General features: G+C 40.3%; 1 protein-coding gene and 1 non-coding gene across 6 annotated transcripts; both read left to right on the top strand.

Moving 5' to 3' along the window:
* Positions 1-75,314: 75,314 nt before the first annotated feature.
* On the top strand, positions 75,315-140,187 carry ATP6V1A (ATPase H+ transporting V1 subunit A). Of its 5 annotated transcripts, none has more exons than XM_063128848.1 (16): positions 75,315-75,380; positions 81,260-81,330; positions 102,551-102,649; positions 104,352-104,480; positions 107,491-107,705; positions 108,517-108,654; positions 109,242-109,393; positions 120,971-121,133; positions 122,751-122,859; positions 125,208-125,330; positions 125,438-125,552; positions 126,156-126,219; positions 132,634-132,837; positions 133,603-133,697; positions 137,105-137,276; positions 138,114-140,187. In XM_063128848.1, the coding sequence occupies exons 3-16, from the start codon at positions 102,568-102,570 to the stop codon at positions 138,204-138,206; spliced, it is 1,854 nt and encodes a 617-aa protein (XP_062984918.1). In that variant the 5' UTR covers positions 75,315-75,380; positions 81,260-81,330; positions 102,551-102,567; the 3' UTR covers positions 138,207-140,187. The 5 variants fall into 5 exon arrangements, with proteins under 5 accessions (XP_062984918.1, XP_062984920.1, XP_062984919.1 ...); XM_063128849.1 differs by having other exon boundaries at positions 75,365-75,380; positions 81,263-81,330; XM_063128850.1 differs by lacking the exon at positions 81,260-81,330 and having other exon boundaries at positions 75,358-75,380.
* Positions 79,411-79,529, top strand: LOC134400967 (5S ribosomal RNA). Its single transcript, XR_010025607.1, has one exon. It is a non-coding gene; the product is annotated as a 5S ribosomal RNA (ribosomal RNA).
* Positions 140,188-144,179: the final 3,992 nt, after the last annotated feature.

Genomic DNA, 144,179 nt, shown 5'->3' with positions numbered 1-144,179 from the left:
AAAACGCTCAGACTACTGCAACATATAGTAAAGACTCCTGTGGAACGTTTTATTGAAGGGTTTAACTAGAATTGGCAACAAAACACAAAACTTACGTTATGTATATAAAGTAAAACGAAAATAGTCCTACTCAGAGTAGACCCATGGAAGCGCATTGGAAACCAGGCCTGGAGAACATGTATCAATGTATACGCGTATTGGCCTGTTTTGATGGGGATGGACAGATAATGCTTTTCTCTTAGAAAGGGCTTATTAATGAGATGTTACCAGTGACTTCAGAAACGCTCAATCTCCTGCAGTATAGTAGAGATTCCAATAGAGTGCCTTATTACAGAGTGTAAATAGAATTGGTAACAAAACAAAAAACTTACGTTATGTATATAAAGAAACAAGAAAATAGTCCTACTCAGAGTAGACCCATGGAAATGCATTGGAAACCAGGCCGTGAGAATGGGTTTCAATGTAAATCAGTAGATTGGCACGCGTTTCTCTTAAAAAGGACTTTTTGTGATATGTTACCAAAAACGCTCAGACTACTGCAATATATAGTAAAGACTCCTGTGGAACGTTTCATTGAAGGGTTTAACTAGAATTGGCAACAAAACACAAAACTTACGTTATGTATATAAAGTAAAACGAAAATAGTCCTACTCAGAGTAGACCCATGGAAGCGCATTGGAAACCAGGCCTGGAGAACATGTTTCAATGTATACGCGTATTGGCCTGTTTTGATGGGGATGGACAGATAATGCTTTTCTCTTAAAAAGGGCTTATTAATGAGATGTTACCAGTGACTTCAGAAACGGTCAATCTTCTGCAGTATAGTAGAGATTCCAATAGAGTGCCTTATTACAGAGTGTAAATAGAATTAGCAACAAAACACAAAACTTAACTCGTGTTTATCAAGAAACACGAAAATAGTCCTACTCAGAGTAGACCCATGGAAATGCATTGGAAACCAGGCCGTGAGAACGGGTTTCAATGTAAATCAGTAGATTGGCATGCGTTTCTCTTAAAAAGGACTTTTTGTGATATGTTACCAAAAACGCTCAGACTACTGCAATGTATAGTAAAGATTCCTGTGGAACGTATTATTGAAGGGTTTAACTAGAACTGCAACAAAATACAAAACTTACGTTATGTATATAAAGAAACACGAAAATAGTCCTACTCAGAGTAGACCCATGGAAACGCATTTGAAATCAGGCCTGGAGAACATGTTTCAATATATACGCGTATTGGCCTGTTATGATGGGGATGGACAGATAATGCTTTTCTCTTAAAAAAGGCTTATTAATGAGATGTTACCAGTGACTTCAGAAACGCTCAATCTCCTGCAGTATAGTAGAGATTCCAATAGAGTGCCTTATTACAGAGTGTAAATAGAATTGGCAACAAAACACAAAACTTACGTTATGTATATAAAGAAACACGAAAATAGTCCTACTCAGAGTAGACCCATGGAAATGCATTGGAAACCCGGCCGTGAGAACGGGTTTCAATGTAAATCAGTAGATTGGCATGCGTTTCTCTTAAAAAGGATGTATTGTGATATGTTACCAAAAACGCTCAGACTACTGCAATATATAGTAAAGACTCCTGTGGAACGTTTTATTGAAGGGTTTAACTAGAATTGGCAACAAAACACAAAACTTACGTTATGTATATAAAGTAAAACGAAAATAGTCCTACTCAGAGTAGACCCATGGAAGCGCATTGGAAACCAGGCCTGGAGAACATGTTTCAAAGTATACGCGTATTGGCCTGTTTTGATGGGGATGGACAGATAATGCTTTTCTCTTAGAAAGGGCTTATTAATGAGATGTTACCAGTGACTTCAGAAACGCTCAATCTCCTGCAGTATAGTAGAGATTCCAATAGAGTGCCTTATTACAGAGTGTAAATAGAATTGGTAACAAAACAAAAAACTTACGTTATGTATATAAAGAAACAAGAAAATAGTCCTACTCAGAGTAGACCCATGGAAATGCATTGGAAACCAGGCCGTGAGAATGGGTTTCAATGTAAATCAGTAGATTGGCACGCGTTTCTCTTAAAAAGGACTCTTTGTGATATGTTACCAAAAACGCTCAGACTACTGCAATATATAGTAAAGACTCCTGTGGAACGTTTCATTGAAGGGTTTAACTAGAATTGGCAACAAAACACAAAACTTACGTTATGTATATAAAGTAAAACGAAAATAGTCCTACTCAGAGTAGACCCATGGAAGCGCATTGGAAACCAGGCCTGGAGAAAATGTTTCAATGTATACGCGTATTGGCCTGTTTTGATGGGGAGGGGCATATAATGCTTTTCTCTTAGAAAGGGCTTATTAATGAGATGTTACCAGTAATTTCAGAAACGCTCAATCTCCTGCAGTATAGTAGAGATTCCAATAGAGTGCCTTATTACAGAGTGTAAATAGAATTGGCAACAAAATACAAAACTTACGTTATGTATATAAAGAAACAAGAAAATAGTCCTACTCAGAGTAGACCCATGGAAATGCATTGGAAACCAGGCCGTGAGAACGGGTTTCAATGTAAATCAGTAGATTGGCATGCGTTTCTCTTAAAAAGGACTTTTTGTGATATGTTACCAAAAACGCTCAGACTACTGCAATATATAGTAAAGACTCCTGTGGAACGTTTTATTGAACGGTTTAACTAGAATTGGCAACAAAACACAAAACTTACGTTATGTATATGAAGAAACAAGAAAATAGTCCTACTCAGAGTAGACCCATGGAAATGCATTGGAAACCAGGTCGTGAGAACGGATTTCAATGTAAATCAGTAGATTGGCATGCGTTTCTCTTAAAAAGGACTTTTTGTGATATGTTACCAAAAACGTTCAAACTACTGCTATATATAGTAAAGACTCCTGTGGAACGTTTTATTGAAGGGTTTAACTAGAATTGGCAACAAAATACAAAACTTACGTTATGTATATAAAGAAACTCGAAAATAGTCCTACTCAGAGTAGACCCATGGAAACGCATTTGAAACCAGGCCTGGAGAACATGTTTCAATATATACGCGTATTGGCCTGTTTTGATGGGGATGGACAGATAATGCTTTTCTCTTAGAAAGGGCTTATTAATGAGATGTTACCAGTGACTTCAGAAACGCTCAATCTCCTGCAGTATAGTAGAGATTCCAATAGAGTGCCTTATTACAGAGTGTAAATAGAATTGGTAACAAAACAAAAAACTTACGTTATGTATATAAAGAAACAAGAAAATAGTCCTACTCAGAGTAGACCCATGGAAATGCATTGGAAACCAGGCCGTGAGAATGGGTTTCAATGTAAATCAGTAGATTGGCACGCGTTTCTCTTAAAAAGGACTTTTTGTGATATGTTACCAAAAACGCTCAGACTACTGCAATATATAGTAAAGACTCCTGTGGAACGTTTCATTGAAGGGTTTAACTAGAATTGGCAACAAAACACAAAACTTACGTTATGTATATAAAGTAAAACGAAAATAGTCCTACTCAGAGTAGACCCATGGAAGCGCATTGGAAACCAGGCCTGGAGAACATGTTTCAATGTATACGCGTATTGGCCTGTTTTGATGGGGATGGACAGATAATGCTTTTCTCTTAAAAAGGGCTTATTAATGAGATGTTACCAGTGACTTCAGAAACGGTCAATCTTCTGCAGTATAGTAGAGATTCCAATAGAGTGCCTTATTACAGAGTGTAAATAGAATTAGCAACAAAACACAAAACTTAACTCGTGTTTATCAAGAAACACGAAAATAGTCCTACTCAGAGTAGACCCATGGAAATGCATTGGAAACCAGGCCGTGAGAACGGGTTTCAATGTAAATCAGTAGATTGGCATGCGTTTCTCTTAAAAAGGACTTTTTGTGATATGTTACCAAAAACGCTCAGACTACTGCAATGTATAGTAAAGATTCCTGTGGAACGTATTATTGAAGGGTTTAACTAGAACTGCAACAAAATACAAAACTTACGTTATGTATATAAAGAAACACGAAAATAGTCCTACTCAGAGTAGACCCATGGAAACGCATTTGAAATCAGGCCTGGAGAACATGTTTCAATATATACGCGTATTGGCCTGTTATGATGGGGATGGACAGATAATGCTTTTCTCTTAAAAAAGGCTTATTAATGAGATGTTACCAGTGACTTCAGAAACGCTCAATCTCCTGCAGTATAGTAGAGATTCCAATAGAGTGCCTTATTACAGAGTGTAAATAGAATTGGCAACAAAACACAAAACTTACGTTATGTATATAAAGAAACACGAAAATAGTCCTACTCAGAGTAGACCCATGGAAATGCATTGGAAACCCGGCCGTGAGAACGGGTTTCAATGTAAATCAGTAGATTGGCATGCGTTTCTCTTAAAAAGGATGTATTGTGATATGTTACCAAAAACGCTCAGACTACTGCAATATATAGTAAAGACTCCTGTGGAACGTTTTATTGAAGGGTTTAACTAGAATTGGCAACAAAACACAAAACTTACGTTATGTATATAAAGTAAAACGAAAATAGTCCTACTCAGAGTAGACCCATGGAAGCGCATTGGAAACCAGGCCTGGAGAACATGTTTCAAAGTATACGCGTATTGGCCTGTTTTGATGGGGATGGACAGATAATGCTTTTCTCTTAGAAAGGGCTTATTAATGAGATGTTACCAGTGACTTCAGAAACGCTCAATCTCCTGCAGTATAGTAGAGATTCCAATAGAGTGCCTTATTACAGAGTGTAAATAGAATTGGTAACAAAACAAAAAACTTACGTTATGTATATAAAGAAACAAGAAAATAGTCCTACTCAGAGTAGACCCATGGAAATGCATTGGAAACCAGGCCGTGAGAATGGGTTTCAATGTAAATCAGTAGATTGGCACGCGTTTCTCTTAAAAAGGACTCTTTGTGATATGTTACCAAAAACGCTCAGACTACTGCAATATATAGTAAAGACTCCTGTGGAACGTTTCATTGAAGGGTTTAACTAGAATTGGCAACAAAACACAAAACTTACGTTATGTATATAAAGTAAAACGAAAATAGTCCTACTCAGAGTAGACCCATGGAAGCGCATTGGAAACCAGGCCTGGAGAAAATGTTTCAATGTATACGCGTATTGGCCTGTTTTGATGGGGAGGGGCATATAATGCTTTTCTCTTAGAAAGGGCTTATTAATGAGATGTTACCAGTAATTTCAGAAACGCTCAATCTCCTGCAGTATAGTAGAGATTCCAATAGAGTGCCTTATTACAGAGTGTAAATAGAATTGGCAACAAAATACAAAACTTACGTTATGTATATAAAGAAACAAGAAAATAGTCCTACTCAGAGTAGACCCATGGAAATGCATTGGAAACCAGGCCGTGAGAACGGGTTTCAATGTAAATCAGTAGATTGGCATGCGTTTCTCTTAAAAAGGACTTTTTGTGATATGTTACCAAAAACGCTCAGACTACTGCAATATATAGTAAAGACTCCTGTGGAACGTTTTATTGAACGGTTTAACTAGAATTGGCAACAAAACACAAAACTTACGTTATGTATATGAAGAAACAAGAAAATAGTCCTACTCAGAGTAGACCCATGGAAATGCATTGGAAACCAGGTCGTGAGAACGGATTTCAATGTAAATCAGTAGATTGGCATGCGTTTCTCTTAAAAAGGACTTTTTGTGATATGTTACCAAAAACGTTCAGACTACTGCTATATATAGTAAAGACTCCTGTGGAACGTTTTATTGAAGGGTTTAACTAGAATTGGCAACAAAATACAAAACTTACGTTATGTATATAAAGAAACTCGAAAATAGTCCTACTCAGAGTAGACCCATGGAAACGCATTTGAAACCAGGCCTGGAGAACATGTTTCAATATATACGCGTATTGGCCTGTTATGATGGGGATGGACAGATAATGCTTTTCTCTTAAAAAAGGCTTATTAATGAGATGTTACCAGTGACTTCAGAAACGCTCAATCTCCTGCAGTATAGTAGAGATTCCAATAGAGTGCCTTATTACAGAGTGTAAATAGAATTGGCAACAAAACACAAAACTTACGTTATGTATATAAAGAAACACGAAAATAGTCCTACTCAGAGTAGACCCATGGAAATGCATTGGAAACCAGGCCGTGAGAACGGGTTTCAATGTAAATCAGTAGATTGGCATGCGTTTCTCTTAAAAAGGATGTATTGTGATATGTTACCAAAAACGCTCAGACTACTGCAATATATAGTAAAGACTCCTGTGGAACGTTTTATTGAAGGGTTTAACTAGAATTGGCAACAAAACACAAAACTTACGTTATGTATATAAAGTAAAACGAAAATAGTCCTACTCAGAGTAGACCCATGGAAGCGCATTGGAAACCAGGCCTGGAGAACATGTATCAATGTATACGCGTATTGGCCTGTTTTGATGGGGATGGACAGATAATGCTTTTCTCTTAGAAAGGGCTTATTAATGAGATGTTACCAGTGACTTCAGAAACGCTCAATCTCCTGCAGTATAGTAGAGATTCCAATAGAGTGCCTTATTACAGAGTGTAAATAGAATTGGTAACAAAACAAAAAACTTACGTTATGTATATAAAGAAACAAGAAAATAGTCCTACTCAGAGTAGACCCATGGAAATGCATTGGAAACCAGGCCGTGAGAATGGGTTTCAATGTAAATCAGTAGATTGGCACGCGTTTCTCTTAAAAAGGACTTTTTGTGATATGTTACCAAAAACGCTCAGACTACTGCAATATATAGTAAAGACTCCTGTGGAACGTTTCATTGAAGGGTTTAACTAGAATTGGCAACAAAACACAAAACTTACGTTATGTATATAAAGTAAAACGAAAATAGTCCTACTCAGAGTAGACCCATGGAAGCGCATTGGAAACCAGGCCTGGAGAACATGTTTCAATGTATACGCGTATTGGCCTGTTTTGATGGGGATGGACAGATAATGCTTTTCTCTTAAAAAGGGCTTATTAATGAGATGTTACCAGTGACTTCAGAAACGGTCAATCTTCTGCAGTATAGTAGAGATTCCAATAGAGTGCCTTATTACAGAGTGTAAATAGAATTAGCAACAAAACACAAAACTTAACTCGTGTTTATCAAGAAACACGAAAATAGTCCTACTCAGAGTAGACCCATGGAAATGCATTGGAAACCAGGCCGTGAGAACGGGTTTCAATGTAAATCAGTAGATTGGCATGCGTTTCTCTTAAAAAGGACTTTTTGTGATATGTTACCAAAAACGCTCAGACTACTGCAATGTATAGTAAAGATTCCTGTGGAACGTATTATTGAAGGGTTTAACTAGAACTGCAACAAAATACAAAACTTACGTTATGTATATAAAGAAACACGAAAATAGTCCTACTCAGAGTAGACCCATGGAAACGCATTTGAAATCAGGCCTGGAGAACATGTTTCAATATATACGCGTATTGGCCTGTTATGATGGGGATGGACAGATAATGCTTTTCTCTTAAAAAAGGCTTATTAATGAGATGTTACCAGTGACTTCAGAAACGCTCAATCTCCTGCAGTATAGTAGAGATTCCAATAGAGTGCCTTATTACAGAGTGTAAATAGAATTGGCAACAAAACACAAAACTTACGTTATGTATATAAAGAAACACGAAAATAGTCCTACTCAGAGTAGACCCATGGAAATGCATTGGAAACCCGGCCGTGAGAACGGGTTTCAATGTAAATCAGTAGATTGGCATGCGTTTCTCTTAAAAAGGATGTATTGTGATATGTTACCAAAAACGCTCAGACTACTGCAATATATAGTAAAGACTCCTGTGGAACGTTTTATTGAAGGGTTTAACTAGAATTGGCAACAAAACACAAAACTTACGTTATGTATATAAAGTAAAACGAAAATAGTCCTACTCAGAGTAGACCCATGGAAGCGCATTGGAAACCAGGCCTGGAGAACATGTTTCAAAGTATACGCGTATTGGCCTGTTTTGATGGGGATGGACAGATAATGCTTTTCTCTTAGAAAGGGCTTATTAATGAGATGTTACCAGTGACTTCAGAAACGCTCAATCTCCTGCAGTATAGTAGAGATTCCAATAGAGTGCCTTATTACAGAGTGTAAATAGAATTGGTAACAAAACAAAAAACTTACGTTATGTATATAAAGAAACAAGAAAATAGTCCTACTCAGAGTAGACCCATGGAAATGCATTGGAAACCAGGCCGTGAGAATGGGTTTCAATGTAAATCAGTAGATTGGCACGCGTTTCTCTTAAAAAGGACTCTTTGTGATATGTTACCAAAAACGCTCAGACTACTGCAATATATAGTAAAGACTCCTGTGGAACGTTTCATTGAAGGGTTTAACTAGAATTGGCAACAAAACACAAAACTTACGTTATGTATATAAAGTAAAACGAAAATAGTCCTACTCAGAGTAGACCCATGGAAGCGCATTGGAAACCAGGCCTGGAGAACATGTTTCAATGTATACGCGTATTGGCCTGTTTTGATGGGGATGGACAGATAATGCTTTTCTCTTAAAAAGGGCTTATTAATGAGATGTTACCAGTGACTTCAGAAACGGTCAATCTTCTGCAGTATAGTAGAGATTCCAATAGAGTGCCTTATTACAGAGTGTAAATAGAATTAGCAACAAAACACAAAACTTAACTCGTGTTTATCAAGAAACACGAAAATAGTCCTACTCAGAGTAGACCCATGGAAATGCATTGGAAACCAGGCCGTGAGAACGGGTTTCAATGTAAATCAGTAGACTGGCATGCGTTTCTCTTAAAAAGGACTTTTTGTGATATGTTACCAAAAACGCTCAGACTACTGCAATGTATAGTAGAGATTCCTGTGGAACGTATTATTGAAGGGTTTAACTAGAACTGCAACAAAATACAAAACTTACGTTATGTATATAAAGAAACACGAAAATAGTCCTACTCAGAGTAGACCCATGGAAACGCATTTGAAATCAGGCCTGGAGAACATGTTTCAATATATACGCGTATTGGCCTGTTATGATGGGGATGGACAGATAATGCTTTTCTCTTAAAAAAGGCTTATTAATGAGATGTTACCAGTGACTTCAGAAACGGTCAATCTTCTGCAGTATAGTAGAGATTCCAATAGAGTGCCTTATTACAGAGTGTAAATAGAATTGGCAACAAAACACAAAACTTACGTTATGTTTATAAAGAAACACGAAAATAGTCCTACTCAGAGTAGACCCATGGAAATGCATTGGAAACCAGGCCGTGAGAACGGGTTTCAATGTAAATCAGTAGATTGGCATGCGTTTCTCTGAAAAAGGGCTATTTAATGAGATGTTACCAGTGACTTCAGAAACGCTCAATCTCCTGCAGTATAGTAGAGATTCCAATAGAGTGCCTTATTACAGAGTGTAAATAGAATTGGTACCAAAACAAAAAACTTACGTTATTTATATAAAGAAACAAGAAAATAGTCCTACTCATAGTAGACCCATGGAAATGCATTGGAAACCAGGCCGTAAGAACGGGTTTCAATGTGAATCAGTAGATTGGCATGCGTTTCTCTTAAAAAGGACTTTTTGTGATATGTTACCAAAAACGCTCAGACTACTGCAATATATAGTAAAGACTCCTGTGGAACGTTTTATTGAAGGGTTTAACTAGAATTGGCAACAAAACACAAAACTTACGTTATGTATATGAAGAAACAAGAAAATAGTCCTACTCAGAGTAGACCCATGGAAATGCATTGGAAACCAGGCCGTGAGAACGGGTTTCAATGTAAATCAGTAGACTGGCATGCGTTTCTCTTAAAAAGGACTTTTTGTGATATGTTTCCAAAAACGCTCAGACTACTGCAATATATAGTAAAGACTCCTGTGGAACGTTTTATTGAAGGGTTTAACTAGAATTGGCAACAAAACACAAAACTTACGTTATGTATATAAAGAATCAAGAAAATAGTCCTACTCAGAGTAGACCCATGGAAATGCATTGGAAACCAGGCCGTGAGAACAGGTTTCAATGTAAATCAGTAGATTGGCATGCGTTTCTCTTAAAAAGGACTTTTTGTGATATGCTACCAAAAACGCTCAGACTACTGCAATGTATAGTAAAGATTCCTGTGGAACGTATTATTGAAGGGTTTAACTAGAGTTGGCAACAAAATACAAAACTTACGTTATGTATATAAAGAAACACGAAAATAGTCCTACTCAGAGTAGACCCATGGAAACGCTTTGGAAACCAGGCCTGGAGAACATGTTTCAATGTATACGCGTATTGGCCTGTTTTGATGGAGATGGACAGATAATGCTTTTCTCTTAAAAAGGGCTTATTAATGAGATGTTTTTCCAGTGACTTCAGAAACGCTCAATCTCCTGCAGTATAGTAGAGATTCCAATAGAGTGCCTTATTACAGAGTGTAAATAGAATTGGCAATAAAACACAAAACTTACGTTATGTATATAAAGAAACAAGAAAATAGTCCTACTCAGAGTAGACCCATGGAAATGCATTGGAAACCAGGCCGTGAGAACGGGTTTCAATGTAAATCAGTAGATTGGCATGCGTTTCTCTTAAAAAGGGCTTATTAATGAGATGTTACCAGTGACTTCAGAAACGCTTAATCTCCTGCAGTATAGTAGAGATTCCAATAGAGTGCCTTATTACAGAGTGTAAATAGAATTGGCAACAAAACACAAAACTTTCCTCATGTTTATCAAGAAACACGAAAATAGTCCTTCTCAGAGTAGACACATGGAAATGCATTGGAAACCAGGCCGTGAGAATGGGTTTCAATGTAAATCAGTAGATTGGCATGCGTTTCTCTTAAAAAGGACTTTTTCTGATATGTTACCAAAAACGCTCAGACTACTGCAATATATAGTAAAGACTCCTGTGGAACGTTTTATTGAAGGGTTTAACTAGAATTGGCAACAAAACACAAAACTTACATTATGTATATAAAGTAAAACGAAAATAGTCCTACTCAGAGTAGACCCATGGAAGCGCATTGGAAACCAGGCCTGGAGAACATGTTTCAATGTATACGCGTATTGGCCTGTTTTGATGGGGATGGACAGATAATGCTTTTCTCTTAAAAAGGGCTTATTAATGAGATGTTACCAGTGACTTCAGAAACGCTCAATCTCCTGCAGTATAGTATAGATTCCAATAGAGTGCCTTATTACAGAGTGTAAATAGAATTGGCAACAAAAACTTTCCTCATGTTTATAAAGAAACACGAAAATAGTCCTACTCAGAGTAGACCCATGGAAATGCATTGGAAACCAGGCCGTGAGAACGGGTTTCAATGTAAATCAGTAGATTGGCATGCGTTTCTCTTAAAAAGGACTTTTTGTGATATGTTACCAAAAACGCTCAGACTACTGCAATGTATAGTAAAGATTCCTGTGGAACGTATTATTGAAGGGTTTAACTAGAATTGGCAACAAAATACAAAACTTACGTTATGTATATAAAGAAACACGAAAATAGTCCTACTCAGAGTAGACCCATGGAAACGCATTTGAAACCAGGCCTGGAGAAAATGTTTCAATATATACGTGTATTGGCCTGTTATGATGGGGATGGACAGATAATGCTTTTCTCTTAAAAAAGGCTTATTAATGAGATGTTACCAGTGACTTCAGAAACGCTCAATCTCCTGCAGTATAGTAGAGATTCCAATAGAGTGCCTTATTACAGAGTGTAAATAGAATTGGCAACAAAACACAAAACTTACGTTATGTATATAAAGAAAAAAGAAAATAGTCCTACTCAGAGTAGACCCATGGAAATGCATTGGAAACCAGGCCGTGAGAACGGGTTTCAATGTAAATCAGTAGATTGGCATGCGTTTCTCTTAAAAAGGATGTATTGTGATATGTTACCAAAAACGCTCAGACTACTGCAATATATAGTAAAGACTCCTGTGGAACGTTTTATTGAAGGGTTTAACTAGAATTGGCAACAAAACACAAAACTTACGTTATGTATATAAAGTAAAACGAAAATAGTCCTACTCAGAGTAGACCCATGGAAGCGCATTGGAAACCAGGCCTGGAGAACATGTTTCAATGTATACGCGTATTGGCCTGTTTTGATGGGGATGGACAGATAATGCTTTTCTCTTAAAAAGGGCTTATTAATGAGATGTTACCAGTGACTTCAGAAACACTCAATCTCCTGCAGTATAGTAGAGATTCCAATAGAGTGCCTTATTACAGAGTGTAAATAGAATTGGCAACAAAAACTTTCCTCATGTTTATAAGGAAACACGAAAATAGTCCTACTCAGAGTAGACCCATGGAAATGCATTGGAAACCAGGCCGTGAGAACGGGTTTCAATGTAAATCAGTAGATTGGCATGCGTTTCTCTTAAAAAGGACTTTTTGTGATATGTTACCAAAAACGCTCAGACTACTGCAATGTATAGTAAAGATTCCTGTGGAACGTATTATTGAAGGGTTTAACTAGAATTGGCAACAAAATACAAAACTTACGTTATGTATATAAAGAAACACGAAAATAGTCCTACTCAGAGTAGACCCATGGAAACGCATTTGAAACCAGGCCTGGAGAAAATGTTTCAATATATACGTGTATTGGCCTGTTATGATGGGGATGGACAGATAATGCTTTTCTCTTAAAAAAGGCTTATTAATGAGATGTTACCAGTGACTTCAGAAACGCTCAATCTCCTGCAGTATAGTAGAGATTCCAATAGAGTGCCTTATTACAGAGTGTAAATAGAATTGGCAACAAAACACAAAACTTACGTTATGTATATTAAGAAACACGAAAATAGTCCTACTCAGAGTAGACCCATGGAAATGCATTGGAAACCAGGCCGTGAGAACGGGTTTCAATATAAATCAGTAGATTGGCATGCGTTTCTCTTAAAAAGGACTTTTTGTGATATGTTACCAAAAACGCTCAGACTACTGCAATGTATAGTAAAGATTCCTGTGGAACGTTTTATTGAAGGGTTTAACTAGAATTGGCAACAAAATACAAAACTTACGTTATGTATATAAAGAAACAAGAAAATAGTCCTACTCAGAGTAGACCCATGGAAACGCGTTGGAAACCAGGCCTGGAGAACATGTTTCAATGTATACGCGTATAGGCCTGTTATGATGGGGATAGACAGATAATGCTTTTCTCTTAAAAAGGGCTTATTAATGATATGTTACCAGTGACTTCAGAAACGCTCAATCTCCTGCAGTATAGTAGAGATTCCAATAGAGTGCCTTATTACAGAGTGTAAATAGAATTGGCAACAAAACACAAAACTTACGTTATGTATATAAAGAAACAAGAAAATAGTCCTACTCAGAGTAGACCCATGGAAATGCATTGGAAACCAGGCTGTGAGAATGGGTTTCAATGTAAATCAGTAGATTGGCATGCGTTTCTCTTAAAAAGGATGTATTGTGATATGTTACCAAAAACGCTCAGACTACTGCAATATATAGTAAAGACTCCTGTAGAACGTTTTATTGAAGGGTTTAACTAGAATTGGAAACAAAACACAAAACTTACGTTAAGTATATAAAGTAAAACGAAAATAGTCCTACTCAGAGTAGACCCATGGAAACGCATTGGAAACCAGGCCTGGAGAACATGTTTCAATGTATACGCGTATTGGCCTGTTTTGATGGGGATGGACAGATAATGCTTTTCTCTAAGAAAGGGCTTATTAATGAGATGTTACCTGTGACTTCAGAAACGCTCAATCTCCTGCAGTATAGTATAGATTCCAATAGAGTGCCTTATTACAGAGTGTAAATAGAATTGGCAACAAAACACAAAACTTACGTTATGTATATAAAGAAACACGAAAATAGTCCTACTCAGAGTAGACCCATGGAAATGCATTGGAAACCAGGCCGTGAGAACGGGTTTCAATGTAAATCAGTAGATTGGCACGCGTTTCTCTTAAAAAGGACTTTTTGTGATATGTTACCAAAAACGCTCAGACTACTGCAATATATAGTAAAGACTCCTGTGGAACGTTTCATTGAAGGGTTTAACTAGAATTGGCAACAAAACACAAAACTTACGTTATGTATATAAAGAAACACGAAAATAGTCCTACTCAGAGTAGACCCATGGAAATGCATTGGAAACCAGGCCGTGAGAACGGGTTTCAATGTAAATCAGTAGATCGGCATGCGTTTCTCTTAAAAAGGACATTTTGTGATATGTTACCAAAAACGCTCAGACTACTGCTATATATAGTAAAGTCTCCTGTGGAACATTTTATTGAAGGGTTTAACTAGAATTGGCAACAAAACACAAAACTTACGTTATGTATATAAAGAAACACGAAAATAGTCCTACTCAGAGTAGACCCATGGAAGCGCATTGGAAAACAAGCCTGGAGAACATGTTTCAATGTATAAGCGTATTGGCCTGTTTTGATGGGGATGGACAGATAATGCTTTTCTCTTAAAAAGGGCTTATTAATGAGATGTTACCAGTGACTTCAGAAACGCTCAATCTTCTGCAGTATAGTAGAGATTCCAATAGAGTGCCTTATTACAGAGTGTAAATAGAATTAGCAACAAAACACAAAACTTTCCTCGTGTTTATCAAGAAACACGAAAATAGTCCTACTCAGAGTAGACCCATGGAAATGCATTGGAAACCAGGCCGTGAGAATGGGTTTCAATGTAAATCAGTAGATTGGCACGCGTTTCTCTTAAAAAGGACTTTTTGTGATATGTTACCAAAAACGCTCAGACTACTGCAATATATAGTAAAGACTCCTGTGGAACGTTTCATTGAAGGGTTTAACTAGAATTGCCAACAAAACACAAAACTTACGTTATGTATATAAAGTAAAACGAAAATAGTCCTACTCAGAGTAGACCCATGGAAGCGCATTGGAAATCAGGCCTGGAGAACATGTTTCAATGTATACGCGTATTGGCCTGTTTTGATGGGGATGGACAGATAATGCTTTTCTCTTAAAAAGGGCTTATTAATGAGATGTTACCAGTGACTTCAGAAACGGTCAATCTTCTGCAGTATAGTAGAGATTCCAATAGAGTGCCTTATTACAGAGTGTAAATAGAATTAGCAACAAAACACAAAACTTTCCTCGTGTTTATCAAGAAACACGAAAATAGTCCTACTCAGAGTAGACCCATGGAAATGCATTGGAAACCAGGCCGTGAGAACGGGTTTCAATGTAAATCAGTAGATTGGCATGCGTTTCTCTTAAAAAGGACTTTTTGTGATATGTTACCAAAAACGCTCAGACTACTGCAATGTATAGTAAAGATTCCTGTGGAACGTATTATTGAAGGGTTTAACTAGAATTGGCAACAAAATACAAAACTTACGTTATGTATATAAAGAAACACGAAAATAGTCGTACTCAGAGTAGACCCATGGAAACGCATTTGAAACCAGGCCTGGAGAACATGTTTCAATATATACGCGTATTGGCCTGTTATGATGGGGATGGACAGATAATGCTTTTCTCTTAAAAAAGGCTTATTAATGAGATGTTACCAGTGACTTCAGAAACGCTCAATCTCCTGCAGTATAGTAGAGATTCCAATAGAGTGCCTTATTACAGAGTGTAAATAGAATTGGTAACAAAACAAAAAACTTACGTTATGTATATAAAGAAACAAGAAAATAGTCTTACTCAGAGTAGACCCATGGAAATGCATTGGAAACCAGGCCGTGAGAACGGGTTTCAATGTAAATCAGTAGATTGGCACGCGTTTCTCTTAAAAAGGACTTTTTCTGATATGTTACCAAAAACGCTCAGACTACTGCAATATATAGTAAAGACTCCTGTGGAACGTTTTATTGAAGGGTTTAACTAGAATTGGCAACAAAACACAAAACTTACATTATGTATATAAAGTAAAACGAAAATAGTCCTACTCAGAGTAGACCCATGGAAGCGCATTGGAAACCAGGCCTGGAGAACATGTTTCAATGTATACGCGTATTGGCCTGTTTTGATGGGGATGGACAGATAATGCTTTTCTCTTAAAAAGGGCTTATTAATGAGATGTTACCAGTGACTTCAGAAACGCTCAATCTTCTGCAGTATAGTAGAGATTCCAATAGAGTGCCTTATTAGAGAGTGTAAATAGAATTAGCAACAAAACACAAAACTTACGTTATGTATATAAAGAAACAAGAAAATAGTCCTACTCAGAGTAGACCCATGGAAATGCATTGGAAACCAGGCCGTGAGAACGGGTTTCAATGTAAATCAGTAGACTGGCATGCGTTTCTCATAAAAAGGACTTTTTGTGATATGTTACCAAAAACGCTCAGACTACTGCAATATATAGTATAGACTCCTGTGGAACGTTTTATTGAAGGGTTTAACTAGAATTGGCAACAAAACACAAAACTTACGTTATGTATATAAAGAAACAAGAAAATAGTCCTACTCAGAGTAGACCCATGGAAGCGCATTGGAAACCAGGCCTGGAGAAAATGTTTCAATGTATACGCGTATTGGCCTGTTTTGATGGGGAGGGGCAGATAATGCTTTTCTCTTAGAAAGGGCTTATTAATGAGATGTTACCAGTGACTTCAGAAACGCTCAATATCCTGCAGTATAGTAGAGATTCCAATAGAGTGCCTTATTACAGAGTGTAAATAGAATTGGTAACAAAACAAAAAACTTACGTTATGTATATAAAGAAACAAGAAAATAGTCTTACTCAGAGTAGACCCATGGAAATGCATTGGAAACCAGGCCGTGAGAACGGGTTTCAATGTAAATCAGTAGATTGGCATGCGTTTCTCTTAAAAAGGACTTTTTGTGATATGTTACCAAAAACGCTCAGACTACTGCAATGTATAGTAAAGATTCCTGTGGAACGTTTTATTGAAGGGTTTAACTAGAATTGGCAACAAAATACAAAACTTACGTTATGTATATAAAGAAACAAGAAAATAGTCCTACTCAGAGTAGACCCATGGAAACGCATTGGAAACCAGGCCGTGAGAATGGGTTTCAATGTAAATCAGTAGATTGGCATGCGTTTCTCTTAAAAAGGGCTTTTTCTGATATGTTACCAAAAACGCTCAGACTACTGCAATATATAGTAAAGACTCCTGTGGAACGTTTTATTGAAGGGTTTAACTAGAATTGGCAACAAAACACAAAACTTACATTATGTATATAAAGTAAAACGAAAATAGTCCTACTCAGAGTAGACCCATGGAAGCGCATTGGAAACCAGGCCTGGAGAACATGTTTCAATGTATACGCGTATTGGCCTGTTTTGATGGGGATGTACAGATAATGCTTTTCTCTTAAAAAGGGCTTATTAATGAGATGTTACCAGTGACTTCAGAAACGCTCAATCTTCTGCAGTATAGTAGAGATTCCAATAGAGTGCCTTATTACAGAGTGTAAATAGAATTAGCAACAAAACACAAAACTTACGTTATGTATATAAAGAAACAAGAAAATAGTCCTACTCAGAGTAGACCCATGGAAATGCATTGGAAACCAGGCCGTGAGAACGGGTTTCAATGTAAATCAGTAGACTGGCATGCGTTTCTCATAAAAAGGACTTTTTGTGATATGTTACCAAAAACGCTCAGACTACTGCAATATATAGTAAAGACTCCTGTGGAACGTTTTATTGAAGGGTTTAACTAGAATTGGCAACAAAACACAAAACTTACGTTATGTATATAAAGAAACAAGAAAATAGTCCTACTCAGAGTAGACCCATGGAAGCGCATTGGAAACCAGGCCTGGAGAAAATGTTTCAATGTATACGCGTATTGGCCTGTTTTGATGGGGAGGGGCAGATAATACTTTCCTCTTAGAAAGGGCTTATTAATGATATGTTACCAGTAATTTCAGAAACGCTCAATCTCCTGCAGTATAGTAGAGATTCCAATAGAGTGCCTTATTACAGAGTGTAAATAGAATTGGCAACAAAATACAAAACTTACGTTATGTATATAAAGAAACAAGAAAATAGTCCTACTCAGAGTAGACCCATGGAAATGCATTGGAAACCAGGCCGTGAGAACGGGTTTCAATGTAAATCAGTAGATTGGCATGCGTTTCTCTTAAAAAGGACTTTTTGTGATATGTTACCAAAAACGCTCAGACTACTGCAATATATAGTAAAGACTCCTGTGGAACGTTTTATTGAACGGTTTAACTAGAATTGGCAACAAAACACAAAACTTACGTTATGTATATGAAGAAACAAGAAAATAGTCCTACTCAGAGTAGACCCATGGAAATGCATTGGAAAGCAGGTCGTGAGAACGGATTTCAATGTAAATCAGTAGATTGGCATGCGTTTCTCTTAAAAAGGACTTTTTGTGATATGTTACCAAAAACGTTCAGACTACTGCTATATATAGTAAAGACTCCTGTGGAACGTTTTATTGAAGGGTTTAACTAGAATTGGCAACAAAATACAAAACTTACGTTATGTATATAAAGAAACTCGAAAATAGTCCTACTCAGAGTAGACCCATGGAAACGCATTTGAAACCAGGCCTGGAGAACATGTTTCAATATATACGCGTATTGGCCTGTTATGATGGGGATGGACAGATAATGCTTTTCTCTTAAAAAAGGCTTATTAATGAGATGTTACCAGTGACTTCAGAAACGCTCAATCTCCTGCAGTATAGTAGAGATTCCAATAGAGTGCCTTATTACAGAGTGTAAATAGAATTGGCAACAAAACACAAAACTTACGTTATGTATATAAAGAAACACGAAAATAGTCCTACTCAGAGTAGACCCATGGAAATGCATTGGAAACCAGGCCGTGAGAACGGGTTTCAATGTAAATCAGTAGATTGGCATGCGTTTCTCTTAAAAAGGATGTATTGTGATATGTTACCAAAAACTACTGCAATATATAGTAAAGACTCCTGTGGAACGTTTTATTGAAGGGTTTAACTAGAATTGGCAAGAAAACACAAAACTTACGTTATGTATATAAAGTAAAACGAAAATAGTCCTACTCAGAGTAGACCCATGGAAGCGCATTGGAAACCAGGCCTGGAGAACATGTTTCAATGTATACGCGTATTGGCCTGTTTTGATGGGGATGGACAGATAATGCTTTTCTCTTAGAAAGGGCTTATTAATGAGATGTTACCAGTGACTTCAGAAACGCTCAATCTCCTGCAGTATAGTAGAGATTCCAATAGAGTGCCTTATTACAGAGTGTAAATAGAATTGGTAACAAAACAAAAAACTTACGTTATGTATATAAAGAAACAAGAAAATAGTCCTACTCAGAGTAGACCCATGGAAATGCATTGGAAACCAGGCCGTGAGAATGGGTTTCAATGTAAATCAGTGGATTGGCACGCGTTTCTCTTAAAAAGGACTTTTTGTGATATGTTACCAAAAACGCTCAGACTACTGCAATATATAGTAAAGACTCCTGTGGAACGTTTCATTGAAGGGTTTAACTAGAATTGGCAACAAAACACAAAACTTACGTTATGTATATAAAGTAAAACGAAAATAGTCCTACTCAGAGTAGACCCATGGAAGCGCATTGGAAACCAGGCCTGGAGAACATGTTTCAATGTATACGCGTATTGGCCTGTTTTGATGGGGATGGACAGATAATGCTTTTCTCTTAAAAAGGGCTTATTAATGAGATGTTACCAGTGACTTCAGAAACGGTCAATCTTCTGCAGTATAGTAGAGATTCCAATAGAGTGCCTTATTACAGAGTGTAAATAGAATTAGCAACAAAACACAAAACTTAACTCGTGTTTATCAAGAAACACGAAAATAGTCCTACTCAGAGTAGACCCATGGAAATGCATTGGAAACCAGGCCGTGAGAACGGGTTTCAATGTAAATCAGTAGATTGGCATGCGTTTCTCTTAAAAAGGACTTTTTGTGATATGTTACCAAAAACGCTCAGACTACTGCAATGTATAGTAAAGATTCCTGTGGAACGTATTATTGAAGGGTTTAACTAGAACTGCAACAAAATACAAAACTTACGTTATGTATATAAAGAAACACGAAAATAGTCCTACTCAGAGTAGACCCATGGAAACGCATTTGAAATCAGGCCTGGAGAACATGTTTCAATATATACGCGTATTGGCCTGTTATGATGGGGATGGACAGATAATGCTTTTCTCTTAAAAAAGGCTTATTAATGAGATGTTACCAGTGACTTCAGAAACGCTCAATCTCCTGCAGTATAGTAGAGATTCCAATAGAGTGCTTTATTACAGAGTGTAAATAGAATTGGCAACAAAACACAAAACTTACGTTATGTATATAAAGAAACACGAAAATAGTCCTACTCAGAGTAGACCCATGGAAATGCATTGGAAACCAGGCCGTGAGAACGGGTTTCAATGTAAATCAGTAGATTGGCATGCGTTTCTCTTAAAAAGGATGTATTGTGATATGTTACCGAAAACGCTCAGACTACTGCAATATATAGTAAAGACTCCTGTGGAACGTTTTATTGAAGGGTTTAACTAGAATTGGCAACAAAACACAAAACTTACGTTATGTATATAAAGTAAAACGAAAATAGTCCTACTCAGAGTAGACCCATGGAAGCGCATTGGAAACCAGGCCTGGAGAACATGTTTCAAAGTATACGCGTATTGGCCTGTTTTGATGGGGATGGACAGATAATGCTTTTCTCTTAGAAAGGGCTTATTAATGAGATGTTACCAGTGACTTCAGAAACGCTCAATCTCCTGCAGTATAGTAGAGATTCCAATAGAGTGCCTTATTACAGAGTGTAAATAGAATTGGTAACAAAACAAAAAACTTACGTTATGTATATAAAGAAACAAGAAAATAGTCCTACTCAGAGTAGACCCATGGAAATGCATTGGAAACCAGGCCGTGAGAATGGGTTTCAATGTAAATCAGTAGATTGGCACGCGTTTCTCTTAAAAAGGACTCTTTGTGATATGTTACCAAAAACGCTCAGACTACTGCAATATATAGTAAAGACTCCTGTGGAACGTTTCATTGAAGGGTTTAACTAGAATTGGCAACAAAACACAAAACTTACGTTATGTATATAAAGTAAAACGAAAATAGTCCTACTCAGAGTAGACCCATGGAAGCGCATTGGAAACCAGGCCTGGAGAACATGTTTCAATGTATACGCGTATTGGCCTGTTTTGATGGGGATGGACAGATAATGCTTTTCTCTTAAAAAGGGCTTATTAATGAGATGTTACCAGTGACTTCAGAAACGGTCAATCTTCTGCAGTATAGTAGAGATTCCAATAGAGTGCCTTATTACAGAGTGTAAATAGAATTAGCAACAAAACACAAAACTTAACTCGTGTTTATCAAGAAACACGAAAATAGTCCTACTCAGAGTAGACCCATGGAAATGCATTGGAAACCAGGCCGTGAGAACGGGTTTCAATGTAAATCAGTAGACTGGCATGCGTTTCTCTTAAAAAGGACTTTTTGTGATATGTTACCAAAAACGCTCAGACTACTGCAATGTATAGTAGAGATTCCTGTGGAACGTATTATTGAAGGGTTTAACTAGAACAGCAACAAAATACAAAACTTACGTTATGTATATAAAGAAACACGAAAATAGTCCTACTCAGAGTAGACCCATGGAAACGCATTTGAAATCAGGCCTGGAGAACATGTTTCAATATATACGCGTATTGGCCTGTTATGATGGGGATGGACAGATAATGCTTTTCTCTTAAAAAAGGCTTATTAATGAGATGTTACCAGTGGCTTCAGAAACGCTCAATCTCCTGCAGTATAGTAGAGATTCCAATAGAGTGCCTTATTACAGAGTGTAAATAGAATTAGCAACAAAACACAAAACTTACGTTATGTTTATAAAGAAACACGAAAATAGTCCTACTCAGAGTAGACCCATGGAAATGCATTGGAAACCAGGCCGTGAGAACGGGTTTCAATGTAAATCAGTAGATTGGCATGCGTTTCTCTTAAAAAGGGCTATTTAATGAGATGTTACCAGTGACTTCAGAAACGCTCAATCTCCTGCAGTATAGTAGAGATTCCAATAGAGTGCCTTATTACAGAGTGTAAATAGAATTGGTACCAAAACAAAAAACTTACGTTATTTATATAAAGAAACAAGAAAATAGTCCTACTCATAGTAGACCCATGGAAATGCATTGGAAACCAGGCCGTAAGAACGGGTTTCAATGTGAATCAGTAGATTGGCATGCGTTTCTCTTAAAAAGGACTTTTTGTGATATGTTACCAAAAACGCTCAGACTACTGCAATATATAGTAAAGACTCCTGTGGAACGTTTTATTGAAGGGTTTAACTAGAATTGGCAACAAAACACAAAACTTACGTTATGTATATGAAGAAAAAAGAAAATAGTCCTACTCAGAGTAGACCCATGGAAATGCATTGGAAACCAGGCCGTGAGAACGGGTTTCAATGTAAATCAGTAGACTGGCATGCGTTTCTCTTAAAAAGGACTTTTTGTGATATGTTACCAAAAACGCTCAGACTACTGCAATATATAGTAAAGACTCCTGTGGAACGTTTTATTGAAGGGTTTAACTAGAATTGGCAACAAAACACAAAACTTACGTTATGTATATAAAGAATCAAGAAAATAGTCCTACTCAGAGTAGACCCATGGAAATGCATTGGAAACCAGGCCGTGAGAACGGGTTTCAATGTAAATCAGTAGATTGGCATGCGTTTCTCTTAAAAAGGACTTTTTGTGATATGCTACCAAAAACGCTCAGACTACTGCAATGTATAGTAAAGATTCCTGTGGAACGTATTATTGAAGGGTTTAACTAGAGTTGGCAACAAAATACAAAACTTACGTTATGTATATAAAGAAACACGAAAATAGTCCTACTCAGAGTAGACCCATGGAAACGCTTTGGAAACCAGGCCTGGAGAACATGTTTCAATGTATACGCGTATTGTCCTGTTTTGATGGAGATGGACAGATAATGCTTTTCTCTTAAAAAGGGCTTATTAATGAGATGTTACCAGTGACTTCAGAAACGCTCAATCTCCTGCAGTATAGTAGAGATTCCAATAGAGTGCCTTATTACAGAGTGTAAATAGAATTGGCAATAAAACACAAAACTTACGTTATGTATATAAAGAAACAAGAAAATAGTCCTACTCAGAGTAGACCCATGGAAATGCATTGGAAACCAGGCCGTGAGAACGGGTTTCAATGTAAATCAGTAGATTGGCATGCGTTTCTCTTAAAAAGGGCTTATTAATGAGATGTTACCAGTGACTTCAGAAACGCTTAATCTCATGCAGTATAGTAGAGATTCCAATAGAGTGCCTTATTACAGAGTGTAAATAGAATTGGCAACAAAACACAAAACTTTCCTCATGTTTATCAAGAAACACGAAAATAGTCCTTCTAAGAGTAGACCCATGGAAATGCATTGGAAACCAGGCCGTGAGAATGGGTTTCAATGTAAATCAGTAGATTGGCATGCGTTTCTCTTAAAAAGGACTTTTTCTGATATGTTACCAAAAACGCTCAGACTACTGCAATATATAGTAAAGACTCCTGTGGAACGTTTTATTGAAGGGTTTAACTAGAATTGGCAACAAAACACAAAACTTACATTATGTATATAAAGTAAAACGAAAATAGTCCTACTCAGAGTAGACCCATGGAAGCGCATTGGAAACCAGGCCTGGAGAACATGTTTCAATGTATACGCGTATTGGCCTGTTTTGATGGGGATGGACAGATAATGCTTTTCTCTTAAAAAGGGCTTATTAATGAGATGTTACCAGTGACTTCAGAAATGCTCAATCTCCTGCAGTATAGTATAGATTCCAATAGAGTGCCTTATTACAGAGTGTAAATAGAATTGGCAACAAAAACTTTCCTCATGTTTATAAAGAAACACGAAAATAGTCCTACTCAGAGTAGACCCATGGAAATGCATTGGAAACCAGGCCGTGAGAACGGGTTTCAATGTAAATCAGTAGATTGGCATGCGTTTCTCTTAAAAAGGACTTTTTGTGATATGTTACCAAAAACGCTCAGACTACTGCAATGTATAGTAAAGATTCCTGTGGAACGTTTTATTGAAGGGTTTAACTAGAATTGGCAACAAAATACAAAACTTACGTTATGTATATAAAGAAACAAGAAAATAGTCCTACTCAGAGTAGACCCATGGAAACGCATTGGAAACCAGGCCTGGAGAACATGTTTCAATGTATACGCGTATAGGCCTGTTATAATGGGGATAGACAGATAATGCTTTTCTCTTAAAAAGGGCTTATTAATGATATGTTACCAGTGACTTCAGAAACGCTCAATCTCCTGCAGTATAGTAGAGATTCCAATAGAGTGCCTTATTACAGAGTGTAAATAGAATTGGCAACAAAACACAAAACTTACGTTATGTATATAAAGAAACAAGAAAATAGTCCTACTCAGAGTAGACCCATGGGAATGCATTGGAAACCAGGTCGTGAGAACGGATTTCAATGTAAATCAGTAGATTGGCATGCGTTTCTCTTAAAAAGGACTTTTTGTGATATGTTACCAAAAACGTTCAGACTACTGCTATATATAGTAAAGACTCCTGTGGAACGTTTTATTGAAGGGTTTAACTAGAATTGGCAACAAAATACAAAACTTACGTTATGTATATAAAGAAACTCGAAAATAGTCCTACTCAGAGTAGACCCATGGAAACGCATTTGAAACCAGGCCTGGAGAACATGTTTCAATATATACGCGTATTGGCCTGTTATGATGGGGATGGACAGATAATGCTTTTCTCTTAAAAAAGGCTTATTAATGAGATGTTACCAGTGACTTCAGAAACGCTCAATCTCCTGCAGTATAGTAGAGATTCCAATAGAGTGCCTTATTACAGAGTGTAAATAGAATTGGCAACAAAACACAAAACTTACGTTATGTATATAAAGAAACATGAAAATAGTCCTACTCAGAGTAGACCCATGGAAATGCATTGGAAACCAGGCCGTGAGAACGGGTTTCAATGTAAATCAGTAGATTGGCATGCGTTTCTCTTAAAAAGGATGTATTGTGATATGTTACCAAAAACGCTCAGACTACTGCAATATATAGTAAAGACTCCTGTGGAACGTTTTATTGAAGGGTTTAACTAGAATTGGCAACAAAACACAAAACTTACGTTATGTATATAAAGTAAAACGAAAATAGTCCTACTCAGAGTAGACCCATGGAAGCGCATTGGAAACCAGGCCTGGAGAACATGTTTCAATGTATACGCGTATTGGCCTGTTTTGATGGGGATGGACAGATAATGCTTTTCTCTTAGAAAGGGCTTATTAATGAGATGTTACCAGTGACTTCAGAAACGCTCAATCTCCTGCAGTATAGTAGAGATTCCAATAGAGTGCCTTATTACAGAGTGTAAATAGAATTGGTAACAAAACAAAAAACTTACGTTATGTATATAAAGAAACAAGAAAATAGTCCTACTCAGAGTAGACCCATGGAAATGCATTGGAAACCAGGCCGTGAGAATGGGTTTCAATGTAAATCAGTAGATTGGCACGCGTTTCTCTTAAAAAGGACTTTTTGTGATATGTTACCAAAAACGCTCAGACTACTGCAATATATAGTAAAGACTCCTGTGGAACGTTTCATTGAAGGGTTTAACTAGAATTGGCAACAAAACACAAAACTTACGTTATGTATATAAAGTAAAACGAAAATAGTCCTACTCAGAGTAGACCCATGGAAGCGCATTGGAAACCAGGCCTGGAGAACATGTTTCAATGTATACGCGTATTGGCCTGTTTTGATGGGGATGGACAGATAATGCTTTTCTCTTAAAAAGGGCTTATTAATGAGATGTTACCAGTGACTTCAGAAACGGTCAATCTTCTGCAGTATAGTAGAGATTCCAATAGAGTGCCTTATTACAGAGTGTAAATAGAATTAGCAACAAAACACAAAACTTAACTCGTGTTTATCAAGAAACACGAAAATAGTCCTACTCAGAGTAGACCCATGGAAATGCATTGGAAACCAGGCCGTGAGAACGGGTTTCAATGTAAATCAGTAGATTGGCATGCGTTTCTCTTAAAAAGGACTTTTTGTGATATGTTACCAAAAACGCTCAGACTACTGCAATGTATAGTAAAGATTCCTGTGGAACGTATTATTGAAGGGTTTAACTAGAATTGGCAACAAAATACAAAACTTACGTTATGTATATAAAGAAACACGAAAATAGTCCTACTCAGAGTAGACCCATGGAAACGCATTTGAAATCAGGCCTGGAGAACATGTTTCAATATATACGCGTATTGGCCTGTTATGATGGGGATGGACAGATAATGCTTTTCTCTTAAAAAAGGCTTATTAATGAGATGTTACCAGTGACTTCAGAAACGCTCAATCTCCTGCAGTATAGTAGAGATTCCAATAGAGTGCCTTATTACAGAGTGTAAATAGAATTGGCAACAAAACACAAAACTTACGTTATGTTTATAAAGAAACACGAAAATAGTCCTACTCAGAGTAGACCCATGGAAATGCATTGGAAACCAGGCCGTGAGAACGGGTTTCAATGTAAATCAGTAGATTGGCATGCGTTTCTCTTAAAAAGGGCTATTTAATGAGATGTTACCAGTGACTTCAGAAACGCTCAATCTCCTGCAGTATAGTAGAGATTCCAATAGAGTGCCTTATTACAGAGTGTAAATAGAATTGGTACCAAAACAAAAAACTTACGTTATTTATATAAAGAAACAAGAAAATAGTCCTACTCATAGTAGACCCATGGAAATGCATTGGAAACCAGGCCGTAAGAACGGGTTTCAATGTGAATCAGTAGATTGGCATGCGTTTCTCTTAAAAAGGACTTTTTGTGATATGTTACCAAAAACGCTCAGACTACTGCAATATATAGTAAAGACTCCTGTGGAACGTTTTATTGAAGGGTTTAACTAGAATTGGCAACAAAACACAAAACTTACGTTATGTATATGAAGAAACAAGAAAATAGTCCTACTCAGAGTAGACCCATGGAAATGCATTGGAAACCAGGCCGTGAGAACGGGTTTCAATGTAAATCAGTAGACTGGCATGCGTTTCTCTTAAAAAGGACTTTTTGTGATATGTTACCAAAAACGCTCAGACTACTGCAATATATAGTAAAGACTCCTGTGGAACGTTTTATTGAAGGGTTTAACTAGAATTGGCAACAAAACACAAAACTTACGTTATGTATATAAAGAATCAAGAAAATAGTCCTACTCAGAGTAGACCCATGGAAATGCATTGGAAACCAGGCCGTGAGAACGGGTTTCAATGTAAATCAGTAGATTGGCATGCGTTTCTCTTAAAAAGGACTTTTTGTGATATGCTACCAAAAACGCTCAGACTACTGCAATGTATAGTAAAGATTCCTGTGGAATGTATTATTGAAGGGTTTAACTAGAGTTGGCAACAAAATACAAAACTTACGTTATGTATATAAAGAAACACGAAAATAGTTCTACTCAGAGTAGACCCATGGAAACGCATTGGAAACCAGGCCTGGAGAACATGTTTCAATGTATACGCGTATTGGCCTGTTTTGATGGAGATGGACAGATAATGCTTTTCTCTTAAAAAGGGCTTATTAATGAGATGTTACCAGTGACTTCAGAAACGCTCAATCTCCTGCAGTATAGTATAGATTCCAATAGAGTACCTTATTACAGAGTGTAAATAGAATTGGCAACAAAACACAAAACTTACATTATGTATATAAAGAAACACAAAAATAGTCCTACTCAGAGTAGACCCATGGAAATGCATTGGAAACCAGGCCGTGAGAACGGCTTTCAATGTAAATCAGAAGATTGGCATGCGTTTCTCTTAAAAAGGATGTATTGTGATATGTTACCAAAAACACTCAGACTACTGCAATATATAGTAAAGACTCCTGTGGAACGTTTTATTGAAGGGTTTAACTAGAATTGGCAACAAAACACAAAACTTACGTTATGTATATAAAGAAACACGAAAATAGTCCTACTCAGAGTAGACCCATGGAAGCGCATTGGAAACCAAGCCTGGAGAACATGTTTCAATGTATACGCGTATTGGCCTGTTTTGATGGGGATGGACAGATAATGCTTTTCTCTTAAAAAGGGCTTATTAATGAGGTGTTACCAGTGACTTCAGATATGCTCAATCTCCTGCAGTATAGTAGAGATTCCAATAGAGTGCCTTATTACAGAGTGTAAATAGAATTGGCAACAAAACACAAAACTTACGTTATGTATATAAAGATGCACGAAAATAGTCCTACTCAGAGTAGACCCATGGAAACGCATTGAAACCAGGCCTGGAGAACATGTTTCAATGTATACGCGTATTAGCCTTTTTTGATGGGGATGGACAGATAATGCTTTTCTCTTAAAAAGGGCTTATTAATGAGATGTTACCAGTGACTTCAGAAACACTCAATCTCCTGAAGTATAGTAGAGATTCCAATAGAGTACCTTAGAGTGTAAATAGAATTGGCAACAAAACACAAAACTTACGTTATGTATATAAAGAAACAAGAAAATAGTCCTACTCAGAGTAGACCCATGGAAACGCATTGGAAACCAGGCCTGGAGAACATGTTTCAATGTATACGCGTATTGGCCTGTTTTGATGGGGATGGACAGATAATGCTTTTCTCTTAGAAAGGGCTTATTAATGAGATGTTACCAGTGACTTCAGAAACGCTCAATCTCCTGCAGTATAGTAGAGATTCCAATAGAGTGCCTTATTACAGAGTGTAAATAGAATTGGCAATAAAACACAAAACTTACGTTATGTATATAAAGAAACAAGAAAATAGTCCTACTCAGAGTAGACCCATGGAAATGCATTGGAAACCAGGCCGTGAGAACGGGTTTCAATGTAAATCAGTAGATTGGCATGCGTTTCTCTTAAAAAGGGCTTATTAATGAGATGTTACCAGTGACTTCAGAAACGCTTAATCTCATGCAGTATAGTAGAGATTCCAATAGAGTGCCTTATTACAGAGTGTAAATAGAATTGGCAACAAAACACAAAACTTTCCTCATGTTTATCAAGAAACACGAAAATAGTCCTTCTCAGAGTAGACACATGGAAATGCATTGGAAACCAGGCCGTGAGAATGGGTTTCAATGTAAATCAGTAGATTGGCATGCGTTTCTCTTAAAAAGGACTTTTTCTGATATGTTACCAAAAACGCTCAGACTACTGCAATATATAGTAAAGACTCCTGTGGAACGTTTTATTGAAGGGTTTAACTAGAATTGGCAACAAAACACAAAACTTACATTATGTATATAAAGTAAAACGAAAATAGTCCTACTCAGAGTAGACCCATGGAAGCGCATTGGAAACCAGGCCTGGAGAACATGTTTCAATGTATACGCGTATTGGCCTGTTTTGATGGGGATGGACAGATAATGCTTTTCTCTTAAAAAGGGCTTATTAATGAGATGTTACCAGTGACTTCAGAAACGCTCAATCTCCTGCAGTATAGTATAGATTCCAATAGAGTGCCTTATTACAGAGTGTAAATAGAATTGGCAACAAAAACTTTCCTCATGTTTATAAAGAAACACGAAAATAGTCCTACTCAGAGTAGACCCATGGAAATGCATTGGAAACCAGGCCGTGAGAACGGGTTTCAATGTAAATCAGTAGATTGGCATGCGTTTCTCTTAAAAAGGACTTTTTGTGATATGTTACCAAAAACGCTCAGACTACTGCAATGTATAGTAAAGATTCCTGTGGAACGTTTTATTGAAGGGTTTAACTAGAATTGGCAACAAAATACAAAACTTACGTTATGTATATAAAGAAACAAGAAAATAGTCCTACTCAGAGTAGACCCATGGAAACGCATTGGAAACCAGGCCTGGAGAACATGTTTCAATGTATACGCGTATAGGCCTGTTATAATGGGGATAGACAGATAATGCTTTTCTCTTAAAAAGGGCTTATTAATGATATGTTACCAGTGACTTCAGAAACGCTCAATCTCCTGCAGTATAGTAGAGATTCCAATAGAGTGCCTTATTACAGAGTGTAAATAGAATTGGCAACAAAACACAAAACTTACGTTATGTATATAAAGAAACAAGAAAATAGTCCTACTCAGAGTAGACCCATGGAAATGCATTGGAAACCAGGCCGTGAGAACGGGTTTCAATGTAAATCAGTAGATTGGCATGCGTTTCTCTTAAAAAGGATGTATTGTGATATGTTACCAAAAACGCTCAGACTACTGCAATATATAGTAAAGACTCCTGTGGAACGTTTTATTGAAGGGTTTAACTAGAATTGGCAACAAAACACAAAACTTACGTTATGTATATAAAGTAAAACGAAAATAGTCCTACTCAGAGTAGACCCATGGAAGCGCATTGGAAACCAGGCCTGGAGAACATGTTTCAATGTATACGCGTATTGGCCTGTTTTGATGGGGATGGACAGATAATGCTTTTCTCTTAGAAAGGGCTTATTAATGAGATGTTACCAGTGACTTCAGAAACGCTCAATCTCCTGCAGTATAGTAGAGATTCCAATAGAGTGCCTTATTACAGAGTGTAAATAGAATTGGTAACAAAACAAAAAACTTACGTTATGTATATAAAGAAACAAGAAAATAGTCCTACTCAGAGTAGACCCATGGAAATGCATTGGAAACCAGGCCGTGAGAATGGGTTTCAATGTAAATCAGTAGATTGGCACGCGTTTCTCTTAAAAAGGACTTTTTGTGATATGTTACCAAAAACGCTCAGACTACTGCAATATATAGTAAAGACTCCTGTGGAACGTTTCATTGAAGGGTTTAACTAGAATTGGCAACAAAACACAAAACTTACGTTATGTATATAAAGTAAAACGAAAATAGTCCTACTCAGAGTAGACCCATGGAAGCGCATTGGAAACCAGGCCTGGAGAACATGTTTCAATGTATACGCGTATTGGCCTGTTTTGATGGGGATGGACAGATAATGCTTTTCTCTTAAAAAGGGCTTATTAATGAGATGTTACCAGTGACTTCAGAAACGGTCAATCTTCTGCAGTATAGTAGAGATTCCAATAGAGTGCCTTATTACAGAGTGTAAATAGAATTAGCAACAAAACACAAAACTTAACTCGTGTTTATCAAGAAACACGAAAATAGTCCTACTCAGAGTAGACCCATGGAAATGCATTGGAAACCAGGCCGTGAGAACGGGTTTCAATGTAAATCAGTAGATTGGCATGCGTTTCTCTTAAAAAGGACTTTTTGTGATATGTTACCAAAAACGCTCAGACTACTGCAATGTATAGTAAAGATTCCTGTGGAACGTATTATTGAAGGGTTTAACTAGAATTGGCAACAAAATACAAAACTTACGTTATGTATATAAAGAAACACGAAAATAGTCCTACTCAGAGTAGACCCATGGAAACGCATTTGAAATCAGGCCTGGAGAACATGTTTCAATATATACGCGTATTGGCCTGTTATGATGGGGATGGACAGATAATGCTTTTCTCTTAAAAAAGGCTTATTAATGAGATGTTACCAGTGACTTCAGAAACGCTCAATCTCCTGCAGTATAGTAGAGATTCCAATAGAGTGCCTTATTACAGAGTGTAAATAGAATTGGCAACAAAACACAAAACTTACGTTATGTTTATAAAGTAACACGAAAATAGTCCTACTCAGAGTAGACCCATGGAAATGCATTGGAAACCAGGCCGTGAGAACGGGTTTCAATGTAAATCAGTAGATTGGCATGCGTTTCTCTTAAAAAGGGCTATTTAATGAGATGTTACCAGTGACTTCAGAAACGCTCAATCTCCTGCAGTATAGTAGAGATTCCAATAGAGTGCCTTATTACAGAGTGTAAATAGAATTGGCAACAAAACACAAAACTTTCCTCATGTTTATCAAGAAACACGAAAATAGTCCTTCTCAGAGTAGACACATGGAAATGCATTGGAAACCAGGCCGTGAGAATGGGTTTCAATGTAAATCAGTAGATTGGCATGCGTTTCTCTTAAAAAGGACTTTTTCTGATATGTTACCAAAAACGCTCAGACTACTGCAATATATAGTAAAGACTCCTGTGGAACGTTTTATTGAAGGGTTTAACTAGAATTGGCAACAAAACACAAAACTTACATTATGTATATAAAGTAAAACGAAAATAGTCCTACTCAGAGTAGACCCATGGAAGCGCATTGGAAACCAGGCCTGGAGAACATGTTTCAATGTATACGCGTATTGGCCTGTTTTGATGGGGATGGACAATCTCCTGCAGTATAGTAGAGATTCCAATAGAGTGCCTTATTACAGAGTGTAAATAGAATTGGCAACAAAACACAAAACTTTCCTCATGTTTATCAAGAAACACGAAAATAGTCCTTCTCAGAGTAGACACATGGAAATGCATTGGAAACCAGGCCGTGAGAATGGGTTTCAATGTAAATCAGTAGATTGGCATGCGTTTCTCTTAAAAAGGACTTTTTCTGATATGTTACCAAAAACGCTCAGACTACTGCAATATATAGTAAAGACTCCTGTGGAACGTTTTATTGAAGGGTTTAACTAGAATTGGCAACAAAACACAAAACTTACGTTATGTATATAAAGAATCAAGAAAATAGTCCTACTCAGAGTAGACCCATGGAAATGCATTGGAAACCAGGCCGTGAGAACGGGTTTCAATGTAAATCAGTAGATTGGCATGCGTTTCTCTTAAAAAGGACTTTTTGTGATATGCTACCAAAAACGCTCAGACTACTGCAATGTATAGTAAAGATTCCTGTGGAATATATTATTGAAGGGTTTAACTAGAGTTGGCAACAAAATACAAAACTTACGTTATGTATATAAAGAAACACGAAAATAGTTCTACTCAGAGTAGACCCATGGAAACGCATTGGAAACCAGGCCTGGAGAACATGTTTCAATGTATACGCGTATTGGCCTGTTTTGATGGAGATGGACAGATAATGCTTTTCTCTTAAAAAGGGCTTATTAATGAGATGTTACCAGTGACTTCAGAAACGCTCAATCTCCTGCAGTATAGTATAGATTCCAATAGAGTACCTTATTACAGAGTGTAAATAGAATTGGCAACAAAACACAAAACTTACATTATGTATATAAAGACACACGAAAATAGTCCTACTCAGAGTAGACCCATGGAAATGCATTGGAAACCAGGCCGTGAGAACGGCTTTCAATGTAAATCAGAAGATTGGCATGCGTTTCTCTTAAAAAGGATGTATTGTGATATGTTACCAAAAACACTCAGACTACTGCAATATATAGTAAAGACTCCTGTGGAACGTTTTATTGAAGGGTTTAACTAGAATTGGCAACAAAACACAAAACTTACGTTATGTATATAAAGAAACACGAAAATAGTCCTACTCAGAGTAGACCCATGGAAGCGCATTGGAAACCAAGCCTGGAGAACATGTTTCAATGTATACGCGTATTGGCCTGTTTTGATGGGGATGGACAGATAATGCTTTTCTCTTAAAAAGGGCTTATTAATGAGATGTTACCAGTGACTTCAGAAATGCTCAATCTCCTGCAGTATAGTAGAGATTCCAATAGAGTGCCTTATTACAGAGTGTAAATAGAATTGGCAACAAAACACAAAACTTACGTTATGTATATAAAGATGCACGAAAATAGTCCAACTCAGAGTAGACCCATGGAAACGCATTGAAACCAGGCCTGGAGAACATGTTTCAATGTATACGCGTATTAGCCTTTTTTGATGGGGATGGACAGATAATGCTTTTCTCTTAAAAAGGGCTTATTAATGAGATGTTACCAGTGACTTCAGAAACACTCAATCTCCTGAAGTATAGTAGAGATTCCAATAGAGTACCTTAGAGTGTAAATAGAATTGGCAACAAAACACAAAACTTACGTTATGTATATAAAGAAACAAGAAAATAGTCCTACTCAGAGTAGACCCATGGCAATGCATTGGAAACCAGGCCGTGAGAACGGGTTTCAATATAAATCAGTAGATTGGCATGCGTTTCTCTTAAAAAGGATGTATTGTGATATGTTACCAAAAACGCTCAGACTACTGCAATATATAGTAAAGACTCCTGTGGAACGTTTTATTGAAGGGTTTAACTAGAATTGGCAACAAAACACAAAACTCACGTTATGTATATAAAGTAAAACGAAAATAGTCCTACTCAGAGTAGACCCATGGAAACGCATTGGAAACCAGGCCTGGAGAACATGTTTCAATGTATACGCGTATTGGCCTGTTTTGATGGGGATGGACAGATAATGCTTTTCTCTTAGAAAGGGCTTATTAATGAGATGTTACCAGTGACTTCAGAAACGCTCAATCTCCTGCAGTATAGTAGAGATTCCAATAGAGTGCCTTATTACAGGGTGTAAATAGAATTGGTAACAAAACAAAAAACTTACGTTATGTATATAAAGAAAAATGAAAATAGTCCTACTCAGAGTAGACCCATGGAAATGCATTGGAAACCAGGCCGTGAGAATGGGTTTCAATGTAAATCAGTAGATTGGCACGCGTTTCTCTTAAAAAGGTCTTTTTCTGATATGTTACCAAAAACGCTCAGACTACTGCAATATATAGTAAAGACTCCTGTGGAACGTTTTATTGAAGGGTTTAACTAGAATTGGCAACAAAACACAAAACTTACGTTATGTATATAAAGTAAAACGAAAATAGTCCTACTCAGAGTAGACCCATGGAAACGCATTGGAAACCAGGCCTGGAGAACATGTTTCAATGTATACGCGTATTGGCCTGTTTTGATGGGGATGGACAGATAATGCTTTTCTCTTAGAAAGGGCTTATTAATGAGATGTTACCAGTGACTTCAGAAACGCTCAATCTCCTGCAGTATAGTAGAGATTCCAATAGAGTGCCTTATTACAGAGTGTAAATAGAATTGGCAACAAAATACAAAACTTATGTTATGTATATAAAGAAACAAGAAAATAGTCCTACTCAGAGTAGACCCATGGAAATGCATTGGAAACCAGGCCGTGAGAACGGGTTTCAATGTAAATCAGTAGATTGGCATGCGTTTCTCTTAAAAAGGACTTTTTGTGATATGTTACCAAAAACGCTCAGACTACTGCAATATATAGTAAAGACTCCTGTGGAACGTTTTATTGAAGGGTTTAACTAGAATTGGCAACAAAACACAAAACTTACGTTATGTATATGAAGAAACAAGAAAATAGTCCTACTCAGAGTAGACCCATGGAAATGCATTGGAAACCAGGTCGTGAGAACGGATTTCAATGTAAATCAGTAGATTGGCATGCGTTTCTCTTAAAAAGGACTTTTTGTGATATGTTACCAAAAACGTTCGGACTACTGCTATATATAGTAAAGACTCCTGTGGAACGTTTTATTGAAGGGTTTAACTGGAATTGGCAACAAAACACAAAACTTACGTTATGTATATAAAGATGCACGAAAATAGTCCTACTCAGAGTTGACCCATGGAAACGCATTGGAAACCAGGCCTGGAGAACATGTTTCAATGTATACGCGTATTGGCCTGTTTTGATGGGGATGGACAGATAATGCTTTTCTCTTAGAAAGGGCTTATTAATGAGATGTTACCAGTGACTTCAGAAACGCTCAATCTCCTGCAGTATAGTAGAGATTCCAATAGAGTGCCTTATTACAGAGTGTAAATAGAATTGGTAACAAAACAAAAAACTTACGTTATGTATATAAAGAAACAAGAAAATAGTCCTACTCAGAGTAGACACATGGAAATGCATTGGAAACCAGGCCGTGAGAATGGGTTTCAATGTAAATCAGTAGATTGGCACGCGTTTCTCTTAAAAAGGACTTTTTGTGATATGTTACCAAAAACGCTCAGACTACTGCAATATATAGTAAAGACTCCTGTGGAACGTTTCATTGAAGGGTTTAACTAGAATTGGCAACAAAACACAAAACTTACGTTATGTATATAAAGTAAAACGAAAATAGTCCTACTCAGAGTAGACCCATGGAAGCGCATTGGAAACCAGGCCTGGAGAACATGTTTCAATGTATACGCGTATTGGCCTGTTTTGATGGGGATGGACAGATAATGCTTTTCTCTTAAAAAGGGCTTATTAATGAGATGTTACCAGTGACTTCAGAAACGGTCAATCTTCTGCAGTATAGTAGAGATTCCAATAGAGTGCCTTATTACAGAGTGTAAATAGAATTAGCAACAAAACACAAAACTTAACTCGTGTTTATCAAGAAACACGAAAATAGTCCTACTCAGAGTAGACCCATGGAAATGCATTGGAAACCAAGCCGTGAGAACGGGTTTCAATATAAATCAGTAGATTGGCATGCGTTTCTCTTAAAAAGGACTTTTTGTGATATGTTACCAAAAACGCTCAGACTACTGCAATGTATAGTAAAGATTCCTGTGGAACGTATTATTGAAGGGTTTAACTAGAATTGGCAACAAAATACAAAACTTACGTTATGTATATAAAGAAACACGAAAATAGTCCTACTCAGAGTAGACCCATGGAAACGCATTTGAAATCAGGCCTGGAGAACATGTTTCAATATATACGCGAATTGGCCTGTTATGATGGGGATGGACAGATAATGCTTTTCTCTTAAAAAAGGCTTATTAATGAGATGTTACCAGTGACTTCAGAAACGCTCAATCTCCTGCAGTATAGTAGAGATTCCAATAGAGTGCCTTATTACAGAGTGTAAATAGAATTGGCAACAAAACACAAAACTTACGTTATGTTTATAAAGAAACACGAAAATAGTCCTACTCAGAGTAGACCCATGGAAATGCATTGGAAACCAGGCCGTGAGAACGGGTTTCAATGTAAATCAGTAGATTGGAATGCGTTTCTCTTAAAAAGGGCTATTTAATGAGGTGTTACCAGTGACTTCAGAAACGCTCAATCTCCTGCAGTATAGTAGAGATTCCAATAGAGTGCCTTATTACAGAGTGTAAATAGAATTGGTAACAAAACAAAAAACTTACGTTATTTATATAAAGAAACAAGAAAATAGTCCTACTCATAGTAGACCCATGGAAATGCATTGGAAACCAGGCCGTAAGAACGGGTTTCAATATGAATCAGTAGATTGGCATGCGTTTTTCTTAAAAAGGAGTTTTTCCGATATGTTACCAAATGATTTACCAATGTAAATCAGTAGATTGGCATGCGTTTCTCTTAAAAAGGACCTTTTGTGATATGTTACCAAAAACGCTAAGACTACTGCTATATATAGTAAAGTCTCCTGTGGAACATTTTATTGAAGGGTTTAACTAGAATTGGCAACAAAACACAAAACTTACGTTATGTATATAAAGAAACACGAAAATAGTCCTACTCAGAGTAGACCCATGGAAGCGCATTGGAAACCAAGCCTGGAGAACGTGTTTCAATGTATACGCGTATTGGCCTGTTTTGATGGGGATGGACAGATAATGCTTTTCTCTTAAAAAGGGCTTATTAAAAAGATGTTACCAGTGACTTCAGAAACGCTCAATCTCCTGCAGTATAGTAGAGATTCCAATAGAGTGCCTTATTACAGAGTGTAAATAGAATTGGCCACAAAACACAAAACTTACGTTATGTTTATAAAGAAACACGAAAATAGTCCTACTCAGAGTAGACCCATGGAAATGCATTGGAAACCAGGCCGTGAGAACGGGTTTCAATGTAAATCAGTAGATTGGCATGCGTTTCTCTTAAAAAGGGCTATTTAATGAGATGTTACCAGTGACTTCAGAAACGCTCAATCTCCTGCAGTATAGTAGAGATTCCAATAGAGTGCCTTATTACAGAGTGTAAATAGAATTGGTAAAAAAACAAAAAACTTACGTTATTTATATAAAGAAACAAGAAAATAGTCCTACTCATAGTAGACCCATGGAAATGCATTGGAAACCAGGCCGTAAGAACGGGTTTCAATATGAATCAGTAGATTGGCATGCGTTTTTCTTAAAAAGGACTTTTTCCGATATGTTACCAAATGATTTACCAATGTAAATCAGTAGATTGGCATGCGTTTCTCTTAAAAAGGACATTTTGTGATATGTTACCAAAAACGCTCAGACTACTGCTATATATAGTAAAGTCTCCTGTGGAACATTTTATTGAAGGGTTTAACTAGAATTGGCAACAAAACACAAAACTTACGTTATGTATATAAAGAAACACGAAAATAGTCCTACTCAGAGTAGACCCATGGAAGCGCATTGGAAACCAAGCCTGGAGAACGTGTTTCAATGTATACACGTATTGGCCTGTTTTGATGGGGATGGACAGATAATGCTTTTCTCTTAAAAAGGGCTTATTAAAAAGATGTTACCAGTGACTTCAGAAACGCTCAATCTCCTGCAGTATAGTAGAGATTCCAATAGAGTGCCTTATTACAGAGTGTAAATAGAATTGGCAACAAAAACTTGCCTCATGTTTCTAAAGAAACACGAAAATAGTCCTACTCAGAGAAGACCCATGGAAATGCATTGGAAACCAGGCCGTGAGAACGGGTTTCAATGTAAATCAGTAGACTGGCATGCGTTTCTCATAAAAAGGTCTTTTTGTGATATGTTACCAAAAACGCTCAGACTACTACAATATATAGTAAAGACTCCTGTGGAACGTTTTATTGAAGGGTTTAACTAGAATTGTCAACAAAACACAAAACTTACGTTATGTATATAAAGAAGCAAGGAAATAGTCCTACTCAGAGTAGACCCTTGGAAGCGCATTGGAAACCAGGCCTGGAGAAAATGTTTCAATGTATATGCGTATTGGCCTGTTTTGATGGGGAGGGACAGATAATGCTTTTCTCTTAGAAAGGGCTTATTAATGAGATGTTACCAGTGACTTCAGAAACGCTCAATCTCCTGCAGTATAGTATAGATTCCAATAGAGTGCCTTATTACAGAGTGTAAATAGAATTGGCAACAAAAACTTTCCTCATGTTTATAAAGAAACACGAAAATAGTCCTACTCAGAGTAGACCCATGGAAATGCATTGGAAACCAGGCCGTGAGAACGGGTTTCAATGTAAATCAGTAGATTGGCATGCGTTTCTCTTAAAAAGGGCTATTTAATGAGATGTTACCAGTGACTTCAGAAACGCTCAATCTCCTGCAGTATAGTAGAGATTCCAATAGAGTGCCTTATTACAGAGTGTAAATAGAATTGGTAACAAAACAAAAAACTTACGTTATTTATATAAAGAAACAAGAAAATAGTCCTACTCATAGTAGACCCATGGAAATGCATTGGAAACCAGGCCGTAAGAACGGGTTTCAATATGAATCAGTAGATTGGCATGCGTTTTTCTTAAAAAGGACTTTTTCCGATATGTTACCAAATGATTTACCAATGTAAATCAGTAGATTGGCATGCGTTTCTCTTAAAAAGGACATTTTGTGATATGTTACCAAAAACGCTCAGACTACTGCTATATATAGTAAAGTCTCCTGTGGAACATTTTATTGAAGGGTTTAACTAGAATTGGCAACAAAACACAAAACTTACGTTATGTATATAAAGAAACACGAAAATAGTCCTACTCAGAGTAGACCCATGGAAGCGCATTGGAAACCAAGCCTGGAGAACGTGTTTCAATGTATACGCGTATTGGCCTGTTTTGATGGGGATGGACAGATAATGCTTTTCTCTTAAAATGGGCTTATTAAAAAGATGTTACCAGTGACTTCAGAAACGCTCAATCTCCTGCAGTATAGTAGAGATTCCAATAGAGTGCCTTATTACAGAGTGTAAATAGAATTGGCAACAAAAACTTGCCTCATGTTTCTAAAGAAACACGAAAATAGTCCTACTCAGAGAAGACCCATGGAAATGCATTGGAAACCAGGCCGTGAGAACGGGTTTCAATGTAAATCAGTAGACTGGCATGCGTTTCTCATAAAAAGGTCTTTTTGTGATATGTTACCAAAAACGCTCAGACTACTACAATATATAGTAAAGACTCCTGTGGAACGTTTTATTGAAGGGTTTAACTAGAATTGTCAACAAAACACAAAACTTACGTTATGTATATAAAGAAGCAAGGAAATAGTCCTACTCAGAGTAGACCCTTGGAAGCGCATTGGAAACCAGGCCTGGAGAAAATGTTTCAATGTATATGCGTATTGGCCTGTTTTGATGGGGAGGGACAGATAATGCTTTTCTCTTAGAAAGGGCTTATTAATGAGATGTTACCAGTGACTTCAGAAACGCTCAATCTCCTGCAGTATAGTAGAGATTCCAATAGAGTGCTTTATTACAGAGTGTAAATAGAATTGGCAACAAAATACAAAACTTACGTTATGTATATAAAGAAACAACAAAATAGTCCTACTCAGAGTAGACCCATGGAAATGCATTGGAAACCAGGCCGTGAGAACGGGTTTCAATGTAAATCAGTAGATTGGCATGCGTTTCTCTAAAAAAGTGCTTATTAATGAGATGTTACCAGTGACTTCAGAAACGCTCAATCTCCTGCAGTATAGTAGAGATTCCAATAGAGTGCCTTATTACAGAGTGTAAATAGAATTGCCAACAAAACACAAAACTTACGTTATGTATATACGGAAACACGAAAATAGTCCTACACAGAGTAGACCCATGGAAATGCATTGGAAACCAGGCCGTGAGAACGGGTTTCAATGTAAATCAGTAGACTGGCATGCATTTCTCATAAAAAGGACTTTTTGTGATATGTTACCAAAAACGCTCAGACTACTGCAATATATAGTAAAGACTCCTGTGGAACGTTTTATTGAAGGGTTTAACTAGAATTGGCAACAAAACACAAAACTTACGTTATGTATATAAAGAAACAAGAAAATAGTCCTACTCAGAGTAGACCCATGGAAGCGCATTGGAAACCAGGCCTGGAGAACATGTTTCAATGTATACGCGTATTGGCCTGTTTTGATGGGGATGGACAGATAATGCTTTTCTCTTAGAAAGGGCTTATTAATGAGATGTTACCAGTGACTTCAGAAACGCTCAATCTCATGCAGTATGGTAGAGATTCCAATAGAGTGCCTTATTATAGAGTGTAAATAGAATTGGCAACAAAATACAAAACTTACGTTATTTATATAAAGAAACAAGAAAATAGTCCTACTCAGAGTAGACCCATGGAAATGCATTGGAAACCAGGCCGTAAGAACGGGTTTCAATGTGAATCAGTAGATTGGCATGCGTTTCTCTTAAAAAGGACTTTTTGTGATATGTTACCAAAAACGCTCAGACTACTGCAATATATAGTAAAGACTCCTGTGGAACGTTTTATTGAAGGGTTTAACTAGAATTGGCAACAAAACACAAAACTTACGTTATGTATATGAAGAAACAAGAAAATAGTCCTACTCAGAGTAGACCCATGGAAATGCATTGGAAACCAGGCCGTGAGAACGGGTTTCAATGTAAATCAGTAGACTGGCATGCGTTTCTCTTAAAAAGGACTTTTTGTGATATGTTACCAAAAACGCTCAGACTACTGCAATATATAGTAAAGACTCCTGTGGAACGTTTTATTGAAGGGTTTAACTAGAATTGGCAACAAAACACAAAACTTACGTTATGTATATATAGAATCAAGAAAATAGTCCTACTCAGAGTAGACCCATGGAAATGCATTGGAAACCAGGCCGTGAGAACGTGTTTCAATGTAAATCAGTAGATTGGCATGCGTTTCTCTTAAAAAGGACTTTTTGTGATATGCTACCAAAAACGCTCAGACTACTGCAATGTATAGTAAAGATTCCTGTGGAACGTATTATTGAAGGGTTTAACTAGAGTGGGCAACAAAATACAAAACTTACGTTATGTATATAAAGAAACACGAAAATAGTCCTACTCAGAGTAGACCCATGGAAACGCATTGGAAACCAGGCCTGGAGAACATGTTTCAATGTATACGCGTATTGGCCTGTTTTGATGGGGATGGACAGATAATGCTTTTCTTTTAAAAAGGGCTTATTAATGAGATGTTACCAGTGACTTCAGAAACTCTCAATCTCCTGCAGTATAGTAGAGATTCCAATAGAGTGCCTTATTACAGAGTGTAAATAGAATTGGCAACAAAATACAAAACTTACGTTATGTATATAAAGAAACAAGAAAATAGTCCTACTCAGAGTAGACCCATGGAAATGCATTGGAAACCAGGCCGTGAGAACGGGTTTCAATGTAAATCAGTAGATTGGCATGCGTTTCTCTTAAAAAGGACTTTTTGTGATATGTTACCAAAAACGCTCAGACTACTGCAATATATAGTAAAGACTCCTGTGGAACGTTTTATTGAAGGGTTTAACTAGAATTGGCAACAAAACACAAAACTTACGTTATGTATATGAAGATACAAGAAAATAGTCCTACTCAGAGTATACCCATGGAAATGCATTGAAAACCAGGCCGTGAGAACGGGTTTCAATGTAAATCAGTAGATTGGCATGCGTTTCTCTTAAAAAGGGCTTATTAATGAGATGTTACCAGTGACTTCAGAAACGCTCAATCTCCTGCAGTATAGTAGAGATTCCAATAGAGTGCCTTATTACAGAGTGTAAATAGAATTGGCAACAAAACACAAAACTTTCCTCATGTTTATCAAGAAACACGAAAATAGTCCTACTCAGAGTAGACAAATGGAAATGCATTGGAAACAAGGCCGTGAGAATGGGTTTCAATATAAATGTTTTTCTTAAAAAGGACTTTTTCCGATATGTTACCAAATGATTTACCAATGTAAATCAGTAGATTGGCATGCGTTTCTCTTAAAAAGGACATTTTGTGATATGTTACCAAAAACGCTCAGACTACTGCTATATATAGTAAAGTCTCCTGTGGAACATTTTATTGAAGGGTTTAACTAGAATTGGCAACAAAACACAAAACTTACGTTATGTATATAAAGAAACACGAAAATAGTCCTACTCAGAGTAGACCCATGGAAGCGCATTGGAAACCAAGCCTGGAGAACGTGTTTCAATGTATACGCGTATTGGCCTGTTTTGATGGGGATGGACAGATAATGCTTTTCTCTTAAAAAGGGCTTATTAAAAAGATGTTACCAGTGACTTCAGAAACGCTCAATCTCCTGCAGTATAGTAGAGATTCCAATAGAGTGCCTTATTACAGAGTGTAAATAGAATTGGCAACAAAATACAAAACTTACGTTATTTATATAAAGAAAAAAGAAAATAGTCCTACTCAGAGTAGACCCATGGAAATGCATTGGAAACCAGGCCGTGAGAACGGGTTTCAATGTAAATCAGTAGATTGGCATGCGTTTCTCTTAAAAAGTGCTTATTAATGAGATGTTACCAGTGACTTCAGAAACGCTCAATCTCCTGCAGTATAGTAGAGATTCCAATAGAGTGCCTTATTACAGAGTGTAAATAGAATTGCCAACAAAACACAAAACTTACGTTATGTATATACGGAAACACGAAAATAGTCCTACACAGAGTAGACCCATGGAAATGCATTGGAAACCAGGCCGTGAGAACGGGTTTCAATGTAAATCAGTAGACTGGCATGCATTTCTCATAAAAAGGACTTTTTGTGATATGTTACCAAAAACGCTCAGACTACTGCAATATATAGTAAAGACTCCTGTGGAACGTTTTATTGAAGGGTTTAACTAGAATTGGCAACAAAACACAAAACTTACGTTATGTATATAAAGAAACAAGAAAATAGTCCTACTCAGAGTAGACCCATGGAAGCGCATTGGAAACCAGGCTTGGAGAACATGTTTCAATGTATACGCGTATTGGCCTGTTTTGATGGGGATGGACAGATAATGCTTTTCTCTTAGAAAGGGCTTATTAATGAGATGTTACCAGTGACTTCAGAAACGCTCAATCTCCTGCAGTATAGTAGAGATTCCAATAGAGTGCCTTATTACAGAGTGTAAATAGAATTGGCAACAAAATACAAAACTTACGTTATTTATATAAAGAAACAAGAAAATAGTCCTACTCAGAGTAGACCCATGGAAATGCATTGGAAACCAGGCCGTAAGAACGGGTTTCAATGTGAATCAGTAGATTGGCATGCGTTTCTCTTAAAAAGGACTTTTTGTGATATGTTACCAAAAACGCTCAGACTACTGCAATATATAGTAAAGACTCCTGTGGAACGTTTTATTGAATGGTTTAACTAGAATTGGCAACAAAACACAAAACTTACGTTATGTATATGAAGAAACAAGAAAATAGTCCTACTCAGAGTAGACCAATGGAAATGCATTGGAAACCAGGCCGTGAGAATGGGTTTCAATGTAAATCAGTAGACTGGCATGCGTTTCTCTTAAAAAGGACTTTTTGTGATATGTTACCAAAAACGCTCAGACTACTGCAATATATAGTAAAGACTCCTGTGGAACGTTTTATTGAAGGGTTTAACTAGAATTGGCAACAAAACACAAAACTTACGTTATGTATATAAAGAATCAAGAAAATAGTCCTACTCAGAGTAGACCCATGGAAATGCATTGGAAACCAGGCCGTGAGAACGTGTTTCAATGTAAATCAGTAGATTGGCATGCGTTTCTCTTAAAAAGGACTTTTTGTGATATGCTACCAAAAACGCTCAGACTACTGCAATGTATAGTAAAGATTCCTGTGGAACGTATTATTGAAGGGTTTAACTAGAGTTGGCAACAAAATAAAAAACTTACGTTATGTATATAAAGAAACACGAAAATAGTCCTACTCAGAGTAGACCCATGGAAACGCATTGGAAACCAGGCCTGGAGAACATGTTTCAATGTATACGCGTATTGGCCTGTTTTGATGGAGATGGACAGATAATGCTTTTCTCTTAAAAAGGGCTTATTAATGAGATGTTACCAGTGACTTCAGAAACGCTCAATCTCCTGCAGTATAGTAGAGATTCCAATAGAGTGCCTTATTACAGAGTGTAAATAGAATTGGCAACAAAACACAAAACTTACGTTATGTATATAAAGAAACAAGAAAATAGTCCTACTCAGAGTAGACCCATGGAAATGCATTGGAAACCAGGCCGTGAGAACGGGTTTCAATGTAAATCAGTAGATTGGCATGCGTTTCTCTTAAAAAGGGCTTATTAATGAGATGTTACCAGTGACTTCAGAAACGCTCAATTTCATGCAGTATAGTAGAGATTCCAATAGAGTGCCTTATTACAGAGTGTAAATAGAATTGGCAACAAAACACAAAACTTTCCTCATGTTTATCAAGAAACACGAAAATAGTCCTTCTCAGAGTAGACACATGGAAATGCATTGGAAACCAGGCCGTGAGAATGGGTTTCAATGTAAATCAGTAGATTGGCATGCGTTTCTCTTAAAAAGGACTTTTTCTGATATGTTACCAAAAACGCTCAGACTACTGCAATATATAGTAAAGACTCCTGTGGAACGTTTTATTGAAGGGTTTAACTAGAATTGGCAACAAAACACAAAACTTACATTATGTATATAAAGTAAAACGAAAATAGTCCTACTCAGAGTAGACCCATGGAAGCGCATTGGAAACCAGGCCTGGAGAACATGTTTCAATGTATACGCGTATTGGCCTGTTTTGATGGGGATGGACAGATAATGCTTTTCTCTTAAAAAGGGCTTATTAATGAGATGTTACCAGTGACTTCAGAAACGCTCAATCTCCTGCAGTATAGTATAGATTCCAATAGAGTGCCTTATTACAGAGTGTAAATAGAATTGGCAACAAAAACTTTCCTCATGTTTATAAAGAAACACGAAAATAGTCCTACTCAGAGTAGACCCATGGAAATGCATTGGAAACCAGGCCGTGAGAACGGGTTTCAATGTAAATCAGTAGATTGGCATGCGTTTCTCTTAAAAAGGACATTCTGTGATATGTTACCAAAAACGCTCAGACTTCTGCTATATATAGTAAAGTCTCCTGTGGAACATTTTATTGAAGGGTTTAACACAAAACTTACATTACGTATATAAAGAAACACGAAAATAGTCCTACTCAGAGTAGACCCATGGAAATGCATTGGAAACCAGGCCTGGAGAACATGTTTCAATGTATACGCGTATTGGCCTGTTTTGATGGGGATGGACAGATTATGCTTTTCTCTTAAAAAGGGCTTATTAATGAGATGTTACCAGTAATTTCAGAAACGCTCAATCTCCTGCAGTATAGTAGAGATTCCAATAGAGTGCCTTATTACAGAGTGTAAATAGAATTGGCAACAAAATACAAAACTTACGTTATGTATATAAAGAAACAAGAAAATAGTCCTACTCAGAGTAGACCCATGGAAATGCATTGGAAACCAGGCCGTGAGAACGGGTTTCAATGTAAATCAGTAGATTGGCATGCGTTTCTCTTAAAAAGGACTTTTTGTGATATGTTACCAAAAACGCTCAGACTACTGCAATATATAGTAAAGACTCCTGTGGAACGTTTTATTGAAGGGTTTAACTAGAATTGGCAACAAAACACAAAACTTACGTTATGTATATGAAGAAACAAGAAAATAGTCCTACTCAGAGTAGACCCATGGAAATGCATTGGAAACCAGGCCGTGAGAACGGGTTTCAATGTAAATCAGTAGATTGGCATGTGTTTCTCTTAAAAAGGGCTTATTAATGAGATGTTACCAGTGACTTCAGAAACGCTCAATCTCCTGCAGTATAGTAGAGATTCCAATAGAGTGCCTTATTACAGAGTGTAAATAGAATTGGCAACAAAACACAAAACTTTCCTCATGTTTATCAAGAAACACGAAAATAGTCCTACTCAGAGTAGACAAATGGAAATGCATTGGAAACAAGGCCGTGAGAATGGGTTTCAATGTAAATGTTTTTCTTAAAAAGGACTTTTTCCGATATGTTACCAAATGATTTACCAATGTAAATCAGTAGATTGGCATGCGTTTCTCTTAAAAAGGACATTTTGTGATATGTTACCAAAAACGCTCAGACTACTGCTATATATAGTAAAGTCTCCTGTGGAACATTTTATTGAAGGGTTTAACTAGAATTGGCAACAAAACACAAAACTTACGTTATGTATATAAAGAAACACGAAAATAGTCCTACTCAGAGTAGACCCATGGAAGCGCATTGGAAACCAAGCCTGGAGAACGTGTTTCAATGTATACGCGTATTGGCCTGTTTTGATGGGGATGGACAGATAATGCTTTTCTCTTAAAAAGGGCTTATTAAAACGATGTTACCAGTGACTTCAGAAACGCTCAATCTCCTGCAGTATAGTAGAGATTCCAATAGAGTGCCTTATTACAGAGTGTAAATAGAATTGGCAACAAAATACAAAACTTACGTTATTTATATAAAGAAACAAGAAAATAGTCCTACTCAGAGTAGACCCATGGAAATGCATTGGAAACCAGGCCATGAGAACGGGTTTCAATGTAAATCAGTAGATTGGCATGCGTTTCTCTTAAAAAGTGCTTATTAATGAGATGTTACCAGTGACTTCAGAAACGCTCAATCTCCTGCAGTATAGTAGAGATTCCAATAGAGTGCCTTATTACAGAGTGTAAATAGAATTGCCAACAAAACACAAAACTTACGTTATGTATATACGGAAACACGAAAATAGTCCTACACAGAGTAGACCAATGGAAATGCATTGGAAACCAGGCCGTGAGAACGGGTTTCAATGTAAATCAGTAGACTGGCATGCATTTCTCATAAAAAGGACTTTTTGTGATATGTTACCAAAAACGCTCAGACTACTGCAATATATAGTAAAGACTCCTGTGGAACGTTTTATTGAAGGGTTTAACTAGAATTGGCAACAAAACACAAAACTTACGTTATGTATATGAAGAAACAAGAAAATAGTCCTACTCAGAGTAGACCCATGGAAATGCATTTGAAACCAGGCCGTGAGAACGGGTTTCAATGTAAATCAGTAGACTGGCATGCGTTTCTCTTAAAAAGGACTTTTTGTGATATGTTACCAAAAACGCTCAGACTACTGCAATATATAGTAAAGACTCCTGTGGAACGTTTTATTGAAGGGTTTAACTAGAATTGGCAACAAAACACAAAACTTACGTTATGTATATAAAGAATCAAGAAAATAGTCCTACTCAGAGTAGACCCATGGAAATGCATTGGAAACCAGGCCGTGAGAACGGGTTTCAATGTAAATCAGTAGATTGGCATGCGTTTCTCTTAAAAAGGACTTTTTGTGATATGCTACCAAAAACGCTCAGACTACTGCAATGTATAGTAAAGATTCCTGTGGAACGTATTATTGAAGGGTTTAACTAGAGTTGGCAACAAAATACAAAACTTACGTTATGTATATAAAGAAAAACGAAAATAGTCCTACTCAGAGTAGACCCATGGAAACGCATTGGAAACCAGGCCTGGAGAACATGTTTCAATGTATACGCGTATTGGCCTGTTTTGATGGAGATGGACAGATAATGCTTTTCTCTTAAAAAGGGCTTATTAATGAGATGTTACCAGTGACTTCAGAAACGCTCAATCTCCTGCAGTATAGTAGAGATTCCAATAGAGTGCCTTATTACAGAGTGTAAATAGAATTGGCAAGAAAACACAAAACTTACGTTATGTATATAAAGAAACAAGAAAATAGTCCTACTCAGAGTAGACCCATGGAAATGCATTGGAAACCAGGCCGTGAGAACGGGTTTCAATGTAAATCAGTAGATTGGCATGCGTTTCTCTTAAAAAGGGCTTATTAATGAGATGTTACCAGTGACTTCAGAAACGCTCAATCTCATGTAGTATAGTAGAGATTCCAATAGAGTGCCTTATTACAGAGTGTAAATAGAATTGGCAACAAAACACAAAACTTTCCTCATGTTTATCAAGAAACAAGAAAATAGTCCTACTCAGAGTAGACCCATGGAAATGCATTGGAAACCAGGCCGTGAGAACGGGTTTCAATGTAAATCAGTAGACTGGCATGCGTTTCTCTTAAAAAGGACTTTTTGTGATATGTTACCAAAAACGCTCAGACTACTGCAATATATAGTAAAGACTCCTGTGGAACGTTTTATTGAAGGGTTTAACTAGAATTGGCAACAAAACACAAAACTTACGTTATGTATATAAAGAATCAAGAAAATAGTCCTACTCAGAGTAGACCCATGGAAATGCATTGGAAACCAGGCCGTGAGAACGTGTTTCAATGTAAATCAGTAGATTGGCATGCGTTTCTCTTAAAAAGGACTTTTTGTGATATGCTACCAAAAACGCTCAGACTACTGCAATGTATAGTAAAGATTCCTGTGGAACGTATTATTGCAGGGTTTAACTAGAGTTGGCAACAAAATACAAAACTTACGTTATGTATATAAAGAAACACGAAAATAGTCCTACTCAGAGTAGACCCATGGTAACGCATTGGAAACCAGGCCTGGAGAACATGTTTCAATGTATACGCGTATTGGCCTGTTTTGATGGAGATGGACAGATAATGCTTTTCTCTTAAAAAGGGCTTATTAATGAGATGTTACCAGTGACTTCAGAAACGCTCAATCTCCTGCAGTATAGTAGAGATTCCAATAGAGTGCCTTATTACAGAGTGTAAATAGAATTGGCAATAAAACACAAAACTTACGTTACGTATATAAAGAAACAAGAAAATAGTCCTACTCAGAGTAGACCCATGGAAATGCATTGGAAACCAGGCCGTGAGAACGGGTTTCAATGTAAATCAGTAGATTGGCATGCGTTTCTCTTAAAAAGGGCTTATTAATGAGGTGTTACCAGTGACTTCAGAAACGCTCAATCTCATGTAGTATAGTAGAGATTCCAATAGAGTGCCTTATTACAGAGTGTAAATAGAATTGGCAACAAAACACAAAACTTTCCTCATGTTTATCAAGAAACACGAAAATAGTCCTTCTCAGAGTAGACACATGGAAATGCATTGGAAACCAGGCCGTGAGAATGGGTTTCAATGTAAATCAGTAGATTGGCATGCGTTTCTCTTAAAAAGGACTTTTTCTGATATGTTACCAAAAACGCTCAGACTACTGCAATATATAGTAAAGACTCCTGTGGAACGTTTTATTGAAGGGTTTAACTAGAATTGGCAACAAAACACAAAACTTACATTATGTATATAAAGTAAAACGAAAATAGTCCTACTCAGAGTAGACCCATGGAAGCGCATTGGAAACCAGGCCTGGAGATCATGTTTCAATGTATACGCGTATTGGCCTGTTTTGATGGGGATGGACAGATAATGCTTTTCTCTTAAAAAGGGCTTATTAATGAGATGTTACCAGTGACTTCAGAAACGCTCAATCTCCTGCAGTATAGTATAGATTCCAATAGAGTGCCTTATTACAGAGTGTAAATAGAATTGGCAACAAAAACTTTCCTCATGTTTATAAAGAAACACGAAAATAGTCCTACTCAGAGTAGACCCATGGAAATGCATTGGAAACCAGGCCGTGAGAACGGGTTTCAATGTAAATCAGTAGATTGGCATGCGTTTCTCTTAAAAAGGACATTCTGTGATATGTTACCAAAAACGCTCAGACTTCTGCTATATATAGTAAAGTCTCCTGTGGAACATTTTATTGAAGGGTTTAACACAAAACTTACGTTACGTATATAAAGAAACACGAAAATAGTCCTACTCAGAGTAGACCCATGGAAATGCATTGGAAACCAGGCCTGGAGAACATGTTTCAATGTATACGCGTATTGGCCTGTTTTGATGGGGATGGACAGATAATGCTTTTCTCTTAAAAAGGGCTTATTAATGAGATGTTACCAGTGACTTCAGAAACGCTCAATCTCCTGCAGTATAGTAGAGATTCCAATAGAGTGCCTTATTACAGAGTGTAAATAGAATTGGCAACAAAACACAAAACTTACGTTATGTATATAAAGACACACGAAAATAGTCCTACTCAGAGTAGACCCATGGAAATGCATTGGAAACCAGGCCGTGAGAACGGGTTTCAATGTAAATCAGTAGATTGGCATGCGTTTCTCTTAAAAAGGGCTTATTAATGAGATGTTACCAGTGACTTCAGAAACGCTCAATCTCCTGCAGTATAGTAGAGATTCCAATAGAGTGCCTTATTACAGAGTGTAAATAGAATTGCCAACAAAACACAAAACTTACGTTATGTATATAAAGAAACAAGAAAATAGTCCTACTCAGAGTAAACCAATGGAAATGCATTGGAAACCAGGCCGTGAGAACGGGTTTCAATGTAAATCGGTAGACTGGCATGCGTTTCTCTTAAAATGGACTTTTTGTGATAGGTTACCAAATACGCTCAGACTACTGCAATATATAGTAAAGACTCCTGTGGAACGTTTTATTGAAGGGTTTAACTAGAATTGGCAACAAAACACAAAACTTACGTTATGTATATAAAGAAACAAGAAAATAGAATCATAGAATCATAGAATAGCAGAGTTGGAAGGGGCCTACAAGGCCATCGAGTCCAACCCCTTGCTCAATGCAGGAATCCACCCTAAAGCATCCCTGACAGATGGTTGTCCAGCTGCCTCTTGAATGCCTCTAGTGTGGGAGAGCCCACAACCTCCCTAGGTAGCTGATTCCACTGTCGCACTGCTCTAACAGTCAGGAAGTTTTTCCTGATGTCCAGCCGGAATCTGGCTTCCTTTAACTTGAGCCCGTTATTCCGTGTCCTGCACTCTGGGAGAATCGAGAAGAGATCCTGGCCCTCCTCTGTGTGACAACCTTTTAAGTATTTGAAGAGTGCTATCATGTCTCCCCTCAATCTTCTCTTCTCCAGGCTAAACATGCCCAGTTCTTTCAGTCTCTCTTCATAGGGCTTTGTTTCTAGACCTCTGATCATCCTCGTTGCCCTCTTCTGAACACGCTCCAGCTTGTCTGCGTCCCTCTTGAATTGTGGAGCCCAGAACTGGACGCAATACTCTAGATGAGGCCTAACCAGGGCCGAATAGAGAGGAACCAGTATCTCACGTGATTTCGAAACTATACTTCTATTAATGCAGTCCAAAATAGCATTTGCCTTTCTTGCAGCCATATCGCACTGTTGGCTCATATTCAGCTTGTGATCTACAACAATTCCAAGATCTTTCTCATTTTTAGTATTGCTGAGCCAAGTGTCCCCCATCTTGTAACTGTGCATTTGGTTTCTATTCCCTAAATGTAGAACTTGGCATTTATCCCTATTAAATTTCATTCTGTTGTTTTCAGCCCAGCACTCCAGCCTATCAAGATCACTTTGAAGTTTGTTTCTGTCTTCCAGGGTATTAGCTATCCCACCCAATTTGGTGTCATCTGCAAATTTGATCAGCGTTCCCTGCACCTCCTCGTCCAAATCATTAATAAAAATGTTGAAGAGCACTGGGCCCAGGACTGAGCCCTGCGGCACCCCACTCGTTGCCTCTCCCCAGTTTGAGAAGGTTCCATTGATAAGTACTCTTTGAGTCCGATTCTGTAGCCAACTGTGGATCCACCTAATAGTTGTTCCATCTAGCCCACTTTTAGCTAGTTTGTTAATCAGAATGTCATGTGGTACTTTGTCAAAAGCTTTGCTGAAGTCAAGATATATGACATCCACAGCATTCCCACAGTCCACAAGGGAGGTTATCCTATCAAAAAATGAGATCAAATTAGTCTGACAGGATTTGTTCCTGACAAATCCATGTTGGCTTCTAGTAATCATTGCATTGATTTCAAGGTGTTTACAGATTGACTTCTTTATAATCTGCTCCAGAATTTTCCCAGGGATGGATGTCAGGCTGACTGGTCTGTAGTTCCCAGGTTCCTCCTTTTTGCCCTTTTTGAAGATAGGGACAACGTTAGCCCTCCTCCAGTCGTCCGGCACCTCACCCGTCTTCCATGATTTTGCAAAGATAATAGACAAAGGTTCTGAGAGTTCTTCCGCTAGCTCCTTCATTACTCTTGGATGCAGTTCATCGGGCCCTGGGGATTTGAACTCATTCAAGGAAATTAGGTGTTCTTTGACCATTTGTTTATCAATCTCAAACTGCAATCCTGCCCCCTCAACTTCTGCTTCACTTTTTCCAGGGGGGTCATAGATCCGCTTTTGGGAGAAGACCGAGGCAAAGTAGGAATTGAGCACTTCAGCCTTTTGTTTGTCGTCTGTTATCAATTTGCCATCCTCATTAAGCAGTTGAACCACCATTTCTTTCCTCTGTCTTTTACTACTCACGTATCTGAAGAAAGCCTTTTTATTGCTTTTAGCATCCCTCGCTAATCTCAGCTCATTCACAGCTTTAGCCTTCCTGACGCCATTTCGGCACTTCTGCGCCACTTGCCTGTACTCTTCTTTTGTAGCCTGGCCTTCCTTCCACTTCCTATATGTATCCCTTTTTGTTTTCAGTTCATCAATAAGCTTTTTGTGGAGCCACATTGGTTCCTCTGTTGTCTTCTATCTTTTCTCCTTGTTGGAATTGTTTGTAACTGTGCCTTTAAAATTTCATTTTTTAGATACTCCCACCCATCCTGCACTCCTTTTCCTTTTAGGCTCCCTTGCCACGGGACCTTACTTATTATAGTTCTGAGTTTATTAAAATCAGCTTTCCTAAAATCCAGAGTACGTGTATGGCTACGCTCGACTTTTGTCTCCTTCATAATCAAGAATTCAAGTATGACGTGGTCACTTTCCCCCAGAGTTCCCGTAACTGCCACTTTATCCACTAAGTCATCCCTGTTGGTCAATAACAAGTCAAGGATTGCTGACCCTCTAGTTCCTTCCACCACTTTCTGTAGGAGAAAGTTATCACCCATACATGTCAGGAATTTCTTGGAAGGGCCGCTTTTGGCAGTAATGGTCTCCCAACAGATATCAGGGTAGTCCTACTCAGAGTAGACCCATGGAAGCGCATTGGAAACCAGGCCTGGAGAAAATGTTTCAATGTATACGAGTATTGGCCTGTTTTGATGGGGAGGGACAGATAATGCTTTTCTCTTAGAAAGGGCTTATTAAAGAGATGTTACCAGTGACTTCAGAAACGCTCAATCTCCTGCAGTATAGTCGAGATTCCAATAGAGTGCCTTATTACAGAGTGTAAATAGAATTGGCAACAAAAACTTTCCTCATGTTTATAAAGAAATACGAAAATAGTCCTACTCAGAGTAGACCCATGGAAATGCATTGGAAACCAGGCCGTGAGAACATGTTTCAATGTAAATCAGTAGATTGTCATGCGTTTCTCTTAAAAAGTACATTTTGTGATATGTTACCAAAAACGCTCAGACTACTGCTATATATAGTAAAGTCTCCTGTGGAACATTTTATTGAAGGGTTTAACTAGAATTGGCAACAAAACACAAAACTTACGTTATGTATATAAAGAAACACGAAAATAGTCCTACTCAGAGTAGACCCATGGAAATGCATTGGAAACCAGGCCGTGAGAACGGGTTTCAAGGTAAATCAGTAGATTGGCATGCGTTTCTCTAAAAAAGGACTTTTTGTGATATGTTAACAAAAACGCTCAGACTACTGCAATATATAGTAAAGACTCCTGTGGAACGTTTTATTGAAGGGTTTAACTAGAATTGGCAACAAAACACAAAACTTACGTTATGTATATAAAGTAAAACGAAAATAGTCCTACTCAGAGTAGACCCATGGAAGCGCATTGGAAACCAGGCCTGGAGAACATGTTTCAACGTATACGCGTGTTGGCCTGTTTTGATGGGGATGGACAGATAATGCTTTTCTCATAAAAAGGGCTTATTAATGAGATGTTACCAGTGACTTCAGAAACGCTCAATCTCCTGCAGTATAGTAGAGATTCCAATAGAATGCCTTATTACAGAGTGTAAATAGAATTGGCAACAAAACAAAAACTTTCCTCATGTTTCTTTTTGTGATATGTTACCAAAAACGCTCAGACTATTGCTATATATAGTAAAGACTCCTGTGGAACGTTTTATTGAAGGGTTTAACTAGAATTGGCAACAAAACACAAAACTTACGTTATGTATATAAAGAAACAAGAAAATAGTCCTACTCAGAGTAGACCCATGGAAGCGCATTGGAAACCAGGCCTGGAGAATATGTTTCAATGTATACGCGTATTGGCCTGTTTTGATGGGGATGGACAGATAATGCTTTTCTTTTAAAAAGGGCTTATTAATGAGATGTTACCAGTGACTTCAGAAACTCTCAATCTCCTGCAGTATAGTAGAGATTCCAATAGAGTGCCTTATTACAGAGTGTAAATAGAATTGGCAACAAAACACAAAATTTACGTTATGTATATAAAGAAACACGAAAATAGTCCTACTCAGAGTAGACCCATGGAAATGCATTGGAAACCAGGCCGTGAGAACGGGTTTCAATGTAAATCAGTAGATTGTCATGCGTTTCTCTTAAAAAGGACTTTTTGTGATATGTTACCAAAAACGCTCAGACTACTGCAATATATAGTAAAGACCCCTGTGGAACGTTTTATTGAAGGGTTTAACTAGAATTGGCAACAAAACACAAAACTTACGTTATGTTTATACGGAAACACGAAAATAGTCCTACTCAGAGTAGACCCATGGAAGCGCATTGGAAACCAGGCCTGGAGAACATGTTTCAACGTATAGGCGTATTGGCCTGTTTTGATGGGGATGGACAGATAATGCTTTTCTCTTAAAAAGGGCTTATTAATGAGATGTTACCAGTGACTTCAGAAACGCTCATTCTCCTGCAGTATAGTAGAGATTCCAATAGAATGCCTTATTACAGAGTGTAAATAGAATTGGCAACAAAATACAAAACTTGCGTTATGTATATAAAGAAACAAGAAAATAGTCCTACTCAGAGTAGACCCATGGAAATGCATTGGAAACCAGGCCGTGAGAACGGGTTTCAATGTAAATCAGTAGATTGGCATGCGGTTCTCTTAAAAAGGACTTATTGTGATATGTTACCAAAAACGCTCAGACTACGGCAATGTATAGTAAAGATTCCTGTGGAACGTATTATTGAAGGGTTTAACTAGAATTGGCAACAAAATACAAAACTTACGTTATGTATATAAAGAAACAAGAAAATAGTCCTACTCAGAGTAGACCCATGGAAACGCATTGGAAACTGTTGGGGTTAGGTTTTTACCCACAGAAGGAAAAGGACTCTAAAGAGTTAAAAAGATGTCCTTGGCCAGATTGTCTCTGCCAGGAGAAGTCCAGTATGAAGCAGATTCTTCCCTGGCCTACGTGCGGTACGAGATGTACAAGATGAAGAGACTATTGGTTAATTGGGCCAAGGAGAAAAGTGTATTTAAGAAGTCCATGTTGTATGGCTTCTTACTGCTACTGCTGAAACTGCTGATGCTGTAACTGATGACATTATCTTCACTGCTACGTTGTGTTGCTGTACTGTTGGTGAAAGGACTGTATATATGACCATTTATTCTGTAAGTAATTTATTTAGTGTCAGTAAAGCTTCTTACTGACCAAAGACCGTGAGTGCTTCTTTTTTGTTCCTAAATTCAAGCTGAAACCATTTCCAGCTCTACGCTGCTGCTATTAGCACTCTGCTATATATTTTTTGGGTAAGCAATTACCCCGATAGGTTATGGGCCCAGAGAAAGTCCGGAAGGCATAATTTTTGGTTGCTGGAAAGCTTGAGAGCAAAGGAACGCTGGAGGGAAAGACGGAGTCTAGCTCAGGCAGTTCATCGAGCTCAGACGGGTCTGTATCCAGTGTGAGTCGCGCTCCAGCCCAGCCGGTGAGGATGGCCCAGGTTCAGATGGCATCCAGTATTCCGGTGGAACGGCTGAATGAGAGAAATTACTTAACGTGGTCATTCAAGATGGAAATGTTTTTGAAGCGGGACAGATGTTGGAACGTCGTGAGTGTCCCGAGGCCGGTTGGTCAGACTGCTCAAGAAGCACAAGTGTGGGAAGAGCAGAATGAAAGGGCCAAAGCAAACATTGTCTTGAGTATGGAGGACTCGCAAATTGTCCATATCACCAGAGATGAGACGGCAAGAGACAGCTGGAATGCGCTGAGACAGATTTATGTGCGTGCGTCGGCAAGCACACGGCTGAGCCTCACCAGAGAGCTGTATCGGTTAAAGTTGGAGGATTCTGGAAGTTTGGCAAATCATCTCCAACAGGTGAGATCTCTATTTGTCCAGTTGCAGGAGGTCGAAATCGTTTTTACGGAAGAGCATAAGTGCTACCTGATTTTGGGGTCGTTGCCTCAAAGCTGGGACATTCTGACAACCAGTCTGGAAAGTATGAAGACTGATGAACTCACTCTTCATTATTTGACGGGTCGTTTGCTTCAAGAAGAGAAACGGCGTCTTTCCTGGAAGGAGGAAAACTGCCAGGAAAGGGTTAAGCAGTCAGCCCTTGGCAGCGGAGAAAGAATGCAGAAAGATAAGAGTTTCCAAGGCGACAGTGTGGAGAGAGCCGCAGTTGCAGTAAGAAAGTGTTATTTTTGTAAGCAGCCAGGCCATATCAAACGCTTCTGTAAAAAGAAGAAGGGAGTTACACAGGCTCGAGAGGTGAAGGAATGCTCGAATGCATTTGTCTCGGCCACAGTGAGGTGTAACGAGGCCCAAGAGGTTTGGCTGATTGATTCTGCATCGTCCAGAACAATCCAGAGGCGTTTCGGAAGTTGGAACCAAGCAAGGTGAAGTCAATCACGCTTGCAGATGGACGAACGTCGAGGGTGGAAGGAATTGGATGTTGCTACATTCCATGTCTGCAAAAGGAGTGTGAACAGGTTCTGTATGTTCCAGATTTAGATTTTTGTCTCCTTTCTGTCAGTGCTCTAACGTCTGAAGGATACGTTGTTACGTTTCAGAAGGATGAGTGCCAAGTGATTAAGGATGGACAAAAAGTGGCACTGGGACATGTTAAAAATGGACTGTTCTACATGGGTGCAGGTAAAGAAAGGGTGGCACAAACTGGTAACGTGCCAGACCATAAAAATTGTGTTCATGAGTTGCACAGGCGTTTAGGTCATGCAAGTTTTAAAGTGTTAAGTCACATGCCTCAAGTGTGTACAGGGTTAAGCTTGCAAAACTGTAAAAATTTCTTGGATTGTTCAATCTGTCATCAAACCAAATCCCGGGTGCCGAACATCTGCAGGAAAAGTGACAGGGTGTCACAAAAGCCTTTTGAATTGGTGTTTATTGACTTGGTAGGGCCATTCACGCCTACACAAGGGGGATCCAGTTACGTGCTTGTAATTCTGGATGATTACACACGCTTTAGTTGGTGTTATTTACTGAAGCGAAAATCAGAAGCTTTTGAAACTTTTAGGGATTGGAAAACTTGGGCGGAAAAGTTCTTTAACAAGCCCATTATTTCTGTGCAGTCGGACCGTGGGGGTGAGTTTGTTTCTGGAGGGTTCTGTGAGTGGTTTAAGAAAACAGGAATCACACACAGGTTAATAGATCCCCAAACTCCTTTTCAAAATGGGTCAATTGAGAGAAGAATTGGAGTACTTCAAATGAAGAAAGATTCTCTCATGGCAGATGCAAACGCTGAGCAAGATTTGTGGGGAGAAGCATTTTTAACCGCAAACTATCTGTGTAATAGAACCTGGAGCAGGGTTACAGGCAGTTCGCCTTACTGTTTACTTTTTGGTTCAAAGCCAGATTTGTCTCACTTGAGAACATGGGGGTCTTGGGCATACGTGCATATCCCAAAGTCCAAAAGGTCTAAAGGTGAAGCCAAGTCTGTGAAATTACGTTTTGTGGGTTATTCAGGCATGCAGTCCAAATCTTGGCGTTTTTCCCTAAGTCATGGGAAGGTGGTTGTTTCTAGGTCTGCTACTTTTCAGGAGGCAGGTTGGGACAGGATTCAAGGTTCCCAAGTTCTGTTAGAAACCGTGAACAACCAGGAAAAAACAGTAACTCAGGGGTTAACTTCTCAGAGCCCTCACATCTCTGAGAAGAGTGTTTCCACTCCCAAAACTGGAAGGGAGGAGGGAAATGAAAGGGAGGAGGTAATTCCTCGTCGTTCACAAAGAAAAAACAAAGGAATTCCACCTTTAAGGTTTTCAGATGAATTCAGTGTTTGTTGTGTGAAGTCTGAACCCGAGAGTTACAATGGTGTGTTGAAATTGTCTGAACAAGAGCGAGAAAAGTGTTTTCAGGCAGCGAAAACTGAAAGGGGGTGTTTTCAAACACACGTGTCTGTATGCAAAGGGGCAAGCAAAAGAGTACATGATTGTGGAGCTAGTGGTTCGTCCACTGGTGGCAGGGAGTTCCCAAGACCACATTCAAGAAAACTCAGCCCAAAGCTGCAGGAAGGATTGAAGCTAAAGTCTCTGGGAAAAGTTAGGTGTTACCTTGGTGTAGAGGTAGAAAAGTTTCCAAAGGAAATTACCTAAAAAGCCAGAAGCAGAAAGTTTTAAAATTGCTGAAAGTTTGCAAGTTGGAAGATTGCAAAGTAGTTCAACGCCCCAAAGCACTAAGTTTTTTCAACAGTGCTTGGAAGAAGAAGAAAAGAAAAACTTACATATAAATAAGTCTCTGGGAAATGTAACACACAGAGAAATGTACACAATGTTGGGATTGTTGTAAACATGTAAAGTTGATTTCTTACAGGTGAAATGTAATGAAATGTAAATTGTATTTTTTCTGTAGTTAAAAATGAAAGGGTGTTGGGGTTAGGTTTTTACCCACAGAAGGAAAAGGACTCTAAAGAGTTAAAAAGATGTCCTTGGCCAGATTGTCTCTGCCAGGAGAAGTCCAGTATGAAGCAGATTCTTCCCTGGCCTACGTGCGGTACGAGATGTACAAGATGAAGAGACTATTGGTTAATTGGGCCAAGGAGAAAAGTGTATTTAAGAAGTCCATGTTGTATGGCTTCTTACTGCTACTGCTGAAACTGCTGATGCTGTAACTGATGACATTATCTTCACTGCTACGTTGTGTTGCTGTACTGTTGGTGAAAGGACTGTATATATGACCATTTATTCTGTAAGTAATTTATTTAGTGTCAGTAAAGCTTCTTACTGACCAAAGACCGTGAGTGCTTCTTTTTTGTTCCTAAATTCAAACTGAAACCATTTCCAGCTCTACGCTGCTGCTATTAGCACTCTGCTATATATTTTTTGGGTAAGCAATTACCCCGATAGAAACCAGGCCTGGAGAACATGTTTCAATGTATACGCGTATAGGCCTGTTATGATGGGGATAGACAGATAATGCTTTTCTCTTAAAAAGGGCTTATTAATGAGCTATTACCAGTGACTTCAGAAACGCTCAATCTCCTGCAGTATAGTAGAGATTCCAATAGAGTGCCTTATTACAGAGTGTAAATAGAATTGGCAACAAAACACAAAACTTACGTTATGTATATAAAAAAACAAGAAAATAGTCCTACTCAGAGTAGACCCATGGAAATGCATTGGAAACCAGGCCGTGAGAACGGGTTTCAATGTAAATCAGTAGATTGGCATGCGTTTCTCTTAAAAAGGACTTTTTGTGATATGTTACCAAAAACGCTCAGACTACTGCAATATATAGTAAAGACTCCTGTGGAACGTTTTATTGAAGGGTTTAACTAGAATTGGCAACAAAACACAAAACTTACGTTATGTATATAAAGTAAAACGAAAATAGTCCTACTCAGAGTAGACCCATGGAAGCGCATTGGAAACCAGGCCTTGAGAACATGTTTCAATGTATACGCGTATTGGCCTGTTTTGATGGGGATGGACAGATAATGCTTTTCTCTTAAAAAGGGCTTATTAATGAGATGTTACCAGTGACTTCAGAAACACTCAATCTCCTGCAGTATAGTAGAGATTCCAATAGAGTGCCTTATTACAGAGTGTAAATAGAATTGGCAACAAAACACAAAATTTACGTTATGTATATAAAGAAACACGAAAATAATCCTACTCAGAGTAGACCCATGGAAATGCATTGGAAACAAGGTCGTGAGAACGGGTTTCAATGTAAATCAGTAGATTGTCATGTGTTTCTCTTAAAAAGGACATTTTGTGATATGTTACCAAAAACGCTCAGACTATTGCTATATATAGTAAAGACTCCTGTGGAACGTTTTATTGAAGGGTTTAACTAGAATTGGCAACAAAACACAAAACTTACGTTATGTATATAAAGTAAAACGAAAATAGTCCTACTCAGAGTAGACCCATGGAAGCGCATTGGAAACCAGGCCTGGAGAACATGTTTCAACGTATAGGCGTATTGGCCTGTTATGATGGGGATGGACAGATAATGCTTTTCTCTTAAAAAGGGCTTATTAATGAGATGTTGCCAGTGACTTCAGAAACGCTCAATCTCCTGCAGTGTAGTAGAGATTCCAATAGAGTGCCTTATTACAGAGTGTAAATAGAATTGGCAACAAAACAAAAACTTTCCTCATGTTTATAAAGAAACACGAAAATAGTCCTACTCAGAGTAGACCCGTGGAAATGCATTGGAAACCAGGCCGTGAGAACGGGTTTCAATGTATATCAGTAGATCGGCATGCGTTTCTCTTAAAAAGGACTTTTTGTGATATGTTACCAAAAACGCTCAGACTACTGCAATATATAGTAAAGACTCCTGTGGAACGTTTTATTGAAGGGTTTAACTGGAATTGGCAACAAAACACAAAACTTACGTTATGTATATAAAGAAACACGAAAATAGTCCTACTCAGAGTAGACCCATGGAAACGCATTGGAAACCACGCCTGGAGAACATGTTTCAATGTATACGCTTATTGGCCTGTTTTGATGGGGATGGACAGGTAATGCTTTTCTCTTAAAAAGGGCTTATTAATGAGATGTTACCAGTGACTTCAGAAGCACTCAATCTCCTGCAGTATAGTAGAGATTCCAATAGAGTGCCTTATTACAGAGTGTAAATAGAATTGGCAACAAAACACAAAACTTACGCCATGTATATAAAGAAACAAGAAAATAGTCCTACTCAGAGTAGACCCATGGAAATGCATGGGAAACCAGGCCGTGAGAACGGGTTTTCAATGTAAATCTGTAGATTGGCATGCGTTTCTCTTAAAAAGGACTTTTTGTGATATGTTACCAAAAACTCTCAGACTACTGCAATATATAGTAAAGTCTCCTGTGGAACGTTTTATTGAAGGGTTTAACTTAGAATTGGCAACAAAACACAAAACTTACGTTATGTATATAAAGAAACAAGAAAATAGTCCTACTCAGAGTAGACCTATGGAAGCGCATTGGAAACCAGGCCTGGAGAACATTTTTCAATGTATACGCGTATTGGCCTGTTTTGATGGGGATGGACAGATAATGCTTTTCTCTTAAAAAGGGCTTATTAATGAGATGTTACTAGTGACTTCAGAAACGCTCAATCTCCTGCAGTGTAGTAGAGATTCCAATAGAATACCTTATTACAGAGTGTAAATAGAATTGGCAACAAAACAAAAACTTTCCTCATGTTTCTTTTTGTGATATGTTACCAAAAATGCTCAGACTACTGCTATATATAGTAAAGACTCCTGTGGAACGTTTTATTGAAGGGTTTAACTGGAATTGGCAACAAAACACAAAACTTACGTTACTTTACTATATATTGCAGTAGTCTGAAAGTTTTTGGTAACATATCACAAAAAGTCCTTTTTAAGAGAAACGCATGCCAATCTACTGATTTACATTGAAATCCTTTCTCACGGCCTGGTTTCCAATGCATTTCCATGGGTCTACTCTGAGTAGGACTATTTTCTTGTTTCTTTATATACATAACGTAAGTTTTTTGTTTTGTTGCCAATTCTATTTACACTCTGTAATAAGGCACTCTATTGGAATCTCTTCTATACTGCAGGAGATTGAGCGTTTCTGAAGTCAGTGGTAACATCTCATTAATAAGCTCTTTTTAAGAGAAAAGCATAATCTGTCCATCCCCATCAAAACAGGCCAATACGCATATACATTGAAACATGTTCTCCAGGCCTGGTTTCCAATGCGCTTCCATGGGTCTACTCTGAGTAGGACTATTTTCGTGTTTCCGTATATACATAACGTAAGTTTTGTGTTTTGTTGCCAATTCTAGTTAAACCCTTCAATAAAACGTTCCACAGGAGTCTTTACTATATATTGCAGTAGTCTGAGCGTTTTTGGTAACATATCACAAAAAGTCCTTTTTAAGAGAAACGCATGCCAATCTACTGATTTACATTGAAACCCGTTCTCACGGCCTGGTTTCCAATGCATTTCCATGGGTCTACTCTGAGTAGGACTATTTTCGTGTTTCTTTATATACATAACGTAAGTTTTGTGTTTTGTTGCCAATTCTATTTACACTCTGTAATAAGGCACTCTATTGGAATCTCTACTATACTGCAGGAGATTGAGCGTTTCTGAAGTCACTGGTAACAGCTCATTAATAAGCCCTTTTTAAGAGAAAAGCATTATCTGTCTATCTCCATCATAACAGGCCTATACGCGTATACATTGAAACATGTTCTCCAGGCCTGGTTTCCAATGCGTTTCCATGGGTCTACTCTGAGTAGGACTATTTTCGTGTTTCTTTATATACATAACGTAAGTTTTGTGTTTTGTTGCCAATTCCAGTTAAACCCATCAATAAAACGTTCCACAGGAGTCTTTACTATATATAGCAGTAGTCTGAGCGATTTTGGTAACATATCACAAAAAGAAACATGAGGAAAGTTTTTGTTTTGTTGCCAATTCTATTTACACTCTGTAATAAGGCATTCTATTGGAATCTCTACTATACTGCAGGAGATTGAGCGTTTCTGAAGTCACTGGTAACATCTCATTAATAAGCCCTTTTTAATAGAAAAGCATTATCTGTCCATCCCCATCAAAACAGGCCAATACGCGTATACGTTGAAACATGTTCTCCAGGCCTGGTTTCCAATGCGCTTCCATGGGTCTACTCTGAGTAGGACTATTTTCGTGTTTCCGTATATACATAACGTAAGTTTTGCGTTTTGTTGCCAATTCTATTTAAACCCTTCAATAAAACGTTCCACAGGAGTCTTTACTATATATTGCAGTAGTCTGAGCGTTTTTGGTAACATATCACAAAAAGTCCTTTTTAAGAGAAACGCATGCCAATCTACTGATTTACATTGAAACCCGTTCTCACGGCCTGGTTTCCAATGCATTTCCATGGGTCTAATCTGAGTAGGACTATTTTCTTGTTTCTTTATATACATAACGTAAGTTTTTTGTTTTGTTGCCAATTCTATTAACACTCTGTAATAAGGCATTCTATTGGAATCTCTTCTATACTGCAGGAGATTGAGCGTTTCTGAAGTCACTGGTAACATCTCATTAATAAGCCCTTTTTAAGAGAAAAGCATTATCTGTCCATCCCCATCAAAATAGGCCAATAGGCGTATACATTGAAACATGTTCTCCAGGCCTGGTTTCCAATGCGCTTCCATGGGTCTACTCTGAGTAGGACTATTTTCGTTTTACTTTATGTACATAACGTAAGTTTTGTGTTTTGTTGCCAATTCTAGTTAAACCCTTCAATAAAACGTTCCACAGGAGTCTTTACTATATATTGCAACAGTCTGAGCGTTTTTGGTAACATATCACAAAAAGTCCTTTTTAAGAGAAACGCATGCCAATCTACTGATTTACATTGAAACCCGTTCTCACGGCCTGGTTTCCAATGCATTTCCATGGGTCTACTCTGAGTAGGACTATTTTCGTGTTTCTTTATATACATAACGTAAGTTTTGTGTTTTGTTGCCAATTCTAGTTAAACCCTTCAATAATACGTTCCACAGGAGTCTTTACTATATATTGCAGTAGTCTGAGCGTTTTTGGTAACATATCACAAAAAGTCCTTTTTAAGAGAAACGCATGCCGATCTACTGATTTACATTGAAACCCGTTCTCCCGGCCTGGTTTCCAATGCATTTCCATGGGTCTACTCTGAGTAGGTCTATTTTCTTGTTTCTTTATATACATAACGTAAGTTTTTTGTTTTGTTGCCAATTCTATTTACACTCTGTAATAAGGCACTCTATTGGAATCTCTACTATACTGCAGGAGATTGAGCGTTTCTGAAGTCACTGGTAACATTTCATTAATAAGCCCTTTCTAAGAGAAAATCATTATCTGTCCATCCCCATCAAAACAGGCCAATACGCGTATACATTGAAACATGTTCTCCAAGCCTGGTTTCCAATACGCTTCCATGGGTCTACTCTGTGTAGGACTATTTTCGTTTTACTTTATATACATAACGTAAGTTTTGTGTTTTGTTGCCAATTCTAGTTAAACCCTTCAATAAAACGTTCCACAGGAGTCTTTACTATATATTGCAGTAGTCTGAGCGTTTTTGGTAACATATCACAAAAAAGCCCTTTCTAAGAGAAAAGCATTATCTGTCCATCCCCATCAAAACAGGCCAATACGCGTATACATTGAAACATGTTCTCCAAGCCTGGTTTCCAATGCGCTTCCATGGGTCTACTCTGAGTAGGACTATTTTCGTGTATCTTTATATACATAACGTAAGTTTTGTGTTTTGTTGCCAATTCTAGTTAAACCCTTCAATAAAACGTTCCACAGGAGTCTTTACTATATATTGCAGTAGTCTGAGCGTTTTTGGTAACATATCACAAAAAGTCCTTTTTAAGAGAAACGCATGCCAATCTACTGATTTACATTGAAACCCGTTCTCATGGCCTGGTTTCCAATGCATTTCCATGGGTCTACTCTGAGTAGGACTATTTTCGTGTTTCTTGATAAACACTAGGAAAGTTTTGTGTTTTGTTGCCAATTCTATTTACACTCTGTAATAAGGCACTCTATTGGAATCTCTACTATACTGCAGAAGATTGAGCGTTTCTGAAGTCACTGGTAACATCTCATTAATAAGCCCTTTTTAAGAGAAAAGCATTATCTGTCCATCCCCATCAAAACAGGCCAATACGCGTATACATTGAAAGATGTTCTCCAGGCCTGGTTTCCAATGCGCTTCCATAGGTCTACTCTGAGTAGGACTATTTTCTTGTTTCTTTATATACATAACGTAAGTTTTGTGTTTTGTTGCCAATTCTAAGTTAAACCCTTCAATAAAACGTTCCACAGGAGACTTTACTATATATTGCAGTAGTCTGAAAGTTTTTGGTAACATATCACAAAAAGTCCTTTTTAAGAGAAACGCATGCCAATCTACAGATTTACATTGAAAACCCGTTCTCACGGCCTGGTTTCCCATGCATTTCCATGGGTCTACTCTGAGTAGGACTATTTTCTTGTTTCTTTATATACATGACGTAAGTTTTGTGTTTTGTTGCCAATTCTATTTACACTCTGTAATAAGGCACTCTATTGGAATCTCTACTATACTGCAGGAGATTGAGTGTTTCTGAAGTCACTGGTAACATCTCATTAATAAGGCCTTTTTTAGAGAAAAGCATTACCTGTCCATCCCCTTCAAAACAGTCCATTGAAACATGTTCTCCAGGCCTGGTTTCCAATGCATTTCCATGGGTCTACTCTGAGTAGGACTATTTTCTTGTTTCTTAATATACCTAACGTAAGTTTTGTGTTTTGTTGCCAATTCTAGATAAACCCTTCAATAAAACGTTCCGCAGGAGTGTTTACTATATATTGCAGTAGTCTGAGCGTTTTTGGTAACATATCACAAAAACTCCTTTTTAAGAAAAACGCATGCCAATCTACTGATTTACATTGAAACCCGTTCTCACGGCTGGTTTCCAATGCATTTCCATGGGTCTACTCTGAGTAGGACTATTTTCTTGTTTCTTTATATACATAACGTAAGTTTTTTGTTTTGTTGCCAATTCTATTTACACTCTATAATAAGGCACTCTATTGGAATCTCTACTATACTGCAGGAGATTGAGTGCTTCTGAAGTCACTGGTAACATCTCATTAATAAGCCCTTTTTAAGAGAAAAGCATTGCCTGTCCATCCCCATCAAAACAGGCCAATACGCGTATACATTGAAACATGTTCTCCAGGCGTGGTTTCCAATGCGTTTCCATGGGTCTACTCTGAGTAGGACTATTTTCGTGTATCTTTATATACATAACGTAGGTTTTGTGTTTTGTTGCCAATTCCAGTTAAACCCTTCAATAAAACGTTCCACAGGAGTCTTTACTATATATAGCAGTAGTCTGAGCGTTTTTGGTAACATATCACAAAAAGAAACATGAGGAAAGTTTTTGTTTTGTTGCCAATTCTATTTACACTCTGTAATAAGGCACTCTATTGGAATCTCTACTGTACTGCAGGATATTGAGCGTTTCTGAAGTCACTAGTAACATCTCATTAATAAGCCCTTTTTAAGAGAAAAGCATTATCTGTCCATCCCCATCAAAAACAGGCCAATACGTGTATATATTGAAAGATGTTCTCCAGGCCTGGTTTCCAATGCGCTTCCATAGGTCTACTCTGAGTAGGACTATTTTCTTGTTTCTTTATATACATAACGTAAGTTTTGTGTTTTGTTGCCAATTCCAGTTAAACCCTTCAATAAAACGTTCCACAGGAGTCTTTACTATATATAGCAGTAGTCTGAGCGTTTTTGGTAACATATCACAAAAAGAAACATGAGGAAAGTTTTTGTTTTGTTGCCAATTCTATTTACACTCTGTAATAAGGCACTCTACAGATTTAGACTGAACAGGCTGAATTTCGATTGGCAGAGCTATTTTTAAAATGTTGATAAACAAAAACAAGTTTTACACGAAACAAGTTCTGAGTTAGAAAGCGCCTGTGTTCCTCTTGCTGCTGATACCATTTGTTATTGCTGCATTGAAACCTTGGATCCCTCCATTCATTTCTATAGGTATCTCTCACTTTCTCCCAGAGGATATTTCATAATAGGGTCTCAATTTGTACTAGGAAATGACATATTTATTGTTCTCTTAATGTAGGGCTAGGTCCCACCTCCTGGAATTAGAAGGCAAGTCTAAAGTCCTTTCGTGGAAAGAGGGACAGCCATGATCGAGCCAGTTTATCTTCCTAGCTAGGTTGGGGAGGGGGAGGAGTGATTTCACACACCAAGGAGGAAGCGCGGGGTGTGTGTGTTCATCCATTGGAGGAGGAGCCACTGCTGCCTTGGTGCCACCACCTGTCCCTCCCCCTAACACCTCACTGGGCTTTCCCTTGGGGAGAGTATTTATTTTATTTATTATTGCATTTATATCCCGCCTTTTTTCCTCCAAGGAACTCAAGGCAGCATACATAATCCTTTCCATTTGATCCTCACAACAACCACCCTGTGAGGTAGGTTGGGCTGAGAGTCTGTGACTGGCCCAAAGTCACCCAGTGGGTTTCCATGGCTGAGTGGGGATTAGAACCCGGATCTCCTGACTCCCAGTACATTCCCGCGCTCTCACAACCGGGATGAAGAAATGGCGGAGATGGCAAGTCAGTGCGCAGGAAACAGGATAGTATACTGAAGGAGGTTGTGTTTCTCAATCCTTTGACAACAGAGATTACAAGCCTGAGGATTCATGAGGGCTCTGCAGGATTTCCCTGCTAATAAGGCCTCCTGTTTGGCCTCCCAATGAGATCTGAAGGTGACCAGAGCTGCTGACATGAGCACTCCTGAGCACTTTCTTCCCTGTGGCTGAGCCCATTCAGCACCATGGTATACAAGAGAAGCTTGAAAGAATCTTGAAAAAAGGTGGAGGAAAACTTATGCTGGATCTGACCAAACCCAGGTTAGAGCCTACTCTTTGGTAGTAATGGTGGCACAGAAAAGTGTCCCTCTGCAAGGGCTTTTTGGGGTGATTTTCCACCCTTTTTATAGGCTCATCAGAAGATTTAACTGTTTGTTATGATTGATTTGCTATTGCTTCTTTTAAATTTTAACTGTTTTATTGTTTTTATTTTCATTTTACCTTGTACACCGCTCCGAAATTTTTCAATGGGGAACAGTATATAAATATTCTAAATAAATAATAAATAAAGTGATATACCAGCTACTAACCTACTTGGACAGAGACAACCTGGCTACAGTTATGCATGCACTGGTAACCTCCCATCTGGATTATTGCAATGCATTATGCATGGGGTCACCCCTGAAGATACTCTGGAAATTTCTGTTTGTGTAGAATAGGAAGGCTGCTTACTGGGACTGGCTGTTTTGAACATATTACTCCAATGCTGCGTCAACTGCACTGGTTGGCAGTCAGTTTCCAGGCCTGACTTAAAGTGTGACGCTGACCTTTAAATCCCCAACAGCTTAGAACCAGTCTACCTGAAGGAGTGCCCTCTCCCAAATGTTCCTGCCCAGTTGCTAAGATCACCCTCAGAGGCTTTTCTCTAGTTGCTGCCACCCACAATAGTGTAATGGGTGGCTACCCTGCCTCTTCTAACTAAGGCTGCAAGCCTATATGGGACTAAGTTTCATTGAATTCAATTGGTTTTCTTCTAAGTAGACATGCATAGGATTGCACTGTATGTCATTTAAGTAAGCCTTTTGGAGTTGAAGCTTTTCCATCTGTTTCCATACAGAGTACTTCTGCCTCTTTTCCAGTATGCTTTGACAATATATTCTTATATAAGATGTGTGTAATCCCCTTTAAAGTCATCTGTGTTGGTGGCAATTATCAGCAAATTCCATAGTGTGCTGTGTAACAAAATATTACCTTGTGTTTGTCAGCTTAATTCAATGATTCCAGGTTCTAGTATTATGAGAAAAGGAGAAAACCTTCTCCGTATTCACTTTCTCCACTGCATGGCAAGTTTTTATACAGCTTTATCATATCAAACTAAACAGCCCCAAACATTGGTAAGTGCTCCTCACTGGGGAGTTCCTTTGTTCCCTGATTAGTTGGGTTGCTCCTTTCTGCACCTTTTCTAGCTCTACAACATCCTTTGTGCAGTGAGATGACCAGAACTGTATATTCCACGTTTCATCGCCATAGATTTATATAAGGGTATTACAATATTGGCAATTTTATTTTCAATATTTTTCCTAATGATCCCTAACATGGAATTAACTTTTTCACAGCTGCTGCACACTGGGTTGACATTTTAATTGAGCTATCCACCATGACATCAAGAAGATTAAGGCCTGGTTTGGATGACACGATCATCGGTGAAGCAGGAAGAGGCAACTGTCCACTGAGTTGATTATTGTGTTGGGGTGGGTTGGGGACACAATGGACACACAATGCACAATATGTTATTTTGTTCATTTAAACAATGCGGAAAAACAACGGGCTGCTTTGTTGCTTATTAAATAATCAATTTATTAAAATGTCGCGTGGAGGGCTCCGTTGTATAATCATCCCCACACACCCCTGTCGAGTGCATAGATGATAGGGTTCTCTGGCAGGAGCGGCCAAAAACACCCTGGCTGCTCCTGTACAGCTGGCAGAACTCTCAATGGCTGATGGGACAGGGCTGGGAGGACTGAGGGGAGGGAGGAGCACCAGCCACCCAGAATGATGCTGCAACGGGGGTGGGGGCAACATGTCATTTGGGGAGTACCAGCAAAATAACACACTGTGAGTGTGCTATTCCCCCCCTCCGTTGCTTAATATGTCATCCGAACTCGGCCAAAGGAAGTGATAGGTCTGCTGCTTAGGGAAGATAATCAATTGTTAACGGGTGATGGAGAGTATTCAACTATTTTGCCTCAGTCTTCTACAAAGGAAGTTGTGTTCAACCTGGAACAATTAAAACTAATGATAATGCGGAAGGATTTGCAGCCATGGCTAGAGAGCATTGAGCTTCTTTAAATGAGTTCAAGTCTCAAGGGCCAGATGAATTATATTCCCCGGTGCTGAAGGTGCTTGTGGACAATATTTCAGAGCCTCTGTCTGTAATCTCCTGGAGAAAAGGTGAGATGCCAGAAGACTGGAGATGGGGAAATGGGTAGATTCAGGAAACTACAGAGCAATCAGCCTGACGTCCATACAAGGCAAAATTCTTGAAAATACGATCTGTGAGCATCTACAGAATAATGCAATGATTACTAGGAGAGTCAACATGGGGTTGTCAGGAATAAGTCATGCCAGACCAATCTTTTCTCTCACACACTCTCTCTCTCATGGGTATGCTGTGGACATCTTAATTTCAACAAAGCATTTGACAAGGTTTTCCTTTACGTCCTTGTTGACAAGGTGGCAAAATGTGGGTTGAGCAATACTACAGTTAGGTGGCCCCGCTCTTACCACAGGTGGATCCACAGCTGGTTGAGCAACAGTACTCCAAATGTAACAAGATGAGATTCAAAGTCTTGCATTTAGGTACAGAAATCAAAAACTCTAGTATAGGATGGGGGAGACCAGGCTTGGCAGCAGCACATGTAGAAGGGACCTAGGTGTCTTAGTGGATTACAAGCTGAATATGAGCCATCAGTGTGATGCACCTGCTAAGAAATCTTGGGCTCCATTAACAAAGCTTATTATTATTATTATTATTATTATTATTATTATTATTATTATTATTTATATAGCACCATCAATGTACAAGGTGCTGTACAGAGTAAAACAGTAAATAGCAAGACCCTGCCGCATAGGCTTACATTCTAATAAAATCATAATAAAACAATAAGGAGGGGAAAAGAATGCACCAAACAGGGTAGGGTCAAACTAACAGTATAAAGTCAGAGCAAAATCAAGTTTCCAGACCATGGGAAGTAATAGTTCCACTCTATTCCACATTAGTCAAGCCACATTTGGAATACTATGTCTAGTTCTGGGCACACCATTTTAAGAAGGACATTGACAACTGGGACAGTGTCCAAAGAAGAGCAGCTAGGATAGTGAGGGGTCTGAAAGCCAAGTCTTGCGAGGAACCGCTGGATATGTTTAGCCTGGATAAGAGAAGATTAAAGGAGATATGATGGCAGTCTTTAACTATCTGAAAGGCTGTCATGCAGAAGATGGAACAGTTTTGTTCTCTGTTGCTCCAGAGCTAGAACTATAACCAATAGGTGGAAATTGCAGGAAAGCAGATTTTGGTTAAACATTATGTGAAACTTTCTAACAGTGAGAACTCTTTAGCAGTAGAACAGATTGCCTTGGGAGGTGGTTGGTTCTCCTTTGCTGGAGGTATTTAAGCAGAAGTGGGATGGCCATCTGTCAAGGATGCTGTAGCTTCACCCTGCAGTGCAGAGCCTGCACTGAGCAGCAGATTGGACTAGATGACCTCTGAGATACCTTCCAACTCTATGGTTCTATATTTCTACTAAATCACCTCTACCCTCATGCTTGTTGACACTCTCAAAAGAACTCTAAAAGCTTAGTGAGACAGGACATACCTTCAAATAAGCTATGTTGACTCTTCTTCAGCAAGACCTGTCCTTCTGTATCAGGGGAGGAGAACTATATTGGTTCTGAGGGCCAATTGCCCCCTGGACATCCTGGCAGGCCAAATGATATCATGGGTGCAGCTCTGCCTCCTCGTGTCGTCAGATTCCCATCCGAAGCACTACCTGGAGCTCCTCCAACTGGTACTTCAGCTAAGGAGCCAGCTTCTCTCCTCATTCACCTTCTCTGCACAGGGAAGGCAATGGAGAATCATAGAACAGTAGAGTTGGAAGGGGCTATAAGGCCATCAGGAGTGAAGTGCATTCTGTCAGCACTTCCAGGAGCCAGCTGAGTCCTGAAGCACTGGCTGAGTGCAATGCAACTGAGCATTCAGTCGCTCTCCTGCCCCCTCTCTTTTTTGAGGGGGTGGGGTTTGGGAGAGGGATGGGGCTTCAGGGAGAGGGCTCACACAAGGCTCCATGGGCTGGATCGGCAAATTGGCTCATGGGCTGGATGTTCCCCATCCCTGTTCTACAAGCTTGATAATTTTATATTTTTACAATGCTCTCCTCCACTTTACGAGGAACATATGTAAAGTGGCTTATAATTTCCCAGATCCCGTCTGTATCCTTTTTTTTAACAATTGGTGTTACACTGTCCACTTTCTAGTCCTCAAATATGGAGGCCGATATTTGAGACAAGCTGTATATTTTTTGTTGGAAGAACAATTTCACATTTGAATCCTTAGAGCGTATACTATCTGGATACAGTTATTTATTAATTTTTAATTTGTCAATAGCTCTAGAACTTCATTTGTTGTTGCTAATATTTACCTCAGTCCTTCAGATTCCCTTCTTGTAAAGCTTTCAGGCATGAGTATCTGCCCTACATTTTCCACAATGAAGACAGACACAAATAGTTAATTCATCTTATCTGCAGTCTCTTTATCTTCATTTAGCACACCTTTTACTCCTTTGTTGTCCAACATTCCAATCACTTCCCTATCCACTTTCCTGCGCTGAGGTGAACACACGTCTACTCAGAAGAGTTTGATGGGTCTTACTCTCATGATAATAGGATTGCAGCCTGAATCAAAGGGCAAAGAAAGGGTGTTCTTGCATCCCCCCCACCCTTAAACCCTTTTTTCTGGAAGTTCAATAGAGCTTAGGTAGCCTCCCGCTGTGGTTGACAGGTGCTTCTCCCAGATGCGCCTTGGCAAGAGGCAGGCAGGCAGGCAAGTGGTGGGAAGGGCTTCCGTGGGGTCCTAAAGCTTTGGCAGCTTCTTCTTCCCATCCATTCTCCATGGAGACAGAAGCAGCAGAGGCGAGCTCATTCTCCTTGGTCTCATCTCCTCGTTCCCCGCCCGGTCCTTGCAAGCACTTGGATAGCGAAGGGCAGCAACAGCGCTGACCGGGCTGCCCTGGTTTAGGAGGAGACCAGCAAGGATCTTGGGCAAGGACGTTTGGCTGCTCTTTTCCCGTGTAAATAAGCTTGGTTTGTAAAAGTGCACACATGTAACTTTGAAAGCTTTTATGCACTATATAAGCACTACATAACCGGAGTGGGATAATTCGAGGGGAATCCAGGACAAATGTGTACATGGGATGAAGCTTTATATTTGACTTTAATATTTTGTGAACTGAAGAGTGTATTTGGGTCAAAAATGTTTTGGCTTTTTTACAAGTCCAACAAAGGTGATAAAAAGTTCCTTCTTCCTTGCATTTCCAACATTTTCCTGAGGCACCCTTATACATGTTAGCTAATTTTATATCATCATATAAAAAAATCTCTTTAAGTCTTGCACATAATGTAAATTTTAAAACCTTTCCTCACATACTTTCCCACTCCTCCATTAAGATGTTATGTCCAAAATTTTGTGCCCATTTTATCATACAATCTTTTATTCGCTCATCTTCCATCTCATATCTTAACAATTTATGCATCTTTGTACATAACGCCATTTCAAATTCAGATTTTGTTTGTTCAAATCCATGATTCTTCTTATCTATTTTGAACATTTCCATAATTTGTGCATAAGAAAACCACTGACATATATGACCTTCTTTCAACTATTCTTCCCTTGTTTTTAACTTATATTCACCTTGTGACAATTCTAGTACATCATTATATGTCAACCATTTGTGCATACTTGTAAAATCCCTTCTATGAAGATCCTCTCAGGATGGCACTTCTTATGTTCTTATATACACCAATTGCTGGGGATCATGGGTGGGAGGCTGCTGTTGCACCTGCTTTGTTGGTCCCTGGCCGACAGCTGGGTGGCCACTGTGTGAACGGATGGACCAGATGGACCCTCGGTCTGATCCAGCATCAGGGCACTTCTCATGTTCTCAATTGCATTGGCCTACATTGCAGACTTGTCACTCTCTCAGTCTAGCCCCACTCTGCAATATTAATAACAGCTGATACTGCAGGGCTGTCACCGTCACTCTCAACCACACGCACACGAGCAATATGGGAACGCTGGATATTTTTATACTGGAATTGGGGTGGGGGTATTTTTTTGAATTTTTAAAAACATGACCTGAGTTAGAAAAGGCATGAACTCCTGTCTACTGCTACCTTTCCTCTGTGTGTGTGTGTGTGTGTGTGTGTGTCTGCGTGTGCGCGCGCGCGCTAGTTCCTAAACAACTGTGACGAAATTTTGGATTTCTCCATTGATTTCAATGGGCAACTCTCACTTTCGCCCGGAAGAAAATCTAAAAATGCCTTGTAGCGTGAACCCGGAACGATATACGCCGCTCTCTCAATCCCGTACCTCTGAAGGCCAAGCAACGTAGAGGCGCGAAGGCAGGCCCAGGCCCAGGCCCAGGCCCAGGCCCAGGCCCAGGCCCAGACGCCCACGACTGGAGCAGCGGAGCCCGCCGCCTTCTGCTGCCTGTGTGATCACTCGCGCCCCGCCCCCTTTTCTTTTAAGAGCAGAAAAGAGACAGACTAGAAGGTCGAGGTCACTTGAAAGTCTCCCGAAACCTGCGGAGCGCCCTGAAGGACGAACGAGGAACTGGGACGTCACTTCCTTTGGCGCAGGCGCACTTTGTCCAGCGGAGGGAGTGCTGGTACGGAAGCGGAGGCGGGGGGCGGGGCGAATTCATCCGCGCTTGCGCCGGAGCGGTCCTAAGCCGGTTCCAGGGTCGTTGCGCCAGAGGGTCGCCGGTCGGTTCCGTCACGCGGGCCCCAGGTGAGGCCTCCTGGCGTCGCCGCTTTGCGTTTTTGACGTGAATGTGAAGCCCCCTCGGCTCCGCCTGCCCGGGCAGTGGCGGGCGGGGGCTCCTCCAGCGCTTCGAAGGCTTCCCGGCTCTGCCCGCCTGCCCGAAACGCCTGGCGGCGGGCGTTTCCCCCTCAGGGAAGGGGTGGGGGTCGTGGCGGCCTTTGCGGCGCCTGCTTCCGACGGAACAGCTCCGGATGATTCATGCCAGCGGGGGAGACTGAAAACGAGCCCGCAGCCGATCTGATCAGAGGCGGGAGGCAATGAGGCGAACCGGTTCCCTCCTCTGAACCCCCTTGTGCCACTCATAGTGCTAATTATAAAAACGCCATTTAAGGGAATTGGAGTTTATTTTTCTCAGCTGCCCAGATTGTTTTCTTGTGAAAGCTGTGCTTGGAGAAAACAGTTTTTGTCCTTGTCTTATAACGCCACGCAGTTTACTTTTTGTAGAGATCTTTATATATCACTGCAGTGATTTCATTCCGTTTGTCATAAGGCTGGAAATAGGGAAGGAAATGCTCGTGTTAGGAGGGGTTGGTAAAAACGAAGAGAAAAAGCTTCAGTTTGCTCTTGCTGCTTTTACAAGTCGAGAACGGGTGGGCTTGTTTTATTTACCGCAGGTATACCCTGCCAATTAGCCGCGAAGGTAGGTAGCGTGACGGTCCCTGCCCTCAGGTTTACGATCTAAATGTATATAGGATGCAATGAATAAGGGGGAGGGAGGGAACACATTGTGTGTGAGAGAGAGAGTGTCCTCTGGGGTTGTTCTGCATCCTGTTCTGCTATGCCAGTGTTCTGGTTTAACTTGGAGAGTTGGTAAAATTGGCTTCTGAATTTTATCACAGTTTCCAGTTTGGTAACCTGCTAGAAAAAGATTCAATATTCATTAGCTATGCTAGTGCCAAAAGGAATCGTGATGTGATTGCAAAAGGATTCCTTTTTGTTCTGTGTCTGATCAAAATGTATCTGTCCTAGTGCTCATTATCAATGTGTAGGAAAAAAGCTATAAGCAGAATGGCAGCAAGCTGTGCATACATAATGACAAGGCTAACATTCAAATATCAAAAACTGAAGGATGGTGGATAACTAAAGCATTTGTGTGTATTATAAAACTAGTGTGCCAACTGCACCCATTCCTAGAGATTTATGACCTGGCCATGGTGACACATAAGTGCCCTGATGTTGGATCAGACCAAGGGTCCATCTAATCCAGCACTCTGTTCACACAGTGGCCCACCAGCTGTCGGCCAGGGACCAACAATCCCCAGCAACTGGTGCATATATAGGCTTCCTGCCTCTGATACTGGAGGTAGCCATCAAGGCTAATAGCTATTGAGAGCCTTTTCCTCTGGGAATTTATCCCACCCCCCTTTAAAGCCATCCAAATTGGTGGCCATCACTACATGTTTTGATAGTGAATTCCATAGTTTAACTATGTGCTGGGTGAAGAAGTACTTGCTTTTATTTATCCTGGATCTCCCACCAATCAGCTTCATGGGATGACCCCATTCTAGTATTATGGGAGAAGGAGAAAAATGTCTCCTTATCCGCATTCTCCACACCATGCATAATTCTGTACACTTCTATCAAATCTCCCCTTAGCTTCCTTTTTTCCAAGCTAAACAATTCCAGCTGTTGTAACCTTCCCTCATAGGGGAGATGCTCCAGCCCCTTAAACATTAGTTGCCCTTTTCTGCACTTTTTCCAGCTCTATAATATCTTTTTTTAGGTATTGTGACCAGAACTGTACACAGTATTCTAAGTGTGGTCGCATAGTTTTGTATAAAGGCAGTATGATACTGTTAGTTTTATTCTCAATTCCTCTTCTTATAATGCCTAACATGGAGTTTGCCTTCTTTACAGCAACCGCACACTGGGTTGACATTTTCATCAATCTGTCCTCCACAACCCTAAGATCTTTTTCTTGTTCAGTCACCACCAACTCGGATCCCATCAGATTACACTTGAAGTTGGGGTTTTGCTTACATTGAACCGCATCTGCCATTTGGATGCCCACTCCCCCATCTAGCAGAGATTCCTTTGGAGCTCCTCACAATCCCTTTTTGTTTTAACAAACTTAAATAATTTGGTGTCATTGGCAAACTTAGCCACTTCACTGCTCACTCCTAATTCCAGATTGTTTATGGACAAGTTGAAAAGAATTGGTCCCAATACCGATCCCTGTGGGACTCCACTATTTACTTCCCTCCATTGGGAGAATTGACCATTTATTCCTACTCTCTGCTTTCTGTTCTTTAACCAGTTACTGATTTATGAGAGGACCTTCCCTCTTATTCCATGACTTATTCAAGAGTCTTTGGTGAGAGACTTTATCAACCTTTTGGAAGTCCAGGTAAACAAGGCCCACCAGATCACTCCTGTCTACATGTTTGTTCACACTCTCAAAGAATTCCAGAAGATAAGTGAGACAGGACTTGCTTTTGTGGAAGCTGTGTTGATGTTTTTTCATTAGGACATATCCTTCTATATGCTCTCTTATTTTGTCTTTAATAATGCTTTTAACCAATTTACCTGGGAACAGAAGTCAAGCTAACTGGCCTATAATGTGTATTTTATATCATGTTTTTATACTGTTTGTTTTATACTTTGAATTGTTTTAGTTTTTGTGAACTGCCCAGGGAGCTTCGGCTATTGGACGGCATAAAAATGCAATTAATAATAATAATAATTTCCTGGATCCCTCCATTGGTATCCAGTGGTCTAACTGCTTCTCTAGGAGGTTTCCTGCTTCTCCTATATTTGAAGAATTCTTTATTGTTGGCCTTGCTATTTTTTGCTCTTCAAAATACTTTTTTGCATATCTTATTGTCTTCTTGCATTGCCTTTGTGCAAGCTTGTACACCCTTTTATTTTCTTCACTTGGGCAAAACTTCCATTTTCTGAAGGAAGCCCTCTCTTCTACAATAGCTTCCTTGATATTGCTTGTTAACCATGCTGGTGACCTCTTGGACTTGGTGCTACCTTTTCTAACCTGTGGAATACATTTTAGTTGAGCTTCTATTATTGTGCTTTTGAGTAAACTCCATGCATTTTGCAAGGATTTAACTCTCTTGATTCCCCTTTTCAACTCTCTTTTCACCAGTTCCCTCATTTTAGAGAAGTTTCCTCTTTTGAAGTCAAATGTGACTGTGTTGGAATTCCTGGGTTTCCAACTTATACATTGAATCTGATAGCACTGTGGTCACTGCTACCGATTGGTTCAACAATATTTACATCTCGTATTAGGCCGTGGGCAACACCACTTAGGATTAAGTCCAGGGTTGCCTCTGGTCAGTTCCATGACCAACTGTTCTAAGGCACAGTTGTTTAGGACATCAAGAAATTTAACCTCTTTGTTGTGACTGGATTATGCCTTAGTCACAACCCGTTTCGATTTCTACAACGCGCACTACGTGGGGCTGTCTCTGAAGAGTGTTTGGAAACTTCAGCTGGTTTAAGGGGCTATAGCCAGATTGTTGACTGGGGCTGATTACAGGGACCACACAACTCCCCTGTTACAACAGCTCCACTGGTTTTGAGTCTGGTTCCCAGCACAATTCAAAATGCTGGTTATGACACTTTAGGGTGGATTCCTGCATTGAGCAGGGGGTTGGACGATGGCCTTATAGGTCCCTTCAAACTCTGCTATTCTGTGGTTCTATGACCTATAATGCCCTATATGGCTCGGATCCAGGTTATCTGAAAGATCGTATTCTCCCTTATGAAGCCTGCCCATGCCCTGAGATCTTTAGGGGAGGCCTTTTTCTTCATCCTGCCATCATGACAGGCACGGCTGGTGGGAATGCAGGAGAGGGCCTTCTCGGTGGCTGCTCCAAGGCTCTGTAACTCCCTTCCCGGGGGATACTAGACTGGCTCCTTCATTGCTATGTTTTTGGAGGCAGGCAAAATCCTTTTTGTTCTGGCAGGCCTTTGGGAATAATTTGAACCTGAGTTAATGCGTTGGATTTTTTATTGTTCTTTTCCTTTAAAAAAAAATTATATTGCCTACGGCCATACTACCTTGAACACACCCGATCTCGTCTGATCTCGGAAGCTAAGCAGGGTCAGGCCTGGTTAGTACCTGGATGGGAGACCGCCCGGGAATACCGGGTGCTGTAGGCTTAAAAAAAATGTAAAAAATTATATTACAGTTGGTTTAATTCTATTTTAACTTTTGTATATTGCTATTTATATGTTCTAATGTGTTTTAATTTTTTAAAGCCAGCTTGAATCCCATTATTGGGGAAAAGGTGGGATATAAATTTATTCTTATTATTCTTAATAATAATAATAATAAAATAATAATAATATTTAAACAGATTTATACCTCACTCTTTAACAAGTTCTCAAGTGGCTTATAAAGAATTAAAGTTATATTTTAAATAGCGGTGACTTTAAAAAGCAGCAGAAAAGCAGTTGTCAAATATAATACAGATCAAATTAAAAAGCCTAGGAAAATAAAAGGTATTTGCCTAGTGCAGCAGTGAAATCAAAGAATGTGTTGGATGAGCCTCCTTGGCTAGTGCATTCCACCGTCAGAGTGCCAACCAAAAAAGCCTCTTGTCCACTAGCCACCAATGCTGGTAGCACCCAAAGAAAAGCCTGTATTGAAGTTCTTCGTGTATATACAGGGGCATGTGAAGATGAGTAGTCCTTCAGGTACCCTTTTTCCAAACCATTAAGGGGTTTAAATGTCAAAGTTAGCACTTTGAATTTGGTTTGGAAACAAACTTGCATTGGCAGTTAACAAAGCACAGGTATAATGTGATCATAAAGCCCAGCCCCAGTCAATATGCTCACAGCTATATTTTGGCTATAATTACAGTTCTTGAACTGTCCATGATGGCAGCCCCATGTATAACATGTTACAGTAGTGTAATCTGAAAGTTACTGGGGTATGGATATCTGAAGCTGGGGTCTTTCTTCCCAAATAGGGTTGCAGCTAGTGCACTAACCGAAGCTGAGAAAAGGTGCTCTGTGCTGTGGAGGAGGCAACCTGTGCCTCTGAAGACAAAGAAGGATCTAGGAGTACCTCCACGCTATGGGAATGTAGTCCCATTCAGCCCAGGATGTACACGGCTAACCTACATAGACAAAGTCTTCACCAACAAGTCATTGTTTTATCTTGTTAGAGCTCCAGTTTATTGGCCCATGTCCATTTCACTACTGCACCCAAGCACTGGTTTAGCAGTTTGTCATTTGCATAGTGATGACACTTCATCTCAAACCTCTGGAAGACTTCATTCAGTGGTTTTGTGTAGATGTTCAAGAGCATAAAAGATGAGGTAAACCCCTGTAAGATCCCATAGCATAAATGCTATGGAGTTGAGCAGTGGTCCATCAGCACCATTTTCTGAAATCAGATGTCAAGGTAGGAATGGAACCATCATATCATAGATCCTCCTACCCAGACATCTTATCCAGAAGGACACCATGACTGATGGTACAAAAAGCTGTTGAGAAAAGACCAGAAAAATAAAACATGGTATCACTCCAGAAACAAGTTCAGTAATTCAGAACCAAAAACCTGGGAGGAATTCGGAAAGAATTTTGTAAGCATCCTTATTTAAAGTTCAGGTCAAGAAGCTGGCTTTTTCTTTTGTTTCTCATTTTGGACCCATTGTGCTCACAGTATAGTTGTCAGCTCCAAAATCACTTCCCCTTTCATCCAGGATATTGGGGACAGCCACAACTGGTTGCTAGAGAATATGACGCTTAGCAGCATCTCTTTGAGTTGATCTACTTGTGTCCAAGGTTTGGTGGTTGCCATGTTTGAATGGGCATTTCTTCTTAGCTCCAAATCAGACTAATGTAATGATCTGTTTTTTTTTGTTCTTTGCCTTCCTGTGCAGCAGAGTACTTGGCTTTCTTTTGGTTGTCATCTGGAAGTATTCTGTAAGCACCTCTTGCAGTTCACCTTGCTGTAAGTTTGTTTTGCCTTTTTTATGTTGTATTTAAAATATTAAATATATAATGCATAGAAAATCATAGAATAGTAGAGTTGGAAGGGGCCTATAAGGCCATCGAGTCCAACCCCCTGCTCAATCAGTCAATAAGCATTGAAACTAAAGGTCTTATGTCTATTAATGTCAAAATTAATATCACCTTTCTAAACATAGTAAGACTATTATTATTTCATTATTATTTATTACATTTATATACTGCCTCACAGCCGAAGCTCTCTGGGCAGTTTACAAAGATTAAAACACTGAACATTAAAAACCGATATACAAAATTTAAAGCCATAAAAAGCTTAAAAACATATTAAATAATATCCATTATCTATAGAACCTCAGACATATTTTAATTCTCATTTTTCTCCATTCAAAGGAATGTATTCAGTTGCTGAAATGTCTAAATAAATTTCTATATTTTCACCATCTATTTTAACAGGAGAGCATTTGTGTCGTGCCCTTTCATGGCAAATAGTATCTTTGCTGTTGTCAAACCCCACACCAATTGACAATGCTTTTTTCAAATTGTATCTTCCAAATGACTAATTGGAATCAGTAACAGACACGTGGAGATGGAATAATTTTATCTTTCATCTTACTCTGCATAACAATTTCCAGAGGGCTAGCCGTGCTAATTTGTTGCCACACAACTTTTTGTTGCTTATTCTGTATAGAATCATGCGCCAGTATGCCTTTTTTTTATAGCTCTGGCAGGCATATAAATCAGCTTTAAGCTGCAATCTTGTGTGTACTTACCTGGAAATAAGACCCATTGAAAAGAGTGGGAGAACATTCAGGTTCCTTTGTAAATATTAATTGCAAATATGGTCTGCAGTTTGTATCAGTATCTTTCCCCATCTGTCATTAAATATATTTTCTATCTACACAGGACTAATTTCTAACTCTGGAATAATAAGCTTCTTATGTCTTTACATTACAATTTTAAGTAGTATCTAGATATATACCATAGATCCTTTGTTTGGATTTTGCCAAGCAAGCTTGTTAATTGGCAAGCTGTTTGTTTCAAGAGGAAAAAAGGGCAGGATATAAATACAGTAATAAACAGAATAAATAAACATTACATTTTTGTTCATTTTCCTTGTTAACTATTTGTACACAGTTCCCATCTTGAACAAAGTCATTAAATGCAATTATACCATACTGAATTCACTTTAAAGTATTTCCACCTAAATAAACATTGACCTGGCTCGCATGATCAAAACAACCCACTGTAGATCATTTAAGCCACAGCACATCCTGGTGTGTACCAGCCAGCATTTTGCATATTCAACCCCTAACCATGGGTTGTCATTTCATGCAAATCTGATCATGGATTATGCAAGGCTTAAACAAGCCTTGCATAACTATGGTCTAGTGTGCAGTTATGCGGGGGTTATTTAACCTTTGCATAATTGCCGCCAGCTGGTTTCACATGACATGGCAATTTATTGTTGGGGGCTGCTATATGCAAAATGCCATCCAGCACACACTATGGCTTAACCCACAGTGGGCTGTTTTGGTTGTGGGAACTGGCTCACTGAGTTGGATCCTGATTGAGTCATATTAAATCAATGGGATTTAAGTTAACCGTAGTCCCATTGTTTTCCATTTTATAGTATTTATATATTTACAATATTGATAGCCTTTTCATATCTACAATAGATTCCGGAACAGTGAACATTGGAATACAACAGTAAAAAGATTAAAACAGCATTCAGATTGATCAATTTAAAACAGAATGCCAATAAATGCCTTGGCTGTCAGTCAAGGAATGTTTCCTGGAATAAGACTATTTTCAGAAGGTGACGGAAACAACATAGTGTTGATGCCGGCCTGACCCCCAGGGTGGGGAGTTTCAGAGCAAGGGGGCCACCATGCTGATGGCTTTTCTCCTGGTGGACTTCAGACAGGTCCATGTGGAAGCACTGGGAGCATGACCTCAGTGACTGGGCAGGTTAGTAGGGGAGAAGTCGCTCTCTCAGGTATCCTGATGCCAAGATGTTTAGGGCTTTGTACACTAGGACAAGAACCTTAAACCTGGCCCAGCCGTCAGTGCAGCTCCCCCAGCAAAGGAGTTAATGCTGAAAAGGGCCAGCTCCTGACAACAGCCGAGCTGCTGTGTTGTGTACTAGCTCCAGCTCCTGAAGCAGCCTTAAGGGCAGCCCCTCATAGTGCACATTATTATTGTTTATAAATAATAATAGGTCTGTACGGGGGATGAATGCTTAAGATTTCTCACAGACTTCCATTCATTGGGTTAGGTATTTATATACACTGATCTTGCATTTATTTATTTTTTACTGTGGTAGAATAACTAATGGTTACCTGACAGAATTTAATGGTAACACGCATCTGGACCAAGATTGATCCATTACTTTCAGACAAGTTGCATGATTGTATGTTCAGGAGTTCATAAATTATGGCTGGATTTATAGCCACAATTAAACAATACAGAAGGCAGCAGTTGGAATTGCCAAAATAGAATAATGCTAACCAGCACACAACTGCTAGAATATTAAATGATATCAAAAGAACTGAGGTAAACAAACATTTTATGTAATGTATTAATTGTGCCATATCACATATCAAGTGTAGAAATACAATAATAAGTTACAGAAACTGAACAAGTTGTTTATAATACCCGAGCATAAGTACCCAAGCATAAATAGTTTGCAAGAAACTAAACAAGTTGTTTACAGTAGTTTACAGAAACTGAATGATAACTGAATTCATTAGCATTAACTGAGCAATGAGCAGAAATAGTTTGCAATAACTGAGCATACAGGCCTGGAGCATTTTTCCATCAGTTTCGCAAATGCTTCATGAGAGTCAGAATATCACAACTGAAAAACATATTTGAAAATAAAAAAATACAAACCCCAGGGAGGAGGTTATATATGTTAATATAATATAACAGCTGTAATGACGATATAACTCACCCACATCACAATTGCTTATGGGTGGGGAAAGAGGAGGATTTGTTGCATATATTCCTCAGATTCAAAAAGACTTTTTGTCCTCCAAAAAAGGATTGACAGTAAAAAAGTACATATTATTTACTCTCAAGAATACTATTGACATAACTAAAAGGAATAGCAAATCCCCAAACCTTAGATCCTCAGCCAGAAAATGAAAACATTCAGGAGCGGTGAGTTCTTGACCAGCTGTAATCATTAGGGACTCAAGGATGCTTTTTATTGTTTTCTTCAAAGGCAAATCACTGAAGTAGAAACAGATGATAACTAGCCAAAATAAGATGAATATTCTAAGCTGGTGTTTAGACCATTGGGCTGCAAGGAGCTTAATTGGAAGATCCATCTCGTTCATTATCCAAGGATGAAATAAGGATTTTGAATTTAGGCTTAAGTTTTGTTCTCACCCACAATATAATGCTTTGTACACTCGAGTTGACTTGTTTTGCTTTATTCACCAAATAAAATTAAGGGATTTTTTCAGTGGGGAGGCTCCTGTTATTCCATCCCCTTTTCGTTCACATTCTAAATTTGTTCCCGTGTCACACAATCCTCATATACAGGTCTATGTATTTTATGCTTGCTGTTGTTCCCCGCCTTGATCCAATCGGAGAGGCGGGTAAGAAATATATTATTATTATTATTATTATTATTATTTTTATTATTATTATTATTATTATTATTATTATTATTTGAACACTAGGCTTTGAAAGACATTTGCCAACTTGAACAATCTTCTTTAAAAAGATGGCAGAATTTATCTAGGAAGGATCAAGCCATTGTGAATCAATTATCCAATGATCAATCCGTAGTGATTAAAGAAGCTGATAAAGGGGGCTCTGTGGTTCTGTTAAACAAGGAGGACTATTTAAAGGAAGTACATAGTTAATTGCAAGATGAACTATGTTACAAGTCCATTCCATCAGATCCTGCAAGACACATTTCTTCAATTATTAAAGCAGTTGTGATTGAAGCAATGCTTATGGGACTAATAGATGAAGAAACTGCAAAATTTCTGCAGAACTTGTATCCACGTATTATACATTCTCCCGAAGATTCACAAGCCAGGTTTTTCTCCCCCTGGCTGTCCTATCATTTCAGGCTCCAATTTGGTATTGGAGCCTTCGTCAAAGTATGTGGATCACCTTTTACGTCACTTCATGATCAAAATGCCCTCCTATTTAAAGGATGCCACTGATTTCATTAACAAGGTTGAGGGCATGAACATTCCCTCTGATGCCATTCTGGTAACCATGGATGTTAATTCCCTCTACACAAGCATCCTACATGAGGAAGCCCAAACAGTGGTGGAATCCAATCTGAATGCTCGGGATGATCTTTTTCCGCCAACATTTTTCCTTTTGGAATTCATGGATATGATTTTCGAGAAAAATTATGTCAGATTTTTAAACCAATTTTTTCTACAAGTTAGAGGTGTTGCCATGGGGAGCCTTTTTGCCCCAAGTGTGGCCAATTTATTTATGGAACATCTACTATTTGTCATCCTAGGAACAACCCTTTTCATAGTGACATTTTGTATTACAAATGATTCATTAATGATAAATTTTTTGAAAGCTATACTTCTATTAATGCAGCGCAAAATGGCATTTGCTTTTTTTTGCAGCCATGTCACACTGTTGGCTCATTCAGCTTGTGATCTACAACAATTCCAAGGTCCTTCTCGCTTGTAGTATTGCTGAGCCAAGTATCCCCCATCTTGTAACTGTGCATTTGTTTTCTTTTTCGTGAATTAGAACTCTGCATTTATCCCTGTTAAATTTCATTCTGTTTTCAGCCCAGTGATCCAGCCTAACAAGATCACTTCGAAGTTTGCTTCTGTTGTGTCATTTGCAAATTTGATCAGCATTCCCTGCACCTCCTCTTCCAAATCATTAATAAAAATGTTGAAGAGCACTGGTCCAGGACTGAGCCCTGCGGTACCCCGCTTGTTACCTCCCCCCAGTTTGAGAAGGTAACATTGATAAGCACTCTTTGAGTCTGATTCTGTAGTCAACTGGATCCACCTAATAGTTGTTCTATCTAGCCCACTTTTAGCTAGTTTGTTAATCAGAATATCATGGGGCACTTTGTCAAAAGCTTTGCTGAAGTCAAGATATATGACGTCCACAGCATTCCCACAGTCCACAAGGGAGGTTACCCGATCAAAAAATGAGATCAAATTAGTCTGACAGGATTTGTTCCTGACAAATCCACGTTGGCTTCTAGTAATCACTGCATTGTTTTCAAGGTGCTTACAGATTGACTTCTTTATCATTTGCTCCAGAATTTTCCTAGGGATGGATGTCAGACTGACTGGTCTGTAGTTCCCAGGTTTCTCCTTTTTGCCCTTTTTGAAGATAGGGACAACGTTAGCCCTCCTCCACTCATCCGGCACCTCACTCACCTTCCATGATTTCGCAAAGATAATAGACAAAGGTTCTGAGAGTTCTTCCGCTAGCTCCTTCATTACTCTAGGATGCAGTTCATCGGGCCCTGGAGATTTGAACTCATTCAAAGAAATTAGGTGTTCCTTGACCATTTGTTTATCACTCTCAAACTGCAATCCTGCCCCCTCGACTTGTGCTTCACTTTTTCCAGGGGGGTCATAGACCCGCTTTTGGGAGAAGACTGAGGGAAAGTAGGAATTGAGTACTTTAGCCTTTTCTTTGTCATCTGTTATCAATTTGCCATCCTCAGTAATCAGCTGAACCACCATTTCTTTCCTCTCTGATTTACTACTCGTATCTGAAGAAAGCCTTTTTATTGCTTTTAGCATCCCTCGCTAATCTCAGCTCATTCTGAGCTTTAGCCTTCCTGACTCCATTTCGGCACTTCTGTGCCACCTGTCTGTACTCTTCTTTTGTAGCCTGGTCTTCCTTCTACTTCCTATATGTATCCATTTGTTTCCACATGCATGAGAAGGATATGTGTCAGTGGGCTTTATGAGCTTTGGCTACCCTTTAGTCAGATCTCTAATCTGTGCTCCAGGGAGACAGCATACCTGGCGACTCTATGGGTCTTTGCGACATACTTGGATTTCAATCCCATGCAGCAGGGAGTCTCCCACAATGACTTCTCTTCTTCTTTCTGCTTTGTTTCTGCCTTTCTCATTGTATTGTAATTGCCTGTGCTTTGTCCTGTCCTCTCTGAAGGTGAACAAAGTTCCCTATTATATGAGTGTGTCTTACAAGAACAAAATTTTGTTGGAGGCCTCCACATTGACCTCCCCTGCCGAACTACCCATGACAAACACCTCCTGTTTGCTCTCCCTGATCGCTTGTTCTTTGGGAGCTGGCTTCCTTATGTAGCTTCTAGTCTAGCTGGGGCAACTCCTCTGCTCTGCTCAGCTCAGCTGGGAATCATAGAATAGCAGAGTTGGAAGGGGCCTACAAGGCCATCGAGTCCAACCCCCTGCTCAATGCAGGAATCCACCCTAAAGCATCCCTGACAGATGGTTGTCCACCTGCCTCTTGAATGCCTCTAGTGTGGGAGAGCCCACAACCTCCCTAGGTAACTGATTCCATTGTCGTACTGCTCTAACAGTCAGGAATTTTTTCCTGATGTCCAGCTGGAATCTGGCTTCCTTTAACTTGAGCCCGTTATTCCGTATCCTGCACTCTGGGAGGATCGAGAAGAGATCCTGGCCCTCCTCTGTGTGACAACCTTTTAAGGATTTGAAGAGTGCTATCATGTCTCCCCTCCATCTTCTCTTCTCCAGGCTAAACATGCCCAGTTCTTTCAGTCTCTCTTCATAGGGCTTTGTTTCCAGACCCCTGATCATCCTGGTTGATCAGGGGTCATCCAGGAAACAGAATGAGATTCCTCCGCCTACTCGGCTGCTGAGAGCAATCAGGCAATACACCTTCAGGACCAGCAGCAGCTCTCAGGACTTGCCCCTTGAATCAGCACACAGGAGCACATGGCAAGCACATAGCCACTTTGAATATGATATCCAATTGTACCACAATTTCAGTGGCATTACTCGTAAGTAATATTTATGAGTGCACCTTTAAGTAGGGTTGAATCTTAAAGTTCTGTTTGGAACTTCTCTAAGAAAATGGCAAGGCATGTCAGATTGAAAGGGAGGGAGAAATTGGAAGGTTTAGGGTGGGTAGGGAGAAAATCCAAACATTTTGGTTGGTGGGAGCTTGGAGAAGGTGGAAATAGGTACAGTAGATAGCCATTTAACCATGGCTGCTGAGCTGAATTCTTAAGCTACAATCCAACTCACTTAACTGGGGAGGAAACCCCATTGAACTCAGTTGGGCTTGCTTTTGAATGAACAATGCATGCATACCAACAATTCAGGCTGATGGTAGAAAGATTAAATTTGTGGGTGAGCATAGGGGCCTGTTGAACCCATTCAGTGTGGTGGCCAATGTGTGGCCCTCAAAGTGTTTTGGCTTACAACTCCCATCTGTCCTAGGCAATAGTAGGAGATGATGGGAATTGTAGGACAAAACATCTGGAGGCCACAAGTTGCCCACCCCTGCATTAGGTTGAGGCATGAGTTTGCATATTGCTGGCAAAGCATGCCGTGTATCCTTCTCTGCAGAGCTTGCCAGAGCCCTAGCAATGAATGTCCTCTGCAGCCAAGAACTTGCTCCTGTCCTACATTCTCATGAAATGAATAGGTATGATTGGGGAGGCAGAACCAGAGTATCTCCTTTCTTCATATGAGAAGACTCCTTCCATTTACTGAATGGTTCCTTCAAAAAGGAGACCGCAGAAGCCGGAAAACATTCTTGCTTGCATAGCTCAAGAAGATTTGTTAGAGCCGAGGTGGAGCCACTTTGCATGCTGTTTCTGGCATTGTTGCCTTGCAAAGTCTAAGTTGAGCTCAACGTCAGAGACACATCCCAGCTATCAGCATGTAGAGTCAGTAAATGTGGAAGCTGCCTTCAAGTATTCATGACTATTTTGGAGGCTGCATAATTTTATAGCAACTTCTTAACACAGGTTTTTGTTCACACAAACCCTTAAAAATCACAATGTGATATAAATCTGGGAGTGTATTCAACTAAAATTTGTAAGTGCTAATGAAGCTTCTGAAATTCCATCCATGCAGAGATTTTATTGGCTGGGGACCCAGCTCATGAGGCACTAGGTGTTGACAGGCCAGCAGTTCCTCCTTAGTTTGCAAGCCCTTGGAAAACTTTGCATAGATCTTTCTCTAGCTGGAGCATCAAGTGGAGGTTCCATTATGCCATTTTCCTTCTCTGTTCCTCCTACTAATGTTGAATTCAACTCTTTTTCTATTCCTATATTGTAAGGTGCACCATGCCCTAGGAGAGGTACCCTCATGTTCAACTCAGTTGCAACTTGGATCAGAGGTTTTTGATTCGCTATAATCCTACTAAGCTTATTTTTTAACAGATCTCTTTTCAAACTGAGACAAAGCTGAAAAGACCGAATCAGTTGTTCTTCCTTGAAATCTTTAGACTTGTTAACTTCTTTTTAACTGCTTATTTAAACAGGGCACTTGGGAAGCAGTGACATCCTCCAAAGGGCCATCCCAATCTATTCTCAACAAATTTACTATAGGGGCAAGGTTATTTTGTTTGATTTATGGTTAGAAAGCTGCTTGTTTTGTGGTTAATAATGTTTTCCTTGAAAGGTCCTGAAATAGTCTAACTATGCTGCAGCCATATCTGCTGAGAAGGGATTGACATCTCAACCATCTAGTTGGTATAAAATCACTGTCAAAATACAGTGGCCTATTCACATGATCATGGGGTGGGTGGGGTGGTAGGGTAGGGGAACTACAATGAAGTGAGGGCATAAGAAAACCATGATGTATGCAATCCTCACACACTTGCAGAACCATGCACAGCAGCATGGTTCCCTTACCCATCTCTGTGGCATGGTTCTCCCGTTGCCTTCCCATAGCCATGTATCCCAGCAGTTGTCGCAATGGAAATCACCAGCTGATCCAAACATTGCTATATGACAGTGGCCATAGAGTTCAACGACACATGCTAGAGCGTCACCAGAAATTCCGGATGTTCTAGGCAGCTGTCTCCATGGGCTCCACGTTTTCACCACTGAACAGCCCCTTTTATCCATGGAGTGAACCACAGATGAGCCACCCCAGGTCTCATTACCCTCACTGGGTCCTGGGGTGGGTGGGAAAAACACCGGTCACATTACACTAACCCCATGTGGGCTAGCATTACATGTGAGCCCAGCCAATATCTATCTTCTGAAAGAGGTCTTGCTATAAACTCATTCTGTTTTGCACAATTCCACTCTTGTAGATTGAAAGTTCAAAAAGATTTTGGCAAAATTTCTATTTTACTAACTTCTGTAAGAAATTCTTTAGTTGTCAAGATCATGCCTATTCTTGAAAAGGGTTTATGCCTTTCTGAGAAATAGGTATACCCATTTCAGCTACCATTTCTGTGTCTCCATCTACTAGCCCCAAATTGCCCATCAGATCAAAAAACTTGGGTAATTTGCCTTGATGACTTTTAATCTTATCGGAAGTCCTGTCTATTTGTGGTGAAATCACTCCATTCCAATCTCCCATCAAACACCAATTTTCATATGATAAGTCGGACAGATTGGTCAGGAGCTTCTCATAAAACCCCGCTTTATGATCGTTGGGAGCATAAATCCCCAACACCAATGTTGACATTCCATTTAAGGTAACTTTAACTGCCACAAATCGTCCTTGTTCATCTGTCAATACTAATTCAGGACTTAGATGAAATTTAATATATATATATATATATATTTTATAAATTTTTTTATTTTCTACAATACTAAACATACACATTACATCACATAAAAAACACACACAACATACTACATAATTCAATTGAATACAATATCTTATCTTAATAACATAATCAATACACCTACAGTGCACCCCCCACCACGGGATCTCATTCCTGATTCCAGAATCTCATACTTTCTTCTGCTGGTGGATTCCCACTCCCTTTAGAAAATACAAATATTAGGAACTGTTTCCAAATTCCTTCAAAATCATTTGATTTAGCTATACCTCTTCTCCATTTAATATTACTTGTTAATTTATCATTAATAGCTATATCCCATACTTCTTTATACCATTCTTCAATAGAATATTCCCCTTGTATCTTCCAGTTCCTAGCTATAATTAATCTTGCTGCAGTCAACAAATTCGTTATCAGTTCCTTAATTTCCTTTTTACATTTAAAATCTTCTTCAAATAGCGACAGCAGTGCAACTTTTGGTGTTCTTTCTATCTTCATTTCAACAATTTCTTCAATTTCCAAAAACACCATCTTCCACAATTTCTGAACATAGTTACATTCCCACCACATATGCAAATACGTTCCTTTAACCCCACAACCTCTCCAACAATTTTCTGTTTGCTGATTGTTTATCTTGTTCAATCTAACCGGAGTTAGGTACCACCTCCATACAATTTTATAATAATTCTCTTTTATTCTTACTGACATATTTCTCAACGCTCTTTGTTTCCATATTCCCTCCCAACCCTGTTGTCCTATTTGTACCTTCAAATCTGTCTCCCAAACCGTTTTACCCGAGTTATCCATTGTCCCTTTCTCCACCAATATTCTATATATTTCGCTCATCAACCCTTTTAACACTGTTCTTTTCCCCCTTTCCTTATCTTTCTTATCTATTAATTCTTCAAACTTTGTTAATTCTCTACACTCCCCATTATCTCTTACCCACTTTTTAGTCCATTGTTCTAATTGCCTATAATTTAACCAAGTTAACTTTTAATCCTTCAAGACCTCTTCTATGTCCTCTCTTGTACCCATTCCTCTTAACCAATCTCTTAATTTCATTTTATTTTTTTCTATTAAAACTTTGCTTAATCTACTCTTTAATTCCTCCGGGAAATTCTTCAACAATATTACCGGTGACAAGGGAGAGCTGCTCGGAAGCAGCACCCCTTTATATTTACTCCAAATTTCCCAGTGAAACCTCAAAAGCGGATTATTTATACCTTCCACCCATTTTTTTTTCCTTCCATAAAAAAAACATTTTCTAATTTAGTCTCTATGTTACTCATGTTTTTTTCTTCCATCCAATCTAAGTTCCCTAATCCTAAAATTGCCTCCACAATATATCTTAATCTATTGGCTACATAATATAATGTAATATTCGGGAGACCCAATCCTCCCTTTTTTTGACTCAAATACCATTTACTTTTATTTACCCTCGCTTTCTTATCACCATTACAAAAATTATTTATAATCCTTTGCCAACTTTTTAACTCTAGTTCTGAAATTTTTATTGGTAGCATCCTAAACACAAAATTTATCTTTGCTAAAATTTTCATTTTTATTAATGCTATTCTTCCAAACCAGGATAAATTTAACCTTTTATATTTTTCCAGTTTTACTAAAATCTCTTTTTTTTAAACATTTAAATTTTCTTTCTCTAAACTCTCTAACTTCTGTAATTTTTATTCCCAAATATCTAATCTGAGTCTTAACTCTCATTTCTCTTCCCCTTTCTTCCCAATCTTTCTCTTCTTTTTTAGTATAATTAAACAACATCAATTCTGATTTAGACCAATTTATTTTTAACCCCGTAATATCCTCAAATTCTCTCAGTTGCTGTTTAATTCTCCCCATCTTCTCTATTGGATTCTTTATCGTCAACAAGGTGTCGTCTGCAAACATGTTCAGTTTAATTTCTTTCATACTACCTATTCCTTCAATCTCCTCATCTTCTCGTATTGCATTCGCCAATAATTCCATTACCATTACAAATAGGACTGGTGAGAGCGGACAACCTTGCCTTGTCCCTCTGGCTAGTCGTATCTTATCTGTCACACCATCATTCACTACCACTACGGCTGTATTTTGAGAGTATAACTGTTCTATGAAATTTAATATATAAGACCACTCCGTTTTTCTTTTTCCACTTGCTGATATAAATTCTTCACCTAATTTTTTATTAATTATATATTTGGTATCTTTTTTCCTTATGTGAGTCTCTTGTAGACAAATAACATCTTGTTTTAACTTCTTTAAATAATGAAATATTTTCTTTCTTTTTTTGAGGCGCGTTTGCTCCATTAATGTTCCACGTTAAAAATTTGTACTCCATCAACTGGTTTTAAAAACAGTCTCATTCTCTACTTGTGGCACCCATGATGCCAACATCCTCTTCCAGCTTTGATTGTCTCTCTTCCAGTTCTTTTTTATAAGTTTCCATGAAGTGTCTTGCTTTTTGTACGAAGTTCAACTTATGTTTCTGATCCCCAAAGGTGAAAACCACTCCTTCCGGGAATTCCTAACTTATAATTTGAACAGACCATAGTTTAGCTTGATATCAGACTAGAGCTTTACTTAAGATATTATCCTTTTCCCTGCCAATTTTTTTAATAGATACTCTTTATGTGGATGGGCCAAATTAATTTTAAATAGACTGGATACAATATGTTCATGTCTTTTCTCCCTTTGAACACTTCTGACTCTACACATTGCATTGTATAGAAATTGTGGCTTCATCTCCATGTTTTCCTGTCTTAATATGGTTCCATAGAGAACAACTTGAGGAGCAGAAGAGCCAAAATAGATATTTTCTTTGAACTCTATGCTTTATTTGGTCTGGGGAAAATTATTGTGCTTGAGCTGCATGGCAGTTCGTTATATGGCAGAATGGAACAACTTAAGCCAAGCAATAGACTTAACAGAGAATCATGCATGTATGTTTCACTATTAGTCATTATTAGTCATTATTTCTGTCTAACTAAAGTGTCTACATTGGATTGGGAGAAGTGAGAACCAAATTAGAAGGATTAGTTGTACATTGATGGTGCTATATAAATAAATAATAATAAAAAATAATTTCTTGAAAGAATTGCTACATTTCTGTTATCCAAGAGCCTTTCAGAACTTGTTCTCAATATTGAGCAGTATCCAACCGGGCATTGATTCTTTTGCACCTAGTTAATTCCCTTCCGCACACAATGGGTGGATCACAACCAAAGGGATGATGAAAACAATTGAAGCAGAACTAGCTGCAGTCAATTCATCAACTGGACTAACATGTGAATTATCTTTAACAGACAGGGGCTGTGGCCCAGACCAATCCAGGAATGACTGGAAGGTCTCCTGATCCAGGGCTGATATAAAACTAGTGGGAGAAATACCAGAAAGGTTTCTTATAGAAACTATCTGAGCAGGTAAAATAGGGGAAGAAAAAAGTTTACAAAAGCTCTGCAAGAAAAAATAATCAGAAAGGCCACTGTCTGAAACAGTGGATGGAGAAAACTAATCCCATACAAATAAACAAATCCAAGGGTCTCCCCCCCCCAACATGAGTGTGGGGAGAAGACAGCATAGTCAAATTATGCATCATCATCATCATTATCATTATTTGTAACACAGAAGAGAAGACCTCCCACAACTGATTCTTGGTGGATGTTAAAATCCCCAGCTATAATACGATAAGGTAGTGTCCAGAAGATAAGATAACCACATGGAAAGTTCATCCAGGAATCCCAACTCTGGTGTTAGATTTGTGGGGCGATAAATACATGCCACCCTTACCGAAACAGGGTGGCCCTCAAAAGAAGTGGGAACTTCAGGTCCAGTTTGAAGGCAAAGACTGACTTAAATACCATTGCAACTCCTCCCCCACACTGTGCCAGGTGAGGGGAGTGGAATCTCCTGTGGAAAAGGTAGCCACAGATTCATCCTGAGCAATCCATGTCTCTGATATGAAGGCAATCGAGATAGATTGATCAATAAGATAGTTCAACAAAGTATCTGCTTTTCGAACACGAAAAGTATTCCATACCAAATAATGAAGAACAAATTGAGAGATGTCAGATTGTGAAAGAGTTGCCAATGTCTGTGAAGTAACAACTTCTGCTGTGGAGTAACTCCCCACTTCATCCTAGGCCTACAAGGAAGCACTGGATTAGGTTGAAAACTGTAGACACATCTTGGTTATACGGAGGTTGATACTTAAGGAGATCACAAAAATTTCAAGGCTTCTTATTTCAAGGCTCTCATACCGTTATCAGCTCAGACTTTAGAACAAGCCTGTGAAACTTCTCAAATGCCTCCTCAAACTCCTTAGATAAATTCCATGAGGAAAAGGCTATCAATTGGCTACTGATGACTATGTTGTATCTCCAGTATCAGAGGCAGTGAACCTATGTATGCCAGTTGCTGGGGAACATGAGCAGGTGGATGCTGGTGCACTCGTCTCCTGCTTGTGGATTTCTGTTTGCCAAACAAAGAAAAAAAAAAAGAGTTTCACTCAATACAGAAAAAGAGAGAGGTCATTTGACCAGAACAAAAGAATCAAAAGATGCCAATGATACATGAAAAAACTGTTGTGGTAACTATTTATGACATACTGAACAATTACTATGAACCTACCTAGAGATACAATAATGAATGCCAAACAGACCAGGTGATGTACACAACAGTGTAAGATAAAAGTTACTCCGGATATTTATAGCTGTTTCGTTTCTTCATCAGATCACTCTTCTTTAATTGAACGTCTACTGGGTAATAAACTTCCTTAAAATGGGAAGAACTCAGTGTGTTAAACAAATTGTTTTATGTCATTTTATAGAACTAACATTTATAAATACCTTCAGTTAGGGAAACAACATTTAGTACAAACATACTGTATGTATATTTCTTTTCTCTCTCTGACTCCTCTTTCTTTCCCTCCTTCCTTCTGTCTCCCTTCCCTTCCTTCCTCTTCCACTCCTCTTCACACTGGCTTGTCTTTCCTTCCTTCCTTCCGTCTCTGTTGCTGCTTTTCCTTCTTTTCTGTCTCTGTGTGTGTTGTTCCACTTTCTTCACCACGACTCTGGGCTTCTTTCTTTTTCTCTCTGGTCCCTCTTTCTCTACCATCCTTTTCTCTGGCTCTTCGTTGCTTGCTTTTCTCTCTGTGTGTCTCTGTCTCTCTGATTCCAGTTTTCACTCTCATTTAATTTATTATTATATATGCCACATTTCTTCCATCAGGGAACTCAAGGTGGCTATATGAGATTCCCATGTGGTCTCCCCTCCAAGTACTAAATAGTCTGACCTGCTTGACTTAGACCATGCCCTGGAACTATCCCCCCTCTCTCCATTTCTCCATTCATTTCCCCATGGGGTAAGAAAAAGCACCCTGCTGAAAATTGGCTAGAGGGTGCAAATTCCCCTGCACCAAAGCCCCTGTTGCCCCAAGGGGTGACACTGGTTGCCCCACTGTGGTTGCCCCACTGTGCCCCCTCCTTCAGCCATTTTTTGGCAGGAGGGATTTTCCACTCCTTATACAAGCCTATGAGGAATGACTCCACAGGCTTATATAGGGAGTGAAAATAACTTGATAGGTGCCTCCACCTGGCCTTGTGGTGCCCATGGATGTTTCATTGGAGACACTGCAGTACAGGATTATAGGTGTACTTCCATAAATGTGGAAGAATCAAGGTTAAAGATTGTCAAGCCAGTGAGTGAACCTAGTGTGGACACTTTAGGATTATTAGCATAGTAGGGGTCGAGGGATCGTGGTTAAATGCTTTTGTTACAGAACAATCCACTTGTGAGCAGTCAGGTTCCATAATGAAGTTGGTTCAATCTAGCAATATGGGTTTCATGGTTATATGCTCTTTGGAATAATTTGGGCACTAAACAAAAATCCAAAAATGATGGAGTATGTGCTTTGCATGCAGAACATTCCAGATACCTCTCATTAAAAGGATCTCTGGTAGCAGAGCTAGGAAATAGTGTCTGTCTGAAACCCCAAAGTGCTGTTGCCTATCAGAGTAGACCGTATTGGGCTAGGTGAACCAATAGTTTGACTTGATATAAGAAATTTGTGTGTGTGCGTGTGAATGATATTCTTTTCTAGAATATCTATTGTAAGCACAAAAACATTTTCTTATAAGTGAAACTATGGACAAGGTTTAGACTATTTCCCATTTGGACCTCTCTGAAGGAAAGGGGAGAATGCTTTAAATTTAGTTGAGGCTTGAGCAATGTGGCTTGCTGTTGCAACAGTCTTGTTGGGGAGAGACTGATGAGTCATCAGGTCAGATGACTGTTCCATCTGTGTGTGTGTGTGAGAGAGAGAGAGAGAGTGAGAGAGAGAGAGACAGATGCATCCTCTTCCTGCTTATATATGTGTTTGAGCTTGGGGCCACGAGGGCGAGTCATTTGTTACTTCAGATTACTTCAGGTTTTGGATTCCTTCATGTGACTGGTGGGTTTGTTTTCCCCTCAAGGTAAGAAGCTTCTAGTATTTTACAATATGCTGCTCCAGGGCTGATCACTTAAATAGAATCTTGACTGAGAGACATACGAGATCTTAATTTCAAAGAGGTCTTCTACTAATGAAAAAGGTTCAGTCTCTTAACATCTCGGATCAAAGATACTAGACTTGTCAGCAGCATCTGAATGAGCTGCGTATCAGTAAAGGCTGTGAGGCTTTTGCATTCAAGCCTGGGGGGAGGAAAACCCCAAGAGAGGTTTATGTTGCAGTCTTTCTTGCTAGGCTCTGCACTAACAAATTATATAATATGGCTAATATTGATCTGATAACAAAAAGTTAAGGGTGTAAACAATAAACAAGGTTTAATACACTAATAAAAGCAGATTGTAAAGAGCACTTATATTATCTTCCTCATTTGGGAAGGCACCACTACGGAATTACTATAGTTCAAAATATATCTTAATAGTGTGCATGACACGATAAAGTTTGATCTTCAGTTTGACACCTCCAGACTTAATTTCTTAGATGTATTAATTATTAAAGAAGGTATTTCTATCCACACAGACACATATAGAAAGAAGACAGATGTGAATTCATTCCTCAAATATGACAGCTTCCATCCTTCCCATATTAGGCGAAACTGACCTTATTCTCAATTGATTAGATTAAGAAGAAATTGTTCCAATCTGGCAGATTTCAACAAACAAGCCAAAATTCTCATAAAACAATTCCAGATTCGGGGGTATCCAAAAAGAAAACTCAAACAAGCCATGTTCAAGGTTAGGAAAATGGAGCTTCGGCTGTGGGGCGGTATATAAATGTAATAAATAAATAAATAACTAATGGGAGGATTTATTCCAGGATAAGGGTGAGAGACAACATGACTCCAGGATGCTTTAATTACGAAAATCTGCCCAATTTTGTGGGATCAGTTTCAATTGTTTGGCCTGATGATGTGGACAAGGTACTTGCAGCTATGCAACCGATCACGCACCCTCTCAATCCTTGTCCCTCCTGGCTAATAAAAGCTAGCCGAGGGAGTTTGATTGGGTGGGTCCAGCGTGTGATGAATGCATCTCTCTGGGAAGGGATGGTCCCTGCAGTCCACAAGGAGACAGTAGTGTGACCACTCCTGAAGAAGCCCACTCTGGACCCCGTGGTATTAGACAATTTCTTGGCCCCCTGGCAATTGAGCAGTAGGGTTTCACAAGGCACCATCTTGTCTCCAATGTTGTTTAATATTTATATGAAGCCACTAGGAGTGGTCAGTAGGGGATTTGGAGCCAAGTGCCACCAGTATGATGATGACACACAGCTCTGTCTCCATGTGACATCTGAATCAGGCGAGGCCATTACTGAATCAACCTCAGTAATGGGCTGGATGAGGACCAATAAACTGAAACTGAATCCTGGCAAGACGGAAACCTTGTGGGTGAGTGGTTCCCAAGATAGGCTCACTGCCTGTTCTGGATGGGGTTGCACTCCCTCTAAAAGATCAGGTCCATAATTTGGGGGTTTGCCAACTATGACCTCTTATGGACAGCGATAGTTTGGCCACAGTGGTACAGGTGTTAATAACCTTAAGTCTGCATTACTGCAATGTGCTCTATGCAGGGCTGCCCTTAAGGCTGCTCTGGAAGCTGGAGTGCAGAATGCAGCAGCTCAGCTGTTGCCGGGAGCTGCCCCTTTTCAGCATGTAACTTATTTTATTTATTTATTTATTTATCAGTAATCTTTGCGGGGGGAACTGCACTGGCTGCCTATTGGCTACCGGGCCGGGTTTAAGGTTTGGGTACTAGTGTACAGGCCCTAAACAGCTTGGGGCCAGGATATTGGAGAGCGTGCCTTCTCCCTTACCAACCTGCCCGGTCACTGAGGACATGTTCCTGGTGCTTCCACATGGGCCTATAGCCTGATTGAAGTCCACCAGGGGAAGAGCCTTTAGTGTGGTGGCCCTCTTTCTGTGGAATTCCCTGCCCCTGGAGGTCAGGCAGGCACCAATGCTGTGATGTTTCTGGTGCCTCCAGGAAACATTCCTCAACTGATAGCAAAGGTTTTTATCAGCATTCTGTGTTTTTAGTACAATAATGGTGGGTTTTTAAATTATTTTTATTTTTTATGTTTTTACTGTTTCAATTCTTATGTTAACCACCCTGGAATTGGTTTCAAATATGGAGTGGTATACCAATTTTGTAAATAAATAATGTTTAATGAAAAGAAGGCCCCTTTTTGTGACCATTCCTACTGGATTTAGCACGGACCCAAATAAAACAAAAGAGGCTCACGTTGTGAGACAGAAGACTTTAATCAGACTAAGGGTAGGGTGGTTACATGGGGAGAATAACTAAAAACAATATCATCTAAGCATGCATAGCATACAACCCAGTAACATCTTAAAACAATGAAACTTCGCTGTGACTCACGCGAGGCCTTGCCCTCCCCCAGCATAGCTCCTTCTGCTTTCCTTCATTTAAAGACAAGACGGAGTATTGAGGTGGGCCCCCCAACTAAATACTCTTTTTTCTCCTCTCCTCCTCCTGGCCCCCTCCTCTGCCGATTACCTCTCAGGCTCTGGGGTGACTCAAGGGCCTTTGATAGATAAGAAGCTATCTATCTTTCCTCCCCCCTCCAGATTGCTAGGCAAGGTCTTTTGTCATTAACACTTAGTGCATAATACTGCGTGCTGGGTGTTCATAGTTCCTACCCTGTGTTTTGGAGCAAATTCCTCAGTGGTATCATTATTTGCTTGTGCACTAGCAGCACTAGGGTTTATTGCATAACTTTTTCCGGTGTAAATTCAGATTTGAGATTACTTTCAGGGCTATTCAGGCCTTAAGGTACATCATCATGTCAGTAGAGCATGGGGCTGTGCAGGTTGGGCCCTGCCCTCTATGTCCCAGCACATGCTAGCTCCAAGTCCTTAGTTCTTGACCTTGCAGCTTTCAGTGGTAAGTCTGAGGGGGCTTTCTACTCAGGTTCACTTGAACGTGGGTAGAATCATAGAATAGTAGAGTTGGAAGGGGCCTAAAAGGCCATCGAGTCCAACCCCCTGTTCAATGCAGGAATCCACCCTACAGCGTATTTGACAGATGGTTTCATTCTTCATGCAGTTGGGGACCCTGTTTATCAAGATCCCTGATCACATAGAGGGTTGTACTCATGTTTGCATGATGTAAGTAGAACCCCCCTTCAGACCTTGCTGCTCAATGTAGCCTGGTCAGGGACTGAGGAGAAGGGGGCTGGCATACACTGTGACATGAGTAATGGGGCCAGTTCCTCTAAACAGTTTCTGCCTTCACACATTCAAGTGAAAGCCTGAACAGGGATTTTGTTTAGGTGTTGAGTGTTCAAAGTGCCTCACGTTATCTCAGTAATCTTAGTTTATAGCACCCCAGTAAAATGGGCCAATGACCTGTTTTCTCAGATGGGTGGGAGGGAGAAGCACCAAAAGTATGCGCAAAAAGGAGGAGAAACTAGCTCTGGTGCTGGTGAGAAGATTTTTTATTTTTCTTATTAAAAAAGTTTTCAAAACTTCACGGATAGCCCAACGTTTCAGATGATGACGATCCTTCTTCAGGGGCTGTTTTTGACACAGAATATATATATACAGATAGATAGATAGATTTAATTACAAACTAATATATATGCATAACTAAATACACAAGGAACAATACCTTTATATAGGAGTTGTTAAAACATTGTAATATTTATTTCTGTAGGTTGTTAACATACAGACCTGAACGATCCCATCTAGTACATTGAAGGAACTTGTATTGAGACAAATCTTGCTTTCGAAAATGTTTTAAAAACCCAACAACCTCACTTTTTATTAAAAAAACAACCCTCTATTTCTAAAAGAGGCTTATTTCAACTAGCCGAAACCTTATAGGTTTTTTATCAACCTTTTATTTGAAGTATTCTGCCAAAAAAACTATGCTGGCGATTTCTTTCAAGGGAGTTGCCTCTCCAAGCTGCAGTATCGAAATGAGGTGCAGCTAATTGCTAGCAACTTTATAGCTGGCGCTAATCTTTCTGTGTTTTCTTTTTGTAGTGATCCTGTTAGGGCTTAACACGTGCAATAACGAGGCTCAAATCATAGTTTTTGGTTGTGGGCATTTGTGTCTCGTCATTTTTGGCATCTTCGTCTCCAGTTTTTATTTATTAACAATGAATCCTGTTAACGTTAGACCCTGAAGTAATAAAACACAGGCAACGTTCACGACTGTTCTGACTGTTCTGTCCTCATGACATTTTTACTCCCACTTCCAGGAGCCTCCTGGAGACACAAGGGTTTTAGCTGTTGTATACTTTAGTCAGTTGCATACTTCCCATGCTGTCTGCTTCCCAGTCCAGGTATGAGCAGTGTGGGAAGGGACTCGACCAGGGATTGCAGCACTGGGTCCTGCAAGCCTCCGCTGAGTTGCATAGGGCAATTCCCATGTTAGTTCTGATCTTTGATTGGATCTCCGATCTCCATTTGGAGGGAAGGGATGTCCCTTTGTTGTCTCTGACAACATGGGGGTTCTCCTCCCCAGGCCTTCAGATCAGGGGGTAGGATATGGAAGGGGGAAAGGCTTGGATAAAGTAGGGGCAGAGCCTGCAGAACCAGGCTCTCTGAGCCAGATTGGGCACCTCCAAGGGGTTTGCCCACTGGCAAACCCTCCCCTATAGAAGACGAGAAGAGAGGGCTTTTGCAGTGTGCTGCTGCTGCTTCAGTGACCATGACTGAAGGTTATTTTAAGAAGAGAGATAAAGTGCATCTTTTCATTCATTTCATCTGTGCTGCTTGGAATTTTTTATCAGAAGAATGACTTGCAGTACAGATATTGTGATGGGATTACAGCAATCTATGATGTAGACAGCTGAAGATCTTCAGCAACTATTTGCTCTGCAAGGGCATTGTTGTAGCTCCTTTGGAATAACTTGTAGAAGGTGTTACTTTGGTTTGATGTAGTCTAATAAGGTAACCATGTAATATGCAAACCTACAAAATAAATGGTTTTCTCTCTCTCTTGCCTTCCAGTTAGTTGAATAGTTAAGATGGATTTCACCCAACTTCCCAAAATTCGTGATGAAGACAGAGAGGACTTGTTTGGCTATGTATTTGGAGTCTCAGGACCTGGTAAGTGCTGCTTTGCTTGGTCCACGCAAGAGAGCAAAGAGTAGCATAAATCTCCTCAAATGTCTGCTGCCGACCCTTTCACCTGTATTGACCTACATAATGATGAGTTATTACATTTCTATACTACCTCATAGCAGTTTACAAAAAATTAAAACATTCAAAACGATATAAACCTAAAATCATACAACAGACAGTATACACAAAAACAATATGTATCTAAAAACACGTGTGTGTTTTTTAAAAAAGTCATTTTAAATATTTAAATGTTTTAATATTGGAATATGTTTAATACACTTTTAACTTTTGTATATCTCTATTTATAGGTTTTTAATGTATATGTTTTAAATTTTGTGATGCTGCTTTGAGGCTCAGCATTGGGCAAAAGGTGGGATATAAATAACAACAATTTAAGCAGTCAGCCAAACCTAAAAAACAGATCCACTTAAAACTCATCACATGCTGCCAAATGTCTGGGAAAAGAGAAAAGTCTTGACCTGGTGCCGAAAAGATAGCAATGTTGGCGCCATTCCATAATTGGGGGGCACCATTGAGAAGGACCTCTGCTGAGACTCCCTCAGAGTAAGCACATGGAGGAGGATCTTAGAAGTTGAGCGCAGTGTGTGGGTAGGTTCGTGTCAGTAAAGGTTTTCCATCAGGTATTGCGTGTAAGGCTATAAAGGTTACATGCCTTAAACCTATAAAGCTGTTTAAGGCTTTATAGGTTGAAACCAGCACCTTGAATAGGGCTTGGAAATATATGTCAGAAATGTATGGCTCTTGCAGTTGATAGGGATGGCTATAAACAGCTGTCCAGCTTTTCTCCCATGAGATCTGAGACTTCCAATTAAGTAATAGAGAGAAATTATCAACTGCCTTGAATGGCTCAAGTGATCTCCCTCCAGTACCACACTAAAGTTTCTCTATAGTTTATCCAACCCCCTTGCTTTTGATAGGAGCATGTAAAGAATAAAGATTTATGATCTGGGAAGAAATGTGTATTTAACATCAGCTTATAGAAACTAGGAAATAAAGAACATATTCTGCATAAAATGGCTAAGAAAGCAATTCTATGCATACAATATGTTCTTCATTTCCAAGTTTCTATACTGTGGTGGTGGTGTAACTTCATCAGTTAATTTAAGAAGAGAGCTATATTAAAATAGACCATGGAAGAAGTAAGAAAATATATTTGATTTATGAAGAGAACTTCTGCCCTGACTTATATCGAGTACTAAATTAATCAAAGACCTTTCAGGACGAATGTCAAAAGAGGAAGGAGAATTCTGCTTAGGGGAATTCCCCTTCTTTACGGAGGCATCCGTGTCTTTGACATCAAAGACCCAGAACACCCATCACCATTCTCATTGCTGACTTGTTTGATTATCAAAAAACTGCACATTGAGCTCATGTCAGAATGCTCCTCCAAATAAAAGAAATTGCTCCATATGGAAAACTATAGTGCTGGGAAAAGGCTAGGTTAGAACCTTACTCCCTGATATCTACGTTTCTATGTGGAGGGAAGTCCAAACACAGTTTACTGCCTCATTGAGAACTAGGGCTCTCTTGCACATTGAAGTAATACTTTGAACTTTATTCCTAATTGCAAACAAAAAACAGCTTTGCAGAAGCTTAAAAAATGCAAAGTTACCCAGTGGGAAATCATGGTTCAATCTGCTGTAATAATTTTCTGTATTCTCCCTAGTCGTCACTGCCTGCAATATGGCAGGTGCAGCTATGTATGAGTTAGTACGAGTTGGCCACTGTGAACTTGTAGGAGAGATTATCCGACTGGAGGGTGAAATGGCAACTATCCAGGTGTATGAAGAAACCTGTATCCTTTCTGTTGATATATGACTTCTGCCTTTTAGGGGCATGTTGAAGAGAATGATGACTTTTATGGGAACAAAGCTGCTATCCAAAAGCCTATAGCAAGAGCCATTTTACAGTTGTCTCACTCAGAATTATAATAAATTGAAATTAGAAAAATTCAATTTACCACTATTTTTGTACTTTTTTTTAACCATCGTAGCTCTTAAAGCGTTTTGCAAAAATAATATAATAGAAATTAAATTATGATCATCAAGAGTTTAGGGATCACTGCCATGACACAGGCTCTGAACACCAGGCCTGGTCGTGTTTACTCCCTGCTCAAGCCAAGCACCACCGCTTGATATGCCTGAGGCGAGGGACAAACACCGCCTTTCTCCAAATTATGTGGAGAAAGGGGTTAAATGGAGAAGGATTTCAATATATAAAATAATACACTGTGAGTTATATGTGCTGAAGTGAATTATTGTCAGAGTGGGTGCTAAATGTGTAAACTTCAGATGATAAATGCCAAACAGACACGTGGGATTTTTGTGGTAGTTAAAAACAAAATAATTGAAATTTATTTTTAAAAGTTCACAAGCTTTGTTTCAAATAAAACATTTAAAAACCTTTTTGAAACCTTTCATCCAATCCTTTCACCCATTCACATACGTGCTTTCCTTTCTCTCACACAATCACTCTTGAGCTTTCTTTATTATCAGTATTGTTTAATATACATAACTATCTGCACACCACACTCCAAAGACAGCACTCTCTACCCTGAACCTCAAATTCTCCAGACCCAAGTACTCTACACGCCAAGAGCTAACGCACAGAGAGCGCTAATACTCCCCTCAGTCATTCCCTTATATATCACTCCTCCCCCCTCCTCAGACATTCTAACTCCGCCCACTCAGGCCAACATTCTAAAAACCACAGACTTACAAACTTCAGACATACATTTGGGAACTGACTTGTGGGGTGTAACGCCACAATCACCACTATGAAGGCTCTGTTCCTGGTTGACAATCTGAACTCCCTAACTTATATAAATGGGCTGTGTGAGTGTGTCTGTGTGTGTGTGTATCGTATACAAGAATGCAGTAGTGTAAGGCTTATTGCTCGAGATCTGCCAGAACAATTCTTCTTATTTTTGTTTTAAGTTGAAACTTGAGCAGTGTAGACATGAAGTTCAAAAAAAATTGCACTGATTGGCTGAGCAGTGCAAGCAAGCAAAACAAACATATGTGCAGTCTTCTCTTTAGAAGATTGCACAGACTTTAGAAGGTTGCCCTTTAATTTTGATTCAAGCATCATAGAATTATAGAATAGTAGAGCTGGAAGGGGCCTATAAGGTCATCAAGTCCAACCACCTGCTGAATTCAGGAATCCACCTTAAAGCATACCTGAAAGATGGCTGCCCAGCTGCATCTTGACTGACTCTAGTGTGGGAGAGCCCACGACCTCCCTAGGCAATTGGTTCCATTGTCGTACTGCTCTAACAGCGAGGAAGTTTTTCCTGATGTCCAGCCGGAATCTGGCTTCCTGTAACTTGAGCCCATGATTCCATGTCCTGCACTCTGGGATGATGGAGAAGAGTTCCTGGCCCTCCTCTGTGTGACAACCTTTCAGGTATTTGAAGAGTGCTATCATGTCTCCCCTCGAATCTTATCTTCTCAAGGTTAAACATGCCCAGTTCTTTCAATGTCTCCTCATAGAGCTTTGTTTCCAGACCCCTGATCATCCTCGTTACCATCCTCCGAACCCCCTCCAGCTTGTCTGCATATCCTTCTTGAAGTGTGGTGCCCAGAACTGGATGAAGTACTCTAGATGAGGCCTAACCAGTGCTGAATAGAGGGGAACCAGTACCTCACGCAGTTTTGAAGCAATACTTCTGTTAATGCAGCCCAAAGTAGCATTCGGGGTTTTTTGCAACTGCATCACACTGTTGGCTCATATTTAGCTTGTGATCTACAACAATTCCAAGATTCTTCTCATTTGTAGTATTGCTGATCCAAGTATCCCCCATCTTATTTGGTTTCTTTTTTGTAGGTGTAGAACTTGGCATTTATCCCTATTAAATTTCATTCTTTTGTTTTCAGCCCAGCACTCCAGCCTATCAAGATCTCTTTGAAGTTTGTTTCCGACTTCCAGGGTATTAGCTATCCCACCCAATTTTGTGTCACCTGCAAATTTGATAAGCGTTCCCTGCACATCCTCGTCCAAATCATTAATAAAATGTTGAAGAGCACTGTGCCCAGAACTGAGCCCTGCGGTACCCTGCTTGTTACCTCCCCTAGTTTGAGTAGGTACCGTTGATAAGCACTCTTTGAGTCTGATCCTGTAGCCAACTGTGGATTCACCTAATAGTTGTTCTATCTAGCCCACTTTTAGCTAGTTTGCTGATCAGAATGTCATGGGGCACTTTGTCAAAAGCTTTGCTGAAGTCAAGATATATTATGTCGACAGCATTCCCACAGTCTACAAGGGAGGTTACCTGATCCTGGCAGGATTTGTTCTTGACAAGGCTTGTAACTAATAGAGGCTTACTTTAGCAATTCTATGTAGTATCTCCTTTGGCACCTTAATATGAGACAAAAATAGCTCCAAACTTGATTCAGGCTCTGCCCACTTTTCAAATTTGCAAATCTTTCCGGGCTGGCATATGTGGAGTCACAAACCTCTTGAGTTGAAACAAGTTTGCTGTTATTTAGAATGTCTTACCAAAATGTTGCACGAATATTTTCTTTTCCAGAATGGGAACCTCGTTACATGATTTCTGTTGCAAGAAGTCTTTGCAGATTGCCATATTTGTTAATCAATTAGTAAGCCAAATAATAAATGCCTTTGGTTTGTTCCACACTACCTTCAAGAATCTTTTCCAGAATGGGAACCTCGTTACATGATTTCTATTGCAAGAAGTCTTTGCAGATTGCCATATTTGTTAATCAATTAGTAAGCCAAATAATAAATGCCTTTGGTTTGTTCCACACTACCTTCAAGAATGTGGTTTTCCTCAACAAACTTTTTAGCTGGTGTTTCTGTAGGAGATCCTGTACTTCGCACTGGTAAACCACTCTCCGTGGAGCTTGGTCCTGGAATAATGGGAGCCATTTTTGATGGTATCCAAAGGCCTCTGTCAGACATCAGCACTCAGACCCAAAGTATTTATATTCCCAGAGGAGTAAACGTGACAGCTTTAAGCAGAGATCTCAAATGGGATTTCTCACCTGTCAAAAACTTGCGGGTAGGTTATGAAAAAAACATTTAAATTTTCTAGCGGGTGCAATGAATGCACTAGTTGAACTAGGATTTATCATAACATAATGGATGAAAGGGGAGAGAGAAAGTGTGTAATAATCTTATGCAGAGTTACTTGAGGGCAAGTCCAATTAGAGGGCTTATTTCTAAGTAAATTGTATCAGTGACCAGAAGGGTTAAAAAGGCAGAGGAAGCTGGGAAATAGATCACATTCACTCAGGACTGAGACTTGGGTGGTTCTGATTCTTAGCTGGAAAGCCAAGTTCAAAGAATGAGAAGCAAAGGAGCAGGGTATTGAGATTTCCTCTCTGTGGTGATGGGGAGAAAGACACTAAATGCCAGGTGCCACACATCAAGAATGAGGGCGGGTAGGTGGAGAGCATGGTGTGAGCCTCATGCCTTTGGGCAGCTGTGGTTAAAAGATGTGCTCCCTTAACCTCTGCTGCTTGTCTCAGCACTTCTGTTTACAGCACCAGTCAAGGCAACAGCAGCCACGACCATTGTTCTTCTCTCCAGTGACAGGTGGGGTTCAGAGGCATTGGAGATTGGGAAGAAAGCAGCAGCTGCAGCTACTTCACCTGGTGCTGTACAGAGAAGGGCCAAATCAAGCAGCTGCTGCCACACTCTTGCTCCCAATGTCTGGTGTGTCTAACCCCCACCCCCAATGTGCAGAGCACAACCTGGGCAACACGGCACCTCTTCATGGGTGCCATGGGATCCAGGGGCCTGCATTGCCAGTGCCAGTTGTATATAATATGTATCTGTAACCTAATAGCATTTTTTTTTTCTAATTGCAGGTTGGCAGTCATATCACGGGTGGAGATATCTATGGCCTAGTGAATGAGAACTCTCTTATCAAACACAAGATCATGCTGCCCCCACGAAACAGGGGAACAGTAACATACATTGCTCCACCCGGAAATTATGATGCCTCTGTAAGTTTTTTTCCAAGTTAAGTTTGTCACTCTGTCTTATGTTTTGTCCCAAGTGACAACTGGGTTCCCTCTGAACTGCTTTCAGATATGGTAGTAAATTGGAGTGAACAGTTCCCATTCCTCACTATTAAATCCTGCTACCGACTTACTCACATGATAGGGTCATTATCGTGTTGTGTTTTAAGGAAAAAAGAAAGGAACTTAGAGGAGGGCTGTGTCTTTTCTAGCAGCCAAGGCTAGTGTGTGTGTGTGTGTGTGAGAGAGAGAGAATGAGAATGAGAATGAGAACACTAGAAACAGGTCTTCTTGGGAAAGGAGGTGACAGGGTAGCTTAAGCCCGGTTCTATTGATGGGTAAATAAATCACCAGTGTTCTGTTTGGAAGCTAGGCAAAGGGCCTACCACCAATGACAAACCTCTTTGCTCCATTTGCTCTGCTCCCTTTACCCAACATAAATTATTGCAGGACATACATGTTAATATCACTTGATTCTGTTGAAGCTAGAAACATGCTTTGGTTTAAGTTGGCTTTTTACCAGTTTAAATCACAGTGTGTTTTCTTACCGTTGTTTTGCTGCCCTCTTGTAGGATGTTGTGTTGGAGCTGGAATTTGAGGGTGTGAAGGAGAAATTCACTATGGTCCAGGTTTGGCCAGTACGGCAAGTCCGCCCTGTCACAGAAAAGTTACCTGCCAATCACCCTCTCTTAACTGGTCAGCGAGTCCTTGATGCACTCTTTCCGTAAGTGGTGTCTACGAGAAGATTTCCCCCTTGCTGCTTTTTACGTATGAAGTGCTAAATATGCTACACAGTGTGACAGAAAAAATATCTCTAACTCTATCGAGTGAATCTCAATAAGTATATTTAAGAGCAATACTAACTCATAACTATGAGTGAAAGGTTTCAAACACTAAAAACATGAAGTAAATTTCAAGTTTTATTATTGAAGAGCTATTGAAGTACTTTGTGTCAGAGTTGAACACATTTTCTATAAGTTTATTTTTGAATTAAAAATGACATTTAAAGAGAGAAGAGTGTTTGCATTTCAGACAGATGCCTGCAAAACTGCCACTTTGCACAGAAACAAAAACAAAGGGTTCTCTGGTTCTTCATCGTGGTCTCTATGCATCACACATATGGGCTCTGCGCCTGTGCGGAGACCTGAACCGGAACCTACTATAGCTTAGGGAAACGTTTTTGGCGGGAACCCCTCCCCCACGCTAGCTTGCATGTCCCTGGGGTTCCCGCCCTTACCTCCCGAGATTACCTGTACAGCACCATGTACATTGATGGTGCTATATAAATAAATAATAATAATAATAATAATAATAATAACCTCAGTTCTTCGTCGTCCGCCATTGTGCGCTGACCTAGAAACCGTGCCTCTAGCGTTTTTCTCTTTAAAATCCCTTCTTCTGCTATTCTCTTGGACCCTTTTAGATATTTGCTTCTTTCTCTTTTTCTCTTCTCCCTATATATATAAAAAAAACTTTTTCTATTATATATATATCTTTCTTTTTTCCTCTGAGCGATCCCCAGGTCGCACGCGCCTCAGGCGCATGGCCGTAAAGGCCCCTTTCAGAAAATGCGTCAAATGCGGCGCTAAACTACCACCGAAAGACGGGCACTCTCTTTGTGTGGTGTGTCTCGGAGAAGGTCACAAAGTCCAGCAGTGCCATCACTGCATGGCATTCACGAAGCAAACCCGCAAAAATAGAGCGGATAGACTTCGTTCTGTGCTTTGGGAAAAAGCCCTGAAGGCTACTGAACCCGCGCCTCAAAAGCACATGCAAAAATCCTCCTCGAGGACAATGAGCAGGGACCACAGCCCTGAAATTCAGTCCTTTGTTATAACCGAGGAGATGATGGCGGAAGACAGGGCCATACCCCTGACGCCAGGCTGATCCCTTGCGGTGTCCTCAGCAAAAAAGATTTCAAAAAAGGCTCGGACCCCGAAATCGGCAGAACAAACTAAAAAGAAGAAGAAGAAGAGGAAGGACGCCAAAAAAGGTTCCTCCTCTAAGGCCGCGACCGCTGCAACGGCATCGCCTAGGCCTCTTACCACGTCGAGACCGACCACGGTACCGACACAAGCCTGGGTACCAGAACATCTACCAGTACCGACTCCCATACTGACGGCAAGAAGCTCGATGTCAGAGGGGGAGATCTGCGACTCGACATCGGCCATTTCGGTACCATGTGCTACCTCTCAAGTACGAGGAGATCAACCCACGGTACCAGTGCCACCAGCCTATCGACAGAGGCCTGCACCCGCTCAACCGGACTACGATCGAGTTTCCCAGTTCTCGGGATACCATAGGCAAGACCTTTACGACTGGGAGTATTACCGGCCCCAGGAATACTATCCAGATGAGTGCAGACAGGAGGAACGCTACGCTTACCCTCCTCCACCTACCGGGATCATTCAAGTCCCCTCACCTCGGGCCCCGACACCATCAAGGCATCGTGCTATAACGGAGACGTCGATACCGAGGGTTACCGCGGCATCTTTGGTACCGCACCAAGAACAGGCATTGCAGCCAATCCAGGTAGCAATGCAACCTACCGCATCGAACTCACCTGATGAAGAGTACTGATCTGATTCAGACTCGTTGGTGTCGGTCGCACCATCGATGCCGTCACCAGAGGACATAGTGAACACCCATGATCCCGCTTCTCCGTCGGAGGACATGGGTAGTTTTTCAGATCATGTCCTCAGGATGGCGCAGTCCCTATGCCTCGACATCGATCAACCTGCGGAAGTGGAAGATGATCCGATTTACGACGTATTGAAAATGGAGGCGAGCTCTACCGTCGCTATACCCTTTCCTCCTACCTTGAAACGCATGGCACAAATTTCTTGGAAGACACCATGCACTGCGCAACCAACTTCTAAAAGATTGGAGGCAATGTATAAGATTCAAGAGACGAACGCAGAGTTTTTATTCCAACACCCTAAACCAAACTCCATAATTGTCGAGTCTGCTCAGGGCAAATCTCAGAAAATACATCCAGCCCCTGTTGACAGGGAAGGTAGGAAATTAGACTACCTTGGTAGAAGAGTCTACAGCTCTTCATCACTAGGAATATGCGCCTCGGCTTATGAAGCTACCATGGCGCGATATCAGATTTTTCTATGGGAAAAAATAGGCACACTTTGTGACCATCTCCCCGATGACAAACGCGAGCTGGCGAGGATTTTTCAATCCGAGGCCACAGCCATAGCGAGGTTACAGCTGAATTCCGCAAGGCATCAGACAGACTCACATTCAAAGTCTATGATGATCTCAGTAACACTTCGTCGCCATGCTTGGCTGAGGTCGGCCAACTTGGCGAATGAAACTAAAACAAGGATAGAGAGTCTGCCCTTCGATGGTGAGGGCCTCTTTAACACCAAGACTGATGAGTCCTTGGACTCAATATACAAAGCCCGCACAACGGCTAGAAAGATGGGGTTTTCGCAACCTCAGCCTCAATAAAAACAGAGGCGTTGGACAAGGCAGCCTTACCAGCAGTTACAGCAGCGACCCCAATATGACAAGCAGCCGCCCAAGCAGCAGCAGCTTCAAAGAAAGAGGCCCTATCAAGGCCGTTACCAACAGAACAGACGTCAGCCGGACTTTACCAAGAGGCAGCGTCTTTGACTTCCCTGCCCCAGGCCTACTACCCTTTACCAACCGTCTAGCACCCATGTACCATCATTGGGAGTCCATAACATCCGACTCCTGGGTGCTCACCATCATCGAGACGGGGTATGCCATCGAGTTCGATACCCTTCCCCCTTCTTCGGGGGTGAAAATAACAGCGCCATCCCCTCCTCTGCTAATCGAGGTACAAACTTTGCTAGCGAAGGGAGCGATCTCGCCCGTACCCGCAGAGGACATCAACCAGGGGTTCTTTTCGCGCTACTTCACAGTCCTGAAGAAGGATGGGGGTCTTCGACCGATCATGGACTTAAGGCAATTGAACAAGTACATCACCCCAAAGAAGTTCCGTATGACAACAGTTGCCTCTATTCTTCAGCTGTTGCATACGGGGGTGTGGTTTGCGGTGGTAGACCTGAAGGATGCGTACTTCCATATCTCCATCAGGAAGTCGCACCAAGCTTACCTGCGTTTCGCCATCGGCGCCCAACAGTTCCAGTTTACCGTTCTTCCCTTCGGCATCGCGACAGCACCGAGAGTCTTCACGAAGGTGATGGCGGTTGTATGCGCACATCTACGACAAAAAGAAATCCACATTTATCCATACATAGACGACTGGCTTCTAGTGGTGGAGAACAGCTACACACTCCAGGACAGCATAGTCACAATTCTCAACCTTCTAGACTCCTTAGGACTATGGGTCAACGAGGAGAAATCCATACTAACTCCTCAAAGGACAATAGATTTTATAGGGGTGACTCTATCGTCTCGGGACGGAAGAGCATACCTTCCTATGGCAAGAGCAGGGACTATTTGAGATCTTATTCTCGATATCGAGACCCAGGCAAAACCCTTGGCATGGACAATTCAGAGATTGCTGGGCCTGATGGCAGCTACTACTGCTGTCATCAGATTCGCGAGGCTGCGAATGAGAGTCCTTCAGGGGTGGTTCCTGAGGACGTTCGACCTTCGATGCAACGCCCGCAAGACCTGCCTCTCGATACCGAGGCAGGTGCGAGCATCCTTGAAATGGTGGCTCTCAATGGGAAACCTCCGGGAAGGAGTTCCCTTTCTACAAGAAGCACCGTCGGTGACCATCACTACCGATGCTTCTCTCATCGGGTGGGGAGCCCACTGCAACTCATTCACCGCCCAGGGCCAATGGCCTCCTCATCAGAAAGAGGAGCATATCAACCATCTGGAACTCCTGGCGGTAGAGAATGCTTTGAAAACTTTTTGTCAAATCGTCGAGGGCAAGAATGCCCTGATCGCAACAGACAATACCACAGTAGTCTGCTATATAAACAGACAAAGGGGAACAAGGTCGCATCCCTTGACTCGATCTGCACTCAGAATTTGGAACTGGTGCATAAAAATAAAGACTTACCTGACTGCGATCCATGTAGCGGGCAAGGAGAATATCGTCGCAGACTCCCTCAGCAGGTCCTTCCACGTCGACCACGAATTGGAGCTCGATACCGAAGTAAGAGACGATCTCTTTCGGTATTGGGGCCGCCCTGCTGTCGATGTCTTTGCCACCGCAGAAAACGCAGTCTGTACCAGATTCTGCAGCAGAGCAGGAGGAGGAAGGAACTCGCTAGGAAACGCCTTCACAAGAACGTGGGCAGGGGACTTGCTCTACATCTTCCCCCCCCTTCCCACTCCTGACAAAAGTCGTGTCCACAATACAGGCAGACAAAGCAGACTGTATTCTAATCGCACCTTGGCGGCCTCGGCAACCGTGGTTCCCTCACGCCCTTCGACTGTCGAGAGGGGACTACATCAAATTACTGTCGATACCGAACCTCCTTTCTCGACACCAGGGCAAGGTTCGACACTCGGACCTCTCGACGCTCAAGATGACGGCGTGGAGGGTAACACCACACTCTCCCATACCGTACAATTGACTGTACAGAGCATTTTGACGGCATCAAGAAAGCCTTCGACAAGGAAATCATATGCGGCTAAGTGGCAAAGATTTTCTAAGTTTGCATTAGGAACGAATCACACAGCTAAGACTTGCCCCATCTTAGTGATTCTTGAATATCTGCTCTCACTATACCGAGCAGGACTAGGACTTTCTTCGATCAGAGTCCATCTAGCCGCCATCACAGCTTTTCACAGTGGTGTAGAAGGGTTTTCACTTTTCACTCACCCCACCTCGAAGGAATTTCTGAAAGGACTTAGAAATACTATGCCAATTACTAGGAGCATCATACCATCATGGAGCTTATCTGTTGTGTTACACACGCTGATAAGAAAACCGTTCGAGCCCATGGCCACAACGGATTTGAGACTCTTGACCCTCAAGACTGTGTTCCTGGTTGCCATAACCTCGGCAAGGCGCGCCAGTGAGCTTAGAGCTCTGAGGATAGATGCGCCCTATACGATTTTTCATAATGACAGGGTCGTGTTGCGAACAGACCCATCGTTTCTACCTAAGATGGTGACACCTTTTCATCTGGCCCAAGAGATTGTCTTACCAGCCTTTTTCCCAAATCCTACGACGCCTGCAGACGCATCTCTGCATATGTTGGACGTTAGGAGGGCTCTCGCTTTTTATAAGGCGAGAACTGAGGGATTTAGGAAATCCAAACAATTATTTATATGTTATGGTGAGCCTTTTAAGGGACTCCCAGTGTCATGCCAGCGGTTGTCACGCTGGATTGTAGAGACAATTGAACTTGCCTACTCTTTATTTATTTATTTATTTATTACATTTTTATACCGCCCAATAGCCGAAGCTCTCTGGGCGGTTCACAAAAATTAAAACCACAAAAAACATCCAACAGGTTAAAAACACAATTACGAAATACAGTATAAAAAGCGCAACCAGAATAAAACCACACAGCAAAGTTGATTATAAGATTAAAATACAGAGTTAAAACAGTAAAATTTAAATTTAAGTTAAAATTAAGTGTTAAAATACTGAGCGAATAAAAAGGTCTTCAGCTGGCGACGAAAGCAGTACAGTGTAGGCGCCAGGCGGACCTCTCTGGGGAGCTCGTTCCACAACCAGGGTGCCACAGCGGAGAAAGCCCTCCTCCTAGTAGCCACCTGCCTCACTTCCTTTGGCAGGGGCTCACGGAGAAGGGCCCCTGTAGATGATCTTAAGGTCTGGGTAGGTACATATGGGAGGAGGCGTTCCTTCAGATAACCTGGCCCCAAACCGTTTAGGGCTTTAAATGTCAATACCAGCACTTTGAATTGGGCCCGGACCTGGACTGGCAGCCAATGAAGTTGTAAAAGGACTGGCGTAATTTGATCTCGCCGGCCAGTCCCTGTTAGTAAACGGGCTGCCCTGTTTTGTACCAGCTGAAGCTTCCGGACCTTTTTCAAAGGCAGCCCCACGTATAACGCATTGCAGTAATCCAAATGAGAGGTTGTCAGAGCATGGATAACTGTAGCTAGGCTATCTCCGTCCAGATAAGGGCGTAGTTGGTATATCAGCCTAAGCTGATAAAAGGTGCTCTTTGCCACTGAGTTCACCTGTGCCTCAAGTGACAGTTCTGGATCCAAGAGCACCCCCAAACTACGGACCCGATCCTTTAGGGAGAGTGAAACCCCGTCCAGGACAGGGCAAACATCACCTATCTCCAAACTCTATCTCCAAACTAGAGCTACAGCGTCCTGTGACAGCTCATTCAGCCAGGGCGATGTCAACATCTGTGGCTTTCAACAGGGGTGTTCCACTTAGGGACGTTTGCAAGGCCGCAACCTGGTCCACCCCTTCCACTTTTGTCAAGCATTACAGCTTGGACACCCGATCCAGACAGGACTGCTCATTTGGAAGGATGGTCCTTTCGGAAGTGTTGAAATAATGCACCAACCCACCTCCAAGGTATGTTAGCTTGCTACTCGCCCATATGTGTGATGCATAGAGACCACGATGAAGACATGCAGGTTGCTTACCTGTAACTGGAGTTCTTCGAGTGGTCATCTATGCATTCACACAACCCACCCACCATCCCCACTTGGTGGTGTGAGACTGACACAGTTAAATGTATAGATTGACTTTATTTGAGTACACTCATGTTTATGGGGGCACAATGTCGGACTCCTGTAAACTGAGGTAAGGGCGGGAACCCCAGGGACATGCGCGGTAGCGTGGGGGAGGGGTTCCCGCCAAAAACGTTTCCCTAAGCTATAGTAGGTTCCGGTTCAGGTCTCCGCGCAGGCGCAGAGCCCATATGTGTGAATGCATAGATGACCACACGAAGAACTACAGTTACAGGTAAGCAACCTGCATTTTTTGCTATAACAGACTAATAACAGGAATTTTACACAGTGCATGGGAGGGGTGCACTGTGTAAAACTGCTAGATGCAACATATCTTTTGCTCCCAGTTCCACCACTAGTTGTATGAGGAATAACGTGGGTGGGAGGAACTTATTTTAAGAAGAGAGAGGTCCGTTTTAAAGTCCTGGTGTGCCAGTTTAATGTGTGCCATTTTAATGTAATTGGATGTGTGCCATTTTAATGTAATTAAAATCTTATTATTTATTTATTTATTTACCATACTTATACCCCGCTCCTCAGCCAAAAAAGGCTCTCGGAGCGGCTTACACTTAGGAAAAAAGACATTGTGTGCCATTTTAATGTAATTGGATGCATCAGTAATTGGGATTAAATTGTTGGATCTAACAGTGTGTGAATCCATACATTTATTCCACCCATCTGTAAAAGGCACAGATTTCTAAAATGGTATGACATTGGATAAAAGTTTCTCTCATTGGCAATGAGTGTGGGTGATATGCATGTGAAGCAGTAATCTTTAACCAATATGTTAGTAACCAATGAGAATTTAGTCTGACTTCTCAGTTTAGAAGGTGATAAATAATTTGACAAATAATAGAATGAAAAGTGGACCCATGATCTTTATTACTGTTTTCTAGTACTCTTGGGATATAATCCAGATATGCACTGTAGTACTCTTGGGATTTAATCTAGTTAATATGTGATAAAAGTCCACGTGGTCCAAACAACATGTTACCACACTTACTTGGAACTTGTGTTTCTATACATGTCTGAAACCTATTTTCTGTGTTCAGTGAGTAAGCCCTTCAGGAATATCAGCACATATTTGCATGCCCATCTTCACTCAGAGAAGCAACCATTCATAGGTTCCCTTTCTGGGACCTATACAAGGTCCCTAGGGGCTTATCCAAAGAACCTTGATTCCCTTTAATTAGTGCAACTCAGGATTCTAGTCTTCAAAATTACTTTCCTGGTTGCTATCACTTCTGCAAGAAGAATCTCTGAACTGATTCCCCTCTCAGTAAAAAAGGAACTCCGTACACTTTAGAAGAATAGGGTAGTCCTTCAGCCAGATCCTTCCTTTATTCTAAAAGTGAATCTTATTTTTCACAACCAAGAGGTCACCAAAAATGTGCAAGCTTTTGAGATCTCCAGATCTCTCCATCAGGCAAGATGTTAAAACAAACAGATTTTTTTTCCGGGGTGGTGGTGGTGGAGAAGAAAAGATTGATTTGATGTGGGAGTCACCGTGTTTTTTTCTCTACCAACCTTCTGGTTTTTGTAACTTCTTGCCTGATGAATATATCTCAGAAGCGTGCACGTTTTTTATGACCTTGCTTTTTGTTTTTCACAGGGTGCAGTAATAGTTTTACCATCATTTCCCCTCCCCCAAGCCTAAACATTACAAAGATATAGAATGGCATAAAGTAGATCTGGGTAGGGTATTGAAAATTTATCTTTGACATACAGTTAAATTCTGTAGTGCTGACAACTTGTGTCCTTCCACCCTAGCTTTATCAGCAAAAGGGTATTGTAGTTAAGTAGATTGAAGCCTACATCTCATTAGCATATGATGATGGTCAGTGCCTACTCATGCCCTCAGGGATTCTAGCCCAGAGCAGCTGCCTCTGCAGCATTCTCCACTAGAAGAAGTGTGCAGATAGCCACCTGGACCACTGCTTCTTCCATTACTTCCTCCAGTGCTGCTTTTGGTAGGAGGATGTTCCACAGTGTTCTTCCTCAGTTCTGTGTAGAATTGAGGAAGAACACTGATACAGATAGTGGATATCCTACTTAAGAAAACTTCCTTTAGAGATGGAGAAAGGAATACTACGATGGTTTCTCCTCATCTGTGATTGTAGTGTTCATTGAACTCACCCAATAGTAGTCTCACTGCCCCTGAGGTTGGCCTGACTTCCAGTACTTCAGTAAAAGTTCATGAAACTTTCCTGTCCTCTCCTTTCTGTTAAAACATTTTTGTGGCTGCTCCTGGAATTAGATTGTTCCTTTTAGTTTGGTTAGAAGCTTTTCATTTACAGTGGTGAGAAGAAGTTTATGAGCCCCTTTGGATTGTCACATATTTCCAACCTAAAATGTTATTAGATTGTAATCTAACCTCATAACCCTAGATAAAGAATACTAGATAACCTGATTAAACAAATCACATAAACATGATGCTTTTTCAATATTTACTTATGCACAATTGATTCAGCATTCAATATCCATGTGTGAAAAAGTATGTGAAACTTTAGATTCAGTACCTGCAGGCACCCCCTTGAGCACCAAGGACTAAGTAAGGTTTTCCTCTAATTGTTGGTTAGTCTTTCACATTGGTTTTGAGGAATTTTGGCCCATTCCTCCTTACAGAACTGCTTCAACTCCATGACTTGCATAAACAGCTCACTTCAGGTCCTTCCACAACATTTTGATGGGGTTTAGATTCAGACTTGAGTAGGCCATTCTTCTTCCACAACCATTATCTTGTATATCTGCTTGTATGTTTAGTTAGGATCATTGTCTTGTTGTATGACCCACTTTCAGTTCAGCTTTAGCACATGGATAGAGGGCCTCAAATTCTCCTCTAGAATCTTCTGATACACTGCAGAATTCATGGTTGTGTCACTGATGGCAAGCTGCCTGGGTCCTGATGCAGCAAAGCAGGCCTGAACTATCATATTCTCAGCCCCAGGCTTGACAGTTCAGATGAGGTTCTTCTGTTCAAACATAATGTTTCTCATTGAGGCCAAAAAGTTCTACCTTTGACTCATCCGCCCAGAGAACATTGTTCCAGAAGTCTTGGGGATCACTTATGTGATCTTTAGTGAACTCCAGATGGGCAGCAATGTTCTTTTTAGAGAGCAGTGGTTTCCTTCTGGCTATCCTCCCATGAACACCATTCATGTTCAGTCTTTTTCTGATCATTGACACTCATATTAGTCAAAGCAAGGGTGGCCTGCAGATCCTCGGATGTTACTCTGGGGTACTTTTTGACTTCGTGGATGATGCACGTGTTTATTTCAGAGATATTTTAATAGGATGACAGCTCCTGGGTAGAGTGACTGTGGTCTTGAACCTTCTCCATTTGTAGACTATCTGTCTGATAGTGGATTGGTGGAGCCCCAACTCCTTAGAAATGGTTTTATTTATGTATTTATTACATTTTTATACCATCCAAAAGCCAAAGCTCTCTGGGTGGTTCACAAAAATTAAAACCATGAAAAGCTTAATAAACAACCAACAGTCTAAAAACACAAATACAAAATACAATATAAAAAGCACAACCACTCTGTACAGCACCATGTACATTGATGGTGCTATATAAATAAATAAATAATAATAATAATAATAATAATAATAATAATAATAATAATAATAATACCACACAGCAGAAATTGATATAGATTAAAATACGGAATTAAAACAGCAAGTTTAAATATAAGTTAAATTAGGTGTTAAAATACTGAGAAAATAAAAAGGTCTTCAGCTGGCGATGGAAGGAATACAGTGTAGGTGCCAGGCGAACCTCTCTGGGGAGCTCATTCCACAGCTGGGGTGCCACAGCGGAGAAAGCCCTCCTCCTAGTAGCCACCTGCCTCACTTCCTTTGGCAGCGGCTCACGGAGAAGGACCCCTGTGGATGATCTTAAGGTCTGGGCAGGTACAAATGGGAGGAGGCGTTCCTTCAAATAACCTGGCCCCAAAGTTTAGGGCTTTGAAGGTTTTGTAAGCCTTTCTGGACTGATGAGCAGCAATAGCTGCTTTTCTGAGGTCCTTAGAGATGTCTTTTAATCATGGCATGATGTGTTTCCACACAACTGAACAGTGAAAACCAAGCTCACAAGGGGTGAGTTTGGGAGCCCTCACCCTATAAAAGGATCAGGAACCCATCTACTCATGAGAAACAACTTTCACAGTAATTCCTGCATTCCTATATGTATCCTTGCAGAATTGATACTTTTGCTTATGCAGAGGCCTTATTTGAATAGAATTGCCTTGTGGTCCCAACAAGACGAAAAGCATTCTGCTGTTAGACATCCTGTTCCTAGAAGCCTTCCACTACCTGAGTTGTAAAATGAAATTCTGAGTGAGATGTTGGACTGACAGTGAATATTTCACTCAGTGGAATGGGGGAATTCTTATTCCTTTGGCTTGTTGCAGCAGGAATCACAGAAGGGATGAACTAGGCTTCTAGTCACTGCCAAGGCCTCCCAGAGAGCCCCTCTCTGTTTTAGTTCAATGTTAGGGCAAGATAATGTTTTGTTTATGGTTCCAAGATTTTTCAGTAGCAGTCTTTCTCAAAGTGGACACACACTTTTAATGAAGCTGGGTGGAAGCTTTTCCCACAGAGATTGATTAGCATAACGAAGTGCATCCTTTCTACCAATTGTCTGTTGTGTTTGACTTTCTTCTTCATCTAGGTGTGTTCAAGGAGGTACAACAGCTATCCCTGGGGCTTTTGGCTGTGGAAAGACTGTGATTTCTCAGTCTCTGTCGAAATATTCCAACAGTGATGTTATCATCTATGTAGGCTGTGGGGAACGAGGAAATGAAATGTCTGAAGTGCTCAGAGATTTCCCAGAGGTCTGTATCGAGTATGGGAGTCCTGTTTGAAGGAAATTTGGAAGAAGCTCTTGGTGCCATGATGCAGTTTGATCTAAGGGATTATGTGAATTTCCCAGAAAAAGTTTAATTGGAAACATTTTTAGAAAACTTTTCTGGTACCCAGGATAGATTGGGACCCGATCTAATGTATTTGTTTGCCTTAAATTAAATTAAACATAAAGTTAATTTAATAAGCCATATGAACTGTTTATGCTGTATAAAAGTAGCAGAACTAAAATAATTGATCAGGGGGAAATTTCAATAATAATCTTAATCTCATTTACAAGTTAAATTCAAATAAATTCAAAGCTTTATTTGGAAAATATTTTTATTGGAATACTTGTAAATGTTTTAAGATTTTAACTTAATATCATAGACTTTCATTACATTTTTAAAGGTGATAATTTAAGATGGTAAAACAAAATCTAGATCAGTGTTTGTCTCTTGCCTAAAATGAGAAGCTATTTTCTCTGGTAAACTACTGAGTGGCGAACTGCACCAGCCCTACCTTGAGGTACATTTGCTCCCCCTCCCTCTATTAGATATAAATTGTTAGCAGCACTCAGAGGCTAGAAGATGGAGAAATAGGGCAGCATGGACGCTGCATAAGGCTGTGCAGAGCCCAATTGCATGAGGGGCTTATAATGTTTAAAGAAAGAGATAGAGCTGTGTTTGGTGTAATGGTAGCAGCAGCATTAGGATTGAAAAGCCACAGTGCTGCAGAGCAGATCAAAGAGGTAAAAGTGTCACTAAATAACTTTGTTTGATGTCCTTCTCATCACTGCTCACTTGGCCTATTCTGTAGGATGGTCTAAGTTCAGGAATGATTCTCCTTTGATCTGAGGGATAAATTCATATGGGCCTTAGACAAGCTAACTTTTTTTCTGTTCCTTGATCCTCTGCATTTCTGTAAAGCCAGTACACTCCTTTCAAAGTGAACAGAGTTGTTAAACACTATAGAAATGACTTTTTGGATGTTTTGCAAACAAAAATCCACTTTGGTGCATCAATTTAAAATGTGGCTACGGCCATATCGGGGAGGTCATTACATATAAATACTTCATAGGACTTCAGAGGTGACAGTATAAATTTACTTTGATCTTGCAAGAATACTTGTGTGTGTAAAGATAAACTCTTGTCCCAGGATTATCCTCTTGCATTCTCTCTCAATCTCTGTATATCATGCTCTGATGTTGAGCAGAGTGATTTTTAGGGGTGTTTGTCCAAATAAGGATCATACTGTGTTGAGATGGCTGCTATCAACCCTTGTGCATCAATTCATTGATAGTGAGGGTAATCCATTGCTGCTGTTTAATTCCTTAAGTTTGGGGTAGCAACATTTCAAGGATCTCTATCAAAATGGGTTACTGGATTGGCTTCTCTTGAGCATAAAACATTGGAACAAGCATGATGTATTTTTGAGCATAAGAGAATAGGAAAATGGAGCAAACATGATTTCGGGATAACATTTTTGAAGCAGTCCATTCAGGAATGTTACTGTGTCACTGAGGAGCTTTTACCTATGTTTAGAAATATACTTTGTATTAAGCAGCTTCAGTCTTGTTTCCTTTGAGCAGTTCTGTTTTGTCTTTATAGCTCACAATGGAAGTTGATGGCAAGGTCGAAAGCATTATGAAAAGAACTGCTCTCGTAGCAAACACTTCCAACATGCCTGTCGCTGCCAGGGAAGCTTCTATCTACACTGGTAAGAGATGAAGAAGCAACAAGTCTATAGCGCTAGTGCATGTCTGTTGGTCTTCCAGCTAGAGGTGCTGCTGTTACCTACCCTCCTTGGTTCAAAAAGAGATCTCATAACAATCAGTCTGTGAACTTACCTCACTCAGTTCTTAAGACTTGCTATTAATTATAGAATAGTAGAGTTGGAAGAGGCCTCTAAGGCCATTGAGTCCAACCCCCTGCTCAATGCAGGAATCCACCTTAAAGCATCCCTGATAGATGGTTGTCCAGTTGCCTCTTGAAGGCCTCTAGTGTGGGAGAGACCACGACCTCCCTAGGTAACTGGTTCCATTGTCGTATTGCTCTAACAGTCAGGAAGCTTTTCCTGATGTCCAGCCGGAATCTGGCTTCCTGTAACTTGAGCCCATGATTCCATGTCCTGCACTCTGGGATGATGGAGAAGAGTTCCTGGCCCTCCTCTGTGTGGCAACCTTTCAGGTATTTGAAGAGTGCTATCATGTTTCCCCTCAATCTTCTCTTCTCCAGGCTAAACATACCCAGTTCTTTCAGTCTCTCCTCGTAGGGCTTTGTTTCCAGACCCCTGATCATCCTGGTTGCCCTCCTCTGAACACGCTCCAGCTTGTTTGCATCCTTCTTGAAGTGTGGTACCCAGAACTGGTTGCAGTAGTGCCTTCATTATATTTCAGCTAGAAGATTCTAGCACAAGTTCTGAATGGTACAGATATTTGGGGTGGGTGGTTCAAATAGATCACCTGGAAGTTATTCAGAACAAATTTCTAGAAGCATCCTAGCTCTCCCTCCTAGAACCCAGCTGCTCTTCTTTGTGCTGAGGTGGGGTTACCATCAGTCTTTGCTAGAGTAAACAAGGCTTCCTTCTTTTACCTGAAAAGGATGATTAGCATGCCTGAACGCCAATTGGCTAAACTATGCTATCTAGAACAGAAGAACAGGGGTGGTTGGATCTCTTCTTGTTTTGAAAAACTGTCACACCTTTTGCTTTCATTGGCTTCCTTCCAGCCAAGTGAGTCAAAGATTAAAATTAGAGATGAGCTATGCACACAGGATGCTAACAATGATGCTGGAATCATCCAGCATACAGGATTTAGCAGGTGGTACAATCTGTACAAGAGTGAGCAGTCTCTCTCTCTAACTATCTTAATTCCTTGACTCATTCAGAACTAAGGAAGGCTTTCACTGAATTACACTTCCAGACTATGCCATCAGGAATCTTCCTCTATTCCAATGCCTTTGTTTATGTGGGGCCCCACAAATAGAGGGTATCATTCATTATATCTTTTTCTGAGAACTGTATGGCACGCTTAGGAAAAGATTTCTTGTACCCTTGCTTCGACGAATGTCTGACAGAGCTTTGGCTGGGCAGATGTGTAAACTACTTGAAGATACGGATCCTTATGTAACTAATCAAGTAGCCTTATTTGCCGTGGTTGCTAAAAAGATTAGAAAAGTGAAAACTGTCGCTGTAGATTGTACACATGATGAACTGATTTGAGTGGCTTGTTGAACTTTTCTTTCTCTCTCTCTCTGTCTCTCTCTCTCTCTCTCTCTCTCTCTGCTATTGGCTTTCTTTTGTTGCTCTTGCACCAAAATTGTAAAAACCTATGGTTATATACAATAAAAGTGGACTACTACTATTTTAGCTTTTATCTACAGTGTTCTCAGCCTTAGTATGCTGCAATATTTTCTCTTAATTTTCTTTCTGCCTTTTGGGGAGAGTTGTTCAAACTTGCAAACAGGCAATGATTTAAGAACTGGGCAGGCCCTGGTTTGAAAGGCAGCTTTGCCACTCAGGTAAGCCCCTACTGGCTTAACCTTAGTAACAGTAATACCCTGCAGGTCTATTTTTAATAAACCTATGTTAAATTGAACAATAAGCAAAAACCTTTAATAAGAAAATCAATATAAAATCATGAATGTATGCAAAGTGCTTTGAACACTTGGGCAAAGGTCTATTGTTACTGCTGCTACATGTGCTGAAAGGAAGCAGTCTTGTCATTCTAGCATACTACTTTCCCCTTTCTAGCCCTTCCATCCTAGAATATGATACTTTTCTCTATTTTAGATCTTGTAAAAATCCTGCTAGTCTATGAAACTATAAATGCTGCTATCAAATACCAGCAATGCTTCAAGCACAAGCCACAATGGTTTTAAAGTAGTATAGGAAAGTGAGAGTGAAGAATGAATCCAGAGGAGTGATGTTAACTTTCCTCCTAACACTGTTACTATTTTACAAATCTAAGCATCTAGAACTGTTTCGAGAAAGTTTCTCGGCAAGCTGTAATAGTCCAGAATCTCTGCTGTCTGGGTTCTCTGATCTGCAATGGCTGTTTCTTGTAGGGATCACCTTGTCTGAGTATTTCCGTGACATGGGCTATCATGTCAGTATGATGGCTGATTCCACATCCCGATGGGCAGAAGCCCTTCGAGAAATTTCAGGGCGCCTTGCTGAAATGCCTGCTGGTAAGTGTGTCTCCCTCTTTGTGCTTGTCTTGGAAGATTTGTCCAAGAGCTCTGGGCTGCCTTGTAGCTGGTGAGGCTTGACTCAATGTGTGCATTCATGTCTGCAGATAGCGGTTACCCAGCCTACCTTGGAGCTCGCCTGGCCTCTTTCTATGAACGGGCTGGTCGAGTGAAGTGCCTGGGAAACCCAGAGAGGGAAGGGAGTGTCAGCATTGTTGGAGCGTGAGTATTTAGAGCCAAATCCTTTCTCTTTCAGTGTTTCCTACTTCAGGTGACATTTGTACAAAGCAAAAATACATATTAAAATTGCATGTTCTAAGGAGCTCCCTACATAAGGGAAACAAAGCACTTATACCAGTTTTATGGGCAGTACTGATAAACTCGTTGGTAAAACCGCAGCCTGGAACTAGGCGTTGTAAGATGACTAGAACAGAGGGAGATGCTGGTATTTTCTCTGAGGAGCTGCTGTTATTGAGTCACCTGCATCTTGGAGAAATTGCCAGAGAAAATCGAGGGCAGACTCATACTTGAATACTGTCAAACAGAAATGTCTACTGTCTCTGCTGAAAAGGATAATTGGAACGTATAGCTGATTCACACCCGACTTGTGATTTGTCTACATGTGAAGCAGCCCTAGTAAAAGCATCTTGACTTGAATGAAAAGACTTGCTTCCTGTTGTCTCAGTTTTGTGATTCGGAAGGCTATGCAAATCTAAGGGCTTAGTTTCCAAGTCATGCAATTGCTGCTCCTCCTTATTTTGATATAGGTGTTGCTGCTGTTCATGTCTTCCCCCCCCTCTCTCTCTCTCTTCCATCCCTATCCAGTGTTTCTCCTCCTGGCGGTGACTTCTCTGACCCAGTTACATCTGCTACTCTGGGCATTGTTCAGGTAACTTAAGGTCCTGTTTTCTAGTGAATATTAAATGCAGAAAGAATAATAGAATAGCAGAGTTGGAAGGGGCCTACAAGGCCATCGAGTCCAACCCCCTGCTCAATGCAGGAATCCACCCTAAAGCATCCCCAACAGATGCTCGCCACAGTCAAGCTCCTGCTTTTTTCAGAATTGTTCAGGCCGCTGTTGTCTGGGCCAGAATAAGAAGCAGGTGAACAGGCAGGTCACGATGGTGAAGAGGAGGAGCAAAAATGAAAACAGGTTTTATGTTACATTAAAAAGCCTGGAAAAATAAAAAATAAGATTTCTTGAAAATATTTTTATTATAAGATAGTACAAATTTAAGTATTATTTACATCTATAAATACAAAATATTTAAGAAATATCTGTACCATTTTTAAATGAACACAATACAGAACAACTATGTTAATTCAATTTTAAAGTGTCATTATCTTACATAATTAACCATTGTTGAAATGAATTTTAATTATTAAAAAAGGTAGGTTCACTGAGCGGACGGGTGCCTTAAAAACTTGGCACGGCACTGCATGTGTGTATTTGTTTTTAATTGTATTTTCTTATTTTATTGTAAGCCTCTTTAGGAAATTATTTGAAGAGCAGGATAGAAATTCCAATGCCTGACTAGGAAAGGGGAGCTGTTTGACTAGAAGAGGGAGATACTGGGGGGAGGGGGGGTTGCCATCTTTCTCCATTGTGTTTGCACCTCCAAGGCTATGCTTCATTGCTCTCATTTGACTCTTTCATGTGTGAAAAATACAAGTGGTAACTAGCGCTTAAAAGTTTTTATAAGTCTCTTTTTCCCAGCTCTCAAGTTCATGCACTATCATGCCATTTAGCAGCTATGAGAATTTTGGCCACTGTTAAGAAATTCCAAGCTAATTCACAATGCTCTGTTCATATGGACTCTTTTAGGTTTCAGTTGTTTGGCTGTCACTCTTAGAGGGGGAGATTTGACTTTGGGGTCCCCCTCCCCAGCCCACATGGAAACTTACGTAGCCATTACCTCCTTCGTGTCAGGTCTCCAATGTGAGAAGAGGTAAAAATGTGGTGGATTGGGACTGGATTTAGATCTTGTGGGTCTCCAAACATGCCCCCAACATGGGGATGCGGGAATGTCTATAAATCTCCCTTTGGTGCCTACAAGCGTCTACGAGATCATGCTGTAAAAGCATTTTCGGTTGTAGAGCACGTTTCCCCTTCCGGCAGGGAAGATTTGAAGGTGCCCGTGGGGAGAGTCCAGGACCCCCAGAGCCTGAGGGGATGCCAGATCACGGAAGCCCCTCATGTTCCTGGTCTTGCCACCAACCTTGATGATGTCAGAGGGGTGCAGCTCATCCAGCATGCACGCTGCCTCGCTGAAGGTCTTGCAGGCATGCCAACGCTGAAGGTGGTACTGAACAGCTGGTGGCCCAAGTGGAAAGCCGGTCTGTGCAACGTGAAACCCAGGTGGTGTTTTTACCCCGTTATGGTGCCACTGCATTGGATTGTTGGGTCTTCTTCCGAGGCTGCATGTTCAAAAGTTCCCCGGGACATGTTGAAAGTAACCCCAAGCATCCGTAGCTAGCACCCACGTCCAGACTGCTTCTGTTCACGGAAGGGCCCAGTGGTGCACGGGACATCTCTCTTGGCACAGGTCTTCCGCAACGGCTGCTGCCATCATGGCACTGTGATCCACTTCAGCATCCGTCGCATCTCGCAGGACCTTCCCCTCAGTAGTCTTAGGTAGCCCTGCACTGCATCTTCCCCTTTGCGCCTGTAGCATGCAGGTGCTTCAAAGCATGTCGTAAATCTGCTCCAGCTGTGAGGTGGCATTGCACAAGCAGCTCCTCCTGCTCTGGGTGTCGGTTTGTAAGGGCTTTCTATGCAACTTCCAGCGCATCTGAAGAAGTGGTTCTGCAGCCATTTCTTCCTCGAAATACTGGGCAGGGCAGGGGGAGGGGGGCGACAGCTGTTGTGGAGACAGCAGATGAGAGGGCAAGAACAGGAGGTGGCCATGTGAGCCGTGAGGGCTGCGGGCAGAGGCATGTGAGAGGCGAGCTGCTACAAGCACTACTGTGTCTGTTCAGTGGGGGAGGCGAGCCGAGCAATGGGAGGGGCCGTGGGGAGAGGGAGCCAATGCAGTCAATATAAAATGCAACATTCAATCAAGTGTTAGTTAACCAATCTTTTGGCCCTGTGTACATTGGCCAGGTTCACACAATCAAACAACCCGCCATGGGTTACTTAAGCAATGGTGGTGCCTGCTGGCCAGCATTTTACATATTCAATTCCCGACTATATAAATTTTTCAATTACCATCTTTTGAACAGATATTATATGGTGTTCCCTATAAATAGCTGAAATATTATGGGTTTTTACTGAGCAAGAAGTTTATCTTTATTCCCTTTCTCAGATTTATTTGAAAAATAAATTTTTCTGCTTCATAAATCATTCTTAAACTTAATACTCTTTTTTGTTTTTAATTCTTCAAATACTTTAGTGTCTATTTATGTAACTCCTCTAGTTAATCTAAAACCCATATTGAATCCGGCCAAAAATCCATCTAGTCCAGTATTCTGCCATAGGCAGTCGCCCCACTCTTTGAATGGCAGCTGTTGCCTGCATGTCCACAACTCTTAGGTTGGTATACCAACTATGTCCTTATCTGGACAGAGATAGCCTAGCTACAGTTATCCATGCTCTGATAACCTCTCGTTTGGATTACTGCAATGCGTTATACGTGGGGCTGCCTTTGAAAACGGTCCGGAAGCTTCAGCTGGTACAAAACAGAGCAGCCCGTTTACTAACAGGGACTGGCCGGCGAGATCACATTATGCCAGTCCTTTTACAACTTCATTGGCTGTCAGTCCAGGGCCGGGCCCAATTCAAAGTGCTGGTATTGACCTGCATTAAGATCATCTACAGGGACCCTTCTCCGTGAGCCCCTGCCAAAGGAAGTGAGGCAGGTGGCTACTAGGAGGAGGGCCTTCTCCGCAGTGGCACCCCGGCTGTGGAATGAGCTCCGCAGAGAGGTCCGCCTGGCGCCTACACTGTACTCCTTTCATCGCCAGCTGAAGACCTTTTTATTCTCTCAGTATTTTAAGACTTAATTTTAACTTAAATTTAAATTTTATTTATTTATTTATTTATCATACTTATACCCCGCTCCTCAGCCAAAAAAGGCTCTCGGAGCGGCTTACACTTAGCAAAAAAGACAGTCCCTGCCCTCAGGCTTACAATCTAATAAAGACATGACACACAAGGAAAAGGAGTCAAGGAGGGAGGGAGGAGAGAGAGAGAGAGTCCAGCAGGAGCAGGCCCCGATGTTATTTCTGCCTGCTCCTGTCCCCTCGGTCCTTCTTCTTCCCCACAGGGCCAAGATGGCAGTTTGCCCTGTGGGGGGGGGGAAGAGTCCAGCAGGAGCAGGCCCCGATGTTACTTCTGCCTGCTCCTGTCCCCTCGGTCCTTCTTTTTCCCCACAGGGCCAAGATAAAACAAATTTTATTGTTTTAACTCTGTATTTTAATCTTGTATCAATTTTGCTGCGTGGTTTTATCCTGGTTGTGCTTTTTATACTGTATTTTGTATTTGTGCTTTTAACCTGTTGGTTGTTTTATTATGGTTTTAATTTTTGTGAACCGCCCAGAGAGCTTCGGCTATTGGGAAGTATAAAAATGTAATAAATAAATAAATAAATCTCCCGAATACCACTGGGGAGGGCATTCTATATCTTGCTGCCACTATCAAATCCTCAATCTGCCGCCCAGTGGAGCTTTCCAGAGTTGTCTGGGGGCTATTACACACCAGCCTCAAGGACATGGTAGAACCATTTGAGGTAATGAATTTGCTAAGCACTTCCAGAATAAAATCTTTTGCATCCACCAGGACTTAGACTCCAGTGTTATAGCAGGTGAATCTAGTGAGGTATCCAGAGCACAGTCTTGCCCTGTTTTCTTGGATGAGTTTCAGTTGGTACAGCTTGAGGATGTTGACAAGGCGCTTGGACAGGTTCGTGCAACCACCTCCGTATTGGATCTTTGCCCCTCTTGGCTAATAAAAGCCAGCAGGGATGGAACAGCCGGCTGGGCCAAGGAGGTGATTAATGCCCCCCTGTAAGAGGGAGTAGTCCCAGGCCTGTCTGAAAGAGGCGGCAGTGAGACCACTCCTGAAGAAAACTTCCCTAGACCCGGAAAATCTTAACCATAGGCCAGTGACGAATGTCCATTCCTGGGCAAGGTCCTTGAGCGCATGGTTGCGGGCCAGCTACAGACACTCTTGAATGAGACTGATTATCTGGATCCATTTCAGTCAGGTTTCAGGCCTGGTCTTGGCACGGAAACAGCCTTGGTCACCCTGTATGATGACCTCAGTTGGGAGAAAGTGGGAGTGCGACTCTGTTGATTCTCCTTGATCTCTCAGCGGCTTCGATACCATCGACCATGGTATCCTTCTGGGATGACTGGCTGAGTTAGGAGTGGGAGGTGTACTGCATTGCAGTGGTTCCGCTCCTACTTGGTGGGTCGGCTCCAGAAGGTGGTGCTTGGGGAACATTGCTTGGCCCTTTGGGTTCTCCAGTATGGGGTTCCGCAGCATCTTGTCCCCCATGCTGTTTAACATTTACATGAAACCATTGGGTGTGGTCATCCAGAGTTTTGGAGTGCATTGTCATCAATACGCTGATGACACGCAGCTCTACTTCTCCTTTTCATCTTTATCAGGTGAGGCGGTGGTTGTGCTGAACTGGTGTCTGGCCATGATAATGGACTGGATGAGGGCTAATAAACAAATTCAATCCAGAGAAGACTGAGATGCTATTAGTGGGTGGTTCTGCTGACCAGATGGTGGGTGTTCAACCTGTTCTGGATGGGGTTGCACTCCCCCTGAAGGAGCAGGTTCATAGCTTGGGGGTTCTCCTAGAACCATCTCTGTCACTTGAGGCCCAGGTGTACTTGGTGGCACAGAGTGCCTTTTACCAGCTTCGGTTGGTGGCCCAGCTATGCCCCTATCTGGAGAGAGATAACCTGGGTTCAGTTGTCTATGCTCTGGTAACCTCTAAGTTAGATTACTGCAATCTGTTCTATGTAGGGCTGCCTTTGTAGATGGTTTGGAAGTTGCAGCTTATGCAGAATGCAGCAGCCAGTTTGATAACCGGAACCAGAGGTTCAAACATATAAGGCCTACTCTGGCCCGCTTACATTGCTGCCTGTATGTTTCCTAGCCCAATTCAAGGTGCTGGTTTTAACCTATTAAGCCTTACACAGCTTGGGACCACAGTACCTGTCAGAATGCCTCTCCTGACATGAACCTACCCGTATGCTACGCTCACCATCTAAGGTCCTCCTCCGGGTGCCTACTCTGAGGGAAGCCCAGAGGATGGCAACAAAGGAGAGGGCCTTTTCAGTGGTGCCCCCCCCCCAATTATTATTTATTGATTTATTGCATTTCTATACCTCCCCATAATTGAATTGTTCCATAATTCACAAAAATTATGGAACAATCTCCCCAATGAGGCTCGCCTGGCGCCAACATTGTTAACTTTTTGGTGCCAGGTCAAGACTTTTCTCCCAGGCATTTAATAGCATATGTTGAGTTTTAACTGACCAAAAATAGTTGTTTTAAATGGATATTATCTAATCTGTTGTTATGCGTTTTATGGTTTTAAATTTTGTATATTGGTTTTAATGTTCAGTGTTTTAATCTTTGTAAAGTCCAGGGAGCTTTGGCTATGGGGCAGTATAGAAATGTAATAAATAATAACAATAACAACAACAACAACAACGTGGATGTCACCCCAGAAAAGGCCTCACTTTGGGTTGCTGCAAGATGTTAATCTGCAGGTTGCAGTACAACCAGCAAGGTCTCCTCCAGTGATATTAATGATCACATAGGACTATACTGTGGAAAGGGATCCACCAGGTAAACTGATATCCAGCCGTTCAGGGCTTTATATGCCAACAACAAGATGTTGAACTTAGTTTGATAGTAACCAGTAACCAGTGCTGTTGCTTCAACACTGGTGTGATCTGTGCAGTGTCAGGTGCTCCACTCACTATCCTAACTGTCACATTCTTCGCCAGCTGCAGCTTTGGGAGCAGGCAAAAGGGCAGCCCCATATAAATCACATTGCAGTAATCTAAACATGAGGCTACTGATGCGTGGACTATAGCGGTCAGATTACCCTACAGGATGGTTATGAGGCTCAAACGGGACGGCCCTATCAATGCTGCCATGTGCTACTTGGACGATGGCTGGGATGCAAATGTGATGGGTCTCTGGCATAGGTTTCCACTGCTCCTCTTCTGGGGGCCTTTGCTGCTGTTACATTAGCTAATTCTGCAGAAGAAGCTAATATTACTCATGGCCAAGCTGGTTCTGTGTAAAATTGGTGATTTATTTTTATTTTTCTACCAGGTATTCTGGGGCTTGGATAAGAAGCTTGCTCAACGCAAGCATTTCCCATCTGTGAATTGGCTGATCAGCTACAGCAAGTACACACGTGCTCTGGATGAGTACTACGACAAGCAGTTCCCAGAGTTTGTTCCCTTGAGGACTAAAGCAAAGGAAATCCTGCAGGAAGAGGAGGATCTTGCAGAGATCGTACAGCTGGTGGGGAAGGTGAGTGAAGGAGAAGCCAGAGGTGCTCCGTGGAGTCGTTTCTCCTTTGCATCGCCACTGCTTGGTATAGGCTATAGAGTGTAGAGGAGTCTCTGGAAGAGAGCATACGGAGCTGAAATGGTGCCTGTCTATTTGGGATTGTGGGGTTGGTGAGGGGAGAGAATATTAGTGCTGCTGATACATTTACTTAGTATCTATAGCGATGGTAGGTGTGAACATAAAAGTGATATGATCCTTGTCAAAAGGGATTTATCTCCCTTTGACTGGCAAAAGGGGACATGGAGTGAACAGTTAGAGATTAGCAGTAAATAAGGGATTGGTGATTGGAGTTTTGAAGCTTCTCAGAAAGAAGCTAGAACAGTTGGGGAAAGTGGCAGACAAATGATTCTTCTGTAGAAGTTCTAGAAATTTATCTGTCAATCGGAGAGAGAAAATGGAAGTAAACCAATGCATAAATGGAAAATTGGTGTTGGGGGCAGTGCTCCCGTTTCTCTCTTCTCCCCTTGCTGGTGATGGGGACTCCTTCCCGTTTGTCTTGTCCCTGGTGGTGGTGCAGTGACCCCATTACTCTGACGCCCCCTCCACCCAATGCGTTGCTCAGGGAGGGACAAATTGCTCTTGGCAGAAGTCTGAACTTGCAGTGGGCTTTTGAAATCAGGCTGAGGGTAGCATGGAACTAGGCTTAGGGCTGCAGGTTGCTCACTCCTGCCTGCTATAATGTTTAATAGGGAGAGCCAGCATGCTAACAGGTCTCTTTCAATTTAGGCTTCCTTGGCAGAAACAGACAAAATCACTTTGGAAGTTGCCAAACTCATTAAAGATGATTTCCTGCAACAGAATGGCTATACCCCATATGACAGGTATGCAGTGAGTGGGAGAATTGTGTTTGCATTAACTGCTTGGATTGATCTCCCAGGAGCTACCGACCCTGAACTGGACACGAATAACGTAGACAGTGCTATGTCAGACCTTTGCCTGAACAGCTACACTGGGAGAAGGGGGTTTAGAATGTTGATGTCTTCTGGTAATGCATCTAATTTTATTTAAGCAAGTACTGACATATTCTCCATGCAGGCTTCCCCAAGATGGTTCCCTCCAGGTGGATTCTGACTCCCATTAGCCCCAGCCAGCATGGCCAATGATCAGGACTGCTGGCAGCTAGAATCAGAATTGTTGAGCTGGAAGGGATCTATAAGGCCTTCCAGTACAGCCCCCTGCTCAATGCAGGAATCCACCTCTAACAGTTAGGAAGTTTTTCCTGATGTCCAGCCAGAATCTGGCTTCCTGCAACTTGAGCCCATTATTCCGTGTCCTGTACGCTGGGAGGTTCGATCCTGGCCCTCCTCTGTGTGACAGCCTTTCAAGTATTTGAAGAGTGCTATCATGTCTCCCCTCAATCTTCTCCAGCCTAAACATGTCCAGTTCTTTCAGTCTCTCTTGGCTTTGTTTCCAGACCACTGATCATCCCAGTTGCCCTCCTCTGAACCACCTCCAGCTTGTCTGGACGCAGTACTCAAGTACAACTGGACGCAGCTGTATTCCTAAACATCTGGAGAGCACCAGGTTGAGGAAGGCTGCTCCATGACATTGTACATGTCTGTTTCACACTGCTAATCTTGTTCATAATTTGTTCGGAGTCACTTCTTGGCTCAGTGCTCTGCTCAAACTTTCCTATAACGTGTACATTTTCCCTGTTCTGCCTTTAAACATATATCTAGTTTATTCTGAATCTAGATTATTGTGCCATTTTTAATTTTATTTACAAGTATTTATTTCCAGCATGGGGGTTCTCTGTCAGAACTACCTAGAGTGGTTGTCACTACTGATACCAGCCTTTCAGGGTGGGGAGCTTGTTATGAGAATAGAGGGGACCTGGTCTCCTCACAAGACCTATCTTGCCATCAGTGTCTTCGAACTGAGTGTCGCTTGATTGGTGTGTATGCATTTTGGAGGAAGCTAGGAGGAGTTCATTTCATTATGCATACAGACGTCTACCCTCAACAAGTTGGGGGAGTCCAGGGAATAAAACACCAGCTCTTGGAAGATGTTCCCACATCAAAGGAGTAGGCAATGTTTAGACAGGGCTTCAATTCCAGTGTTGTGGACTCTCCATTATCAGTTTTTCACAGATTTAGGAAACCCCTCCTGGGATCTTTTTGGAATTCCACTAAGTTATTTTCAGGTATCTTGAAGCACAGGGCATTGACGTTCTCACCAAACCTTGACCAAATGAATTTCTTCATGCCCTTTTTCCTGGTCAAGATCTTGATAAAATAGGTGGCCATCCTAGTGGCTCATAGATTGGCTGAGACACCTCTGGTTTGCTAACATTTTCAAATAGAAGACCACTGAAATTCTCAGCTTTTCTGCTCACCAAGAGCAGATATACTCCTGCTACTTGGAGGGAGAAGACAGGACTTAGAAAGATTGGTGTATTCAGCTAGGAAGCATGATACATTCCTGACAGTGTGGGGAAAGTCTATTAATGGTATACCTGACCAGCTAGTATGTTTTCATTGACAGTATCAGTCTGTGCCTACTATCCTAAAATTCTTCCAGAGTGGTCTGGATCTTCCCCTGAAACCTTATGCCCTCTATGGGCAGGTAGCAACATTAGGGTTTGTGTTGGCCCTTGATAATGATATTCCTTGGGGCTCCACCCCATATAAGATGCATCATTTTCAAAACTCAACTGGGCTCCTAAAAGCTCTAACAAGCCCCCCTTTTGAGCCACTCAGTGGTGACCTTCTATTTTCTTTTCATTGGTAACCATTCCCTCAGCCATGTCTCAGCTGGCCTCCTTTGTGTCCAACCCTACATTCTTTCTCTTTCACAGGGATAGGATAGTGCTTCACTTTCCTCTTTTATCCTATTGCTCCAAGATAGGTAACTCACATTGGGAGGAGCTGATTCTTTCCTCCTCAGCATTCAAGAGTGGTCACTGAAGATCTACCTCTGTCTTAACTAGCGCTTCAGACCATCCTCCTCCTTCATCACTTATGGGGTTCAAGATAATGGTAGAACTGCCTTGAAGCCCCCCTCTTCACGTGGTTGCAAATGTACATTCTTGAGGCCCAAATGGCCTACGGGACTCTTGGCATGCTATCTCAGAGGAGCTGTTCCTTCATGAGCCATTAGATCTAGGACATCTCATGAGGAGGTGTACAGTGAAACAGTTTTGTCTGCTCTCCACATCTTCAAGCATTACAGAGCTAATCTTTTTGCATTTCCTTACTTGATCTTGAATCCTTCAGCATGTATTACAGCTCAGAGTCCAAATTATTGTGTGGTTCCATCTCCCTGATTTGTGGGGCACTGCTCTTTCAGATAGTAGGGTTTGAACCATTGCCTGGTACCAAGTAGGGAGAATGGATAATCTGCAAATTCTCCTTCTACTTGTTTGCCAAATGGTGGACTGGCTGGCACCTATTAAGGATACTTTTCTTGACTTGTCCTTTGGGATTTGTGCTAAGCCTTGGGTTAGTTTCATTGGTATGAGAGCAGTTTCTCATACTGCAAAGGAAGTGGGCGGTGCTTCCTATTCCAGCCCCTCAAAATTCTTTTATTAAATCTTGGGAGTGTTTGGACCACTGCCTGGTGAACAAGTAGAAGGAGAATTCAGAGGTAAGCAAATTATGTTCTATTACCTCTGTACACTATGCAGACTTTCTAATTTTGCTAACTGTAGCAAGCACAGTGTGAGGCACTAGATTTTGTCCCTCAACCAGAAGTTTTATTCTCCTGCCCCCTGGCTTCTAAGTTTTCAGTAAGCATTATTCATCTTAGCAATCATAAAGAGTAGAAACTTGTTTTTGATATTTGAATGAAAGCCCTCCAGGGACGTCACATTCTAGGGAAACTGAATTCTTCATCCATACTCTTTGTTTTTGCCACAGAAGTGTGACAGGTGTAGTACAGTATTAGCATGTTTGCATGACTGTAGTGAAGGTGTCATGGAAGACTTGCTTTTTGCAATCATTTTTAAAGTTTATACCTAGCAAAAGATGTTGCTACTCCATGACACATTGGACATTGTGTGTGTGTGTGGCAGGGGGTGTGGGCTGTTCTTGAACACGTGGCCAAACATGTTTACCATAGGAGTTTCCATAGGTCAATAACATTATGTTCGAAGGCTGACATTTTAGGAATAAAATGTATCCAAAAAGTGAAGGCCAGAACAGCTCTCAGATTCACTTAGCTGTTGTAACACTCCTTAATCCTTAGGAACCTGTTGAGTTGATGTTTGCTTCTGTGCTGTTTCCATCAGATTTTGCCCATTTTATAAGACAGTGGGGATACTGTCCAACATGATTGCATTCTATGATATGGCACGTCGAGCAGTGGAGACCACTGCCCAGAGTGACAACAAAATTACTTGGTCCATTATCAGAGAAAACATGAGTGAGATCCTCTATCGACTCACCTCTATGAAATTCAAGGTATGTCCTTCGCATTAAGGTTAAAGCAAATCAACACCTAAATTCTTTCTCTCTTGTGCTAGGTGGTCCTCCATGGGAGGAAAAATTGTCAACATTTTGGCTCACTTTCTCTTAATTTGATTGTAAGAATTCATTCACAATTTAAGTATTTTAGGTGGTCATTTGACATGATCCATAAACTGAGGCAAAATATCTCAGGTAACTCTTCTCCCACTTTGATAATAACACTTAAGGATACTGCAGAGCAAGGAACTTTTGACTGTCACAGGGGGTAGTCACAGTGATCACCCTCACTCTGATGGTCACAGGAGTGGCCACGCAGTGATTCAAACTCTTGTCTTATGATAGAACCAATGGAATTTAACTATCAGTGTGTTGCAACTACCAGCAGTCTGCATCTGCAGTATTGTGGCAATATAGACTGCATTTACAATATTTACTGCTGCGCTCCACATCAATATAGCTGTAGGAGGCATCCAGTGTCATGTGATCAGATTTCCACTTGCATATTGGGACTTTGCCTTCCTCTCCATCCCACCCCCTGCAGCCACTTGTGCTCCTTTAAATCTGCTCCGGAGAGTAGTTGCCAACCCTCCAGAGCAGTTTTCAGGAGGGTTGTGGGAAATCTGTTGCACCAACTTTATCCATTCTGTGCAGATGATCACAACTGTTTTTTGCCCAGTGTGTTTTCTTCACTAGAAACACGGGGGAAGTGCTAAATCACAGGGAATACCTTTTCGTTCTCCACTCAGGTGGGCAGAGCACACTTCCAGGGAGGGAGTGAATTAGTTTTTGGTTTTTGGTTTTAGTCTATATCATCCTTTCATTAAATTTCAGGACCCAGTTAAAGATGGAGAAGCCAAGATCAAAGCAGACTATGCCCAGCTTTTTGAAGACATGCAGAATGCATTCCGCAGTTTGGAAGACTAGAGGGCGATTCCTGGAGCCCCACTTGAGTGTGTTACTCATCTCTCTTTTTCTGCTTTTCCAATGATAGAAGATAAAGATGTACACTTTGCTAAAGATTATTTGTATCTTTAAAAACATTCCTATTTAGTTCATTAGCGCTCTCTCTCTCTCTCTCTCTCTCTCGCTCTCTGTGTGTGTGTGTGTGTGTGTGTGTGTGTAAATCTGAGCTTATGTGTGTAAGGCAAGGTTTGTAAAGGCTCCTGTAAGGCTCCTCCACCAGATTTGACCTTTTCTCTCTGGAAGAAATCTAAGCAAGTGAGAGTATGGATTTCTGGAAGGAAAAACACATGCTGTTATATACTAATGGCCTAAGGGCAGTTGAACCAGTTTTCCTGGTTTAGTGCTATGTATTTGAAGTATTTCTGATCCTTCAGGGATTTATTTATTGTACTTGAATGCTGCTGTTGCCACCATAAAAAATAAAGACTATAAAAATTACTTTGCTACAATGCTCCTTCAGCACTTACTTATTTCATTAGATGTGTTGAAAATCTGTAGGGTTGGAATTATTGAACAGAGGTTGCTACTGGGCGCTCCTACGTGGCCATGTAGTCCCACCGTAGGATTGACGACTTTTATTTCAATATCACTCAAAGCCGTGGTTGCTTACACCTAGCTATAGGAATAACTCTACTCTCTCTCGCAACTACCCTCCTACCTCCTCTTCCCCAATATAGAAACGCAGGGCACAGCTGTGGGTGCTGCTTGATTATTCTGTGTACCTGCAGTGCAGGACGGACTGTGGGCCAGGTAGCCGGTCCCCTCTTCTACTTCCTGCAGACCTTTTCCTTTGACTACTAGGTCACAATAAAAACAAAAATCCTAAGGAACAGCTGGACTGCAGTTCTATCTTCATAGGGAAGGGGGTCCTTGTTACCCAAAGTTTTCTAATTTGCAGAGCAGATGGACCCTGCAAGGGCTGCCCTCCTATCCCTGCTTCTGACTCGCAGGAGATGTAAGTGGATCTTGCTCAATCAACTTCTGACCTTTGTGGGGATAGTTTCTTCTCTCAGGTTAGTTGCTATTTTTGATGTTCATTTCCAATCACGGTTTCAATAATGAGGAAGAGAAACTTGGTTCTCGCTGACTAAACATCCAAACTCCGTTGCATCTCTACTGCAAAACAGAAGGTCCAAGCAGAGAGCAACTAAAACCCCTCTAGAGCAGTGTTGTTGCAGAGTTCTAAATCTCACCGTTGTGCACAGCAGAAAAGCCTGGCAACGAGGCTACTGCAGGACAAAGGCACTCGCAGTTGCTACTTGTACTCTATAGAGTGGACCATAACCAAGCGACAATGTTCCAAATCTCTCCCAATTTAATGTATTTGGAATGGGGCTTATTTAGCTGTGGGATTAACAACACTGCTGTTCCCAGTGTGATACCAGATCAGTGTAGATCTGGAGCCCAGCAGAAACATTCTGGTTTTTCCCTCACCTTCAGCTGTCTTCAAATAAATGCCAGTTAAAAATTAAAACTGCATCTTAAATTCTTATCAATTTTGCATAGAGTGTTAATTTGCATTGTGCTGTGCTCACAAAGGGCAGTGTATGAATGATTAGTGCAAACCCCTAATGTGCTGAATTCATATCAACTGTATATGTAATAGCATTTCTTGCCTAGAAAACGTATCTAACTACTTTTAGGAGAAAGCTGTAAAATTTTCAAAAGATATCTAATAACAGCTATTTATTGTGCTACTCCTAACCAAAACCAGCCAGTTCAGTTTCATATGGTTTCCTTGTTTTGTGTCTATTTTGAGTGTTAGAAAAACTGATGTATTTTGTGTTGCTGCAAACTCTTCATTTGGTTAACCAAAAAGTGTAAGGAATGAGACGTCAGGGAGGTGGGTTAATCCTGTATAATGCATTATACAATCTGTGGCTAGAAGTTGTCTACACTTGTTCATGTCACTGAGAATAAAAAGTGTATTTCGAATATGACATTTCTGTCCTTTCGTAATTGACTGACTTACTACTGGGGCCCTGCTATCATCCCTCTGACCAAAATTAGCAGGGTGATCTTGAGATGGAAATTGAAATTAGTGAGGGATCCAAAGGGAAAAACCTGGTAGTGATGGGTGATCTCTCTTATCCTCACACAGCCTGGATAAATGTGTGTTCTGTCACAACACAAGGTAAAATTTCTAGATATGCTAAACCAGCCTACTTCATCTTGCTGTCTTCTTTAGTTTCACTACAACTCTCATCACCCACAGGCATCAAGCCTAATAGGGATGATGGGAGCTGTAGTCCAAAATATCTGGAGGGGCTGCTGTAAACAACTGCTGATTCTGGAACTGACCACGGGGGAACCTCGGACTTAATCCTAAGTGGTGTCCAGGATCTGGTCAAAGAGGAATTAAATCTCCAGAATGCAATGATAGAAGCTCAGCCAGAATACCGTAGGTCAAGAAAGGTCACCAACATGGAGACATTACACCAGTTTTAAAGTCTCTTCACTGGCTGCCAATTCGTTTCCGGGCAAAGTATAAAGTGTTGCTCATCACCTTTAAAAGCCCTACATGGTTTGGGTCCAGGCTACCTGCGAGATCACCTTCTCCCATCCAATCTGCCCCACACACTCAGGTCCTCTGGGAAGAATTTCCTTCAGCCAGCCAAAACTAGAGGACCTTCTCTTCTGCTGTGGAATGGCCTGCCGGAGATTTGTCAACTTAACAGTCTTTTAGCATTTAAGAAAGCTATAAAGACTGATCTCTTCCAGCAGGCCTATCCAGTGGAATTTTAGTAGGCTTTAAGGATTTTTTTTAGGAAGTTTTAACAATGTATACTATGTTTTCAATTAGTATTTTATGTATTTTATACTTACTGTTGTTCCCTGCCTTGATCAAAATGGAGAGGAGGGTAAGAAATTATTATTATATTAGAGGAATGGGGAAGGCTTTTTTCCTTCTTCCAGAAAAGGAAAACGTTGCCCAAACAATTAAAAGGAACACAAACTTACATGAAAGAAATCGAAGCAGATAATAAAGGGTGCAAAAATGGATTTTGAAGAGCATACTGTTAATTTCTTTAAATTCATCAGAAGCAGGAAATCGGGAAAGGAGGTGGTTGAACTCTTGGATGACATGGAAATTAAAAAAGGAGAAGGAGATTTCTAAAATCATGACTCACCAACATTTGGAAGTGCTTAATGCAGAAAAAATGCTCAACATACCAGAACAATGTACTTAAGCCTTTCATCCTTGATTTCATTATGTGTTTCCTGAAGATATACTAGGGTGGGGGGCTCTTTTTAAAGGCCGTTGGCTACTTTGCATCTCTTCTTAGCATACTTAAACATGTAACATTAAGGGGATAAATTTTAGAACAGGAATGGGAAACCTGTGGCTGAAGGCCTTCTGCTTAAGGGTTAGGTGGGAAGAGGAATTCACAATCAGTGATAAGAACAGAAGAGTAATGCCAGATCTGACCAAGGGTCCATCTATTCCAGTGTTCTGTTCACAGAGTATGTACATATAGGTTTCCTTGTTTTGTGTCTGTTTTCAGTGTTAGAGAAACACTGCTTGTGGGAAACCCAGAAGTAGGACGTGAGTGCAAAAACACCCTTCTGGTCATGTTCTCCAGCAACTGGTATACATAGGCATTTACTGCCTCTTGATACTGGAGGTAGTAAATAGCAATCAGGACTAGTAGCCACGGATAGCTTTTTCTTCATAAATTTGTCCCTTTTAAAGCCAGCCAAATTGGTGGCCATCATTACATCGTCTGGTAGTGAATTCCATAGATTAACTATGCTCTGTGTGAAAAAGGAATGCTATTTGTCTGTCCTAAATTTCTCACCAATCAGCTTTGTGGGATGACCCTGAGTTCTAGTAGTATTGGAGAGAGAGAGAAAAAATCTTACTATCTGCATTCTCCATACCATGCATAATTTTGTACATCTCGTATCATGTCTCCCTTAGCCTCATTTTTTCCAAGCTGAAGAATCCCAGCTGTTGTAACCTTTACTCATAGGGGAGATGCTCCAGCCCCTTAATCAGTTTGGTAGACCTTTTCTGCACTTTTTCCAACTCTGCAGTGTCTTTTTTGAGGTGTGATGACCAGAACTGTACACAGTATTCTAAGCGTGGTCAAACCATAGACTTGTATAAAGGCAGTATGATATTGGCAGTTTTATTAAAAAATTCCTTTTGTAATTATGCCTAACAAGGAGTTTGCCTCTTTTCTTTTTTTTTCTTTGTATAGGGTTGACCTTTTCATTGTCTGTCCACCGCAACCCCAAGATCTCTTTCTTGGTTGGTCACCACTAGCTCATCTCTTATCAAGTTATACTTGAAGTTGAGATTTTTTGACCCAACAAGCATCACTTTACACTTGCTTACATTGAACCACATTTGTCATTTGGATGCCTACTGTCCCAGTTTGGAGAGATCCTTACAATCCCTTTTTGTTTTAACCTCCCTAAATACTTTTATGTCATTAGCAAACTTGGCCATTTCACTGCTCACTCCTCATTCCAGATCATTTATGAACAAGTTGAAAAAATTGGTCTGAATGCTGATGCCTTTGGGACCCCACTATTTACTTCTCTCCATCGGAAGAATTTACTATTTACTCCTACTCTGCTTTCTGTCCTTTAACCAGTTACTGTTCCATAAGAGGACCACCCATCTTGCCCAGTAGTCCCTTTGGTCAGGGTCTTTGTCAAAAACCTTTTGGAAGTCCAAGCAAACAGTGTCTGCTGGATCACCCCTGTCTACATGTTTATTGACACTCTGAAAAGAACTCTAAATGGTTAGTGATACAGGACATACCTTTGCGGAAGCCATGTTACTCCTTTTTTAGCAGGGCTTGTCCTTCTATATGCTTAATTTTATCTTTAATAATGCTTTCAACAATTTACCCAGAACAGATGTTAAGCTAACTAGCCTATGATTTCCCGGATCCCCTGTGGATTCCTTTTTTTAAAAAAATAATTTGGTGCTACATTGGCCATCTTCCAGTCCTCTGGTTCAGAGGCTGATCAAGTTGCATATTTTGGTTAGAAGATCTCATAGTGGAGTTATTTAAGAACTCTAGGATGGATACCATCTGGGCCTGGTGATTTATTAGCTTTCAATTCATCAATAAGGTTGAGAATTTAATCTTTTATCACCACTATTTGCATCAGATCCCCGTCCTGAAAACATCTGTCCTATATCTTTTGCAGTGTAGACTGATAAGAGTTTATTCAGCTTCTCTGCAATCTCCTTGTCCTCCTTTAGTGCTCCCTTAACTCCACTGTCATCAGTGGTTCCACTGCCTCCCTAGCTGGTTTCTTGCTTCTTTCTCTGCTTGCATTGCAGAGAAAGCAGAAAATAAGCTTGTGCTTCCTTTTGTTTTCTTTGCTTGGACAAGACTTCCATTTTCTGAAGGAAGCTCTCTTTTACATAATAGCTTCCTTGACACTGCTTGTTAACCATGCCTGTGGCTTCTTGGACTTGGTGCTACCTTCGTGAGATGACACGCCTCGGATGTTGTGGCACACAGGTGACTGCAGGGCCTGTTGGCTTACTCCCCTCCCACGCTCCTCTTCAGGGGTTTTGGTGCCGTTCCAGGAGTTTCATGGATCCAGTGTCTGAGAGCCTGGCATTGTGGGTCCCACAAAACAACAGGGTGCACGAGTGTTGGGTAAGCAACACCAATGGTTGAAGCAGCATACCAGGAGTTCCCGTAAAGGCACAATGAAGCTACACACTGGGCAGTAGTGGCTGTTTATCCATGCAGTGCAGATATGACCTGGCAATAGGATGGCAAACAGCAAAGGACGATGGGAGCCCTGCACCTTCAGTGGTTGTGGTGCTTAGCAAGTGTTGCACCTTAGAGGGAGACGGGCTGCTACTTGAGCACGGTCCCTTTCGGCATCTGCTCGCCCTGCATGTCCCTCACAAGTGGGCACAGCAGTTTGTGGATGCAGTAGGTCTTTCCCTTGCCG

Source organism: Elgaria multicarinata, chromosome 6 (genome assembly GCF_023053635.1).
Source record: "Elgaria multicarinata webbii isolate HBS135686 ecotype San Diego chromosome 6, rElgMul1.1.pri, whole genome shotgun sequence".
In the NCBI taxonomy this organism is placed as follows: Eukaryota; Metazoa; Chordata; class Lepidosauria; order Squamata; family Anguidae; genus Elgaria; species Elgaria multicarinata.
The sequence above is the reverse complement of the archived record's forward strand: the minus strand, read 5'-3'. Positions and strand labels throughout refer to the sequence as shown.

What these genes read in the sequence shown, in the direction of transcription:
- ATP6V1A (XM_063128848.1), top strand. Translation starts at nt 102,568, where the DNA reads ATGGATTTCACCCAACTTCCCAAAATTCGTGATGAAGACAGAGAGGAC. An exon ending in ATTTGGAGTCTCAGGACCTG is followed by an intron (nt 102,650 to 104,351) that starts GTAAGTGCTGCT and finishes TATTCTCCCTAG; the next exon opens with TCGTCACTGCCTGCAATATG. An exon ending in AGTGTCAGCATTGTTGGAGC is followed by an intron (nt 125,553 to 126,155) that starts GTGAGTATTTAG and finishes ATCCCTATCCAG; the next exon opens with TGTTTCTCCTCCTGGCGGTG.